Here is a 144179-nt window from a genome sequence, read left to right on the forward strand (position 1 = left end):
ATTTACTGACTACTGTGTCATGCGTTCCTAAACTATTCCACTGATCCCACATCCTATTTCTTAGCCAGTACCAAGTAGTTTTGATAGTGGCTGGTTTATAATACAATTCAAGGCCTGGTAAGGTTAGGCCATCTTCCATTACATTTCTTTTCATTAATGCTCTTGATATTCTGGACGTTTTGTTCTTCCAGATGAATTTTGGTATTTTTTTTTACTTCTATAGAATAAATTTTGGAACTTTGATTGATACTATACTGAAAAAATAAATTAACTTAGGTAGAATAGTCATTTTGATTACATTATCTCAGCCTATCCATGAGCCATTGATATTTTTTCAATTATTTAGATCTGACTTTATTTTTATGAAAAGAGTTTTGTAATTGTGTTCATATAGTTCCTGGGTTTATTTGCCAGGTAGATTGCCAAGTATTTTATAATGTCTACAATAACTTTAAATGGAATTTCTCTTTGTGTTCCTTGCTGTTGGGCTTTGTTAGTAACACATAGAAATACTGATGATTAATGTGGGTTTCTTCTATATCCTGCAACTTTCCTAAATTTGTTTATTATTTCAAGCAGTAATTTCACTTGATTCTCTAAGATTCTCTAAGTATACCACTGCATCATCTGCAAAGAGTGATAACTTTTTTTTCTTTGTCTCTTCTTGTTCTTTGAATTTATTTTTCTTCTCTTATTGCTAAAGCTAACATTTCTGCTACCATATTGAATAACATTGGTGATGCTGGACATCCTTATTTCACTCCTGATCTTATTTGAAAGGTTTCTAGCTTATAGCCATTACATATAATGTTTGCAGAAGGTTTAATGTAGATGCTCTCTGCTGATTTTAATAGGAATAGGTATTGTATTTTGTAAAATACTTTCTCTACATCTATTGAGATAATCATATGATTTATGTTAGTTTTGTTGTTGATATGGTCAATTATGCTGATAGTTTTCATAATATTCCTACATTCCTGGTGTAAATCCTAACTTGTCCTAGTGCATTATCCTTGAGATAACTTGCCGTAACATCTTTACCAATATCTTATTTAAATTTTTTGAATCTATATTCATTTAGGGAAACTGTTCTATAATTTTGCTGGGATACCTCGTGTCCTATATTGCTCCTTGTCCCCCAGAGCAAAAGGGACCTTTCCTGTTAATTCCACAAGCTTCCTGTGCTATAAGACTGCTGCACCCCATTTTTTCTATTCTTCCAGGGTTTTTCCTGGTATGATATTTTCTTTGCTTTCAGAGGTCAATAACTGACCAACAGTGATAATAATCATCTTGAGGAAACCACGTTTGGATGAGAACCAGAAGATGAAAAGATTGGGAAAGGAAATTATTTGAAATGGAATTAAGTCTCTTATTTATTTACTAGGTATTCTACAGAGCACAGGTATTCATGAAAATAAATTTTGTTATCTTGTGGTCTATATAAAGTAACACTTTGGACTTTTATTTTCAATATGGAACTAAATAAGTGCACTAATTTAGGTAATATTGTCATTTTTATGTTCTTACCATTCATCTGCATCTCAACAAGGAAGCACAGTACCTGAAATCCATTTAAGAGAATCAGCTCTAATTGAATGTTTCAATTACAAAGACATACAGACTGTGTCTACTTGAGAGGCATGTTGATATCATCATTCATTTTCTTGTCAAAAAGATGTGGAAATGAAGATCAATTATTACTTTGATAACATGATCACTTACAGATCTTTCCTACCTAAAGTATGGAAGAAAGCCCAGCCAAGAAACTGGTAAGTAGTTGCCAGATAAGAGCCTCAACCCTTTTTATACTCTGGCCACAATATTTTTAAAGATGGAATACTCAAGCAATTCATGAATGTAGTAATCCTTTCCCACTGTACATAAGTGATGATGTCAGGGAACACATCTCCTTTTCACCATGGTTTTAAAAAACTTATGATTTCTCATTCAATATAGGTTAAAAGAGTCCACATTTTAATGAATCGTAAACACGTCATTTATATAATTATGCATTAAAACAGTACAACTGTGACTACTTTTAACAGATAGTAAGACACATGCACATATATTCAAGTTCTGTACACTTAACGAAAGTGGCTCCCTTATTGTCCTCTGTTCCTCTATAATCTTACTTCATCAACTCTGTAACAAGTAGATTAATATATTCTGTAAATATCAGTATTTGAAAACCATGATTGATAGGTATCTATCTTGAAATGATAATAGGTCATCATAAATATTCTGCAGGAAGAAGAAGGAGGAGGAGGAGGAGGAGGGCAAAGAGATGAAAGAAGAAGAAGAAGTAGAAAAAGAAGAAGAAGAAGAAGAAGAAGAAGAAGAAGAAGAAGAAGAAGGAGGAGGAGAAGAAGGAGAAGAAGAAAACAGTATCAACAATACACATATTACATTTCATTGTGATATTTAGAATGTTTTCCTATTTAAGGTTTATATTTCCCTTACACATTTTCAAATAAACTGTTTGACAATGCTGGTCAGTTATTCAGAAAAGGTTCTGTATAGCCAGTGGGCCAGTGACAGAAGAAGGCAGAAAAATATCTGAAGAATTTTTTTTCTCACAAAGGTTAGAATATGTGTGTGTGTGTGTGTGTGTGTGTGTGTGTTCATTTAAGAACTTCCCTCAAGGAACTAACATTCTAATGGAAGCTAAAAAGGGAGAGGTGTGTGAGGTTTGGTGAAGGAGGAGAAAAAGTGTAATTTATAGGGACATTATGGAGAAATCTAGAGGAGATAGGGAAAAAAAGAGGTGGCTTGCCTGGGTATTCTTCTTGAATGGAGTTTCAGGAAGGAGCTGATTAGAATGAGGGGGGCCCAGGGAAAGGGTACTTCCAAGAGCTGAAATAATCTTTCAGGTTGAGAGATTTCTGGAGAATGATGGAGAAGACCAGAGTAGACCTTAAGGGCCTACTCTGCCAAGTACAGTGAAAAGTGTTAGGAATTTACATATAAAAGTGAGATAGTTCTTGTGCTCAATGAGTTTTCATTGCTCTAGGCTAGGCAGCATGTTCACAGATAAATAAATACAGTATAAATAAATATACTATGATCGCTTCTGAGTACAAATAATAACTAATGATAATATTTAGCATTTGTACAGTACCTACTATGTGCCAGACACTATCCTAAGCACTTTGCAAATATTACCTCATTTGATCCTCACAGACATCCTGGGAAATAAGTATTATTTTTATCCTTATTTTGCAGTAGAGAAAATTGAGGTGAACAGAGAGGTTAAGTGACTTGACTCAGTTAATAAATGCCCAAGAACAATTTTACACTCAGTTCTTCCTCATTCCAGGCTCAGCATTCTATCCACTGTGCCACTTGTCTGCTTCTACAAAATTCAAAGTCCTTGTATCTTGAAATTGACATTCTACTAGAAAAGATAACATTTCATCATCGGTAGATATGTCAAAAAAAAATTCAGCATGCTGTGCACTTCCTGTTCATCCACTCAGGACCCTAATTCCTTGTTCATTTTCAGTATCTAGTCAAAATACACTCATCATAGAACATAGAAAATATCTAGAATATTGGAATTTGAGATGCCAGATATATTCAGATATATTACTTAAATTGTAAGAAATTGATAGCACTTAAAAGTGCTATTTTAAAAACATGCCTAAATAGATGCCAGCTCTGTTAGACCATTACTCACTTAATATGCTAATAATACTTTGTACTATCGAGTACGTGTTGTTTCCTCAGTGTAATTAAGTAAGATCCTTGTGGATGAGAACTAAGATGTTTTTGACTTTATAGTTCAGTGCCAGTATATCTCTGTACATGTAGGCATTTAACAAATATTTATTGAATATTTAATAAATACCTTCTCAATCTGACTCTTCATATACACAATGTAATTCATACTCCTATAACATCATTCTACAATGTCTCTAATGTATCTCTATACATTATCTAAATATCTTAGTTCCAAGAGAGATAATTAAAACTATTTTAAAAGTATAAATATTTTGGTACATTTAGTATACAGAATGTGACATAACATAGTTCAGTAGTTAGATAGTTGGTCCTGGAGTTATGGAAGTGTGGATCTAACTCTCGTCTTTGACACATACTAGTTTTGTGATGCTGGTCAAGTCATTCAAAGAAACTCTCAGTGAAGACTTTCCTCTACAAAGGCAGATTGAATCATCACTGAAAGTTATAGTGCGATTGAGTTGTTTGTGGAATTGAAAAACAAAATGACAGCAAGATTTATTCAGTGTTATGTGGGTGCATATGTATAAAGACATGTAGAAACAGTGACTATAGAAACATTAATCATGATTTAAAAAAATATTTTGTGAAGAGGATCAAGAATATGGTTGCTATGGATCTCTCCTCTATTCACAGGTGTAGGTAAGATAATTACCTTGTTCTTGTGAAATATCATGTAGTCATGTGGGAGTAAGGGGAGGGAAGAGCATTGATGTTTTAGTTTACTCATTAAAAAAGAAATGTAGCTATGCCAAGAATAGAAAAAAATTTGGCATATTTATTTTATGAGTTATAGAGTTGCTGAAGGTAGCTTTCTGGCTTTCTTTTGCTGTGGGAATCTTGAGCTGTGAAAATAATTTGAAACTAGAAGCCTTATCATTCATCTAAGCTGCAGATAAAAAAAAAAGTAATAAAAATTGTACTGATACCTGTAAACAGAATAATATTTGGTCAGGTAGATTGGAGATGAATGGACAAGAAAGTGGAAAGTCCTTTGTGCCTAAAGAATGAGGAGATTTTCATTTTCATGTTTTTTGCTTTGTTTTGTTTTGTTCTGTTTTTTTTTTTTTTCCCAACAAGGCAATGTCACAAGTTGAATGCATCTTTTCCCACAACCATAGCTCTTCTCCCCTGACATTTCCTGCTGGGAGTAGGATAACTGAGGATTTGGCTATTGTGAAGAGAGCAGATGGTGCAGCTCCAATTTCTTTTCATACACTAGTGGGAGGGGGAGCAATGGAGGGAATATGTTCTGTCATTTGAAAGACCTTTTTTCATCTCATGTAACAAACATGAACTAAACATAAAAATTCTATTTAAATATGATATGTATTTTCCATCTGCTTCCTCAGTGAATTGCACTAGATAGTTAGATCCTTGAAGGCAAGGAAAAGTTCCTTGGCTTTTGATTACCTGCTAATCTGTAGCATACTGCCTAGCACCTAAAGTTTAAGAATGTTGCTGGACTGAATTCAAGAATGAAAACGATAGATAGATAGATAGATAGATAGATAGATAGATAGATAGATAGATAGATAGATAGATAGATAGATAGATTCTTATTTAATCATCACAAAAATTCTGGGAAGTGGGTGCTATTGATGAGGTAGAAACTCTGAGAACCCCTGGAACTCTCCATGAATTTTCCCACCTGATCTGGTATTTGCCTGAGGCCATAAGCTTTTCATTACTGCTTTATCCAGTTGCCTCCAGCTGTTTCCCACCCTTGATCCCATCAAAATCTCAGTCTCTTGGTTCTGAACTCTAGTGGAGATGCTCCTTGACTTCTCCTCAAGATCCTCCCTAAACTCCTCCTCTTATCTTGCCAGACTGCTAGACAACCCCTCAGATAACTAACAGCCTTTCTACAAAAGTTCCATCTAGCTTCCATGAAGACAATCAGATTCAATCTAGCTGAGATTCAATCTGGCCAGCTGGCTTTAGTGTCACAAATGTTCATTCCTTAAAAGTCTTTCCAATGGTGAGGCATCTTAAGAGTCAACCCAATATGACAAATCTTTAATAAACTTTATTTTTCCTTTGCTAAAAGAAGGCTTGGCTTAAATTCATTTGGTCAGGACTGAGGGTGTTGGTATTTTGGGGTCAGGAACACCCCAAACCTCAGCATTTTGGTTCCCTGACCTCAACACTATTATTAACCCTATTAGAAATGGGAAAACAGTGGAGGAAACTGAAGCAAAAAGGTTACATGCCTTTCTCAAGGCTATATAGTTAATAAATGTCTGAGACTGGATTTGAACTCAGGTCTACCCAACTTCAAACTTGGCATTCCCCCCATTGTACCACCTAGTTGTCTATATCTTTCACCCATGTCTGTGTTTACACTGGTGTGAGAAACTTATGGAGTGGAACTTCCTTGTTCCTATGAAAATAAGTTATTTGTCTAGGATTTATAGTCACAATTTGAACATTGGAAAGCTAAATGACTTTCCTAGAGACAAGGCTTCAATTTATGTCTTCCAAACTACAAGGCTGGTCCTATATGATATGACACTGTTTAAGGTGGGGAAATAATAATGATAATTATAGTGCTTGCATCACAAGATTGTTGCAAAGCTCAAATAACATGATGTACAACATGGTCATGTTAAGAACTTTGAAAATGCTTTCTTTTCAATTCAACAAGCATTTTCAAAAAATTTTGTGGCAACACAAGGAAGAGATAAAATGATTAAATGAACAGACTGCTGGAGGAGATAGAAAATGATTATAGGAAGAACAAAATTAGAGCAGTCAGCTTTGGTAAGGAATCAAGGCACAGTTTTCTTAAAAAAAAAAAAGAGGGGCAGAAGAAACAAAATGCTTTTGCATCAATTCCTTGCACCAACACAATTTGTTGGCATTGCTAAATAGAAAGGATGTGACTTTTAGAATCAGAATTCCTGTTTGAATCTTCTCTTTACCGTATAGCTGCTAGATGGAGGACTCCTTATTATGTTGATATCTAGTAGTTATCACTGTGGTGGACAGATTAAAGGAAAAGGACATTTTGCTCCCTTCCTGTGCCTTTTGGCAGAAGAGGAAATAATTTTGTTTTTCTTTCCTGACCAGGACCATTTCCTCCTCCTGGGTGTGACTTTCTCTTGAAGCCTCTAATTTTACTTCCCTTCTCTCTGATATGTGAATAAAAACCCAAATGTGTCTGGGAAAAAATGTGTCTGGCTTGTAGATGGTGGAGCAACAGCACACACTTTCTAGAATTCTGCCCCTAAGCCCAGTCAAATACCTGTAAAATAATGGCTCCAAATTCTGGAGAGGCAGAACCCACAGAATGATGGAGTGAAGTGAATCTCCAGCCCAAGACAGCCTGGAAGGTCACTAGGAAGTGTTTATTGGGACACACAGGGGGAAGGGCACAGTCCAGCAATGACTGTGCCTGAACAGACAGGATCTGAATAGGCCTATGGCAGTTTCCAGACTTCAGGACTCCAAAATGCTGAGGAAAATTGGAGGGTCAGTGAAAAAAGCCTGTAGGACCAATGTGGGAGAATGGAGTGGTTGGGCTCCAGCCCCAGGGCAGCAGAGGGGGAAGGTGATGGAAAAATCCACAGCAGCAGTAGGGACAGATGCAACAGAGACTGTTTCTGGAGCTCTATGTCCACAGATTGTTGGGGAATTGAAAGGTTCACAGTACACCCTCCACCCCCACTGGAAGCAGAGATCTACCTGGGCAAAGAGCTCAAAGTCAAGTAAATGACTGGAGGAATGAGCAAAAACTGAAAAAAAACTTCATCTTTCAAGAAATTATCAAGGAAAACTGTCCTGACATTCTAGAACCAGAGAGTAAACAATAGTGAAAAAAACAATGGTGAAAAAAAATAGTGAAAGAATCTACTGATCACCTCCTGAAAGAGATCCCAAAGGGAAAACTCCTAGGAATATTGTAGTCCAATTCCAGAGGCCCCAGGACAAAGAAAAGATGTTGCAAGCAGCCAGAAAGAAACAGTTTGAGTATTGTGGAAATACAACCAAAATAACACAAGATCCAGCAGTTTCTACACTAAGACATTGCAGGGTTTGGAATATGATATTCCAGAAATCAAAGGAAACAGGAGTAAAACTAAGAATCACCTACCCAGCAATACTGTGTGTTATACTTCAGGGGAAAAAATGACCATTCAATGAAATAGAGGACCTTCAAGCATTCTTCATGAAAAGACCAGAGCTGAATAGATGGTTTGATTTTAAAACATTAGAATCAAGAGATGCATGAAAACGGACTATGACAATCAGCTATCTGAAAGTTGACTCACTTGCTCCAGAAAGTAACAGCCTCCCCTTCACTAGAGGATTCAATTAAAGTAGGTTGTAGACACAGTAGATTCTTGTTTGGGTCCAGAATGAACCTAATGGACTCTGAGCTCCCTTCCCATTCTTAGATTTTGTTACTACCTGTAAAGGGGTACTTAAAATTTCAGCCTCAGTTTCTTTATCTATAATATGGGAATGAGAACATTTGAACTACCTGAACTGCAACATTCATTATGAGGACAGAGCTTTATGAAATATGAAGTATTATATAAACTTGGATCATGGTGATATTATCTTAAATTTCATTCTATTTCTCAATGTCTTGTATATAACAGATTCTCAGTGAATATTTGTTAGTAGATTGATGAAGCCTGTGAAGGAAAACACAACACAATACAATGCTACTTACCCAGCAAACATACTGTTGCCACAAAAGAGAGCATTAATTTCTCCTTCCAAATAAAAAAATGTCGTATCCTGAAAATGTGAATGAGAAAATATATTAAACTTGTACCATTACTCAGGCAAAAAAAAAAGTGACTTGTAAGTAACAGAAAATATAATCAGTTCAAGAGGTTTTCAGTTTAAGGCAAAGATTCCAGTTTCACTTGGTTTTGTTTTTTTTCTGTAAAACTAGAAAGCCTAAAAACTTGATTGTAGATAACATTCATAAAATGATCTAGCCCCCTGGAAAATTGCTCATTGACAAACTAGAAGAGTCAGCCCACTGAAATTGTTGAAATAAATTATCCATATCCTCATCATCTTTTATACACTCTCTATAGTGAAAAACCAAACCAAAGTAAACAAACAAAAAATCAAAAACAACAACAGGATGAATTTAACGGTATTTTATTTTTATTGAGATAACTATTGTTAAAATACAAATAAGAGATAAGAAAGATTTAAATCGTGAAGGAATATTTAGAAATGCACCACATTGTTTGCACGTTGCATGCAGCACTAATGTATAAAAAAAAAGAAAAAGAGAGTGTAATAAATCTTTTAGCCAGCATAAATCAACCACTCCCAAGGAGAACAACAAACCAAAATAAAAGTTTAAAGGTCTAGCTCTTACTGGCCTTAGAGTCAATCTCCAGTAAAGCATCCTTTATCACATATTGCTATTTCTGATCCTCATTTGGTCATTCCAAAGATATTTTTAAAAATCTACAGTACCAGAAAACTCCATTTCCCTTTTCTAATTTCACAATAGCTTTATCTTTTCTCAGCTGGAAAGAAGTACATCCTCAGATTCTTTATCTGTTTAGGTCTCCTTGTAACAGAGTACCTAGTCAGAGTTACTGTTGCAGCATGCACAACTAATCTCTCTTTCTCTATTTATTTTGCATAATGTTTGGCAAGCCATATTTCCTCTAAGAGATCAAATTTCCTCTTATGCAAAAAATGTTATTGGAATAAATCAGGAAACTGGTCTCATTCTTCTCTTAATTCTATGGCAAGAAAGACATTTTATAGAAGGTGTCTAGCCTTATGCTTCACTTACTTTTTTCCCCAAACTGATGAGCAACAGTTCACCCAATGAGTTCATATAGAATTCATACACACACATATACATACATACTTATAAATAAAGAGGAAGAGAGAAAGAGGGAGAGATTGTTAATTTATTGGAAACTGCTAAACTATTTAGGAAGTGGAAATAATTTCCACCATTTTCACCTCAGATTTGGAGAGAGAAAATATTTTGCCCCAAAGAATTTCAAAACTATTGATTTTATTAAAACCTGCTCCTCTTGTAGAAAGGATAAAAATAAAGATAGTTATAGGGGAAGGGAAAAGGAATCTGCTATGATATTATAAAGCATCTAAAAATGAAAAAATTAAAAGGAAATACCCATCTCTATAATGCTTCAAATTAATTTCTTCTACTCATTTAATCTGGCAATTTGAATTACCTTGCTGCTTTGACCTATTGCTCAATACAATTCCATAGCTAAAGAAGGAGCTAATTAATCCTAAAGTCATATGTGCATATTCATTTACACACATGCATGCATATACATGTATTTGCATATGCATATAGAGTCAATTGTTCCTTGTTCTTTCTGAAAAAGTCTTCATCCATATACACACATGCATATACATGTGTGTATATACATTTATGTGCATATGTGTATATGTATTTGTGTATAACACAATTGTTTTCCTACTGTAGGGTCCAGGTGATATTCACAGAGCTTATGGCAGCCATGAATATCCAGGTGCAATTCTGAATCGTGACATACAACAGACTTTCCACATGGAAGACAGAACCAAAACATTTATTCAGACACCAGAAAGCCAGCTTCCAACACCATAAAGCCAAATCCATCACAACAACAAAAATCTATACACAATAACAATGTTGAGGAGAACACCAGCCCCAAGCTTTTCCCAAGCCTTTCCACAAACAAACAAACACTGAGGAGCTTAACTGTCTGCTTCTTCTTTGTCTCTCATTTCTGACTACTCTCAATAACGTCCTCTCTGTTCTGTTCCACCATTCAGCATACTCCTCCCAATGTATGTGACTTAGACTTTCATGTGATTAGAGCAAGTCACATGGGCTTATTAATGAATGGGAAAGATCTTCTCATTTCAATTACCATTATATATATATAGAGAGAAAATTCTTAATCTGAGCAAAATCTTGAGGATATTTAGGCATTTTTAAGTTCTTTAAGGTTTAACTTTAATGTGTCATTGATTTAAATGGCTTCTAAAAGAAGTTATTAACAATAAAACCTCAGATGATTATCTTTCAAAAACATATATTCTTCCCCAGTATTTCAGCATTTTCTCCTTGCTGAACAAAAGGTAGCTATAATGAATGGATGAAAAATGCAGAAATAATGTTATACAAGTTACATACAAATTATAGAAACATAAAGTCAGGAGGAAAAAACTTATCACTTAGCCTTACCTCCTGGTTTTCCAAATTAGAAAAAATGAATCTTGCAGTGCTTAAACTGATTAGTCCAGAGTTGCAATTAATGAGTTAGGAATTCAAGTAAAGTCGAGGACCAATCCAAGGCTTTTCCATTATCCATGTCATCTATTTACTTTCAGGAAAAAACAAAAGCTAAAACAAAATATTCAGAGGCAATTCATCCTCTATCTTTCTGATTAGAATAGGTGGATAGTTTATTTATGTGTTCACAAAATGTATTAGATAACATTGTCAAGAGCATGCGTGGCTATGTATATGCATATATATGTGCATGTATATGTGCATATATTGGTGTATATATGTGTGACCATTAACAGTCTTGATAATATCATTTACTATACTTTTGTATACATGCATAAACTCCCTACCTACATCATGTGGATATACACATATATATGTTGGATAGATGAATAGACAGATAATGTGAGAGGAATAAGAGATAAGTAATGGACAACCAAAAGGGCACAATGGTCTCAGTGTCATACACTGCACTGACGTACAGTGTCAATAACTATATTGGGTGATGTGATCTCAGCACAGTAGAGAATTCTGGCAGCAATAATAAAGCTGTGGTGCTTTGGGGACTATTCTAAGATGATATGGATTATCAATTAGTAGAATAACTAATATTCAGAAAATAAGGAATTTTTCTGATATTGATAGCTGTCACTTTAAAACATGTATAAAGATTCAATTACATTTTGCATTTTACTTTTGTGGCACTAAAAATCGAAGGTTTTGTTTTGTTTTGTTTTGTTTTTTACTTTAGTGTTATAGGTATTCATTTCTATTCTATTGAAAACATTCTTCTAATACTTGGAGGTTAATGTGTTAGACTTTTTAAAAACCCTGTTTTCTATTATGCTATCAATATCACACAATGGGGAAGTATGCCCAAACTGTATACAGGATGAGGTGAGGGCCATTGCCAGTCTTTCTGACCTATGTCTTGCCGCTGCACTCAGATGACTCTGGAGGAGAGAAGGAGGCAGATGACTTTGCACAGCCCTGCTTCACTTAAATACAATTCACTTGCAAGTCAAGCCATCACCTGATGGCTTTGTCATTGGTCTTTTTCAAGAATGAAGTATCAACAAAAGCAACAGTGTGTCCTGGCAGTTAGGTGACAGAGTAGATAGAGCACCAAGCCTAAAGTTAGGAAGACCTGAGTTCAAATTTGGCCTCATTTATTTATTAACTGCATGACTCCTTCTTAGAGTCATTAGCTAATCAAATGAAATAATAATTGTAAAGCACTAATACAATGTCTAGCACAGAATAAGTACTATATTTGGATATCATTGACTGATGGTACAAAGGATAAATGTGTCTTACTACATCATTAAGGCAAGAGCGTTCTAAATAATTTCAACAGGTTGAAACCTGTTATTAGTACAAAATTGAATGAGGAGTTAGAGGGGAAAAAGTTGTACATATCAACAAAAATTTTGATCTAATTAATATTGCTAATGTCTATGCATATAAAACAATTCACAAACTATATGCTACAATTTTATCTGATATGTCTGATATCAATAAGCTTAGCATTTTGGATTTGGAAGATGTATGTAAAGATGATTTTAAGGTCCCTTTCACTTAAAAAATCTTAAGTTAAAGGGGTATTATTAAAATCTAAAAAATAAAATCCAATAATTATCAGTCAAGTGAGTCTTGCTCTCTTTGATCATCAGCAGTCCTCACAATCATTAAAATACATTAGCAACCATATCAAAGATTTTGCATCTCCCAATACTTGATACAGATGACTCAAAATTTAGCCTTGGTTCCAAGGCTTATACTTACTCATGTGTAGGCAGTGACATGCAAGGATCTTCTAACTTATTTACATTGAGAGCTTGGTAAAGAGAAAAAAAAAAAAAAACAACTTTTAACAAAACAGTGTTTCTTTATATTTTTCTAAACTTGTGATTTCTTTGTTATAGAACAACAATGCCTCACTATCTTTCTGGAGACAATCAAATTCAAATACACATATAATCAAGTATTGAATTGTGTACTAGACAAAACAGATCTTTCTGGTATAAGGAAAAAGTGCTGAATTGTGAATTAAAAAACCTGGGTTTGAATGTGAACTTGGCTACTATGGATATCTGTGTAACCTTGAGTAGGTCAGTTTGCATTTTAGGCTCTCAGTCTCTTTAACTGTAAAATGGGGTAGTTAGACTAAATTATATTGAAGATACCTTCCTGTAGCTATATTCTCTGACTTCTTTTGTCAGCTAAAGTTCTACTTTCTACAAAAAAGGCTTTCTCACTTTTCTTTCATTTATTGCCTTCCCTCTAAGATTATCTTTAATTTATAAAAAAATAGCATTTGAAGTGTGCTTTTGAGTTTACAAAGCTCTTTACAAAAATGATCTAATTTTCTCATTTTATCCTCACAATTACCCTAGGAGGTAGGTTCTACTTTTCTCTTTTTTTTTTTTTCTGCCACAAGATGAGGATATGAGTTAAACTATGGTTCAAGAGATATGTTAAAAATCATGGAGCTAGTGAGTGTCCCTGGACTTGATCTCAGGTCTTCCTAATTCCAGATCCAGTGCATGATCTAGGTGCCTCATAACTTATCTTGCATATACATTGTTTGTACATAGCTGATTGCATGCTCTCTTCCCCATTAGACTCTAAATTCTTTGAGAGGATGTATTATTGCTTGTCTTGTTTTGTATTCTCAATGCTTAGTGAAGTGCCTGCCACATAGTAGGCCTTTCACAAATACAAAAAGAAAAGTGAGGCTATAGTACGTACAGTATGATAAAATTAGTATTGTAACATCATAAATCAGTCAGTTTATTCAAGCAACAATTTTTCTGGATTCTCACATATATTAATTCTATTTTCTCAGCTAGTAGAGGCCCTGCTGGTACCATGGAAGAAAACAGAACTTTTATTCTTATTTCTTATTCATTACATGTAAATTCATCTTTTTCACTTCAGTGCTAGTGATTTTGTCCTTTTAAAAAACAAAATTAGTTAATGGTTCATCTATCTAATTGTTAAGTTCCCCCCAAAACTCTTTTAATTGTTTTTTAATGCTTTATATAGATATGCATTGTTCCTTTGAGAAATAATTTGACTGCATTTCTAAAGTTTTGGTAGAATTGGACTAAAATAATTTAAAGAAAATATAAAATTATTAAATTATCAAGCAAAACAAAATTTGTTTTTGTTTTGGGAGGGAGGTAAATTGTATATTATCTCACTGTGGACATCTTTCTATCCATCCATCCATCCATCCATCCATATCCATCCATCCATCCATCCATTTATCCACCTATCTTCTATCTATCTATCTATCTATCTATCTATCTATCTATCTATCTATCTATCTATCTATCTGTCTGTCTGTCTGTCTGTCTGTCTGTCTGTCTGTCTGTCTGTCTGTCTGTTGGTCTGTCTATCTATCTATCTATCTATCTATCTATCTATCTATCTATCCATCTATCTATCTAATTTTCCTATAATTCCTCTCCATTTTCAGTCCCAGGATATTATTTTTCCTCATCTCTGTTTTTTTTTTCTTTTATGATCCTCAAAATATAAGAAAAGTACAACCAGGCTTGATCCTTATTTTATTCCATTCATAGTCCCTTATGATGATAGGTCTCTGAGAAACCACACTAACCATCTCTCCAACTAGAACACAGACAATTTAGTGTCTTATGACTGCTTGCTCATATTTTCATTTTTCAAAGTTTCATTTGACTCTCAGATTTGTATTTCAAAGTTCCCCTTAAGTTCCTCTCTTTTCATTGGGAATATATGAAAGTTGTCTTTTTCATTAAGGTCCACTTTTTTTTTCTCCTATGGGATTACATTCAGTTTTTCAATTCTTGGTTTAATACTAGATCTTTTCCTTTGTTAGATATAACCTTCCAAGATCTCTATTTCTTTATTAGGTAGCCAATAAATCTTGTGTGACTATATCTGTTGCTCTTTTTTACTTGTATTTAGTCTTCCTGAACGTTTGAAAGGTGTGTGCATGTGTGTGTATGTGTTTGTGCTGTCTTTGACCTGGAAGCTCTGGATGTTATCTATAATATACCTGTGAGTTTTTATTTGGGGGAATCTTTTCTTGGATTCTTTCTATTCGTATTTTGCCTACGATCCTAAATGATACATTAGCACCTTTATTTGGTGGAGGGGGAGTGTTGAGAGCTTATGTATTTCAGGATAGTCCAATGTTTCCTAAATCTCATTGATCTAATTTAGATCAGTTAACTATATTTGCTATAAGATCTCTTACATCAATTTTTTTCAGTCTTTTAAACTTTGTTTTTAATATCTATTTTGTGTTTTATGGAGCCGTTAGCTTCTTTTTATGCTCATCCTAATTTTCAAGAAGTGTGTTTCTTGAGTAAGATTTTTAACTATAAAGATGACGGAGTAGAAAGAAACATATACACTAGCTCTTCCCCCAAAGCTCAAAAAATATCTGTAAAGAAGGACTCTTAACTAATTCTACAGCAGCAGAAGCCACAGAACAACAGAGTGGAGGAGATTTCTAGCCCAGAGTGACCCAGAAGACCCACATGAAAGGTCTGTCAAACAAGAGTGGAGTAGAGCCCAGTCCAACTTTGGCCTCAAGGCACCAGAAGAAGCTAGACCAAGCAGGCTTCAGTGACATAATCTCCAGCAGCAGCACAGATCCCTCAACCCACAGGCACTAAAGGTCAGTGAGAGAGTTTTTTCAGCTGGCCAAGAAGGGAGGAGGGTGTCCCCATAACTCAGGCCTCCTCAGGTGGCAGCAGCTCCCAAGGCAGGCAACAGCCCACATCCATTGTTGAAGGTCTCATAGTAAAGCCCGTGAGGGAACTGAGGCCTGTGTGGCAGCCCTGCCCCCACCTGAGCAGCTGATCTTAATCTCAAACTGAATAGTGGCCCTGCACCTACCTAAAGCCCCTGGGGGATTGGAGTAGCTCATCTGAATCTCAACCCCCAATGCTGGCTTGACTGAACTGGAGGCTAAGTGGTTGTGGAGAGGAAACTCAGAACTCAAGTAACTGGCTGGAAAAATGCCCAAAAAAGGGAGAAAAAATTATAAGACCATAGAAGGTTACTTTCTTGGTGATCAGGTGTCTCCTCCCATCCTTTCAGATGAGGAAGAACAAGGCATACTGTCAGAGGAAGTCAAGACCCCTGCCTCCAGGGCCTCCAAAGGGAACTTAAACTGGCTCAGGTAACAGAAGAGCTTAAAAAGTGAGTTGGCAGCTTACTAAAGGACAACCAAAAAAATGCTGAGGAAAATAACACTTTTAAAAAGACACTAACTCAACTGGAAAAAGGAGGTTCAAAAAACCAGTGAGGAGAAGGAGACTTTATAAAGCAGAATTAGCCAAATGGAGGAGAAGTTTCAAAAGCTGAGAACTGAGTTCAGGGAAATGAATGACTATGAAACAAACTAAACAGTTAAAAAACAAAACCAAAAGAATGAAAAAATATAAGACAATGTGAAATATGTCACTGGAAAAAAACAAACAAACAAACAAACAACTGGCCTGGAAAATAGATCCAGGAGAAACATTTAAAAATTATGGGAAAACCTGAAAGCCATGATCAAAAAAGAGCCTAGACATTATCTTCCATGAAATTATCAAGGAAAACTGCCCTGATATTCTAGGACCAGAGGGCAAAATAAATATTGAAAGAATCCACCAATCACCTCCTGAAAGAGACCCGAAGATAGAAACTCCTAAGAATATTGTGGCCAAGTTTCAGAGTTCCCAGATCAGGGAGAAAATACTTCAAGAAGCTAGAAAGAAACAATTTGAATATTGTGGAAATACAACCAGGATAACACAGGATCTGGCAGCTTCAACATTAAGGGAATCAAAGGGTATGGAATAGGATATTCCAGAAGTCAAAGGAACTGGGATTAAAACCAAGAATCACCATAAAACTGAGTATAATACTTTAAGGGAATAAATGGTCATTCAATGATGTAGAGGATTTTGAAGGATTCATGATGAAAATACTAGAAATGTATAGAAAATTTGACTTTCAAACACAAGAATCAAGAGAAGCATGAAAAGGTAAACAGGAAAGAGAAATTATAGAAGACTTCCTAAAGCTGAACTGTTTACATTCCTATATGGAAAGAAAATATTTATAACTATTGAACCTTTTCTCAGTATTTGGGTAAGTGGAGGGATTGTACACACACACACACACACACACACACACACACACACACATACACATAAATAGGCAGAAAGTACAGGTTGTGCTGAATGATATCCACACACATAAAAAAATAAAATAAAAATTAAGGGGTGATGGAGGAAAATACTGGGAGGAGAAAGGAAAAAATGGAATGGGGCAGTCTGTAACTCATAAAAGAGATAAGAGACATCTTATTCAATAGAGAAGAAAAGGGAGAAGGGGAGAGGGGAAAAGTGAAGCTACTCTCTCCTCATATGGCTGAAAGAGGGAATAACATGCTCACTAAATTTGATATGAAAATCTATCTTACACACTGGAAAGTAGGGGAGGAGGTGACAAGTGGGGTGAGGAGAATGACAGAAGGGAGGGCAAATGGGAGAAGGGAGTAACTAGAAATAAACACTTTTGGGAAGGGACAAGGTCAAATGAAGGAATAAAAAAAATATAAGGGGGATAGAGTAGGATAGAGGGCAATATAGTTAGTATTACACAACATGATTATTATGGAGCTCTTTTGCAAAACAACACATATTTAGTCTGTATTGAATTGCTTGCCTTCTCAGTAGAGATGGGTAGGAAGGAAGGGAGGAAGAGAAGTTGGACTTTAAAGTATTAATAATGAATGTTGAGAATTTTTATTGCATATAACTGGGAAATAAATACAAGGAATGGGGCATAGAAATTTATCTTGCCCTACAAGAAAAGAGAGAAGATGGGGATAAAGGGAGGGTGGGGTGTGATAGAAAAGAGGGTACATTGAGGGAAAGAGTAATCAGAATGCAAGTTATTTGGAAGTGGGGGGAGGGGAGTGATGGGGAGAAAAAGTGGACATGTTACAAAGTAATGTAAAAGCAATTAGTATTAAAACAATTGATTGAATTTATTACTGAGAATAAATCAAAGACATCTTTAGTTTAGGGAAAAGAATTTTAGTCTAAATTTCCTAGAGGTAGGTAAGCTCAGGTAAAATTTGGCATTGATGGAAAAGTTAAGATTTTAATGGTAAATTTGATTTTATGATTACTATTTAATCAGGAATTAGAACATGTCTAGAAAGGCATGTTGCCTCAAAAGATATTCCTTAGCCAAAGTGAAATTATAGTCATATTTGAAACCTGGTTGTTAGAACATGCTATTTTAAGATGCTATGGGACTATTAAGTGACTGTTCTTCTCAGTCTAACTCCAGGTATGGGTAGCAAGAAAGGTGGTCTGAGCCTCTAATCCATGATTCCAGTAAGCCTGTGAGATGCTGATGTGAACTGAAAAAGGTGATCTCATGGAAAGGGTGAAAGAGCGGCTGTTCAGCCTGGGCTGAGGTAGGATTCTCCTGACTCAATTTCCCCACTGACACTTGGCAGACTTTAAGCCTGACTGAATGCAAGTTGACAATTTACTCCTACCTTTGAACTGACGTGAAGTTGGGGAGATATTGGTTCCCTGCAATGTCCCTACTTTGGTGGCAATTTCCTGTAGTCAAAAAGTTTGTAATCTTAATACCAGATCTATTAAATTATAGATTGTTGGTAGAAGAACATCTGAGGTTAAGTCTAAAATTAAAGTATTAGGCTTAGGACTTTAGACCAACAACTATAAGTAAAGGTCGTTTAACTCTTAGTAATACTGTGGAGACAATTAGGTCAAGGGCTTGTGAAGTTAGCATACATTAATATTGTTTGTGTCTCAGTTGGCTAATGTTTAAAAAAAATTCTCTTGTTTTTCTATATCGTAAATGCTTTAAAAAGAAGTATCACATGAACAAAAGTTGCAGTTATTTTATATATGAACTGTGTTAAAAATGAAAAACAAAATTAAAAAAAAGATTTTTAACTGTAGCATCAAACTGTAATTTACTTGTTCAGTTCTTGTATAACTTTCATTTATTTTACTAGCTTTTTTCTTCTAGCATATTTATTTTTCTTGAATCACTATTACATTATTCTTAAAGTCTCACTCATACTCTTTCAGGGATTCTAATTGGTCTTATGCTTAAGGTTTGTTTTTCTTTCATATTTAATTTCTAGGTATTTTAAGAGTCATTCTCTTCTGGTTTTGTGTCTTTAGTGATCTTGTCACCATAATTGCTGTTCAGCATGGGATTTTTGTTGATAGAGGATATTTCTTCATTTAGGACTTTATAATTCATTTAGGTCAGTCTCTGTGCACTTCTGGAGGAAAGATTTAGGCAGTACATATAGTGTAATGCATTATCTTGGTGTATTGAACCATTTGTTATTCTAGGTCTAGGATCTCAAGAACAGCTCAAGTTAGGCATCTGCAACCATTCAGTTTCCCCAAAGTAATCTGATCCAGGATGAGATCTGAGAGCTGCCTTGTTAGTCTGAACTCTGTAAATTCCTGATAAGGATTTGGATCTGTGAAATAGAATTGTGGGCTTGATCCAATTTGGAGTTCCAGTAGATTGCTGTTGGTCTCAGTCACTTTCAAATAGATAGAAAGAATTGAAGTTTCAGAGCAAAAGACATGCATGGTTGTTTTTCATTTTAGCTTCTTACCCTATTCCATTGCAGACTTCAGAGACTGAGCTCAGGATGGAATTAAGGCTTTGCTCAACTCTGCTTTTCAGGTAAGCATCCAAAAGCTAGTATCTTATTGTTTTCTACTTGTTCATTACTCAGTCTTCAACCCAGGGCATGTGACCACTCCTTGTCCCAGACTAGAGCACTGCTTTAAATGTAGGGCCACTCTACAGTTTATACTGAATTTTTAACCCACTACTCAGCAGTAAGTGACAGATTTGCCAGTTGCCATTTGTTACTATTTCCTAAACAAAATTCCCTTATATTGGTCTGGGGTTCATTTCCTTTTTTTATAGCTCTCAGCTTGACCTAATTCAGTCCCCATTCTGGAAGGCTTTGCACAGTGTACTCAAGACTAGACCCCCCAGACCCTCCCCTCTCCTTCCTTGTGCTCAGATAGGCACTCTGACTAGTTATGCTGATTTTGTCTAATAAAATAACTCATATTTCTCCCCCACCATAGATTTCTCAGTCAGGACTTTTGCTATTGTGATTTTTATACCTTTGTGGAATGGATTGTAGAAAAGAGTTCAGCCATAGCTCTTTTTGCTATTCCAACATATTGTTTGGTCCCTATCTGTTTTTTTTTTTTTCCCCAGCAAACATTTATTAAGCTGCAACAATATGTTCAAAATGGTATTAAGTGCAATTTCAAAGTTTAAAAGAAATTCCAAAGGCTTCATGAAGATGTAGTTAGTAATATGTTTAAGAAGAGATGGAGACTATGTATAAGATATCACTTGAATACCCGTGTAGGATATGAAATCTGTAAATGAAATGTTTTTTTCATTAGAAAAAGACACTCTGGTGGGTAAATGAGTCATCCCTCTAGTATTAAAAATCAGTTTCATTCACAATCTTTTGTTTGTTTGTTTGTTTGCTTGTTTTGTCTGGAAAAGCATACTTGCTGTCAAGTTTTTGTACTACAAAATGTGATATATATCCTAATGTGAAGCTATATATTTTTTTATTCAACTTCTTAATTATGATTCTATATTAGTCCTTTATTCTTATTATTCTTAATTATTTTTTGGTAATTCAGCAGTAGGCATATAGCTTTTCATCCATCTCATAATCAATGTCTTGCCAGTTCATGAGGGCCTACAAGAGATATTCTGGTATAATCTTCAAGAGCCCTTAGTCATGATGACATAATTAAGTCTGGAAGCAGAATTTTAGCACAAGTAATCAACAAGAATATGTTAACTACAACAATGTAAAGGAAAAAAAACCCTGTCAAATAACTAACATAATGACCAAACATGATTATGTAGGGCTAATAATAAAGCATGTTATCGGTTACTGATAGAGGAGTGATAAACTCAAGGTGTAGAATAAGATATATGTTTTTGGACATGGCAAATATATGAATTTATTCTATTTGACTAAGCTTGTTTATTTCAAGTCATGGCTCATATTTTAATTTTGGATAACTAGAGAGGGTCAGAAAAATAGTTAGCAATAGTATTGTCAATAAAAAAGGAAGATTCATGAAAATATTTTTACATATGCATTGAATAGAACAGAATTAATTTAGCAGGAAAGATATAATTAGGAAAATTTGAAAGCAAACTGTTGAATTTATCATCTTTTTAATCTAACTTTACATAGTAGAGATTCAAAGTTTCACATATAATCTTGTTCTATTTTTATATACAAATGTTCATTCTTGAAAGGTATAGCATTCCACAAATTTTAAATAGATATAGAGATAGATAAACATAGATAGGTAGAACTCTAGTCCTACCTGTCAACCAATATACTCAAACAAGATTTGAGAATATATAGTTTTAATTCTCATAAAATTCTTACCTAATGATATTTAGTTTTTGGTTCCATTCCTCAAAGGGTTTGTTTACCTCTTAACCATTACCCTTGTAATTTGCAAAAACTCTCAATAAATAACATGAGTATAAAACTTTGAACACATTTTTTTTCTTCAGATGCAAGAAAGTAAATCTTTGTAATAGACTCACCTCATGTAGGTTTAAAAGAGATTTCAAATGTACCCATGATCAAAATATTTTCAATAGTAGCAGTAAATGAAAATAGAAGTGATTGTCATGTAGAAGTATCTGGGTTTAAATCCTGCTTCTTACAGTTTTATACCTTTTCATCTTAGTCAAAACACTCTAGATCTCTTTACTTTAGTTTTCTTATCTGTAAAAAATTAAAAACTTCTGAGCCAAGATGGCAGAGAAGAAAGATGGACCTCCTGCAGCTCTCCTCCCATAGCCCGTAAAATACCTATAAAAAATGACTCTAAACAAATTCTAGAGCAGCAGTAGCCACAAAATGACAGAAGGCAAAAGATTTCCAGGGTGCCTTGGAAAGGTCTGTTGCAGCACGGGGCTTAGAGCAGAATGCAGCCCAGCCTTTTCTGCACAGTGCAGCATGGACAAGACCAGAGGAGGATTTAGGACATGGAATCACAGGACAGCAGCTGTGGTTCCCAGATTTCTCAGCCCACAAATTGCAAAGACAGCTTCAAAGTTCAGTGAGAAAACTCTTTCACTTGGGTAAGAAGGGAGTAAGGTCCTGCCCTAGCCCTGAAACCAGAGAGTGGCAGTGTCCATTTTAGGAGACGTGACCTAAAGACCCTGTGGGAATTGGGATGCTGATAGAAATCTTAGCTTTGATTGGTGCTCCTGGGGTGAGGAGGAGCTCTGATGTGGTGGAGCTGGTGGAGGTTCTGCACAGGGAATCCTACTTGCAGATCCTAGGCAAAAGAGTGCTTGTGGTTGCTCTCAGACTATAGTACAAGCCAGGAAAGGCATAACACCTCTCCACTGATTGTACTACCTTGGAAGTAATGGGAACTTTTAGGTCCCTAGCCTATGCCCTCCACTTGATAAAAGTCACAAAAGTGAAGTAACCAGTTGGGAAAATACCCAAAAAAGGGAGAAAAAAAGTAAGACTATAGAAGATTACTTCCTTGGTGAACAAATATTTTTTCCATCCTTTCCCATGAGGAAGAACAATACATACAATCAGAGGAAGACATAAAGGTCCAGACTTTTGCATCCACAACCTCCAAAATAAATATGCAATGGTCTCAGACCATAGAAAAACTCAAAAAAGCATTTTGAAAATCAAGTAAGAGAGATAGAAGAAATATTGGGAAGAGAAATGAGAGTGATGCAAGAAAATCATGAAAACTGAGTCAACAGCATGCTAAAGGAGACTCAAAAAATGCTGACAAAAGTAGATTCTAAAAATAGATTAACCCAAATGGCAAAAGAGGTCCAAAATGTCAATGAGGAGAAGAATATTTTAAAAAGCAAAATCAACCAAGTGGAATAAAAACTCACTACAGAAAATAGTTCTTTAAAAAAGGAGAATGGAGCAAATGGAAGCTAATGACTTGACGAGAAACTAAGAAATAACAAAACAAAACCAAAAAAATGAAAAAATAGAAGACAATGTGAAATATCTCATTGGAAAAACAAATGACCTAGAAAATAGACAATTTAAAAATTATGGGACTACCTGAAAGCTGTGATCATAGAGCTTAGACATCCTCTTTCATGAAATTATCAAGGAAAACTGACCTGATATTCTAGAAGTGGGGGTAAGATAAATATGAAAAGAATGCACCAATTACCTCCTGAAAGACATCCCAAAAGGACATTTTCTAGAAATATTGTAGCCAAATTCCAGAGTTCCCAGGTCAAAGAGAAAATATTGCAAGCAGCCAGAAAAATGCAATTCAAGTATTGTGGAAATATGATCAGAATAACAAAAAATCCAGCAGCTTCTATATTATGGGATCAAATGGCTTGGAATATGACATTCAAGAAGTCAAAGGAACTAGGATTAAAACCAAGAATCACCTACCCAGAAAAACTGAGTATAATATTTCAGGGGGGCAAATGGTCATTCAGTGAAATAGAGGACTTTCAAGCATTCTTGTTGAAAAGAACAGAGCTGAAAAGAAAATTTCACTTTCAAACACAAGAATCAAGAGAAGCATGAGAAAGTAAACAGGAAAGAGGAATCATAAGGGACTTACTGCAGTTGAACTGATTACATTCCTACATGGAAAGACAATATTTGTAACTCTTGAAACCTTTCTCAGTATTTGAGTAGTTGGAGGGATTATATGCCAATATATAGATAGAGGGCACAGGGTAAGTTCAATGGGAAAAGATGATATCTAAAAAAATAAAATGAATGGGTGAGAGAGGAATATATTGGGAAGAGAAAGGGCAAAATGGAATGGGGCAAATTTTCTCCCATAAAAGAGGCAAGAAAATTTTTTTCAATGGAGGGAAAAATGGGGAAGGTGAGAGAGAAAAAGTGAAGTTTACTCTCATCACAATTTGGTATGAAAATCTATCTTACACTACAGGAAAGTGGGAGAGAAGGGGATAAGTGGGTTGGGGGATGATAGGAGGGAGGGCAAAAGAGAGGAGGGGGGTGATTAGAAGTAAACACTTTTAAGGAGGGGTAAAGTAAAAAGAGAGAATAGAATAAATGACAGGGCAGGATGGAATGGAGGGAAATGTCACTAATCTTTCACAACATGACTGTTATGGAAGGCTTTTGCTTGACTGAACTTGTATGGCCCATATTGAATTGCTTGCCTTCTCAGTGGGGATAGGAGGGAGGAAGGGAGAGAAGTTGAAACTCAAAGTTTTGAGTGAGAATTGCTTTTGCATGCAACTGGGAAATAAGAAATACAGATAATGGAGTATAGAAATCTATCTTGCCCTGCAAGAAAAGAGAGAAGATGCGGATAAGACAAGGGACGGGTGTGATAGAAGTGAGGGCAGATTTAGGGAAGGGGTAATCAGAATGCATGGTGTCTTGGGGTGGGGGAGAGGAGAGATGGGGAGAAAATTTGGAATTCAAAATCTTGTGGAAATGAATGTTGAAAACTAAAAATAAATTAATTAATTAAAGTTTCAGAAAAAATAATAAAGCTTAGGTTTGAAGGATATGAAGGCCCCTCCACTGAAAGTCTAGATACTATGGAATTTAGGTAATATCCACATCACATACAATATCATAATTGAGCCTCTTAATGACCGTATGATGTGGCTTTCATTAGAGGCATTTCATAGATGAAGAAATTGAGACCCAGAAGAAGTAAATGTGTTAAGTAAAGCCACACACCTAATATTATTGACTAGATTTAAAAAATGAGTCTTTTTAACCATAAGCCCAACAGTCCAGCCAATATATCTCAGTGACTCTCGATAATTGGCACAAACATCATGTCAGTCTTTTAGAATAGCTATAAACTAAATGGAAGTCCCATAATAGATTTAGATCTTTCTTTCTTTACTCTTAACTATTGTTATTCTTAGTCCTTTACCTCTTTTAACCTTGTACTCTGGGACAAAGAGTACTTTCCTTCTATTTACCCACTTAACCTTTCCATCAAAGCCTCTCTTGTGAACACACCTCTGAACTTTGATTATAGGTACTTCAGGAATAATATTTGGCACTTCTGCTTCCACAGTGTGTTCAAGAAGTAATTTCCCAGTGTATTTCATAGTTTCTCCAATATCTCCATCGCTTATCCTTTTTTTTTTCCAGAAGGAATTATTTGAGAGACAAAGAAGTTCTACACATCCTAGAACATGAAATAACATGTTTTCATTGTAATGTCCATATAGTCGTTTTCTATTTAAAACACACCCTCAACACAAGGGCAAGTGACATAAAACTAAGTATGTTTCAGGGACAGAGTTTAAGTCCTATGTCTAAATCCATGCCCACTCCTGAATATAATCACTTATGATAACCTAGATGACAATATGACCAGCACGCTGTTCATAGACTCAAGAAGATGATTTCAAATTCAGCCTCTGTCACTAGCTGTGACTTGGTGTAATTGTAAGGGAATTTGAAGATCTTCTCTGTTCCTTAATAGGTCCATGCGACCTGCTTTGAGCTCTGGCCTAGCCCACAGTTTGAGTGACATGGGCCTGATGGTTGGAGGAGCTTGCCAAATGGGTGAAACAGGAAAGCTGCAGCAGAGCTAGAAGAGAGTGGCTGAGCTGAGAAGTGAGTATGAGTGAGGGAGAGAGTGATTTTGCTTAAGGGACCTTGTTTGTGGGGAGGCTTGACAGCAGGAAGGGTTGAGGATGGCCATGTTCCCTGAATTGATAATATGTATAGATTTCTTTGTTACTATGATGGATTTGGCTTGCTGGTATCTGAATAAATATCTTGGTTTTGTCTTTGAGAAACAATTTATATTTCGTGAATTTACCCTGGAAATATGCATGTATATCCATAGCAACTGCTATGGGTATCACAGTGGTGCTACACCTGGGCAAAGCATCTAACCTGTCTCTCTCAGTTTCTTCATCTGTAAAATAGGGATAATATCACCTACCTCTCGGGATTATTGTGACAAAGAAAATATTTGTAAAATATTTGTAATTCACTTTGCAAACCTCATGGACTGTATAACATCTAGCTATTATTATTATTTGAAGGCAGGAGTTGAGTTCAAATCAAGCTCAGATAGTAGTTGTGAAACCTTGAGCAAATCACTTAGTATCTGCTTCCTCATCTGTGAAAAGGGGATAATATTATTACCTAATTAGCAGGATTGTTAGTGAGTGTTAAATGAAAGATTTGTAAAGTGCTTAGCACACCTCCTAAAACATACTAGGCACTAAAATGTTAGGTAGTATATAGTAGTTCTAGTAGTAGTATTTGTTGTTGTTCACTATAGAATCATATTAATCACTTGGATATACGTTGATGACATCATGTAATATGGTTCCACTGAAAAACCTTAAGTACCAAAACCATTCTATTAACATTTTCTTCAAAAATTACTAAAATCTGCTTTGGACTTGATAAGTGTGAAATTCTTAATGTGCACGAAAGACTAAAGTTTCTGAGAGTGAATTTGTAAGTCAGATTTAACCAACTAATGAAAGTGATACCCAAAACAATTTTCATCTTCTCTAAGCAAGAAGGATTAGTCTCAAGAGAAAGCTGAGAATGAGTTAGGGGACTGAGTGGTATCTTAAAATCAAAGTTTAATGGGAAGAAGACTTTTGACATAATAAAATTTACAGCCATAGATTGAAAAGCATGGAATAGTGGATAAATCATTAGATTTTGAGTGAGAAAGACCACCTCTGACACTTACTAGTAAGGTGATGCTTGACAGATCATTTAGCTTCCCTGAATAACCATTTTCTCAATTATAATATAAAATGAAGGGATTGACTAGATGTCTTCTAAGTCCACTTTCAGCACAAAATCTATGGTCTTATGAAGAACTAGGTATAAAAATGAAACAAAAACAAAGAAATGTCACAATGTTGTTAAAATTTGGAACTCATTTTCAAAGAGTAATTATAGAAAAAAAGTAAAAATGTATTGATAATTCCTCCTTTTACTCTTTATTTGACTTTTTTTTGGGGGGAGGCAGATTCAGAATTTCAGTTTTTGGAGTTCCTCACCTTCATGCTTCTTTAACAGAATTTTTGTTTACAGGATGAAATGACCATACATCTTTTATTTTCCCTTGAATAAGAAATATTCTTGACATCACTATAACAATATATTTTTAAATTGATCTAATTCAACATGAAAATGCATATTTGAGTCATGGAAGCAAGGGGGACCTAGCTAGTTTGTATTTTATTGCAAAACAATCAACACTTTATCCTGGGTCTTAAATCACACTAAAACAAGATTGTTAAAATATAACATAAATTTCAAAACACTTATTGAAATGTTACTTTTTCAAAAGTAAAGAGGAAGCTCATCCAGCACAATGAAATATGTAATTAATTGTACATTTGAAATTCAAAATTAGCATGCATAAATCTAAAAAGATAATCTCAGGCATGAATCAAAATACCTTTGAGAGGAAATTTAGTTAATAGCTAATCACAATAATCAAAGACTGAACACTATAGAACCCACTTACACAAGAAATTCTATTTCCTTGCATAAAATAATACATATTTGAGATATGTAAATGAGTCTTCATTTTTGTTTTATAAATGGATTAGTTAATTTTATTGAAATTGCTATAATATATGGCTTACTTACATTTTATTTACTACCATTGACATAACTTTAATTAATTAAATAACTGTGTATTAACCTTTTAAATGGATTTCAAGTGATGTTTTTCAGAAAAATTTGAAGAGGAAGTATTGGAACAGATAGAAATAAAAATTATATACATGTATGTATGTGTGTATATATACATACGTATATAACATATATCTACATCTACAAATATATTTATATATACTCATTTCTATATTTATAAGCTATTAGCTTGATCCTTCAACCTCTCATCCCTTTTCATATGTAGTTCTAACTTTTTTTTCTAAAATAGATACAGTATGATAACTTTAAGAATCCCAGGTTATATTGATGAGAGCTGGAAGGGGAGGGTGAAACCCCTGTAAAAACTGGAGTACCAGGGGAAGGTCTCCTGGAATAAATTCACAGACTCAAGCATTCTTGAGGTTGAGGTAAAGATTTATTATGCTTTTCAGCAGGCAAGAGTTCTTAGGGAACCTGCAACCTTAGAAGGGTACAGGTAAAGTTTATATAGGATATTCTATAGTAAAACATGTGTTTTACCCAGAGTTCATTGGGAAATAGTCCAAGGTGGGGCTACATGGAGGTATGGTTTTTAGGCCTGAAACATCACTAAGTCAACTAACAGGACAGACCAAGGAACACCAGGCTGCTCTCATCAATGTGTTATTAGATTTGATAAATATAAGGGAGTATATGTATGTCTAAGAGTAGGATACATATGATTGGTTAGTGAGTAGTAAATGTCATTATGACCCAGTACACAGCCTATTCAGCCAGTACACATTTGGTTCAGACGGATATGTTCTATAGATGCATCTGGGTATAATAGGAGGAAGGGAGAATTAAGGTCCAACCACATGCACCCAAGCACTCCATCAGTATGAGATATTTTATCACAGAAGCACAGATTGAAAAGATGCCTTTGGAGTGGAAAATTCATTAGTAACATTTTTGTGTTTTTACTTAGAAACTGAGGTGTTAGAGTATACTCACTTAACTTGGTGGGTTTTTTTTGTGTGTAATGTAATAACACTAGGAATCTGATCTTGGACTTTGAAGGTTATCACTGAGATGCTTGGCTGTAGTTTTTTTTTTTTTTTTTTTCTCACTAAGAGAAGGGAAACTTTTTTGTGCAGAGAAATTTTTTAAAAAAATGTAAATCTTTCCAAATTTAATATAAATTATTAGATTAAAAAAGTAGAGCTCTTTACAACTGGACTCCAATCTACTTTTCCAGACCTATTATACAGTTGGTGATGATTTATTTAAGGTATCATTTTGTTGCTTTTTATATGAATATCTCCTAACTCTTAACACTTTGTACAGCCTGTCCCTCATCCCTGGAATGTACTTCCTCTTTCACTACTGAATCTTAGACTTCCTAGCTAATTTCCAATATCCTCTCAAGAACCACCTTCCTCATGATGGTTTTCCTATTTCCTTCTTCAGAATCAACATTATCATTTTGTATAAACATAAATGTATATACAAAATATGTGTGTTTACATGTATACTTATATGTATGTGTTTTCCACTTTGGAGTGTAAGCTTCTTGAGGGCAGGGATGGTTCCATTTTTTTTTGTCTTTTTATCTCTAGCACTAAGCATAGTTCTTGGCCCAGAGTAAGTACTTAATAAGCCCTGGTAATTTATTAATTTCTATGATATGTTACTCCTGAGGCTTGATCAGTAGAGATGAACTAAAAGATCTGAAATTATTCTTAAAGAAAACAAATTAATAACATAGATTCAGGTCACTACTAGAAATAATTACCATGATATATAAAGAATGTCATTAATATTACTTATTATTTGCTAAGTTTGAGCAATTTTTTAGATCTTCAGTCAACTGAAAAGAAACCAGGTAAAGGAAAATCTAGCCTAAGTAAACTTTATATCAATGCCAATGAAATAAATTTAGAGAGAATTATTTCTGTAAAGAAATGACTAAATTGTGTGAAACTTACATGCTGTTTCCTCTGCTACAGTCCTACTTTGCTGCTTAATTTGGGGGTTGAAGCAAACTTCCATTCTCAAGAACACTGGGAAAGGTTTGGGTCAGAACCAATTTAAAACACTCGGGTACTTGGGAAAAATGTGTTTGTTTATATTTGGAAGATATATACCTTATTTAGTTTGCAAAGATTTATTATTACAAGTATTAACTTTCTTGGTCAGGTTCCACCCAGATAGGGTAGCTATTCCATCGGCTTGAGTGGGGCATAAATACTCTGAATAGATTGCCCTAGACTGGGGAGAACTTAAGAACTAAACAACATAATTAAAGGTCAAGGCCAGCCCCTCAATGTAATATTAATTCTCTCTTTCATTGTTAACCAATAGTGGTTTCTTCCTACCCTGTAGAATATTACTCTTTGAAGGGTATATTCTGCCATGTCTGTCTTTGGTCTGAAAGAGAGACAGTCAAGTAACCATCCTTTTATTAAAATGCTGGTGTTATTAATAAAATTAACAAATATTTGGAAATTTTGTCTCTTGAACCTTTTGAAATGCCACACATGTAATTATCTTGAAGCAAAGATATTTACTGTAAAAGCTTAGAAAGAAGAGTAATAATCTCTTCTATACAAGGGCTAACTCTCCCAAAGTACACACATCATCCATGGGAAGAAAGATTGAAAGTCATCTACATAAGAAGCACTTGTGGACAAGATAACTGGCAGGGAGGAGAGAGATGTGGTTAGCCATGGCTTCATTCTCTTCTCAAACTTTTTCTGATGCTCCCATATTTAATTCCATAACTTCACTGTCTTGCTGTCCTAGAACTTCACTCAGTGCCTGTGACCTTCTCACATGAGAACATTCCTCCTCCTCTCAGGTCCCTTTTTGCCATCGATGACCTCCTCCCAGGGACTCCATTTTGGAAAAGATTGTAAGGTGGACATCTTGCATTCACTTCCTGGTTCTCTTTCTTTACTTTGCCATTTCTTTTGTAAATTGTTTTTCCTTCTTAGAGTGTCATCTCTTTGAGATCAGGGACTGCTTTCCTTTTGGTTTGTATTTGTGTACCCAGGCACTTAGCACAGTTACTAGTACATAATAAGCATTTAATAAATGTTTGTTTATTGGCTTCCCATAACCCTCCCCATTCTCCCAGTAACTCATAGGAAGAGAAAAAATCCATGTGTGCAAAACTATTTATGTCATTTTTCTCCTTATAATAAACAATTGGAAACAAAGTGGATTCCCATCATTTGAGAAATAGATGAGCAAATTGTAGTATATGAAGGTAACAAAATATCATTATGCCATAAATGATGAAAGCAACTGTTTGAGATATGTGAACTAATACAGAGCAAGCTAAACAGAGCCATAAGAACAATTTATATGGTAACAACCATATTTTTCCTTTTGAATTTCTATTCTTTTCTGTGCATTTTTAAAATAGTTTCATGATCCACTTTATCCTCTTTTGTGTTACCACTATTGCTAGTTTCCCCCAGTCCTGCCCATGAAAAAAAAAAAAAAAACTTCTTTCAAAGCAGTACTATTCATTATTCAAATTATATACTGTCAGACAGAATAAATAAGATTTTCATATCATGCCTAGACCTTGGACAATGTAATGGTCTAATAACTGTCAATAGGTTTCAGGCTAGCATAGAAATCTTAGATGACTGATTCTTCCATTTCATGTTGGCAGGGATTTTAAACATGCCCAGTGAAGGCAAAGAAAAGAGTCTTACGTTGGTTTGCCAAGTCATTAAAATGTGTTTTGGGTGGAAAACAGGGTGTGGATCTTATATTGAGTAAGAGAAATGAAATAATTATTATATAAATGTTTTCATTACTCTTAACAAATAATTTTATACCTATTCATTTCTGTATGATTTACCCCTAATGAATATAGATAACTTATTTCTTATATTCACAATTTATAATTTAGGTATTACTTTCCAATCTCTGGCTTTTAAAAAATGTCTTTTATATTGCCCTGGAAATTCCCATTTTTTTTGGTTTGTAACTTAAAATCCTTCTTCACTAAGAGGGCTAAGTATTTCAAGAAAGTCTAGTTGGCAATAAGAACTAATTTCCATTCCACATTTCAAATTATTCTCTCATGTAGGAATGCCAAATTGTATTTTTTTTTTACTTTTAAAAACCTTTTGAAAAGTTTCCAATTTTAAATGTTTGGAATTTAAACTCTCCTGTAAAAATAAAACTTTATCTGGATTGCCTATTTATTGTATGCCTTAACACTTCAGAGTAAAAAGTTAAAGGGAACAAACTCTCGTACTTCCATCTAACCATTCTTCCCCCACCCCCTTAACATTTGTTTAATCTTTAAAGAAAGAAATTACTGTAAGAGAACTGTGGCAGGCATTACCTTGAGTAGAGCTTCACCTCCTACTATTTGTGTTGTTTTTGGTAAGTTCAGGCTCTGTCTTAGTGTAATCTTAAAAAAAAAAAATATGTCATCTAGGGATATTCTGTCTTCTATTGGATAGAAATGACAGAGACGAAAGAGGCTCAACTGGTCATATTTATGAAAAGTACCACTGTGAAGTCTGACCCTCTATGTAATATTTTATATCCCCTGGCACTAAGAAAACTTTCTTTGAGGTTGGGATCAATATCTAGTGCTGGCCCTCTTAAAATGTGTGAGTTGGTTCACCCAGGAAGACAAATCCACTAGGGATTATTTTGTGCATGAGTTTGCCCTAAAGATATGGACTTTCTTTCTCATTCAATTCTTACCCTCTTTTCTTGCTGACTCAGGGGGCTCTACTGGCTCTTAGACTACCCTTTCAAATTCTACTCCTGCTGCTACTGCAATAGTTCACTGCTCAGTCATAGACAATTTACCATCAGGTAGCTAGTATGAAATAAATCTCACCAGTGGGTGTATGCTACTAATAACCTTCTTGTCAGCAGACCTGCCAAGGGACAGTGTACTCTTGGGTATTTTATCCATGAAAATCACAAGATCATTTCCTACTATTTTGATCTGTTTTTCATTAAAATATTAACTATGCTCTTCATGCTTTCTGTAACATGGGGGCAAAGTAGAAATAAGCACTGGCATTGCAATCTGAAGCCTGGGTACCACTTCTGATAGGCACTAAAATCACTGAATATCCAGGACCTCAGTTTTCTCATCTGTAAAATAGAAAGTTTGGACTTGGATGGTCCCTTAAGCTCTAAATCTATGACTCACTTTCTGTGAACATGATTGTCTCATTGGAAATCACTGAGTATCTGGGATAATTGCATTGCTATGGCTTAGAAAGGTAATTAAACTATGAGGCCTCAGTTATGTATCTATTAACTTGGAAATAAGATCCAAAGGATCCAGAGAAAAGTTAGTTCAGTAAATAGGAAGGAACGATGGAACATTTTTTCAAAAGTTTCTCAATTTTTATTTTTAGCTGGATTCCTGGGGCTATTCTGAGAAGATCACTGTTTCTTTTCACTGACTCATTTATCTTTAATTCCTTTTTTGAAATTTTTAGAATATTTACTCCAAAATCTTAAAGAACAGGAAGATCTATTTTGCCAAGTGTAAATTAACCCATATGCCAAAACATTCAAATCATATCTAAAATTTTCCCAGAACATGCTATCACTCCAGGTCAGGAAAGATCGATGTAGCATGTCCAGAGAGAAAGAGTGAGAGAAATAGGCACAGAGACAATTACACACAGACACTCACATACATATACACACAGCTAAGAAGGATCACAAATACAAATAAACACATATCAACACACATATTCTCCTCCTCTTTCTTCTGCTCTTCTTTATTTAAAATTAAGAACTGTACATGTAAAAATAAGACTCCAGAAAGTTGTTGTATTCATTAACTGCTATAACCTATTATATGAATGTTGCATTGTATATCATTAAATTAAACAGAATTATAAAAAAGAGGTATGTTTGGCACATGCTTGGCAAATTTCATTGATGGTATTAAATGAAGTAATTAGTAAGGTTATGGTTACAAATATTTTAATTTCCCAGCATTTTTACAGAGATTACAAAGTAACTTAATTTATGTTATCATAGATAGTAAAAGTTTTATTACTGATAAGGAGCAAATTTTTATTTATCAATCAAGAAATTAAAATTTAATTTAGTTATTTCATTTTATCTCATTCTCTAATATGCAATTATTTTAAAATTCATCCTTATATCTAATTTATAAATGAAGCAATATTTATTGGGGATTTTGCTCGAAAGTCATCCTTAACATTTTTTTCCTACTGTGATTAATTAGTCCATTGTTTTGTCATTATAGATTTCATTTAGATGGTTTTACAAGATTATATGGGGTTTATTTCATTCAAAAATGGGAGCAAGGAACTTCCCTATCTATGAAGAATCTTTTTTGATTTGGACTCTATAGTTAACATCCTCCATGAGGAAGCCAAATCTCTGTTGTGCATACATTTCTCTTTGTTATACCTTCCTTAATATTAATCATTAGTGTAAAATTAAGTAGTCATCTGTGCTGTTAAAAGTTTCAAATGTAATTTATTGTTTTAGCACATGCATGGGTGACTTCTTATTGAAGGAAAGTCTTTTGTGTGACACTTTGCTTTACTAAAACCAAACAAAAAATTAAAAAACCAATTAACACACTAGAATCTTTGATTCCTGCCACCTTTCAATCAATTTTCTGAGTAAAAGGATGTGGTCTTCTATAAAATAACATTTTAGAAAGTATATTTATTTCCTTCTTATATCTTTTGTGAGAATGCCCTTTGTTTATATGCTTATTAGGCTGTTGAAAAGTTTATTTATGTGGAATGATAGACAAGTGGGATAGTAGTTATATACATATGTACTATATTGTTTCTTGATACTACAAGTATCCACTTGTAAATCAGTAAGAGAGGAGGCTAAGACTAACAGTCACAGTTTGTCTTTCACTTGAAAGTAAAAAAAAAGCACAGTTTTATATACAATTCCATATCATGCAACATTTAGAACTGAAACCACTGGTTATGGAATGACAGGCCTGGAGTCAGGAAGACTCATCTTCCTGAGATCAAATCTGACCTTAGACACTTATTAGTATGTGACCCTCAGCAAGTCATTTAACCCTGCTTGCCTTAGGTCCTCATCTGTAAAATGAACTAACGAAGGGAAGAAAAAACCATTCTAATATTTTTGCCATGAAAATACTGAATGGAGTCACAAAGAGCTAAACACAATTCAAATGAATAAGCAAAATAAAAATATATTTGGCATAACATCAGGCTTAAATTATTTGAATTATATTACTTTCAAATTTGGGAAATATCATGATGGCTGCATTTTGACAAGACCTTCATCACAGAAACTTTCAATCTCTGGTTCCAAGTTCCTGCAGTTTTACCAGCAAAAATGATGATGGGGTATGTCTTAATTGCAGAATAGACCAGAAAAGGCCCTAGCCATTTTTTATCCAATGAATCCAACCAATAGTTATGTGTCTGACTTCTGGGATTTGTCTATAGAGATGTTAGTTCAAAGCAACTCCCTATTCCCTTTCAAAATCTTGTCTTCTTTCCCTCTATCCCACTCAAACGACAAGAAATTCATGCAGATTACATAATGTACCATGAAACCAACATACATTTAATATAGCAACATATTTTACAGCATTGAAGAGAATACCTCAGGCAAGCTTGTTCCAAATTGTTGCATTTTATACATTACAGAAGATTTAAATAACCGAGTGAAGAATCATCGAGGATTGAGGAAATGATAATTATGAAGACATAGAAAAAACATTAAATTTAATCAAAAGTCATTTTACTGATTTAGAAATTGTAATTGAGAAGAATGCAATTTTAAAGGACAAAGGGAAAATGCCACAAATAATTTGAGGAGGTAATAAACTGAAAAACAAGAGCCCATGAACCGAAGCTAAGATGATATACTAAGGGAATTCATGAGAAATGTCTGTAAGTAAAGGGTTAGTGATTAAAAGAAAAACTAATTAGCAGGAGTAAACATTATTATAAAATGTTAGCATTAAACCTTAAATGTATTGGAAATCTGTAAATTCTGTTTTCCTCCAATTAAAAAATAGATTCTGTCTTAATAGATAATAATCTATCACTGGAAGGATGATGGGGAAGGATTTAATTGCAAAAACTAAATAGTCCCATAAGTAGAGTAGTGGTGAAGAAATTACGCATGTTTTATTTTAACAAAAATGACAAGATTTGCAGCATGCATTTAGTAAGATCTGAATATCAAGAAATGTATGCTCAACAAAGAGGTTTGACTTCTTCATGGAGGATGTCAATTACAGAGTCCAAATCAACTGAGATTCTTCACAGATGAAGAGGTTCTTTGCTCCCATCTTTAAATGGAATTACTCTGTTTTTATTAAACCTCAGAAAATCTTGTAAAACCACATTGCCAACTGTAGTCAATAGAGATATAAAGGTACAAAAAAATACAATCTTAGCCTTCAAGTAGCTTACAGTATATTCAGAGGCATGTACATAAACTACATAAATGAAATGTAAATGATTAAAGGGAAACGATAGGACAGAGTAAAGAGCTGAGTATTCTAAAGGTAACTGAGGAGACAGCTCTTTTAGGTGAGTGCATCAGGAAAAGCTTCATGGAAATCAGAAGCATTTAAGTTGCTTGAGTCCTGGAATGCTCTCTATTTCTTCCTCTCCCTCCTCCTTCTACCTCTTTCTTCCTCTCTTTGACTCAGTGTCTGTCTATGTCTCTCTCATATATATCTCTCTCTGTTTTTATCATTCTCAGAACATTGATTAAACATAGGAATTGATTAATAAATAATTCTTCAAAGGGTATTCAGTGATAGAATTCATGTAGGTCGGACTTGATTCATGCATATGTGTCTTGCCATTGATCTTCTAAAGAGCGTATTGTACTTAACTATTTTTTTTTTTTTTTTGGAGAAACAATCAGGCACAGGGGATACAGGGTTAAACTTTATTTCTAGAAGATGACGAAAGTTGTTTTTGCGCACTTAGAAGTTATATGATTCTGGGCAACTTCTCTAAGACTGAGTTTTCCTACCTAGAAAAGGAGTTGTACTTGATGATATTTCTCCCACTATAAATATTTAATCCTATGATTAAGCCCTATTGATGTATTATAATCTGAGCCTGGAAAGAAAAAAAATAAGATTTTATTTATGTGAAATATGTTTCAGGCATGGAAGTCTACAGGGAGGAAGGCTTGAGGTGATACAACATAGGGCATGTAAGTTTTGATGCCATTGCTGGGTCAGAAAAAGTTGCTAGCAGTATCTATTTAAGTAATGTTACATGGTTACCCTTTGCAAAATAATTCAGTATTTAAAGAAAAATCAGCGGGGGTTTAGTATACTGACAACTAACTTTACTTATTCTACTATTCTACATCTTAATCCAGTATCAGTCTTAAGAGAACCTGCAGCTTAATGCAGTGAAATTCTTTCAATTCTCAGTTCTTCTGGTTTCTTCATTATCAACAGAAGTTCAAACCCTCATTCATCTTTCATGTCTCCAGCACCCTTAAAATTATTTTTTACCCTTCTAGTGATCATCATCATCATCATCATCATCATCATCATCATCATCATCATCGTCATCATCAACATCTTCATCATCATCTTCTTCATATGCAATTCTCTGTTTCCCATATTAAGGCACATAATAATCTTTAGAAAATATTCTTCATATTAGTAATTAGAAGGTTAGATACGTGAGTACTTTCTTTTCCTGTCTGGCAATATTTATCCTTCAAATGTTCCTCTTTGTGCCATAGGCAGGTCTTAATTTCTTCATTTATACATGGAACAATAATACAGATATCAAAAAAATATGATACCTTATTGAGACAAATGATATAAATGTCACTGGTCTATTACATTTTCTACAACCTATGGACAGTACTATTTCTGAATAGGAAAGTATGATGAGCTGAGCCTGAAAACAATTTCTTCATCTGAGGAAACTGAGGTTCAGAAATTCTTGCCATTATCAGGAAGGATATTATAAGGAGTAAAAGCTAAAATGGATTTGTCTGTAAGTCAAAATATTTGAACAGAGATAGCCAGAATAGACGGAAGAGGACAGTAAAGTTCTAAGTATAGACAGAAACTGATCTTAGGGTTGTATACACTACATGACTTAGGGAAAGTCATTTATAACTGTCAGCTAAAACAGTATTAACATGTCCCTGTCAGAGAGACTTTAATAACTACATCACTTCGTTCTCTCTGAGAATCTTTTCAACAGCCTCTTCATGTGTCCTGTTAGTATTCCCTGTGATTATAGCCTTTTCACATGTGGAAACTGATTGCTATAATCCCAATCTCCCAACTTGTGACTGCCTCACTTATTTTTAAACATTATTTATTTATTTATAACCTTCATTTTTTTTTTTTTAATTCTGAGTTCCAAATTCTCTCTTTCCCTCCCAAACCTCCATTATCCATTGAGGAAGAATAAAGCCCAAGATGGCAGATTAAGACAGGAACTCAATTTGACTATCCCAAATTCATCTCCAAAGAATTATAAACTGAGGCCTCAAAATGAAGTCTGGAGCAGTGGAACCAAGAAAAGAATGGGGTGAAACAATTTTGCAGCTCAAGAAAACTTAGAAAGTTGGAAGCAAAGGTGTTCCTCACTGGACTATGCTAATGGTGGTCAGTAAAGCCAGTAACAAGCTGTTCCTTAGAAAGCCAGCAGAGAAGATCTGAGACCCAGGAAAAGACATCAATGAGACCTCAAAGGCCAGTGCCCCTTCCAAAGCAGAAACAAATTTTAACATAAAATGAAAAGTTACAGAATGGGCTGGAAATTAAGAAAAACAAGCAAAAAGAAACTGACCACAGAAAGTTTCTATGGTGACAATAAAAATCAAAAACAAACTCAGAAGAGGAAAACAATGTCAAAAAAAAGACTTATATGTGAAAAATCATAGAAAAATGTGAATTCATCTTAGGGACAAAAAAGAACTCTTGGAATATCTCCAAAGATTTTGAAGATCAAATAAGAGAAGAAGAAAAATTGGAAAAAAGTAATGAAAGCACTACAAGAAAATCATGAAAAAGAGTCAATGGTTAGTAAAAGAAGCACAAAAAATGGGAGGAAATGTACAAAAATTCACCGAAGAAAACAACTCTTTAAAAAGTAAAACTGACCAAATGTAAAAGGAGGTACAAAAGCTCAATGAAGAAAATAATTCTTCTAAAGTTAGAATTAGAGTGGAGATTAATGACTCCATGTAGTATTAAGAAACAATAAAACAAAATAAAAAGAATAAAAAATATGAAGAAAATGGGAAATATCTCAGAGGAAAAACTGATCTGGATAATAGATAATTAAGAATTAAAATTAAAACTTGAAAGCCAAGACAAAAAATAAAGTTCATGAACATCATATTTTAAGAAATTATAGAGGAAAACTGTGCTGATATTCTGGAACAAGAAGATAAAATTCATGTTGAAAAAATCCACTGACCACCTCCTAAAAGACATCCCCAAATGAAAACTGCCAAGAATATTATGGCCAAATCCCAAAATTCCTAGGTCAAGGAGAAAATATTGAAAACAGACAGAAACAACTGAAATATCATGAAGCCACGATAAGGATTAAGCTGGATTTAGCAACTTCTATATTAAAGTATTGGATAAGATATTTTGAATGCTGGAAATTCATCATATATAATATTTATTCATTTCAATAAGTATTAATTATTATCAATAGTAAATGATATTAATATGTATTAAATGAAATAGACAACTTTCCAGAATTCCTGAAGAAAAGATCAGCGATGAACTGAAAATCTGATGTTCAAAAATAAAGCTCAAAATTTGGAACTATGCCCAAAGGGCTACAAAAATTTGCATACCCTTTGACCCAGCAATATAACTACTAGCACTGTATCCCCAAGAGATCATAAAAATGGTAAAGGGTCACACATGTACAAAAATATTTATAGCAGCACTCTTTGTAGTTTCCAAAAACTGGAAGTCAAGGGGGGACGCCAATCAATTGGGGAATGGCTGATTAAATTATGGTATATGAATGTAATGGAGTACTATTGTGCCATAAGAAATGATGAACAAGAAGACTTCAGAGAGGCCTGGAAGGACCTATATGATCTAATGATGAGTGAAAGGAGCAGAACCAGGAGAGCTCTGTGTACAGCAATGACCACATTGTGGGAGAGTTTTTTCTGGTAGACTTGGAATTTCATAATAATGCAAGAACTTATTAAAAAAAAAAATCCCAGTGGTTGTTTTCTAAGGCAAAATGCCTTCCACACTCAGAGAAAGAAATATGGAAGTCATTCACAGAATGTAGCAGATCATGTTTATGTGTGTGTGTGTTTTTGTGTATTATGTTTTGATTTCTATGTTATATAACATTTCATATGTTACATGATTTCTTCCATTTATTTTAGTTCCACTACATAGCATGACTATAGTGAAAACGTACTCAATAGGAAAGTATATGTAGAACCTATACAGAATTGTATGCTGTCATGGGGAGGGAGGGGGGTAGTGAGGGGGAAGTGTGGAGGTGATAAAATCTTAATTTTATGGCAGTGATTGTAAAACATTAAAAAAAATAATAAAATTAAATTTAAAAAATAAAATAAAATTGTTTTGTTAATACAGAAAAAAAATCAGAACATTTTCTTTTCTACTTGCCTATAGTACAATGGGAAATCTCACATTTCACAGAATCCATCAAAGATTAATGAGCTTACCTCAGTAACCACAATAGTCAATCTAGTTTTTCCAAGCCTAGTGACTTAAGCCAATCAAGAGCAACTAGATGTGCTCCTATTATCTCTTGTTATAGCTTGGGTATCAACTTCCCCTTATCCATTTTTTCACTCTGCATTTCTAGACCAAAAGGCATCCTTCTTTGCAGAAAAGCAAAATAGCAATTAAGTAGTAATGTCTTCAAATTATCATTTGTTACCACCATATTTTATACTCAGAGCAATACCAGTCCATTCTCTGATCCTCCTCTTTGCACATGGTAGGAGTATAACATGTTTGTTGAAAGAAAAAAACTTCCTTTTAGAATTCTGAAAGTGGAATGGGTAGCTGGGGAGATACTATGTTCCCTTTTAGTCATGTACAAAAAGATGGCCATGTATTAGAGATATTGTAAGGAGTTATTCTATGGGCAAAGTACCGTATCTTCATAGCCTTACAAGGGCTGTCAGAAGCCACTTCTTACAATACCCTAATTTTACAGATGAAAAAACTGATGTTAAAAGAGGTTATTCCTTGTTCATGGTTATACATCTAGTATGTATCAGAAATAAGACTACAGCCCATGCTTTCCAGAACCCTGATCCATCAGTCTATCCACTATGTTTTCCTGCCTTTCATCACAGTGCCTTCTGTACCCAAGTGCCTTTTGTACTACACACAATATCTAAGAAATGTTATGATTTCTCTTTCTCTGGCAAGATTAATGCAAATCTCTGTAATACAACAATTGAAGTCAAGACAATAAACTAAATTATTCCCCCCCCCCCAAAAAATAAAGCTCAAGAGAAACATAAAATGGCCAACAAAAAAGAGGCACCATAAGTGATTCAGAAAGGTTAAACTGTTTACATTCCTACATGGCAAGAAGACACTTGTAACCCTTAAAGAATTTATTACTATTATGGCAGTCAAAAGGAGCACACATAGATGGAGAACATAAATTTATGAGTTGACAATGAGGGTAAGGAAAGAAGAAGAAGAAGAAGAAGAAGAAGAAGAAGAAGAAGAAGAAGAAGAAGAAGAAGAAGAAGAAGAAGAAGAAGAAGAAGAAGAAGAAGGAGAAGAAGAAGAAGGAGAAGAAGAAGAAGGAGAAGAAGAAAGAAGAAGAGGAAGAGGAAGAAGAATAAATAATTAAGGAGGGAGAATGAGGATTGAACTGGGAGAAAAGGGAAAGGAGAGGTGGAACGAGGTAAATTATCTTACAAGAAAAGGCATGAAAGATATATTATACTACAGAAAAAAATAAAAAGGGGTAGACATCACTTAAATCATACTGCCATCAAAATTGTTTCAGAGGGAACATCATACACACACACACACAATACACACTGTTTGGTTTAGAAATTAATTTTACTCTATAGGGAAGTAGGAGGATAGAGGGATAAAAAGAAGTGATAGAAGGCGGGGCAGACCAGAAGAGGTGGTGGTTAAAAATTAGATTAGTTGTGAGGAAGGACAGGGTGAAGGAAGAAGGACAGAGACAGAAGGATTAACAGGAGGAAAACAGGATTGAAGGAAATGCACATTTAGTAATTATAACTCTAAAGGTGAATAGGATAAACTCATCCATTAAATGGAAGTGAATTGTACAGTGCAGTGTATTAAAAACAAGAATCCTGCAATATGTTGTTTAGAAGAAACACTTGTCAAGCAGAGACATAAAGCAAAGATAGGGTGGAAAACCAGAATCTATCATATTTCAGTTGAAGTAAAAAAAAAAAAAAAAAAGGTTGCGATCATGATCTCAACCAAAATAAAGCAAAAATAGATCTAGTTAAGAGACATAAGAAAACTACAGCTACTGAAAGGAACCCTAGACAATGAAATAATATCAATAATAAATATAAATGTTAAACCAAATGTTATAGCATCCTAATTTTTAAAGGAGTAGTTACATGAACTACAGGAGGAAATAGTAAAACTATATTAGTTAGGGACATCAACTTTCACCTCTCAGAACTAGATAAACTGAACCACCACACATAAAATAAGAACTAAGTTAAGGAAGTGAAAAATGTTTTAGAAAAGTCAAATATGATAGACATCAAGAAAACTGAATGGGGATTGAAAGGAATATACCTGTTTCCCCTTCAGGGATATATGACACCAACCCAAAAACTGACCACATCTTAGGACATAAAAACAATTCCAGACACAGAAATGTGGAATATTAAATACATCCTTTTCATATCATAAAGCAAAAGGAATTACATTCATGAAAGGGAATGGAATGATTAATTTAAAATTAATTGAAAGTTGAGTAATCTAAGCCTTAAAGAATGAGTCGGGGAAAGAAAAAATTCGTACAATCAATAATTTAATTAAAGAGATTCAAAACAATGAGACAGCATACCAATATTTATGCAATGCAGCCAAAGCAATATTTAGGGGAAAATTTATATCTCTAAATGATTACATAAGTAAAATAAAGAGCTGATCAACAAATTGGATATGAGAGTTAAACAATAAAATGTAGCAAAATAACAAACTAAATATCCTCAATTAAACACCAAAATCAAAATCCTGAAACAAAGGAGAGATTAATAAAATTGAACCAAGAAAACAATTGAAATAGTAAATAAATGTGGGAGTTGGTTTTATGTCAAAACCAATAAAATAAATAGATTGTGAGTAAATTTGATATTTAAAAGAAAGGAGAAAATCATATTACCAATATCAAAAAATAAAAAGGGGAAATTTGCCGTCAATGAAAAAAATGAAAACAATAATTAGGAGTAATTTTGTCTAATTATACCTTAACAAATTTGATAAGCTAAGCAAAATGGATATATTTTATATGTATACATATACATATGTGTGTGTGTGTGTGTGTATGTATGTATGTATGTGTGTGTGTGTGTGTGTATCCCAGTTTAACAGAAGAGGAAACAGAATAAACCCCATCTTTGAAAAAGGTACTGAACAAGTCATCAATGAACTACATAAGGAAAAAATAATCCTCAAATTCAGATAGATTCACAAGAGAATTCTACAAAAGTCCAAGTATAATTAATTCCCATACTATATAAACTCTTTGGAAAAATAGGCAAACCAAATAGTCTAAACAAGTTCTTTTTTATGACCCAGATTTGATGTTGATACCTTAAGGAGGAAGAGTAAAAACAGATAAATAAAACTATAGACCAATTTCCCAATGGATATTGATGAAGAAATTTTAAACTGCATGCTACCAAGGGGATTATAGCAAATGTTACAAGGATAATACACTATGACCAGGTAGGATTTATATTAAGAATGCAGAACTGGCTCAATATTAGGAAAACTATCAGCATAATTAACTATATCAATAGCAAATCCAGATAAATCATACGATTATTTCAATTCATGGAAAAGAAACTTTTGACAAAAAGCAACAGTTCTCTATTTAAAACAACAAGAACGATGCTAGAGACCACAGGAATAAATAAAGCTTTCCTTCATATGGTAAGTGCTATCTATCAAAAATGTTCAGAATACATTATCTGTGAGCTAGAAGCCTTCCTAATACAATCAAGGCTGAAGTAAGGATGCTCACTATCACCACTATTATTCAACATCATTATGGAAATTCTAACTATTGTAAAAGATGAAAAATAAATTGTAGGAATTAGAATAGGCGATGATAAAACTATCATACTTTGCAGATAATAAGATGTTATACTTAGAGAACTCTAGAAAATCAACTAAAAATCTAGTTGAAATAATTAACAACTTTACCAAAGTTATAGGATATAAAGTAAACTCACATCAATCATTGACATTACTATATATTACTAACAAAGCCCAACAGCAAGAGCGAGAAAGAGAAATTCCAGTTAAAATCACTGTAGATAATATAACATGCTAGGGAGTATACGTCTAAGAGAAAACCAGAAACTATATGAACAAAATTTCAAAACACTTTTCACACAAATAAAGTCACCTCTGAATAATTGGAAAAATACCAATTGCCCACAGGTAGGCTGAATCAATATAATACAAACGACAATTCTACCCAACTAGTTTTCTCATTCAATGTGATAAGTACCAAAATACCAAAAATAACCAAATACCAAAAAATCATTCTGTAGAGTTAGGAAAATAATAATAATAAAATTCATCTGGAAGAACAAAAGTTCAATTATATCAAGGGAATTTATGGGGAAAGAAAGGTTTGGTTTGGCTTAGCCATACCAAATATCAAAATGTATTATAAAGCAACAATAATCAAGACTATTTGGTTGTAGCTAAGAAATAGAGCGATGGATCAGAGTAATAGAAAATGTACATAATAGACAGTAGTAAATGACATTAGGAGTCTAGTGTTTGTCAAACTCAAAGATTCAAACTTTTGAAAAAAACAACTCACTATCTGACAAAAACTGCTGGGAAAACTAGGAAACAATATGGTAGAAACTAGGTACAGACAAACATTTTACACTGTCTAACAAGGCAAGGTTAAAATGGGTACATGATTTAGACATAAAGGGGGACATCATAAATAAATTAGGGGATCACGGAATAGTTTGCCTCTCAGATCTAGTAATAAGGGAAGAATTTGTGATGAAATAAAATAGATTGTTACAAGATATAAATGGATAATTGTGATTATAGTATATTTAAAAAGTTTTTCAAAATTAAAATATACACAACCAGGAATCATTTTAAAAACATATGCTGAACAGAATTTGGCTACTGTTATAAGAAATGACCAACTGATTGGTTTTAAAAAGAAAAAAGCAACATGGAAAGAGTTGGACATATGAAGGAACTTGCTATCCACCTCCAGAGGTAGAACTCATAATCTAATCATTAGAAGTATGTTCATCACTGTTTTACATATATGTATATATGTGTGTGTGTGTGTGTATAACGTGTACGTATATGTATGTTTGCATATATTTTTTTTTTCTTATTTAATTGTAGCCTCTCTCTGGTGAACTGGGGAGGGAGGGAGGAAGGGAGGGAGAAAAAATAAAAAAGGACAATGAAAAGAACAAAGAAGTCCTTAGGAACACAGAAAAACCTGGGCAGCTATGACAACAATGTATGATATTTATTACATAGCTTTTTCATAAAGATGCAAACAATCAGAAGTGAATATGTATAGTTTTGCATTGATTCTTCTCTTTGTGTTCTGCTGCATATATGAAAATATTATTTTTATTCTCATTTTGCATTTGTGTTTAAAATGAATTTAAAAAAAGATGTTTTTGGGGAAATTTTTATAGCAAATATCTCTGAAAAAAGTTGTATTTCTCAAATACACAATAAATGTAATTTAAAAGAAAATAAGTCAGCCCCCAATTGATAAATGGTCAATAATATGAACAGGCAATTTTCAGATAAAGAAATCAAAGCACTTTAGTCATATAAAAATGCTCTAAATCACTATTGATTGGAGAAATGCAAATTAAAACAACTGTGAGGTACTGTCTCAAACCTATCAGATTGGTTCATATCAAAGAAAAGAGAATTGAAAACTGTTGGAGGAGATTTGGGAAAATCTTCACACTAATGCAGTGTTCATGAAGTTGTAAACTGATCCAGTCATTCTGGAGAACAATTGAGAACTATGACCAAAACTGTGCATACACTTTTCTTCAGCAATATCACTACTAAGGCTGTATCCCAAAAATACCAGAAAAGGGAGTGAGGGGTGGGGGTGGAGGGGGGATGGAGAAGACTCATTTGTACAAAAATGTTTATAACAGCTCTTTTCTGGTGATAAGGAACTGGAAATTAAGGGGATGCCCAATAACTGGGGAACAGTCAAACGAATTGTGTTACATGAATGCAGAATACTGCTATGCTAGGAAAAAAAGAAGTGATGAACAGGATGATTGCAGAAAATCCTTGGAAGACTTACATGAAATGATGCAAATAAAGTGAGTAGAACCAGGAGAACTTTGCACACAGTAATAGCAATATTGTACAATGATCAACTGCAAATGACTTAGGTGTCTCGGCAATACAAAATCAGAGACAATTCCAAAGGACTCATGAAGAATGTTCTCCACTTCCAGAGAAAGAAGTGATGAAATTTGAATGCAAATTAAAGCATACTACTTTTCACTTTAGTTTTTCATCTTTTTTTTAAAATTTTCATTGATGATTTTATTCTTAATATAAAAAATAGGATAGCAGAATTTCCCAAGTATTAATTTATATTGTTCACAACTGCATGTAAAAGTGTAGTTTCATACACAAATGACTTTTCAATGATTCCCTGAACTGTTTAATTTTATTAAATAATATGAAACTAAATACAGTAATAATTTAATACATTATGTCTAAATACATACAAAACTTACATATCCTGAGGTACGTAGCAGCACCTATAGTCACATGTGTGTAGATGCTGGCAGATATTTCCACAAAGAACAAAGTAAGTTTTAAAAACAAATTTTAAAGTACTGACATTTTTACTAAAATTCAGAGTGCCTGAATTTGTACTCCTTTAAGTGTCTCAGAATTTAAATCCTTCCTGTGAAGATCAGTTTTCCCAAAACTCAATCACTCTAGTAGGCTCAAAAGATTTTTAATCAGAACCAAAAAAAGCTCTCAAATTATCTTAAGTTTTCATGTAGAACTTCGAAAGGGAACAGGAACTTTCACTATGAAAAAAATGGCTTTTGATATCTGGTGAAAGAAAAGAAAACATTCTTTTAAGAAATCTAATCTTATGCAAAATAATATGGAACTCTTTTCTTTTTTTCCTTAACAGAAACTGACAACACTTTAAGAATACAACCCAACACAGAGCATGTGGCAATCTGTAAAATCATTATTTGTCTGAAGAATTGAAAGTAGTCAGGGAATTTGTTTTATGAAATGAAAAACCAAAACGCTAATATTTAGATTTCACATATCAAACTGTTATAAAACTTCAGGGACAAAATGAGATCACAACATAAAATTTTAGTTTAACTTGCCTTTATCACCACAAAAAGACAGGATGATCTTCATGGTTTGCAGGGTATTTTAGCTTCTTCCACGACATCCTTAAAACCAATGAGCAATTTCAAGTATAACAAAGAAGGGCAAACAATTCAATACCTAAATACCTCTTTTAGAATCAAAATAAAGGCAGCAAGGAAGTACTGTTCCATTTCCCATTGATAGGGTCAATTGGATGCAGGTAAAAGGGTAATTGTAAGAAGTACTTAAATTATATCAAGACCTTTCATTTTTAGCAAGGTGAAAAATACATAGCTCTAGTACACACTCACACTTGTCCTAGATGACAGGGGAACTTTGGAGACCATAAAAGATGTCAAGATCCATAATTCGCTTAATCAAATGCTTTTGTAATCTGTTTCAGTTCTTCATTCACAGTAAGCAAGTCCTTAAGTCTGGCAAACTTCCTTGGGTCTTTTCAAATCAAGAAGACAATATTTTCCACCTACACTCGACCTTGTCATCCAATAGACATTGCTTTGTGAGTCATTTCAGTGATGAATTCTATGACAAGGTATTCCTGAATATCCACTGACTCAGTGTAAGGATTTTAATCATCACCAAAGCTAAGCATCATACACCTCAATTCTTTAGAGAATAATCTTTTCCCTTTACCCTGTCTCCTCTTCTTAAATCTTCAGTGTCTTCCTCAAAAGTGGGTCCTCCTTCTCATCATCCATCCCACCCCCATCTCGAACTGTCAAGATTCTGTTCTCACTTGGAGGTGGTGGTGGTAGGGAACCTTATTTGATTTTTTTGTTCTGTGTTTCTTTCATAGCATTATTAATATGGAAATATTTTGCATGACTGCACAATTATAACCAATATCAAATTGCTTACCATCTCAGGGAGGTTGGAGTAGAGAGAAAAAATTTGGAACACTTTTTTAGAAATGAATGTTAAAAAGTTTTACACATCATTGGGAAATAGAAAATATTATTCAAAAATATAAAAGAAATATCAAGAAAAAAGAGAAGGCAAGCAATATGATATCCATTTTAGCTGTGGAAGTAGACAAGACACATATCAGTCATGTTGCAAAATAATGACGATGATGATGATGATGATGATGATGATGATGATGATGATGAAACATAAAGTGAAAAAGTATGCTTCAATTTTCACTCAGAGTTCATCAGTTTTCCATCTGGAGATGGATAGTATTTCTATGCAGGAGACATTTGGATCACTGTCTTTATAAGCATAGCTAAGTCTTTCCCAGTTGGACATTATTATGATATTTCTATTACAATATAATTGTTTTCCTGATTCTTCTCATTTCATTTTACATCAGTTCATATATGGCTTCCTACAAAATTTTTTCTGAAAACATTCTGCTAAATGTTTCCTTTTAGCTCAAAAATTCCATAGCAATTACATAATACAACTTGTTTAGCCATTTCTCAATTGATAGGTATCTCCTTAATTTCTGATTCTTTGTCATCACAAATAAGGTTGCTATAAAAGATTTTGAAGATATATATAGATATAGATATAGATATAGATATAGATATAGATATGTAGTTCTCTCTTTTCTTAGATCTATTTAGGATACAGATATAAAAGTTGTATTACTGGATTACAGGGTATGATTAGTCGCATGGCCATTTGGGCATAATTCCAGAGTGTTTGCCAAAATAATTAGAGGAATTCATAACTCCACCAACAGTGCATTTGTGTACATGGTGTTTTTCAGCATCTCCTCCAGGATTCATAATTTTCCTTTTCTATCATGTTAGCCAATCTTATAAGTATGAGGTGACACCACAGAGTTGTTTCAGTTTTAATTTCCTTAATTGATTATGATCTATTTTTTCTATATGACCATTAATATATATATATATATATTTTTAATTTTTAATTTATTTATTTAACTTTTAACATTCATTTTGACAAGATTTTGGGTTCCAAATTTTCTCCCCATTTGTCCCCTCCTTCCACCCTAAAACACCGAGCATTCTGATTGCCCCTATCACCAATCTGCCCTCTCTTCTCTCATCCCTCCCTTCCCTTGTCCCCATCTTCTCTTTTGTCCTGTAGGGCCAGATAACTTTCTATACCCCATTACCTGTATTTCTTATTTCCTAGTAGCAAGAACAGTACTCGACAGTTGTTTCTATAACTTTGAGTCCCAACTTCTCTTCATCCCTCCCTCCCCACCCATTCTCTTTGGGAAGACAAGCAATTCAATATAGGCCACATCTGCGTAGTTTTGCAAATGACTTCCATAATAGTCATGTTGTGTAAGACTAACTATATTTCCCTCCATCCTATCCTGCCCCCCATTGCTTCTATTCTCTCTTTTGATCCTGTCCCTCCCCAAGAGTGTTGACTTCAGATTGCTCCCTGCTCCCACTGTCCTCCCTTCCATCATCCCCCCCACCCTGCTTATCCCTTTCTTCCCCACTTTCCTGTATTGTAAGATAGGTTTTCATACCAAAATGAGTATGTATTTTATTCCTTCATTGAGTCAAGTGTGATGAGAGTAAACTTCATGTTTTTCTCTCCCCTCCCCTCTTTTTCCCTCCACTAAAAAGTCTTTTGCTTGCCTGTTTTATGAGAGATAATTTGCCCCATTCCATTTCTCCCTTTCTGCTCCCAATATATTTCTCTCTCACTGCTTGATTTCATTTTTTTTTTGAGATATGATCCCATCCTCTTCAATTCACTCTGTGCACTCTGTCTCTATGTATGTGTGCGTGTGTGCATGTGTGTGTGTGTATACTCCCACCCAGTACCCAGATACTGAAAAGTTTCAAGAGTTACAAATATTGTCTTTCCATGTAGGAATGTAAACAGTTCAACTTTAGTAAAGTCCTTTATGACTTTTCTTTGCTGTTTACCTTTTCATGCTTCTCTTCATTCTTGTATTTGAAAGTCAAATTTTCTTTTCAGCTCTGGTCTTTTCATCAAGAATGCTTGAAAGTGCTCTATTTCATTGAAAGACCATTTTTCCCCCTGAAGTATTATAGTCAATTTTGCTGGGTAGGTGATTCTTGGTTTTAGTTCTAGTTCCTTTGACTTCTGGAATATCATCTTTCATGCCATTTGATCCCTTAATGTAGAGGCTGCTAGATCTTGTGTTATCCTGATTGTATTTCCACAATACTTGAATTGTTTCTTTCTAGCTGCTTGCAATATTTTCTCCTTGACCTGGGAACTCTGGAATTTGGCCACAATGTTCCTAGGAGTTTCTCTTTTTGGATCTCTTTCAGGCAGTGACTGGTGTATTCCTTGAATATTTACTTTGTCCTCTGGTTCTAGAATATCAGGGCAGTTTTCCTTGATAATTTCATGAAAAATGATGTCTAGGCTCTTTTTTGGATCATGGCTTTTAGGTAGTCCCATAATTTGTAAATTGTCTCTTCTGGATCTATTTTCCAGGTCAGTTGTTTTTCCAATGAGATATTTCACATTATCTTCCATTTTTTCATTCTTTTGGTTTAGTTTTGTGATTTTTTGGTTTCTCATAAAGTCATTAGCCTTCATCTGTTCCATTCTAATTTTTAAAGAACTCTTTTCTTCAGTGAGCTTTTGGACGTCCTTTTCCATTTGGCTAATTCTGCTTTTGAAAGCATTCTTCTCCTCATTGGCTTTTTGAACCTCTTTTGCCAATTGAGTTAGCCTATTTTTCAAGGTGTTATTTTCTTCAGCATTTTTTGGGGTCTTCTTTTGCAAGGCGTTGTCCTGCTTTTCATGCTTTTCTTGCATCTCTCTCATTTCTCTTCCCAGTTATTCCTCCACCTCTCTAACTTGATTTTCAAAATCCTTTTTGAGCTCTTCCATGACCTGAGCCCATGGAATATTTATTCTGGATGTTTGGGATACAGAAGCCTTGACTTCTGTGTCTTTCCCTGATGGTAAGCATTGTTCTTACTTATCTGAAAGGAAGGGAGGAGATACCTGTTCACCAAGAAAGTAACCTTCTATGGTCTTATTTTTTTTTCCCTTTTCTGGGCATTTTTCAAGGCTGTGACTTGACTTCTGAGTGTCCTCTCCACCCCCACCTCGCCTCCAGATCCACCCAGCCAGCAATTGGGGTCTCAGATTCAAATGCTTCTTCCTAGCCTCAGGGCTTTGGACAGGGGCAGGGCTGCTGTTCAGTGTGAGATTAAGTTCAGGTGCTCAGGTGGGGGCAGCGCTGCCACTCCAGGCTCAGTTCCCTCAGGGGTTTTATGTGGAGACCTTCAACAATGGATCCAAGCTCCTGCCTACTTTGGGAGCCCTTGTACCCTGCTGCCTCCACTGATGCCTCCGCTGCTGCCTCCCAAGGAGGCCTGAGTTATGGGGACACCCCACTCCCCTCTCCACCAGCCAAAGAGACCCTGTCACTGACTTTCAGCACCTATGGGTGGAGGGACCAGTGCAGCTGCTAGAGATTCTGTCCCTGAAGCCTTCTGGGATCTGCTCCTTGGTGCCGCATGGCCAAGGCAGGGCTGGGCTCTGCTCCGGTTCTGGTGCGCGACAGACCTTTCAGGTCAGTTTTTCAGGGCTCTCTGGAACAGAAATCTCCTTCACTCCATTGTTCTGTGGCTTCTGCTGCTCCTGAATTTGTTGGGAATTCTTCTTTACAGGTATTTTATTGGCTGTGGGTTTCAGAGCTGATATATGTGTGTCTTTCTACTCTGCCATCTTGACCATTAATATTTTTAATTTCTTCTTTTGAAAAGTGTCTGTTCATATCCTTTTACCATTAGTAAGCTAAAGAATGACTCTTATTTTTATAAATTTGGCTGAATTTTCTCTGTATTTGAGAGACCAGTTCTTTATCAGAGAACTGCTATAAAATGGTTTCCCTGTCTCCTTTTCTCCTTTTAATATTTTGCCGCATTTGGTTTTGTTTTGCAAATCCTTCCTAATTTCTGGTAATCAAAAGTTTTGGTTCATACTTTCATATAGGACCCAGTCATGTTTTACTTCACTCCTTATTCCTTGCTCATATTTTTGACAATTTTGCCAGCTGCTTTACCACTGAATGTCTACCCCGACATCCAGCCTCATTTGTCTCTCCTGTTCTGGGGCCATTATGTATACTCTATTTTTCCTCATAGAAGAAATATGTATAACTAATTGCTGATGGTCTAGTTAACCTCCCTGGATCTTTCCAGACAAAAGTGCCCCTTTCTGGAAATCTCTCCCTCACTTCCATTGTCTCCCTCAATAGTATATAAGCTCCTTGAAGGTAGGGAAAGTCATTAATTTCATATTGCTTAGTACAGTGTTTTGCAAATAGAGAGTTCTTAATAAATTTCATTCAATCAATCATTCCTAGTAGAGAGATGCTAGATGAGAGATGATAATAACAATAATGAAACCATCACTGTTCTCAATGAACTTAAATTCTTTGGGAGAGATAATACGCACACATATTTCCACAAAATATTATTAGCTTTATAGTATCAGAGGTGTGAATACTCCTTCTATAAATGTGCTTCAAACACATTTATTTATTAGGTGTATATTTTTCTATGCATGAAACCTATTAGCATGGATTTTCTACATGTCTATACACTATGTGTGATCCTTATGCATTTCTACTCTGGCTCTGTGAATTGCTGGAGTCTACTGAACTGTGATTTTGAAAGCATTCATTTAGATATACCATGTACCTAGCACCTGGGTCAGATTTCTTAATATCCAGGGGTGAGGGAAGGTCCATTTCTCTATGTAAAATGATAAAATTGAATTGGATAATCTCGAAAGTCCTTGGAGTTTTATGATTCTGTGATTACATGCATTTCTACCCCTTGTTTTGGCTTTAAAAAGTAACCCTAATCAAATAGAAATAAGAGTCTCGTGATTTTTTTTTTTACTTCTGACATAATAATAGAAAACTCTTTTAGTGCATATAACTTTTGAAAATAGCATGTCTATTTATTGTTTTGAATAGTGTATTAGAAATTTTCTGAAGAACAATTGATTCTTGAGAAAATACTGCTCAGTAATTTTGGAAAAGTAAATGTCAACTTGGGATATTTGCAATATAAATGCCAGTAGTAAACTTTGTTTCTGTCTAAGATCTGTACTCTAAATTAACTCGTTGACTTTTTCAGAAACTGGAAAAATGTTAATGTGATTTATCTTATAAATATTTTGGATAATAATATTTCATTTTCAAAAGCAGGGAGCTATATTATCATTATGGTTTTATTTAAGGTTCTGGGGGTTTGAAATTTTAAGAATTTTGAAAATTGTGATATTTACTAATATAAAACCATGCCCTGTATTACTTTCCTTGTTTCTAAGTACACTTCATTTTTCAGAGGAAAATTGTTTTTCAATCTTGTTCCCATCTTTGGCTTTGTGTTGAGGTAGTCAAGTACTCAGAATGCTGTTCCTGTTTGTAAGGCTTAAAATGAAAAGTTAGCACTGAAGTAACTTTAATATCATTTTGTCACTGAACACCTTGTGTAATTTGGTGCCATCCAAATTTGGCATAGCATATTATTCCCCTTTTGTACTCTAGGTAATTATACTGCAAATATAACCGCAATACTACTTTATTCCTTATATCCTTAGCAGTTCAGTTGTTTTCTTGTGTTTCCTCTTCATTAGATTTGAAGAACAACTGGTCAGTGTGTGACTTGTCCAAGGTCACACAGTTAGTGAGTGTCAAGTGTCTGAGATGAGATTTGAACTCAGGTCCTCCTGACTCCTGCACTGGTGCTCTATCCACTGCACCACTTAGCTCCCTTACTCCATTTTCTAAAGAGCAGTGGCAATCCTATAATATCTTATTTGAGTGCATATGTCTACTGAACATAAAATATATTTTCCTAGTTTCTTTTTTATTTTTATAAAACCTTTGCCAATATCATAGAACTTAGATTTGGAGACAATCTTCACTTTGTACCTTTCTTCAACCATCTTAGACAGATCTTGTTATCCTATTTTTAAACATTTCTCAAAATTATGATACAAAGGTAACCCTAACAGCACATTTTTCCTTATATTTTTAGTTGCCCATGAGCCGCAGGTTAAGTTCTTCCCTTGTATTTCCTCTTCATCAGATATAAAGATCGTATATACATATACATATTTGTATATATATATATATATATATATACACACACACACACACACGCACACACATACATATATACATATATATTTAACACATCACTCAGAATTTCCATACAATAAATTCATGTTAATCTTTTATTAACAAAAGAAACACATAATATTCTATCATGTGTTTCCTATACAGATTGCATTTTTATGATATCCTGCTATTTATGAATAAACAAAAACTTCTTTAAAATAAAATTAATTGTGTTCTGTAATTTCTCAAACATTTTATTTGTACTTCAGCATGATGAAAATCTAGTAATTCTAGTAACCAGATATCGTGGAATATAATCACAGGGAAAAATGCTGAATAGGACATAATCATCTCTTATGATTGAAGTCATGGAGGGCAGAAAACCAAACATCCTTCATTTTTAGAGGGCTCATAAACTTGGTAACTCCATTTTTCCTCAGCTGGTCGGTTTGGCTCTGACTGCAGAGAACAACATGTCTGCTGAATTAGTGGTACCGTCCCCTTACTCCCCTATTTCTGGTTTTTTAGCTTCCTTTTGTGCGATGCCTCCCCCCTTAGATTGCAAGTTCATTGAAGGCAAGAGATGTCTCCTTTTCTTACTCACATCATCAGCACTTACCAGACTGCTAGCATATAATAGATGTTTAATATTTATTGATTTTAATTGAAAAGTGTTGTATTAATAAGGCAAGGTTCATGTTTCTAATCATTTCTCCTATCAACAACTCTTGATAAGTAAAAGGCATTTTGTCTTGTACCTAACATTTCAATTATCTCATATAAATAAATACAATCATTTACAAAAAAAGAAATAAAAACAAGCAAACCCACAAAACTCTCAGTGCTGTGTGTGTGCGTGTGTGTGTAGGCGTGTGTTGTAATGTGGGCAGAAATAGAATCTATGTCTTAGTATTTGAAAAGAAAACTTCTTCATGTACAGAAATATATTTCATGTTTGTACTTTCCATATTTAAAAAAGAAGATTCTGACTTTGACAATCAATATAAAAGTCAATTATTTCTTATAGTGGTGTAGTAATTTAATATATGTCACTTAGGCACAACAGGTTCAACTTTTATTCATCATGCAATTATTAAAAACCTATTAGGTGCCAAGAACTATGCTTGGTGCTGAGGATACAGAAAAAAAAAAAAGATCAAAGAGTCACTCATAACTTCACTAAGTCAGACATTATAGAAAAGGATGGAGAAAAACTTAATGATGATCACATATTTGGAGGACTTAAAACACAAAGAAAATCAATTGATTTTAAAATGAGAATCAAATGAAAGTAAAGAACTTAAACTATAGGACCTGAGTGAACCCTGGAAACAAGAAAGAATGTATTCCTGAGTTAGCCTGTGAAGTAGCATTTTGGGAGATGTTTAAGAAAGAATGTTATCTTATCTTACTGAGATAACTTCATAAAAATAAATTAGACATAAACTTTACTATACTCAACAGAAGACTCATGATAATAAAAAAAATCTAGAAAATAAACTTTATGAGAACAGAGATATTCATCCAAGTAGGTTGTTTTGATATTTTACCTCAGTTAAGTTTCTCCTCAGAGTAAAAATATGATCATAGGTAAGTTATTACTAAATAACTACCAAGTAATTTTGGGGGTGTGGAGAAATAATACCTAGGTAAATTAAGGGAAAACATCATATGGTATCACTTGAGATAGGCCTCAAGGGGAGCTAGGGTTTACAGAAGGTAAGGTTGAGGATGCTAAATATTTCAAGCATGGGAACAGCCTGTATAAATGTACAAATGTGGGAGACAGAATGTCACTTTCAAGGTACAGCATGTATGCCCAGTTGACTGGAATGTAGAGTGCAAAGAACGTAATAATGTGAATTCTACTTTGAAAGACAGACTGAGCCAAAGAGTGTAATAATATAAATGCCAAATTACATTGTGTTTTTCTTTCGTAGAGATTATTGGGAGCCACTGAGTAGGTCTGAAATGATATGGTCAGACCTACACTCTAGAAATATAAATTTATTATATGCATATAAAACAGAGATGGGGTGAGTAACTGGATTCAGAGAGACCAGTTAAGAGACATCTGCAATATGATATGTGAGAGATGATCTGAAAGCCTAAATTAGGGTGTTGTTTATAGTGGAGAGAATATAACAAATGTAAGAGTTGTTGTGGAAGTAAAAATCAACAAAACTTAGTAATTTATTGGATATGAGGTTTGGTTGGAGGTGAAGTGAGTCAGAGTGAATAGTTGGTTGTGACTCCTAGGTTGTAAATATGGGTGATTGGAAGAATGGTGTTCTTAGCTGAAATAGGAAACTTAGAGGGAGATATAGATTTAGGGGAAGGGACAATTACTTATGTTCTAGACCTATAAGTCTGAGATGCCTGTGGGATATTTCATTGAAATGTCCAATAAGGAATTGGTGATGTGTAACATGAGAGATGAAAGGAAAGAGAGAGAGAGAGAGAGAGAGAGAGAGAGAGAGAGAGAGAGAGAGAGAGAGAGAGAGAGAGAGAAAGATTAAGTACCAGCAGATGACTAAATAATTAAAGTTCCCCATCACTACTATATTATGTTTTTATGCCAAGAATGTGTTGTTACTCAAATTGTTCATCTATTTTTGTTCAGGTTGTTTGTAGTATATTCCAATAACAAAATCACTCCCATTTCTACCAAATTATTTGACCTTCACTTAAATGCTTTCCATCATCAATTTTCCTTCTGATTCCTTGATCTCCTTATATGAACATACTGTCTTAATATATCATGCAATGCCACCTCACATCCAAAGGAATTATCTTAATCACAGGTTTTATTCCACTCTCTCAGTAATACCTGAGAGAATAAATTGGCCTCCTCACATTAAGACATCTATTTCCACTTATTTGTTGCCTAAACTTTGAAAATATGTGTATAGATATTTAAGGCCATGGACTTTACTATTTTTTTTTCCATTTTTAGATTTGTTTTCCCTCGTGAACTTCTGAGTGTCTTGATTCCTGTTTTCATACTCTTCATTTTTTTCGCTACATTTTAATTATATTTAACTTATGAGAAATGTATCTGTCTTTTTCTAATCCTTCTCCCTTACTCATTATTTTCAGTGTAAAGTTCTTGTGATTAGATTTGAAGGATACATGACAAATCAGGGGACGAGAAGGAAAGAATAAGCATAGTGCCCATTATGCAAAGTCCTGTGCTAAGATCTTTGGAAATCTTATCTCATTTGATCAAATACATTCTTACTAGCCTTTGTTAGGCGTATTCCATCTCTGTACAGAAATCTGTCATTGTTCTATTTTATGCCTTGGTACAGAGGTCCATATCTCAAACTCAGATGCTGCATTCTTTTCCAATTGATCATTTCTCAAATTGTTTATGTCTTTTCCATCTTTTGATGGAAATAATCAATATATAATCAACATATAATATAAACAATACCTGTGCTACTATGATCCTCAAATTCTTTTACATGATTTTATAATTTTGGCAATACTTTTTCATTTCCTTCTGGTGGCAAAACAGTTTGACTATAAAAGGGCAGGGGGGTATAGTATGCATACTGAAATCAAAACAAAACAAAAACAAACAACAAAAACCCATGAGGATCCCAAAACATAGTTGAAAAAGGTGATGGATACTGAATTCCCACTGGAAAACTGCAGTACATTCAAGGAACCTTGGTCTTGGATTTAAATTTATATCTTCAACAATGCATTTCTTCAGTGGTCTTATAACATACTTCAGCATTAATATCACAGTCTCAAAAGAACTAAAATAAATAATATACCAATGGGAAATGGAAAGATACATAGCAATCATTAAGTAGACTGCAGCAAATAGCCAATAATGACCTGTTAAGCATAAATGGTTGCAAAACTAATATGAATACGTACAAACTAGTTGGGAACTGACAGACAACACAGAAAAACCCAGACAATTGCACAGGAAGACAACAACTGTAATTTCCACCATAGATCCACCAACCTGCCAAAACGAGTAATTCGTCTTTCTAACAGAGGAGCCAACACCTACAAATGAGAGAAGTGTGTTCAGTGGAAAGGATGCTAGATTTGTCAGAAGACATGAGTTTGCTATAGGTAGAATTCAGAGAGATTTTAGATTTGGCAGGTTCTCTCATGACACTTTTTAGGGAAAAGGTATAGGAATATGAAATGAAGAATGGTGCAATGTTGAGAGTCAGAATTGGTCAAGAGCTTAATGTTAGCTTGAAAGATGATCTTTAAGGAAATTTCCAACAGGCTGGTCCCCATTCAATTTAAAAAAAGATTTTTTTTTTATCCCTCACTTGAATAAAGGAGTAAATGACAGAGATGAGAGTAGCTATTATATTTGATGACAAATGAAAAGTTCAAGAAGATCTTGACAGTTTGGAATACTGGATGAAATTTAATGAGATAAAATTATGAAGGATAAAAGTAATCTTTGAGGGTTTTTTAATCATGTTAAATAAATGATGGGGAAGTCTTGTTAAAAAACAGTCACATGACAAAGAGTTTTATTATACTTGTAAACTCAAGATGACTTCATAGTGTGATAATTGCAGACAAGACAGTAAACATGATTTTGGACTATGTGAAAAGAGGTAAATTTTCTAGGACTAACTTTGACAAGGTGAAGGTTATCACTGAGTAAGACAAGTCTAGTTGCCAAAGTCTTGATTGAATATATGTTATATGAGAATGGGTGGAAGGAACTTGGACTTTTTGATTAGGAGAAGACAGGGAAACATGATAGTTTTGATCAAATATTTGAAAGACTGTCATGTGGAACAGGGATTAGCTTTGTTCTGCTGGGCTCCAAAAAAATGAAATTAGTAAAAAATAGGTGGAAGGTATGAAGAGATAGATGCAAGAAATGGATCTGATGTAAGGAAAAGCTTCCTAATAATTAGAGTTGTGTCAAAGTGTGACAAGCTATCTCAGGAGGCAATGAGTTCTGACACAATGGCAGGAGGTCTTTCAAAACAGTTGGGTGACTACTTGTGAGATATGATGTAGAAGGGCTTCAAAATAATAAAAAGCTAACATTTATGAAGTGCTAAATGTGTCAGGAACTGTGTTAGGTGCTTTAAAATTAATCTTATTTGATCTTCATAAAGCCATGGGAGAAAAGAACTATTATTATCACTGTTTTATAGATGAGGAAACTGAGACAAACTGAGGTTAAGTGACTTGCCCAGAGTCACACAGCTATTAAGTGCCTGAAGCCCAATTTGAATTGGTCTTACTCCAGTATCCACTATACCACCTAAGTTACCTATATTCTTTATATGTTTATATGTTTCATAAAAAAATGTTTGGACTTGTTTAGATTGCCTCTGAAATCACTCCCCACTTAAACTCACATTCTGTGACAGAGTCCTGACTGTAACTAAGTAGTCATGTCATCTTAGACAAGACAATATCTGAGTCTCAGTTTCCTAATCTATAAAATTGGTTCAAAAATAATTTCTGCGTTACCTCCCATATTCCTTCTGAGAATAAAAGGAGTTAATATGCATCAAGTTCTTTATGATGGATAAAGTTCACAACAGTAAAGGTAGTGTTTAACCCATAAATAAATATTGATCCACTGATAAATGGATCAATTAATTAAATTTTATTTAAAATTTTTATTTAAATTTTAAAATATTACAATTTTACTTGAGACTTACATTATACATTGAGACATTCAAAAAGTTGAGTGAATTTTCAAGTGTTACTGTAAATAATCCTAATATTTATGTTAGTTTATATTTTTAATGTTCAGTCTCTTCTTACATTAATTCATTAATATCATTAAAAGAAACAAGTGAACTTTCTCTTTAACTGAAATGTAGAGGCAAAGGCAAGCTTTTGCAAAACTATTTGATAGAAGAAGAGGGTCTTTTAAATCAATGTGATGTAATTATATTTCATGACTAGAAAGGACATGTACTTTTGCTCTTTTTTCTTTCCTTCCTCCCGCCTTTCCTTCTTTCCTTCCCTCTGTATCTCTCTCTCTCTCTGTCTCTCTCTCTGTCTCTGTCTCTCTCTCTCTCATTATTTTACCATTGCCTTACATGAAATAGAATGTTACAGTGATTAAAGCCCTTCAGTTAGAATATTATTTAATTTTTGTGGTCATTAATAGCATTCTTACATATAAAGCTCTAATGAAAATGATATAAAGCTGAACAAATGCTCTGAGACAGAAACTGATCACCTGTGTTGCTAAGGAATTCCCTTTCCCCAGCCTACATAAAGTACTTTTAGAATCATTGAAGTATGCTATAGATAGAAGAGGGACCAGATGTAGCATAGCTTGTGTACTGATTTAGAATTCACATTAGCTTAATAATATCCTATCTCTTTCTTACCATCAAGTATAATTTAAGGATATTTGTTTGGTTATTTTCCCTTTCCAAACAGAAGGAAAGAGGTCACAATCAGATTTATTTTCAGCATTTGAAGAAAGTTCAAGGTAGACAACTATCCCATTTGTCTTTCTATAATGATTCTGAAACTCAAGAATAATCAGATACATGAATTTCAAATAACATTTTCTTTAACTCTGTCACAACTATTTCAGTCTGAGAAATCTTACTACAATAGAAAACATTTAGAATGTATATTATATTTACTAATTTCTTTTATGAAAATACTAATAAGACAAATATCCCAAAATGCCTTGAGAATGTTTAAGCAATGATAATTTTGGATTTTCTGTGATTTAAAATACAAGTGGTTACCTGCATATGAAGATACTCCACATTAGGTTGTACCATCCTTAAAAATAAAATAATTTGTATTGGGAGGAGGTTGGGTCAGTCATCATGGTATAGTGGATAGTGCACAAAACTTGGAGATAAGAAGACTTAGGTTCAAATTCCACCTTAGAAATGCGTTAGATGTTCAACTTTGGGGAAGTTATTTAGCATCTCTTTGTCTCAATTTACTTACACTGCTTTTCAGTACCTGTGCTAAGTTCTGGGGATACAAAAAGAAATAAAAAATAGTACCTGTCCAGAAGTAACTAATAATCCAATGGGAGAGACAATAAGGAAAACGAATAGAAATAAAACAAGTTATATGCAGAATAAATAAGAAATAGTTAGCAGAGGGAAATCATTGACATTAAGAGCAGTTAAGGAAGGTTCCCTGTAGAAGGTGAAATGTTAGTTGAGAAAGGAAGCCAACTAAATTATTAGTCAGAGTGTATGAGGGAAAGTGTTCTAGGCATATGAGACAATCAGAGAAAATACCCAGAGCCTAGAGATGCAGTGCCTTGTTTATAATCAAGAGGCCAGTGTCACTAGATCAAACTGTATGTGTAGGAGAGTAAGGTATAAAAAGATTGGAAAGGTAGGTTGGGGTTAAATTATGAACAGAGCATTTTGTATTTGTTTCTTTAGGCAATGGGAAGCAAATAGAGTATATTGAGGGCAGGGCAGGAAGAGACATGAAAGGAACTACACTTTAGGAAAATTGCTTTAGTGGTTGAATGGAGGATAGATCAGAATGGGAAGAGTCTGATGCAGGTAGACACACTACCAGATTATTACATCACTCTAGGTGAGGTGATGAGGGCCTATATCAGAAGACTGGACTAGGGATCTTTTGTATTCCCTCCAGTTTCTGGAGCTATGGTCCTGATGAAAGGCAAGATGGAAGGCAGAAGGATCCATGAAGAAATTTTAGTATTGAAAATTTTTTTTCTATCTTTGAAAATGACAGGGTTCTCTGTTTCATATCCTGAAACAAAAATGTTTTCAGGGCTTTAAGTTCCCCAAAGACACTGAGGAAAGCCTGAGATTAACACCAACAAAGCCTTTAAATGATTGTATAAGAAACTGTATTCAGCACTCTCAGGGATATTTACTAAAAGTGTCATATAAGGTCAAAAATTAGAGAGAGGTCCAGAATTCCTTGAGATTCCCCCAGATGGCACACAATCTGTCATTCTCCATAGGTAAACTGGCTCTTGAGAAGCAGTTTTAGGGGGGTCCAAGATGAAAGAATTAAAAAATACCTAGGGAGAACTTAGAATTTTCAGGCATCCCCAGAAGTAAACTACTTATATGATGGAGTACTGTATTTAAAACAGAAATTCCAGTGGGACAACTATTGGCAGACAAGGAACCCTAGGGATTATTCATTTTCAGTTTAGACATGTGGATCAGCTTGCAGGCTTCCACAACTATTCTGTCACTGGCTTGTAAACCAGAGTCCCAGATTAAATGAAATGGCTTCATTGATTCTCCCCACATTTCCCTACTACTACTCATATGCTCCTCCCCCCAAAAAAAGAGAGACTGGGCAAGTAGAGGACTTAAAGTTAACATCTTTTAGCTAGACTGGAAATTAGATTTGCTGACCCAACATCCTTTATGCAATTTGTCAAATCCTGAAAATAATTCAACAAAGAGTCATGGAAGTTATGCAACTTCTGTTAACTGAAAAAATTCCAAAGAATTCACAGAGTTGATACCCTAACTGTTAATTCTGAAAAATAAAACAAAACGAAGCAAAAGAGCTAACAGTTGCTATAAGTGAAAAGTTTTCCATTGGAAAAGGGAAACTAGACATGTGTCCTGGGTTATCCTCGGGGCGAAGGCTCATTTTAGAGTGGCTGAGCCTTGATACATGCAGTAGTTTCTAGCAATGAGGGGTTAACAATGAGGCAAGTTTGATTTATAACAGGGCATCATGACTAGAATATTGTTCCTGCAGGTACTTGTCCTTGATCAGCGACCATCTGGAGCTAGTATAAAACAATTTGGGATTTTGCTCATCCAGAAGTTGAGGGTAAAGCACTGTTATTATGCCAAACTCAGAGCATGGCTTCTTTGCTGGGCCTTAGCTCTAGAAAACAGCGTGTCTCTTAATTGTAAAAAGACAAGAGTGGAAGGAGAGGCGTGGACTTGGTCTGGAGTTCCTAACAAATTCTTCAGTGAATTTCTAATTAATTTAATTAATGCATTGTACCAGAAAGATTGTGTTATTCTTAAAGCATCATGAATCTGTTGTACACCTCAGGAACGAACAAGATACTAAATAAAAGATTTTATACTAAAATTTCCCTTGATTCATAAACAGACAGAAAGAGGGTGATGGGGGCACATTATTTTAGAACCTTTTTTTTTAAACAATGATAACAAAATAAATAGATTTTCATTAGGCTTTTCTTTTTACTATTGTGTTGCAATTGTTTTTTTACTATGTAAAGCTCACTCTGAAGGAACTACTCAGATTTAAAACTAGTGTGGCCTGAGACTGAGACATACATCTTAATTGCGTCCAAACAGTGTAAAAAATTAAATCGTAACTGGATGAAATTATTTTTCACCTGTGCATGAAACAGGGTATTTGTTTCTTTCTTGGTTGCTTTCTTTCTAAATATTCCCCAAAAAGAAAGCTGTTTTACAAAATGTTTAAATCCAACCTTTGCCAATTTAGCAGAAAATGTTAGGTAAATAAGAGGATGTCCCAGGAGGTAAGGATGAATCAATAAAGATCGACCCTCTTTCGTAAACTCTGTTCAAAGCTTAACAAAAATCCACTTGCAACTTTTGGAAGGGTGGAACATTTATAAGAAAGCAAATCACAGATGATGCATTGTAAGTACCTATTATTAAGTAGAAACTCTGTTCTTGATTATGTTTCTATCAATTATAATACAAAATAGACCAAACTGAATTTCAGTATCTCACCTGGAAAGAAATTTTTAGGTATGGGGAAAAAGTCTGCCCTTAGTCCTTGAATTATAATATAGAGAATAGTGGTAGTTTTAAATTTTACAATAATTAAATTTTCAATTATGTTCAGCATTAAAACATATTTTTGAAGATTTCTTTTATGAATGAATTAATGATATGTTTTAAAAATCTAAGCTTTGCATAAGAATTTTTTCAGTGTCGTGAGAGCACACCATTTTTCAAGGCCTAGGGAAGTATATTATTTCTAACTTTGAAATACATTTGGTTGAAAAATACATCTTAGAAATTGTATTATATCAATTTCTTGCTGTGTAAAACTTAGAATGCTCTAGAGTTGAGCATGAGTTTAAAGCATAAGTTTAAATAATCCCTCAAGACTTTATTAACTGGACCGAACTGTAACCTCAGAATTTCAAGAGGATAGTGATTTGTACCATATAGTAATTTTATATCTATTATAAACCATACCATGTCATATGCCATCTTGGTGAGATAAACCCCCAGATTAGCTTTGCTAGGGTAAATCTGATATAAGGGTGAAGAAGGGAAAAAAAAAATTAAAAATAAATAATGTAAACCTTGTCCCTCCCCCACCTCCGTCATTCCCCAAAGCAACCATGACCTGTAGCTTAGATTGAAGTTAATTAAATGTCAGATATATTTAAATTCATAAGCTATCAAATACATCATAAAATCCTTGTATCTCAAAAATTCAAACACTCAAAGATTCTTGTGGTTAAAACATTGTAATGATTCACTAGAGAAATTAAATTTAAATCTCACTTCCAAAACAACTGAGCAAGCCAGATAAACTCTCCCTGTTAATGTAGGTCCATGATCAAGCACACACACAGAGATCCACAGATAAAAAGATATGTTTTACTAAGCAGTTGGGTAGTGGGTGATAAATCCTTCTGGAATCTAAAGTTTATTAATGTTGAGCAATTTGGAAAACAAATAACATTTTTTAAATATTAGGACATTTAGCTGATGGAAATTGATGTTTTTTGCACAAGAAATATGGTGAAGTAACTGTAGGATTTCCTAGTGGAAGAAGAATTAGATTTATTTTGCTTGGTCTGAGAGGGAGAAATGTTACAAAATCTAACATGTAAATATTGCTCTGTTTATAGAGAGGTAGAATCTGCATGCAGCATTTGGTAAAAGTATTATTATTACTATTTTACAGGTGAGGAAACTCAGGCAAAATGAGGTAGTGCCATATGGAAAGATTATAGATTTGGAATCAGGACATGGGTCTGAATCTCAGGTCTACAAACTGCTTCTTCATGACTGTGGGCAAGTCACTTAACTCTCGATTAACTCTAGTTTGCTTATTTGGGAAGTGAAGAGTTCAACTACAACAGTGTTTCTTAAACTGTGGGTAACTGAATGTGGGAGCTTCACAAATTTGGCAACAGTAAAGGGTTTCTGAAAGTACAATGACCAAAAATTAAAATCAAATGTGCAATGACTCCAAAGTGTTTCTGGGAGCACTTGCCCATGCTACACTGTATGACTTCACTGCAACTTTGGTTCTGACCATTCAGCATGTGCAGCTTTGTACTGCACATGTTGTCATGCCATGCAGCATCAATGAACACTGCCAGAAACACCTTGGCTCAGTTTCAAGACTATTGCATGTTATGACTTGCAGTCTATTTTTTTTCTACTGTAAGTACAAAGTTTTCTGCTCTTACAGGAACATAAAATTATGGAAAATAAAGACTTTTAATATTTTCCTCCTATCATCCCTCAGCATGTAAGCATCAAATTATTATACCTTTGGATTATATTGTTGGAATACTTGATTTAAAAAAATTGTTATCTCCCTCTTTCACAGAAACATGTGTTTAATGGTTACAAATAAAGATGAAAGTCCTTTACTGATATTTTCCCACCATCACTGAGATATTTGTATGTGTGGGAACAGGATTTTTCTTAAAGTAAGCACAAACAAATGTAATTTCATCGACTAAAGCTACATTAGCCTCTTTAAGTTAAGCACAAACAAATATTATTTCATAAACAAAACTGATATTTATTTAAGAAATTATTAGCAATATTTATTTATATTTTAGGACAAAAATATTTTTCAGTTATGGATAAGTGGTTAAATTTAGATAGAAAAAGTAAAAATACTGATGCCATTGCAACAGTCTAAAACAAATATGTTGAATTATTTTTACAACATGAATTTACTTCTAACAATGATGATTGTATAGCAAAACCTCCTTGCCTAATTTGTAATGAAGTTTTGGCTGCAGAGAGCATGAAACCAGTCAAAGTAAAATGACTTCTTAATACCAAGACTGCAGCATACTGTCATGATCCAAAGAAATATTTTTAATGACTTTTAAAATCTTGAAATAAAGGAAAACAATGCTATGAGAAATGTGTTACTGTCAAAGAAAAGTATTTATTTGCATCTCATCTAGCTTATTATTTAATTGTAAAAACTAAAAAACTCTCTGGGATAGATTTTGTGTTACTTGCTGCTATTAAAATGTGAGAAATAACTCATGGAAAAAAGGAGGGAGATGAAGCTTTTAAAATTCCTTTTTGGAAACTGGATAATAGTGTGGTGGAAACTGGGCATAAACCAATGCCTGACAATGTACACAAGAATGAAGTTCAAATGCGTACATGATCTAGGTACAAAGGACAATATTGCAAATAAATTAGGGGAGCCAGGTATAGTGTATTTATCAAATTTATGAAAAATGGAGAAATTTATGACCAAACAAGAGAAAGAAAACATTTTGAAGTGCAAAATGTATAATTTTTGATTACGTTAAATTGAAAAGTTTTTTTTTTTCGAAAACAAAGCCAATGCAACCAAGATTAGGAGGGAAACAGAATATTGGAAAATAATTTTTACAGTTATTGTCTGTGATAAAGACCTGATTTCTAAAATATATAGAAAACTGTGTCAAATTTACAAGCATACAAATCATTCCCTACTTGATCCTACATGGGCAAAGCATATGAACAGGCAGTTTTCGGAAGAAAAAATGTTAGAAATCACTATTGATTAGAGAGATGCAAATCAAATAAACTCTGAGGTACCACATCCTACCTATCAGATTGACTATCATGAAAAAACAGAAAGATGATAAAAACTGGAAAAGATGTGGGAGAGTTGGAACACAAATTCACTGTTGATGGAGCTGTAAGATGATCCAACCATTCTGGAGAGTGATTTGGAACTATATCCAAAGGGCTGCAAAAATGTGCATATCTTTTGACCCAGCAATATCACTGCTAGGGTTGTATCCCAAAGATATCATAAAATGGGTAAGGGTCACACGTACAAAAATATTTATAGCGGTTCTTTTTGTGGTAGCCAAAAATTGGAAATCAAGGGGATGCCCATCTATTGGGGAATGACTGAACAAGTTGTGATATATGAATGTAATACTATTGTGCTCTAAGAAATGACAAACAACATGACTTCAGAAAAACATGAAAAGACTTATATAAACTGATGCTGAGTGAAACAAGCAGAACCAGGAGAACATTATACACAGTAATGGTCACAGTATGTGAGGACTGTTTCTGATAGACTAAGCCCTTCACAGCAATGAATAACCTTTTGAGGCAAAACGCCATCCACATCCAGATAAAGAGCTATGGAATCTGAACACGGAATGAGACAGATTATTTTCTCTTGTGTTGTGTTTCATTTGTTTTGGTTTTTCTCAGGTTTCTCCCATTCATTTTAATTCTTCTATTCAACATGAGTAATATGAAAATTTCTTTAACGAAAATGTTTGTGTAGAACCCATAACCCAAACCATTTCTGGGAGGGAGGGGAGAGGGAGGGGAAGAAAATTTAAGACATATGGAAGTGATTGTTGAAAAAGAAAACATGTAAATTAATTAAATTTTTAAATATTCCTTTTTTTTGAATAACATTGTTTCCAAAAAAAATTCTGAAATTAATAATGACCTGTTCTAGGATCTTATTACCAGACTTAATGACAGCCCAAAGTTTGCAATTCAGTTAGATCAAAGAACTGATATTTTTAACGTGGCGCAGTTGTTATTTATGTAAGATATGCTTATAAAGGAAGCATACATGAGGAATAATTGTTTTTCCACCTTTTTGTGAGGGCACACAAGAGGAGAGGATATATAGCCTAAATGTAATGAACTTTTTACAAATCAAAGCTTACAGTAAAAAAAATTGTATTGTAGTCTGTACAAACAGTGATGGAGCAATGATGGGCAAGAATGTTGGATTTGCAGCAAAAGCTAAAGCTGGTGGTAATGAATGAACCACGTTGACTCACTGCATGAAACAACAGGAGGCACCCATAATAATAAAGATAGAGATAGAGATACAGAGATATAGAGCTCTAGATGTATATAGATGTATATGTATGTATATAGATATAAATATAGGTATGTATATCTCTATCTCTATATATCTCTATCTATATATATGCCTATCTATTTATCTATCTATATTACCATTAGATGTGCTTCATCATGTTATCAAAATCATTAACTTCATTAGAAGCTGAGCCCTTACCAGTCATTTGTTTTCATACCTTTGGAAAGACATAGACTCTGATTATAATGGTTTATTATTACACGCAGAGGAAAGGGGGCTCTCAAGAGGACAAAGTTTAAACACATCAACTGAAATTGAAAGCTGTTGCATTTTTGACTGAGCAGAAATCCAATTTTGTTAACTTTTTTTCACAATGACTTAGAGATTTCAAAACTGTTATTTGCAGAATTTTTGAAAAAAAATCAGTGACAAACATGTCATCTCAAGGAAAATAATGGAACTAACATATTTAGGTTAGAGGCTAAAATTGAATGTTTTACTAAAGAAGATAACATATGGAAGAATAGAAGGGAAATGGTTCTTTAGAAATGATTACAGCTTCAGATGATTTTATAATTAAAAATAGCCTTCCCAAAGATTTTGTTGTAAGAGTTATAACTGATCATATGAGGTGCCTGGAGACACAGTTTCAGATATACTTCATCTTTAAATACTTATTCTAAAAGATTAAGTTGGTTCCATAAATCATACTCACTTGAAATAAAAAACAAACAAACAAACAAAAAAAAAAACATCAGTCACTTTTGTCATTAAAAGTTCAAGAAAAATCTGCCTAGCTATTGGGCAACACAATTTTAAAACTTGAGTTTCCAAAAAAAAAAAAAAAAATCATTAGATGAAATTTGATTTGGGATTAAGACAGAATTTCCAACAATTTCTGAAATGGCCCTAAACATACTTCTGCCTATTTATTTATGCTAAGCAATATTCTCAGCATTGATAATTATAAAATCAAAATATCGATCAACTCTGAAAAATGTTGAAGATCTTCTACATTCTGCAGTATCAAATATTCTGCCAATATTTAGTGTTTATATAAAAATAATGAGCACACCCAACTCGTTAGTATGCATATTTGCTTTCATCTTTAGTAAATGGTAAAATTGTGTATCAACCAAAAATTGTTTTTAAAGTAAACGTCTTTGTGATTTATTATCAGTAAATATTTGATATATATACATATTTATGTACCTATATACATAGGATCTTGTAAAAATTTCTCCAGTGAAAAGCAGTGACAAATAGAAAAAAATTTAAGCCCTGAATTAGATAGCTTCTCTGCGTTTTTATGTTTCCACAACTATTATCTTAAATCACATGACTTAACTAGGGTCACACACTTAAATGTCATGACCAAGTTTGACAGTCAAATCTTTCCTCCTCCTTAGTCTTACACTCTCAACTTTGCTACACTGTTTCTTCCAAGGACTGGAAACTGAATAGTTTCCAGAGAAAATTGAATAATTCAGATTAGTTTAAGAAAACAGTTTGTTAATCCCAAGTGGAATGGGCTGTATTCAAAAGTACCTTTCCTAAACGTCTTCCAGAGGGAGAACAAGTTTTTATAGAAAGTTATCACATTAATAAAAAGGTCGAATTCCAAACAGCAGAACATCTGATCAAATTAATCCATATTTTGAAGACAAGAAAAATCTAAAATTTAGGAAGGTTAAATGATTTTCCTAAAATAACTCAGAGGCAGACATTCCTGGAAAGGCTGCTGGTGGTTTTTCTGCCCAGATGGGTAGGGGTGGGGAATGGCAGCTGCCCTGGAGACCAGAGAGGCAGGAGGCTCTCCAGACACTAGCCCTGTGGAGCCCTGAGACAGGTCAGCCCAGCAAGCTTGACCAATGTGCCCACTGATTGCACAGAACAGTCAGAAGAGACGCAGGCTGCTGGAGAGATTGTCCTGGAGCAGATCTGCAAAGCTGTGCTGCTCCTCTTCTGCTATGCTTCCTCATTGCTGTCATCCCTTACTCCCACATCTACCCCCAGCACCTCCACTTTTTCAGTTGCTTCAGTGTCCAAGGCTGCTGGACTCTAATTCCTCCCTTGCCAGGGGCACCACTCGAAATGGCACGGTAAGGTTAATGAAATATAAAATTTTCTCCCATCCATTAATAGGTCTATGTGACCACATGTGTCCCCGTTTCCCTTGGAACAAGAACTGTGTTTCCAGGTCTAAGGGTACACAGGTGTTTCAATCATAAATGTCTTGCTGCTTTGAACTCTGGCCCAGTTCACAGCTGTGGTACATTCTGAGTCACATAGAGCCCTGACCCAGAGCCAATTAGACTCTGGGCCACGTGGCTCCAATTTATTGCTGAGGCATGTAGATTTTCAAGCTTTTCTTTGTTGGAAAACTGTATATACTGAGAAGTTGGTATTTTGTTTTGGGGCTCAATCATAAGAACAACGTCGTCTTTGTGATTTGGCCAGGGGAGATTCTGGGTAGTTGTTGTTAAGCCCCACCTCCCCCATTCAAATCCAGATATTGGTGCTCCCTTGTCTGGTGATTATGTATATATTAATTTCTTAAGACAGTTGGAGCCCTATCTATTGGATCTTTATGTTAATTTCTCTACATGTCTCTGCTTGCATTTTGTCCATATTCAGGGTGCTGATCTTTTCCCTGAACTAGTGAATGACCTTTACCTTCTGTACTTCTCTGCTTATATTTTTGACATGTTCAGTGTGCTGACCTTTCCCCTGAACTAGTGAATGATCTATATATGTTTAATTAAAGTAAGATTGTTGACCTCTTTGAAGCTGTCTTTCCTTTAGAAAAGCACATCAAAGAACTTGGTAGCAGGCCATCTTGGGTGTGTCAGGTTTCTTGCTGCCGCAGGTACCAACTGTGCCTCCCCCAACTGCCCAGTTCCTAGTCAGGAGGCTTCTGGCCCCTGTAGCTAGTCAAGCACCTCCAGGTTGCCTCTCCTACCCATCCCCCCCTTGTCCTGCTGTGTAGTCAGGGTTAGTAGGCCAGCCACCCATGTCAATGGATCAGGTCCAGTGGGAGAACACAAACTTTCAGGGGAGGAGGGTGTGCAATACATCCCCTCCAATTGCACCCTGCAGCAAACCGTGGTCATCTTCATTCCTTGTTGTCAGAGAGAGCACCCCATTAGCTATTGGCTTCACCACATGCACCTCATCATGTGGCTGCCTTGGTTATGCTACAGCATCTTTGTCATTGATTAGCACAGGGAGGACAAGTTCAACCGGGCCAAACTTTTCAATTCTGGCTTCTTAGAAGTGCTGAAGGAAGACCTGTCTACCACCACTTCCTGTTAAGCATCTTGGACCTGGTGCCCATGCACAACCAAATTCTCTACCATTTGCAAGGAGCAGTTTTGTCACTTGGCCATCTCTAAGTGGACAAGTTTCACTTTCAACTGCCCTATGCCAGTTACTTGGGGGTAGAGGGAGTGTCAGGTCTGAATAAGATACATTTCCTAAATATCAATGGTTTCCTCTATGAGTACTAATGCTGGAAGTGGGAATGAGGTTTGCAACTGCATTTCCCTCTCAGAAATACAGGTCACATGCCCAGACATCGGCACTGGCAGATAGCATACATTGAAGCATGATCTAGAGGAGCACAACCACCCTAACCCCTAGAGGTAGATCAACATGAAAATAACCATGAAGTGGGACAAGCTTGTCTTAGTGAACAGCTGTGTGCCATAGGTGTCCAAGCAGTCCCCCTTCACCAATGTCACTGTGGACAGGGGCCTTAAGGATGGACTGAGGGGGAGGAGGATGATGGTGACTGCCTGACTGCAGAAGAGATGCCCTTCTGCCTGGGCAGCACCCTCAATCCTCTCTTAGTGCATGGCTTGGGAATGGTTATGCAGATGAATTAGTGTTCATGGCTCCTCTATTTGCCTGTTTATCTGAGGTTTCTACCTGTTTTCTGATATACATGGTCAGGGACTATGACTTGCTCATCACTGTGGGGCTTGGCTGGTTCTCAGGGAGGGTGGAACGTCTGGCTCCTCCAGCTGTGCTGCCTGTTCTCACCCCCAGAACCTCAGGTCCTACTGAGGTGGGTTCCAGCACCATCTTGGGAGTCACCATCTGTATCTTGTCCCAACAATTTCCATAGTTTCCTGGAATTCTCTAACTTATTGTTACCTGTGGGAAGATGATAAGGGTTTTGTTTTTGTTTTTGACTCATCTATTTTTCTGACTCTTAACTTTTTGGTATTCTACCTTTGGCAGAATGACAATATTTCTAAAGTTACCCTGTGAGCTTAATGTTGGCAAGATGCCTTCTTTGTCTGATTACCCTATAAAAGCAAGTGGGCATTGGCCAGTGAATGGGGAGAAAAAAAAAAAACAACATTCCAAACCACATTTAGAAATACATGAGGGAACCCATGATTGGAAAACCACTGGGAACCCATAGGGGGGAAACCATGGGTAATGCATAGAGCAATGCATATATCTGCCTCAACTGGCCCCCACTGAGGCGTGAGGGGATTTAGGGTAGTGCATGCATTGTGCCTATTTTGATTGACCCCATCTAGACATAGGGGTAATTGCCCCCCCCCCCTTCTTGCTGGCCCCTGTGAGAAGGATGCTTAGGGAATATTGTAGGAATTGGTTCTCCCAGTAATCATTTAGAAGACTAGATTACAAAAATGCTTATTATTAATGCCTCTGAAGTTCTCTGCTTCTCTGCTCAGATCAAGAGTGAACCTGTTAGAGAGGCTGGAGATCGAAAACTCCAGTACCTCCTGTATGCTATCTGTGAAGCACTGTCCTTTAAATTTCAAACAAGCTACAATAAACCAAATATACATGTATGTGTCACTTCATGACTTGGTGATATTTTGTGGGGGAAGAGCAGCTGAGGAAATGGTTGTGGTGGATAATGCTAAAGAAAAAAGGTTTGGTTTAAGCAGTAATGGATGCTAACTTTGGAGATTTTTAAAGTGCTTTTTATTTTTTTAATGCAGTTGCATTCCTTAGTTCACATTCTGGTGTGCATACACACATATGCAGGCACACACACATACACACTCATGCTCACACACACAGACAGAGAGACATAAAGACACATACACAATTCTCTGTTTTTTGATATCTTGCCTAACCTTCAAGGCTAGTGCAAATGTTCCCTCAACCACAAAGCTTTTCTTGATGTCTCCAACCAGAAATGATCTTTCTTCCTTCTGCATTTTCATAGCACTTTGTACTTAATTTTTTTCACATATCTTCTCCAGTCATATACTGTATTTACTATGCAGTACTATATACAAATATTCAGTGTGTTTCTTTCACTGGATTATTGTGAAGGAATTTCTTTGTAAACATTAAAGTACTATGGAAATGTGAATTATGATTATTATTAAATAAATAAAAACCTAGAATTATTATAATTTATCTCAATTACTGTTTTTAAAAGTCATAGTAATAATCAAGATAATATATTTCTGCTCACATAATAGCAGTTTTTCATTATTTTATTTGTTTTTGCTTTTTTCATTTTTCTTTACAGATCTTAGTATACTAGAGAAAGCATTGTCAGAACACTTGAAGTTTGATCTTCTTAAAACACATAAGTGACAATCAATGGACCAATGAATGGCTGAATAAGTGAAAACTCATTGACTAAACTATTACTATGTTCAAAGCACTGCATTAAGTACAACTGATAAAAAACAAAGAAGTAAGATAATCCTAATATTCAAATACTGGAGATAACCCTTGGAGATTTTAGTTGCAAGTCAGATGGAATGGGCCTCTGGTCCTTATGGTACTATCACTAAGTATATGGTAATGTTTCTTTAATAGTATTTTCATTGATAAAATTATATTGTTTCCAATGTTGAATTTTTGACAATGCCAAGGACTTTGGTGTTAAAGATTTTTTCTCTTGGTATTCGGTATTTGTGTCTATCACAACAAAAGAAGCAATCATCCCGCCACAGATCCAAGAGGTTTTTTCCTTTGATGATAGAAGTTACGTCTGGGAGAATGTATCCTGACCTTGGCCCATTCTTTGTTCTGTGGCAGTTGATTTTGGTGGTGGTAAAGAAAGTGGAATTTCTTCTCCACAGTGATTGTTTTGCTTCCTGATGGTGGAAAGTTTGGACTAAAAACAGGACTTGTGATTTGAAAGGAGGTGGGAACTGCTACTCTCCAGTCTCATTTCTAAGCCATATTGAGAGGCAGTTAGTGGCATAAAGGATGTTAGTGGCACAGTGGATACAGTATAAGACCTGGAATCAGGAAGACTTCTGACATAACATAGTACTTGGAACATAGTAGGTACTATATAAGTGCTTATTCCCTTCCACCCCTCCACCTGAGTCCAAGGAGATGAGGTGGTTGAGGTAGAGAGGTTTTCTGACCTGCCTCAGCCCAGGTATTTGATGGGCTATGTTTTCCATAGATGGCAGTTGGTCAGCCCTTCTCCACAAGAGTTGCCTCCCTAATTATGCCAATATGGTTAGGACCTATGGTTTAATGGGATATGGATATCCATAGATCTCCTATGCTCATTTACCCATCAGTTCATCATCATCTGGTGATCATGCTGATGAGGAAGGTAGGCTCCCTCTCCACAGTGATAACTCCATTTAATAATATCTGGGGAAATGGGCTGGAAGCAGGGACAGTTTTGGGGTGAAGAGGAACACTCTCACTTCCAAGGTTCTTAGGTTTAGGATCTTGGGCTACGACCTGAAGAGAATTAGGTCAAAGTAGTAGTGTTTGCTTATCTCTCCACCAGGGAACCATTTTCCCTTCATAAGTCACCTCTCTATGCCTTATTTTTTCCTCGTTTCTAAAATGATAATAATAATATTTATACTATCTTCTTCATGGGTTGTATGTGTCTGTGTGACATATCTTTCTGCCTCTTTATAAATCGTAAAGCAATATAAAAGAGCACAGCAGTTAGAGTCCCTTTTGCAAATTAAATAATTGAGGCTCAGGCAAAATGACTTAGATAAACTAATATATAGCTCAACCACTATTTGAAACTTGTATTTTTGTTGCCAAATCCAGTGCTCACTTCTATACGAGCTATTTCATTTATTAAGACCAAACCATTTTTCTTTCCACTTGTCTAGTTGTTCTCTGTGTCCTTTGAGGATGCCTCAGCTGCTGAGACCCTTGAAAGCATTCACCAAGATTCTTTTTAGGGTATTATTTTCTCCTGTGATTTGGATTCAATCACTGCATTCAAAGAGCTTATGTGTTTTGGGGGAATAAAAAATATACACAAATGAGTAAAATCCAAGGCAGGAAGTCTTTTGCATTTTTTTCTATCCCAAGCACTTGGCATCTAATAAATGTTTATTGAATGACTGAAGTAAAAAGGGCATAGAGGATATCAAAATATTCTAGGAAAATGTGAAGAGACAGAGAGTACTGACATCTGTTGAAGGATATCATGGGGAAGCTTCTCAGAAGTAGTGGCACCCAAGGAAGATTTAGAGAGAGGAAAATGGAAAGAGAATGTATCTTCAGCATACCTGATAGCTTATAGATATGCACAGAGTCAAGGAAGAAGGGATCAACCAAAAATTCAGTTTGGGTGGAACCTACGGAGAATGGGAAGAAATACTGCAAACCATGTAAACCAAACCAAAAGTAGATTGAAGCCCAGTTATAAAGCAACTTAAATCCAATATTTTTTTTTTCTTTTCATTCCTTTCTCCCAAGAATTTCATTTAACAATTGTATGAAGGGTGGATCTGAGAAGCAAGATACAAGAAAGAGGCCCCATGTAAGGAAGGAGCTTCTAGAGTTGAAATTCTCTGATTGGCTCTCTTTCTTTCCTCATCAAAGACTTGCTCTAAATATCTCTTCACCTAAGCTGTTGTGGCTCCTGATGACAAATGCTGAATAGAAAGAATGGTCAAAGTTAAAGGGTGAGGCAGGAGTTTGGAATTAAAAGCCTTAGCTAAAAACAACTCCATGTGTCCATCTGGAGTTTGTAAAGTTGAAAAGAAAGACTCGTTAACCTTTTAATCCAATTAAAACAATGGCCCAAAAGGTGTAAGGCTGACAGAGTCTGAAACACCTTCTGGCAGAAAGTGGAGCCAGGCAGCAATGATTTCTCAAGTGAACTAGGCTATGTTTACTGCTGACATTTCAATATTCTGAGGTTGATTTGTATATGTGGTATAGGAAACATAACTGTTTCCCATGAGAGTGAGAAAGCAAAATAGCAGAAAGCTGCAGAGAAAGTGTCTAGGAAAAGGCTGGGAATTGGGGGAAAGAGATGCAAAAATGTTGGAAACATAGAACCATGCCATTGGGCTCATCTAGCCCAACCTCTCATTTTACAGAGAAGCAGGGAGCTATAAAGTAGCACTCCCAAGGTTACATGGCAGACCAATGCTTTTGACTTCGATTTTAGTGCCATTCCCTTGGTAACCTTCATTTCTGAAGAAATGAACTCTGCAAATCATTTGTTGTGTTGCTAGGTGAGTTTGCTTTTCAATGTTCTGTGAAGTCACATAAAATGTCTGTGCTTGCTTAAAGGATCTCCCCCTAAATAAAATAAACACACACTCCCTTGGAAAAAAAACAAAAAACAAACAAACCCTTGAGTAAGTTATTCAGGACTTAAGCAATGGTGCCAGACATGTGAATAGGACACGGCATCATAGACAGCTCTGGAATTGAGACTTTAGAGGTAATCAAGTCCAACTCCTTCATTTTGCCAATGAGGATTCTTAGGGTCAGAGAGATTAAATGATCTGTTCAGGATCAAAGAGCTAGTAAATATTGCAGGGCAGTTTTTGCAACCAACTATTTCCATTTCGAAGTCCAGTGACTTCTCCACTCATCCTTGCTCTCTTCCAATGGTTTTTTTTTTTTTCAGTAAATCATAGAATTATAGATTTGGAACTAGAATAAATCTTAGAGGTCATGTAATCTAACCCCCTTCATTTACAGATGAGAAAATTGAGACTCAGAGGTAGACTAATCCAAGGTCACAGAAGTAGTTAGCATTAAAGGCAGAATTGACTCCAGATACCCTGCTTTTTCTGCTGTACCAAAAGAAGTTTATAGAATCATGATAGAAGAATAATAATGTTCTCTTTTCCAGAAACTTTAAGGTGTCTGAATGTATGGTGTTACTTCCTATTGCATTTAAGTAAAAATTATCACTCACTTGCTAACTTGCTAACTGAGGACTTTTGTGAATATGTGGTATATAGACTTTTTTTTAAGTCTTTGATACCCAAATAGCAAACTTCTATCACATTATAAATTAAAATCTAAAATATAAATTAAAAACATCCCAAAATATCATTTTCTTATTATTTGTGCCTTTGCAAGTGATAAATGCTTCAGGAAAGAATGAATCATGACTCAAATTCACATAGACTTTAAGGTAAGGGATTCCAATGATTTCATAAGGTAGCAAGTAAAATGTAATTATCCTTATTTTAAAAAATGAAGAAAGTGAAAATCAGAGAAGTTAATTAATCTGCCCAAGGTCACCGAGCTAGTACAAGAAGCAGTAATTGCCTCAACTAAAAGGATAATATTTTTTCCATTATAACACAATGAATGATTCACCATCCTATGAGACAAGAAACTATAAAAGGACACATTATTGCAGAGGTACATCTAAAACGAAAAAAAAAAACAAAACAACCAACCAAGAATCCATTTGTGTCCCAATGACTATTGATTTCTAGTTTGCTGTATTTAGAATTTTAAGTGGCAAACTAGGCAGCTGGATCTAGCTCAACAACATAAAATGTTGTATCTATGTAGACATAATTAAAAATGGAAAGAGACCGTCTTGTACTTCTGCAGCAACTATGATAATCTGATCTTCTATATCTACTCAAAGAGTAAAAGAAACCGAGATTTGGTTGAGATCATCAGTGCTTCAATGAATTCAATAAAATATTATTTACCTTTAATCCTGCTAGAAGCTTCTTGTGTAAGAGTGGAGAGGGTGCTGGGTATGGAGCCAGGAAGACATGAGCTGTAATCTGGCCCTAGACACTAATTAGCTATGTGACTTTGGGCAAGTGAATCAACCTCTGTTTGCCTTAATTTCTTCAACTGTAATAGAGATATGTATTGATGCTGCATTTTTGTTTATTGTTAACAGAATTTTGATGGGGAGAACTTTCCCATCCCTTAATAGGACCATGTAACCTGGTTAAGTCACATGGATGCTTGAGACACATGAGTCAAGTCACATGGAACCAGAAGGGATGAAGCAGGAAGGGTGGAATAGAAAGAGGTGGAGCTAGACAACAGCTGAGAGGAAGTTAATCAGGGTGTAGTCATAACTGAAAGATACAGGCAAGCAAGCAGCTGACAGTGAGTGAGAGAAGGACATTTTCTTTAAGAGAGTATGTTTGTAATTTGTTTAAGGGAGCCGATTTGTGGGAAGTCTAACAGAAGGAAGGTTTGGGGCTGGTGTTGCCCTCTGCATTGTTATTGTGTATAGATTTCTTTGTTACTATGATGGATTCACCTTTTTGGTGTTGGGATTTGGCTTTCTGATGTCTTAATAAATGTTTTTGTTCTGTCTTCCATATGGAGAGTCTGTTCTATTTTACAATTCAGAATTGTACCAGCACATTCATAGCTGTCATTAATGCTACAGGATAATAACAGAATATACCTCACGGGATTTTTGTGAAGATCAAATGAAATAATATTTATGAAAGCACTTAGCACAGTTTCTGGAATACTGTATGTGCTTTTTAAATGTTTATATTATTGTCCCTTTTTACTATTTTTTTATTTGATTTTTTAAAATAAATTTTTGTATTTAGTGAAATTACTTATGCCATGAAGCTACTATTGATTTATTCTATTGACTGACAGAGAAAGTAGTAGATAGTTGGAGTGGGAAAATATGAGGACTTAATGACTTGTAAGGATCTACAATAGTTTGCTTTTGCCTATCACAACAGATAAATTGGATTTTTTTTTCTCTGTGACTGTCAAGGTTCCTTTTGGTTTTGTTTTCTTATAAATAAAGACTGTTTTTGACAAGATTGTTAGAAATAAGATATTTGTAATCAGGGACCCTGGTTGCCAGTTCTGACTCTGACACTAGCTGATTTTGTGACTTGGAATAAAACATAATCTCTCTGGACTTCATTTTCCTCACCTATAAAAATAATGATATTAGACTAGATGACCTATATCATACCTTGTATTTCCAGTATCAAAGAACATAGACAAACGATCTCTCTATTCATTTCTACCTCTTGGAATGACTAATTACTGGCAAGGTTCAGTTGAAGAGGCATCTTCAGTTGTTAATGGTCCAACTCTGCCTACTGTAGTGAGATAATGTGTGTAAAAATTCTAAATAATCTATCAATATGAACTTACTACTACTATTATCATTGGTGATGGTGTTAAAATCCATCTTTTAAAGCATAATCCAAATGTGACCTGATTTATGAAGCCTTTGCTAACATACTTAATAATGACCTTTGACCTCTATTCTCACGCAGCTCTTAGCTTCTTGACCCCCTAATTCATTTACAATTTAAGTTCACTGTGTTTGCTACATTCAGTTCACCTCACTACAATGTCTAGTGTAAGAGGGACATTGTCTTATCTAGATATTGTACTTCTGCCAAATGCCTAGACCAACAGTCAATACACAGTGGATGGTTAGTAAATATTTATTTATTAAAGGAAGTCATGTAGTCTAACACTTCTGTGAATAAGAATCCAGACTATAATCTTCTTGACCATTAAGTGGTCATCCAGCCTTCCAATTTGTGGTATAGGACAGTTTCTTAAATACTTGTTGAATGATTAGTTGATTGATTAGAAAATGTTTCTTTGTACTTGTACATAAAGAGGATTTTGTTATCCTTTTTAGTGTTTCATTTCTTAAAATCCATGGTCATGGCATTGTCCAGTTTCCAGGTGTTAGATAATAACTCTGAGAATAGCCCCACAGATCCTAGACACTAATTCCTAGAATCATAGTGATAGGCAGTGCTCCTATGTTTGTGCCATGAGATATGGGGTAACATAACATGATACTTATTACACAGAATGACAATATTCTTAAAGTTAATCTATGAGCTCAATGTTGATGAGATTGCTTCTTTGTCTGTTGCCCTATAAAGCAAGTGGGCAGTAGTGAGTGAGTGGAGAATCCATAGGGGAACCCAAGGGAATTCATTTGGGATTTGGGTAATGCATACAGAAATACATGTATCTGCCTCAATTGGCCCCAGTTGAGGTTTGAGAGGATTTAGGGGAGCACATAAGCTGTGCCTGTCTCGAATGACCCCATTGAGATGTAGGAGTAGTTTCTCCCCACCCCCCCTCCCATCCCATTCAGGCTGGCCTATGCAAGAAAGGTGATTAAGGAATGTTGTAGGAGTTGGTGCTCCCATTTTCAGCCCTTGAGAAGGCTAGAGTAGAATAAAGTGAGACTATTAAACCCTCTGAAACTGTCTTCCTGTCCTTTCTGTTCTGAAATAATATTTGTCTCTTTTTAGCTGCAGTCCTAGTTCTCTCCTCTGATGTACATCAATTCTCACAACTTTTCTACATGACAGTATTCAGATATTTGAATATCAAACCTCCTGTTCTTTAGGCCAGATATATCTAATTTCTCACCCAATTATCATATGGCATCATTTCAAGACTCTTCATCATCCTTGATTCATTCCATCATATGTGTCCTTAAAATATGACTTCCAGAGTCAAATATCTTTCTCTAGGTTGTTACTGATTGATGATAAAACCTTCCTCATAATAACTTACTATCATATTACAGTTTGAGATTATAAAAAAATTGTCATGCCTCTTTGAGATAAGTAATATATGAGTATTCCTGTTTTACAGAAAAGAGAAAGAGAAAGCCACATTTCTATGAAAGAAAGCCACATTATTCCAAAGTCATTGTTCTGCCTTGTAGACCATGTTATCTTATTGGAAGTTATATCCCTATTAAAGCAATTTAAGTTTGTCCCTTTTTTAAAATATTATATTGTTAAGTTGTAATGAGCTTTCAGCCCACTAAACCCCTTAAGTCTCCTCCATAAACACAAATGGACTACTATATGGTCACATATTCTTTTTCCCACATTTTGTTCAGAGTTTTTCTAATACTACTTTGGTTAACGTAATTAGATTAAGTTCCATTGCCCCATCCCATGGAATTTTTTTTTTGAATCTCAGTTTTGTCATTCAGTGTATAAACTGTCCCTGCCAGGTAGCTCTACATCATGGAAAAATTGGGTCAGCATACTAAATTTATAAAGAATCAAAATTCAACGTCTCTGAGAAATATGCATATTTTATTTCACAATGAGAAAATTGTAGATATTTCTATTATGGGAATATCTTTTTTATGGTTAAAAGACTCTAGAATCAATAAATATGTTCTTCAAAGCACTTGAAGCTCCATAGCAAACTGTCTGTATTAACAACCCAAAGATGCTATTTCTTACATTTCTACTGAACTCACAAAATGGTCAAGAAATATGGTGAAAGGTCACTTGTGGATCTAATCATCTCAATCTTAATGAAAATAAGAAATCAGTTAGAAATACACAACATAGATGACATATAAATTGTGGCTTAATTGAGTTATATGGTTAAGTTTCTGCAAAAGAGGGTTTTCTAAAACTTATGGCTGTTCTATGAACTACTTTGTAAAAATTAAGACAAATTAATTAATTCTTGTGCAACTCAGTTTCTTTGTGTGTGAAACATAGATCAGAAGAATGACACATTTCTCAAGATTATTGTAATGGTCTATTACTGGAATGTTTTTAAAATTCCTTCGTAAAATAAGTGTGAGAATTCAGTGGTGCTAACTGGTTATTTGAATATGATATTTTGAACAATTTTGAATATTTGAAAATTCTCCACCCACAGGAGGTCATAATTAGTAACAATAGATGATAGTTACATAATACCCTTGTGGTTACCAAATGCTTACATACGTTATTACTTTTGATCTTTGTGAAACTGAGAAGTAGGTAGCACAAATACAAATATCCCTATTTTAATATCTTAAATTTTACTTTTTTAATTAACAGAAATTTATTTTCTCTCTCTCACCCTTCTACCTCATTAGAGAAAGAAATATTTGTGATAAATATGCAGTCATTCCCTCAAATTCCTTATTAGTCATATTCGAAAAATATGCATGCCTCATTCTGCAGCCTGAATCTATCGCCTCTTTCTCAAGAAGTGTATTGCATGCTTTGTCATAGATTCTGTGGAATCATGTGTAGTCATTGTATTGATCTTATGCTTTTAAAATTGCTGTTTGCAGGATTAGAGTCTTAGATTTTTAAATTTGCTGTCATTTTAAAATGAGATTTTTGTTATATCACTTATTTTCTTGGTTCTTATTTAATTCTTTATCGTTGTATAAAAGAATCACTTCCTTTCGGTCAACTGCTTTTCAGAATACTGATGCTATATTAAAAACGGTTCTTCAAGTTTTACTTATTTTTCTGTGCATCAATTCCACTAAGTGTTTACTTACATGTCTCTTTAAAATTATTTTTTCATCATTTCTTTTAACACAGTATTTCTGGGAATCTCTGTAGTTTCCAGGTATTCTACCACAACAATAAATACCTCCTCGAAATATTTATGTACATAAATGGCTCTTGCTCTTTCTTTGATCTGTTTGGGATACAGGCCTAACTATGACATAGCTGTGTCAAAGGATATGCACTACTTAAAAATTTCTCCAGAATTATTAGATCTATTTACAGCTCCATCAACTGTGTATCAATGTTGTTTTCCTTAACTCCTCCAACATCTCTCACTTTCCTTTTTTAGAAATCATCTTGGACAACCTAATGGAAATGAAAGAGAACTTCAGAATTCTTCAATTTTCATTTCTCTAATTATTAATGGTTTTGAGCAATTTTAATATAATTACAGATTGATGTGTGTTTCTTCCATTGAGAAAAAAATGTCCATTTTCTACGTCTTTAGACCATTTATCATTTGGGAAAAGGCTTTTATTCTTATACCTTTCAATCACTTCTTAAATATCTTGGAAATGAGACATTTGTCAGAGAAATTTGATGTCAAGATTTTTCCCAATTATTTCCTTCTCTTTTAATCTTGGCTTTGTTGGATTTGTGCAAGATTTTTAAAAAATTATGTAAATAAACATCCATTTTATGTGCTGTCTTCCTCTCTATCCCTTCTTTGGTCCAGACCCAATTCTCTATCCATAAGAAGTATTGATAATAGTTCAAGGAACAGTGGGAGTATTGACAGGAGGAAGGACTTAGAACTGCTGCAAGGAAACCCATCATCCTGAAAGAGCCAGAAAGACTTTTGCCCTTAGGTAATTTAGGTAACTGTATAGGGATATATTTCTTGGTAAGCAAAGAAATACACAGGTTGATATTGGTTTGCATTATTCATTTGCAATGCTAAAAGCTGAGATTAGATCATTTCCATTTGCTTCCCTGCACATTAAATGCACATTCAAAAAAAAGTTAGTAGAGGCTAAGAAAATAATAAAATCACTCCATTCAATTAAGGAAAAGAAGTTGTTTTTGCTAAAGAGAGTCATTATGCAAATATGTCATATCAATATGCTAGTAATATCAAGTACCATGTGACAATTAAATTGGCCTCTGCATCTCATCTACTTAAGATTTCTGTTACAAATCATTGAGTTTTCATATCATAAACAGTAATTATGATATTAATCATAGTAATCTTCAGATGGTATCATTTGGGTAAGGAAGAGAATATTTTTTAGATCGACTCTCCCCTTCTTAAGTACACGTTACGTACATCTTATCTGAGAGATTAAATTCATCTATATAAACATTTCCATAAATTCTGTCAAAGAGTTGGGGGCTTCACCCCCCAACTTAAGTAATTTATTTGCACCAGTGTGGGTCATATTACATTTTCTGAAATGAAGTGTAATTGTACAGAGTAATCTCATTACACATAATTTATATCCATCCTTCTCTAGGCAAACTGGTAAGAAGGGGGAAGGGATTACAAGAAAAGAAGTAAACCCAAGAGAACTTGAACCAAGATAAATTCACCTGAGAGATAAACATGAGATTTAAATGTGAGATGAGAATGAATATTACTCTATTATCCAGACTCCCAGTGGCACCTAATTCCATTAAATAATGAGTTGGCATGGCAGCATAGCTATTTGTAGAATCCAGAAACACATTATTGTTGCAAAGAAAATTGGACATTGGGACAACTGAATGTGTGTGTAAATATCTAAAAACTTGTTGAAATGAAAACCTTCCTACAACTACCATGAATATCAAATCCAGAACTGTTATATTTTTAATGTTTTGGTTTTTTTTCCTGAAATATAAAGCAGTTGGGTACTGCCTCTGAAATAGAAAGCCTGCTCAATTCATAATGCCGCTGATTACTACCTTGTAGGACTTTGGAGTAGGGATTTAATCTTCCTAGGCTTAATCCCTCAAATGCTATAGATTCACTATATGAGGGGATTGAACCAGGTGCCAAGTGATAAAGTTTCAAAAGTCTTCTGATTACTTTGTTTGGACTTACTTTGGCAGAGATCTGGAGAATAAAGATGAAAAAAATTTTCTTCCAAAAATTCAGGTCTCACTTGATCATACCTTTATTCAGTAAAGACAAATGGCTCCATATTGCCTCCAGAATCAAATTTTACATCCTCTTTTTGGCTTTTGAAACCCTTCACAAGTTTTTCCATTCCTACCTCACCAATTCTTGACCTCCTTCCTGTTCCTCACACAAACCACTTCATCATTTGACTCAATTTTTCTCATTGGCTATTTCCCACTTACAACTTTTTTTTTTCTTGTCTCCAACTCCTGGATTTCCTGCATTCTTTCCTACCTTCTGCAAGAAGTGTTTCCTTTGAAAGTGTCTTTCCTTTGAAAGTACTTCCATTTATGTGTGTACATATGTGTATATATGTATGCGCATTTTATATTATGCATACGTATATTTTATCTTGGTTCAAGTTCTTTTGGGTTTACTTCTTTTATTTGTAATCACTTCCCCCTCCCTAAAATTCTGCCTATAGTAAGCATTATACAAATTATGTGTAATAAGATTACTGTGCACAATTGCACTTCATTGCATAAAATAAAATATAGCCCACACTGATGTAAATAAATGACTTAAATTAAGGGGGGTGAGGCCCTCACATCTTTGACAGGTTTTATACATGAATATGTGTGTATGCATATCTGTATATGTAGTTATTCACATGCTGTCTCCCCCATTAGATTGAGCTCCTTGAGAATAAGCATTGTTGTTGTTGTTCCTCTTCTTCTTCTTCTTCTTCTTCTTCTTCTTCTCCTTCTTCTTCTTCTTCTTCTTCTTCTTCCTCCTCCTCCTCCTCCTTCCCTTCTTTTTTTTTTTTTTCATATCCTTAGATCTTAGTGCAGTGTTTGGCACACATTAGGCATGTAATTAATGCTAGTTGATTGGTTCTTTGAAGTAACATTTAGATTCCTATAATGGAAAGGTTCTACATATTGAATTATTTACAACAATTTCTAGAGGATTATTCATAAAATTTCAATCCTAGTTTTCCCCCAGTATAATTAGTACTGATAGTCATGAACTGATTTTATGTTTCATTATATGTAGGCTGGCTAGTACAATTAATAGAATGTCATCCCTGATATCAGGAAGATTCATCTCTTCAAATCTGGCCTCTAACACTTACTACCTGTGTGACCCTGGGCAAGTCATTTAACATTGTTTGCCTCAGTTTCTGATGTATAAAATGATCTGGAGAAGGAAATGGAAAACTATTCCAGTATCTTTGCAAAGAAAATCCAAACGGATTCTATCCTCAATGTCTGGCACACATAAAATATGCTTATTTAATATTTGTTGAATAGAATTATATTGTTTCTACTAGAGGTGTTCACCATACCATTGTACTCCTAGGTCCACCACCTACCTTATATACTATCATTATCATGACAAAAATGAAATTGCTGGCTTTGACCTCAGTTTGATTACTTTAGGCCACTTCTGACAAAGTCAAAAGTAGCTGACTAGCTTTTCAATTACTAGTATCTTCAAGTATCTTTTTTCTTTTGCAATAGTAAAGTATATGGTTAGTTTAGTACATATTTCAACTTTAAATTATTGACTTTGGAATGCCAATAGTGAATAACCCAGGTTTATGTAATATATAAACATGTACACATAACTACAGATATAGACTTTAACACAAGTACTTAGTGAACACTAGACAGGCTCATAGTAATGACCTAGGTAGATGAATGCATGCACACTCACACATATAAACATATACACACAAACATATGTAAACACACATTTATGCATACACACACACACACATGCACACACACACACACGGTTGGTTGTTGTCCTGTTCTTGAACAGGAGCAAAATGACATCACCTTTAACAATCTGGTTACAGTGGATCTGACTGTGGAAGATCAGACTAGTATGAGCTCCAAAGTCTCCACCACAGGCCAGGCACAAATACTCCATGTGAACATTTGGGGGTGCTTTCTCTAAATTTAGATTATTTCACTTTCCTTTTGCGTTACTTTAATTCTGCTTTGCTCACAGAGCATAGCACGTCCCTTGATGATGGTACTCCATGTTGGGAGTCCTGTGCTAGTGTTTCCCATGCCAGGAAATCAATTTCAAAGTTCTTCAGGAGGAACTTGAGAATATCCTGTATCACTTCCGATCAGAATGTGAGCACTTGCCTTATGTGAGTTTTCCATAAAATAGTCTTTTAGGCAAGGGTATACTTGGCATCTACATAACATGGCCAGCCCATAAAAATTGTACTCTCTACAAAAGAGTTTGAATGCTTGGCAGTTTAGCTCAAGAAAGAGCCTAAATATCAATCATCTTAACCTAACAAGTAAACTTCAAAATCTTCCAAAGACAATTCAAATGGAAGAGATTCAGTTTCTTAGCATGGCATAGGTATTCTGTTCAGATTTCACAGACATACAATAATGAGGCCAGCAAATGGCTCTGTATATACATGGACGTAATTCATATGTGCAGGCATGTATGTGCACACATATTTAAGGTGTATATGCACACACTTGTGTGAACATATAGCCATGGCTGTACCTGCATACATATAAGCTCATTACACACGTAAGCAAAAATTCATAGATATACATATATGTGTACACATATGCCTGTATCTATATGACTATAACTTTATAATGCACTGATATACTACATAATCTTCTTCCCAGAAATTTACTTGCCTAATTGTCTTATATTTAGGCTATGGAAAAACAAGTTTGCACTGATGAACAGACATCAATTGATAGTGAGGGTGGAGCTTTCCTAGAATTCAGTATCTGCAGTAGGAATTCTGAAACATTTTTGATTAAAAATTAGATTATCAAGGATCAACTATGATTATATCATTAACAATAAATATAGCAGCCTAGAAAGAGTACCGTAACTATCCATTATAATGTTTTCTTAATGAAAAATGATTTTAAAACACATGTGCGTTTGTGTGTGTAAGTTTCTAGGTATATAGAATCATAATTACAATTTGTTATACATAACATTCATTTCAAGCCACTTGAGAACATGATATGTATATAATTTAATTTAAAAAGAAATTATTAAGAACAATTAGATCATGATTTAGGTATAAAGGTTGATATTATAAACAAATTAGGGGAGCAAACAATAGTTTATCTGTCAGATTTATGGAGAATAGAGGAATTTATGACCAAACAAGAGACAGAGAAAATTATGAAATGTAAATTGATCATTTTGATAACATTAAATTGAAAAGTTTTTGCACACTGCAAATGCAGATTAAGAGGGAAGCACAAAATTGAGAAAGAATTTTTACAACTAGTATCTCTGATAAAGGCCTAATTTCTAAAACATATGGAGAACTGAGTCCAATTTACAAGAACACAAGTCATTTCCCAATTGATAAATGGTCAAAGGATATGAACAGGCAGTTTTCAGAGGAAGAAATTAAAGCTATCTCTTGTCATATGAAAAAATGCTCTAAATCACTATTGGTTAGAGAGATACAAATAAAAAAACTCTGAGGTACCACATTATACCTATTAGATTGGCTAACATGATAAAACAAGAAAATGATAAATGTTGGAGAAGATATGGGAGAGATGGAACACTAATTCATTGTTGATGGATCTGTGAGCTGATCCAACCATTCTGGAGAACAATTTGAAACTATGCTCAAAGGGCTATAAAATATGCATACACTTTGACCCAGAAATACCACTTCTAAGGTTGTATCACAAAGAAATCATAAAAATGGGAAAAGGACCCAAATGTACAAAAAATATTTATAGCAGCTCTTTTTGTGGTGGCCAAGAACAAGGAATTGAAAGGATGCCCATCAATCCGGGAATGGCTGAACAAGTATATGAATGTAATGGAATAGTATTATGCTATAAAAAATGCTGAACAGGTAGACTTCAGAAAATCCTGGAACAATTTATATGAATTAATGCTGAGTGAAGTGAGCAGAATCAGGAGAACCCTGTTAACAGAAGCCCAGGGTAAGATGACTCATTTTGACAGACTTAGCCCTTCACAGCAAAACTGATCTAAAACAATTCCAAGGAACTCATGACTTAAAATGTCATCCACATTCAGAGAAAGAACTAAAATGTCATCCACATTCAGAGAAAGAACTTTGGAGTCAGAATGCAGAGTAAAGCAGACTATTTTCTTTTTTGTTTGTTTTATTTTTCATGACTTCTTTTCTTTCTCATGACTTCTCCTATTAGTTATAGTTCTTCTATACAACATGACTAATGTGAAAATATGTTTAATAGGAATGTATGTGTAGAGGTCATATCAGATTGCATGTCATCTTGGAGAGTGATGAGAGGTGAGAAAATTTTAAATTATGGAAAGTGAATGGTGGTACTTGACTGGGGTCAGCTTTAAAGGGGACTAGGGATTCCAAATGTTACAAAAAAGAACTATTTCACACAGGAGATGAAAGAGATAAAAGACCAGAGCAAGAATGTTGGATTGGAAGTTTGGAGGGACTAAAGGTTAAGATGAGATTCAAATGGACTTCACTGCAGGACTTTATCATATTCTAATAGCAAGTATGTACAACATTTTGGCTGAACACTCCTGGAGGGTTTATGAAAAGATGCATGCTACACTTACCCCTGGGACAAACAATGGGAAACTGGTGGAGTTGTGACTGAAAATACTAGAGTGAATAAGATCAGCGATCAAAGGGTCCTTTTGGCTCTTTTGTTATCCTCCAGAATCCAGCACAGTGCCTGGAATATAGTAAGCACTTCATAAATGCTTGCTGATTGATTGATTGAACGCCAACAAAGAATCAAATTAAATAATTTGAAGCTAGCTTTCTACATGGTTAATTTAAATGACCTCTCTTCCCTTTGTTGATTCATGTCAAAGACAAATTTAGTAGCATCTACTAATTCCTTATTCTCCTTAGACATATAGGCTCTAGAAGACATAAAAATGTGTTAGTCTCACTAAAGAACTTTCAAATTAATACAAAATTTTGAATTTAGCTTAACAATAAAATCTAAAGTTTTGAAGAAAATGTCAATTTTTCTGATATATGCTCTGTTGTTACTTGAGACTAAGGAAATCTAAACTCAAACTCATGTCTATATATATGCGTGTATGTGTATGTGTATATATATGTATATACATATATATATGTGTGTATGCCTGTGTTTGTATATGTATACTTGTGTATATATACACACATACTTGTGTGTATATGTGTACATACATATGAACATGTGTCTGTGTATGTATGTGTGTATTTGTATATGTCTGTAAGTGTGTGTATGTATAGGTACAGGTATATATCACTCCATGTATATATTTCTGTGTGTGTATGTCTCTTTGTGTGTATAGTCACTTCCCATAGGGACTCACCTATCTGAGCTAGGGAATAACATGAGTGAGTTTTCAGAAAAATATTACTAAAATGAACAAATGCTATTAAAGACAGAAGGGCAGCATCCAGATTTAGAGCATAAATAACAAGGCAAGGATGAGTTTATATCAAAGATTCTCTTCAGAAAGCTAAAATCTAAAGGGCTGAGGAGTCAGATTTCAGGAGTTCAGATTCAAATGAAAAGATCAATATCTCTTTAATCTAGTCAGGCTCATGCTCAAGAACTGGAATGCTTCCCTACTTTTTCCCAAGTTTTTTAGTCTACAATCAATCACACTCATTTATTTAGTTTATCTCTCATGCTCTACATTGTGTAGCACGTGTTCTAATAAGAATGGCATCCCTGCTGCTTTAGTTAGTTCAGTTCCTCTGAACTAATTACTACATTAAAATTTCTTTCCCTTCAATTCCCAGTAGATTGCTGTTTCCCTTGATTATTGTCTCATTTTCTGAAAATGTAAGCAGTTTCTTACACCAATAGAATCAAAAGTCTAGTCAAAACAAAACAAAACAAAAAACCTTACAACTTTTTCAAAGGCTTGTCTTTCCACCAGCTAACTATTTGAAATTGACTGATGACTGCGCTGAAAGATCAAGTTAATGTTGACAGTAGCATTTCTACAATGATTTAAAGTTTGCAAATAATTTTACATATATTTTCTCATTTGATATTTAACAACTTGATGAGAATTGTTATTATTCTATCAGTTTTGCATATTTGAAAACTATGGTCTGATAGATTCAATAACTTCCCTAAAAACAGATGTCTGGAGCCGGAGGTGAACAGAGATCTTTCTGCCTATATACATCTAACCCTATATCCATTATGACTCTCTGCCAGGTATATATTTTAAAGTAATCAAGAGCAATGGAAGATATTGTTTTTACATTTTATTTTTAAATATTTATAATAATCTGCAAGCATAGCCTATACATGATAAGTGATACAAAGTTGAAAGGTGAAATCTGTTGTAACTTTTAAAACTGAGAAGCACCCACAGTACAGTATTATTTTATTTTATGAAAAAAAAAATGTTTTGATAGGATCAGATAGGTTAAAGGTTTGGCTTCAGACAATGAAAGACCAAAGCAGGTGCAGTGTATGGTGACACAAACACAATGGGTGACTTAATTCCTGAAGGGGTTTCAGTAATTAGGCAGACGGATACACTGTGGGAATATGGAAAGAAAAACTACTCAAGGTCAATGCAAAGTTCATTAAGGTGACATAAGCTGATTAATCAGGATGTTTTGGAGGGAGCAGTTATGTAAGTTTTAGATAATAGTTATTAAAATAGACATAAAATCTCTTCACTATCTAAGTTTTTGATAGATCATGAAATATTTGAGTAACTAGCTGATCTGAAATTTGTCAAGCAAATACTCTTTAATTAACATTTTGCTTTTTCTCCAAGTAAATGCATCTTTTAAACCAGAGTGAATATGAAAGTCAAAACTCCCAAGACACACCCTGCCCCCAATTTATCAATGACAACAGAGATATACATTATTTTGGTTATTAAGTATTATATTGTATGCTAGTTGAATTTATGTACATTGAGGAGAATAACATTTATCCTTATTTGAAATAAAATATGTTGATACATGATCTCTGTTGGTCTAATCTTTGTTGGCGACCTGAATATTTTTTTCTGGTCTCTACAGTTTCACATATTTATTTATTCTGACGCTTTCAGAAATTCTGGAATTCAGTTTTAAAAACTAATTGTAGAGCAGTTGGTACACTAGTTAGGCAGAGCTTTTGTTTAGCTCAGTACAAAAGGCAGGAGACATCTGTTGCAAAGACATGGAACAATTCCAGTTTGCCATTCATATCTTGCTAGATGTATTCATATATCAAGGACACATATTAATTCCTAGAGGGGACTATGAAATCAATGTTAATGAGTCTTGTGGTAGCTATTAATCTTTTTGGGAGTAAATAAAATGAATGCAGTTAAACATGAACTTTCATATCCTTCACAGCACTAATTTGATTTACTACTATCCATTAAGGAACTGCTAAGAGTATACTTATCCAATATGATCTCAGATATCTCTCCACTGCCATTGTTAGCTTGATTCTTTTCATTTCTAAGTATTCTAGTTGTCTACCATGACACCTAACATTATTTGAAGAGTTTTACTCCTTGTATTCAGGAGGTGTATATATATACTTGAATATATACTTATATATGCTTGTATCTTATATGCTTATATCACATTTGTATGATCAGCCATAGTGTAGAGGGATACTTTATTCCAAACATATAGTTGTAGATATTCATATATATATATATGTATATATGTATACATATGTGTATGTATATATGTATGTATGTATATATATATGCATATATATGTGTGTGTGTGTGTGTGTGTGTGTGTGTGTGTGTGTATGTGTAGAGTTGCCTAGGTCAATGAAATAATAAGGGAGTTAGTCATAATTCGTATCAGTGGGAGGATTTGAACTCAGTTCTTCCTGGCTTTAAGGTCAATTCCCTACATTAGAGTTCACTGCCTCTTTCTCTCTTTGTATGCTTTGGTCTTTGTCTCTACTTCTTTGTCTCTCTCTGTCTTTCTGTGTCTGCCTCTCCAATGTCTTTGTCTCTCTGTCTGATAGAATGGAGAGAAGGTTTGACTTGGAATGAGAGACACCTTTGTTCAAGTCACTTTTCTGAAACACCAGTCAGACAAGCAATTGAACTTCTTAGTGGCTCACATAAGTCTATTATATCAGAAGTTACAGAGAAGTTAGCAAAGTGAGAAATATCAACGAGAATTAAATCTCTTTCGCATTTCTACTACATATGCAGGATTATAGGCCTCCTTTATAGGAATTCTGATCCACTGACCCTTGCTCACATGATTCTTTTTGTTTTATTTTTATTTATTCAATGCATAATTTGTTTATTTTCAGTTTTTAACATTCACTTCCACAAGGATTGAATTCAAAATTTTCTCCCCATCTCTCCCCGCCCCATCCTAGGACAGCATGCACCCTCTCCACACTTTCCTCCAGTCTGTCTGCCTTTCTATTACCCACTCTTCTTCCATCCTTCCTCCCCTCTGTTTTCCGGTGGGGCAAAATAGATTTCTACACTCCATTGCCTGCATGGCTTAATTTCCAGTGCTAAACAATTTCCATGCTAAAACAATTTTAAGCATTCATTCTTAAAGCTTTGAGTTCCATATTCTGTCCCTTCTGCCCTACCCACTCTCACTGAGAAAGCAAGCAATTCAATATATGTCATACATGTGTAACAATACAAGGCATTTCTGTAATAACTATGTTGGAAAAGACTAACCACATTTCCCTCTCTCCTATCCGGCCCTTCTTTTATTCCATTCTCTTGCTTCACCTGTCCTCCCACAATTGTATTTGCTTCTGATTATCCCTTTCCCTAATTTGCTGTCCCTTATATTATCTTCCCTCTTCTATCCCCTTCTCCCTTGCCTTTCTGCAGGATAAAATAGATTACTATATTTAATTGAGTGTGTGAATTATTCCCTACTTAAGCCAAATGCCATGGGACTAAGGCTCAATTATTTCCTTTCATCTCTCCTCTCCTCCCCTCCATTGTTGAAACTCTTTCTTTCCTCTTGTATGTGAGATGATTTGCTACATTCTACCTCTCCTTTTATCTTACTCCTAGTACATTTCATTAAACAGTAAATTTTAGATATTCAACTCATCCTGTGCCCTCTGTGTATGTGTGTGAATATATATACACACATACACATTTACACATCTAGACATATATAAAATGAGCATATATATACAAACATATTCACACATATATGTATGAATGTGTATATATACATCTATACACATACATACACATACATACATACATATATACTTACATACATATATATTTCCTGTATCTACCCTAATATTGAAAAAGGTCTCACGAGTTACAAATAACTTCCCTCCATGTAGGAATGCAAACAGTTTAAATTTAATGAGTTCTTTGAGGCTTCTCTTTCCTGTTTGCCTTCTCATGTTTCACTTGATTCTTGTATTTGAAATTCAAATTTTCTATTCAGCCCTAGTCTTTTCAATAAGAATGTTTGGTAGTCCTCTATTTCATTGAAATTCCATTTGTCCCCCAAAGTATTATATTTGCTTTTCCTGGTTGGTTGACTTTTCAAAAGCTCACTGAAGAAAATAGTTCTTTAAAAATTAGAATGAAGCAGATGGAATCTAATGACTTTAGGAGAAACAACTTCATTCAAGAGAATGAAAATAATGAGACAACCTACTAAATCTTATGTGACACTGCAAAAGCAGTTCTTAAGGGAAGCTTTACATCTTTGAATGCCTACATAATTAAAATAGACAAATAGGAGATCAATGAATTGGACACACAGCTGAAAAAGCTAGAAAAAGAACAATTGAAAACCCCCAAGTAAATACCAAATTAGAAGTCCTTGGTGATTTTTTAAAAAATTGCCCAGATTAGCAGAAGAGGAAGTTGAATACTTCCATATCAGAAAAAGAAATTGAACAAGTCATCAATGAATTACATAGGAAAAAATCTCCAGGGCTGGATGGATTTGCAAGTGAATTCTATCAAACATTCAATGAACAGTTAATTTCGAAACTATATAGACTATTTGGGAAAACTGGGTAAGAAGAAATCCTCCCAAATTCTTTTTATGATACAAATATGGTTTTGATACCTAAACCAGGAAGAGCCAAAACAGAGAAAGAAAATTATAGACCAATGACTCTAATGAATATAGATGCAAAAATTTTAAATAAGATTTTAGCAAAATGAATACAGCAACTTATCACGAGAATAATACATTATGGTCAGGTAGGATTTATACCAGCAATGCAGGGCTGGTTCAATATTAAGAAAACTATTAGTATTATTGATCATATCAAAAACGGAACAAAACAGAAACCACATGACTATCTCAATAGATGCAGAAAAAGCTTGACAAAATACAACACCCATCCATATTATAAATAATGGAGACCATAGGAATAAAAGGAACTTTCCATAAAATAAAAAGCAGTATTTACCTAAAACCTTCAGCAAGCATTATATGCAATGGTGTTGGGGGTGTAAGCTCAGTTCCATGTGGACAGTCTGGGGCGGGTAAAGGTGAGAACTTCTAAACCTTAGAGTTCTCATGAGGCCCCCCAAGGAATATCAGGGAATTGAGGTGTGAGACCAAGCTATCTCGTGTATTTCCGCCTCTTCCCATGAGAACGTGATGGGAGAGAGCATCCCCGCCCTCAAGACTGGCCCAGATCTGGGCACACCTATTGTTATCTAACAGGCACGGTATTGAGGTGCAAACAATACGGCAGGAGAGCTTAAGTAGGGTCAGGAAAGCCCGAAGGCTCTCTTAGCGCTGAGGGGCCCTTACAGGACAGAAGGCCCCTTTTCCTCTCTTCGCTCTTCCCTCCCCCCTCTCTCCCCACTTCCACTTTTGCTTTCATTCTCTTACTGTAAGATTTTTGCCTCCTTGGGAGATTTCTCTCTCTTTCCTAAGGAAGAGTTCCCCCTGCACATGTAACCAGGACCCTGAATAAAGCCTAACCCTTGTTCGACTCTGGAAAGTCTCTTCTCTCATATGTTTATCCGGTTTGGCCAGCCGAAGACCTGCGATAGGTAAGGTAAGACTCGGGTAGCCCTCAGGCCTCTAGGCCTGGTACAATGGGAATAAGTTAGATGCATTTTCAATAAGATCAGAGGTGAAAAAGGATATCCAATATTACCACTATTATTCAATATGGCATTAGAAATGTTAGCTGCAGCAATAAGAGAAGAAAAGAAATTGAGGAAACTAGAAGACGCGACGAAAAAAGAAACTAAGCTATCACTCTTTGCACATGATCTGATGATATACTTAAAGAATCCCAGAGATTGAAGTAAAAAAACTATTTGAAATAATAAACACTTTGATGAAGTTGCAGGTAACAAAATAAATCCATACAAATGTTCTGCATTTCTATGTATTACTAATAAAGTCCAACAGCAAGAGATAGAAAGATAAATCATATTTAAAATTAGGGTAGACACTATAAAATATTTGGGAGTCTACCTGCCAAAAGAAATCCAGGGACTGTATGAACACAATTACAAAACACTTTTCGCACAAATAAAGTCAGATATAAGTAAGTGGAAAAACATCAGTTGCTCGTGGGTTGGACAAACTAATACAATAAAAATGATAATTCTACCTAAATTAATTTCCTTATAGAGTGTCAATACTAATCAAGTTATCAGATAATTATTTTCTAGAGCTAGAATAAAAACATCAACATTCATGTAGAAGAATATAAGGTCCAGAATATGAAGGGAACTAATGAAAAGAAATGCTAGGGAAGGTGGCCTAGCTCTTTCAGATTTCAAATTATATTATAAAGCACCAATTATCAAAACCACTTGGTACTGGCTAAGAAACAGAAGGGTAGACAAGTAGAATTTGTTAGGCACTCAAGACATAATAGTCAATAAATATAGCAATCTACTGTTTGATAAACCCAAGGACCTCAGCTTCTGGGATAAGAACTCATTGTTCAACAAAATTTGCTGGGAAAACTGGATAATAGAGTGGAAGAAACTAGGCATAGACCAATGCCGGACATCATACACAAGAATAAAGTCCAAATGGGTACATGATCTAGGTATACAGAATGATAATGTAAACAAATTAGTGGAGCAAGGAATAGTGTATTTATCAGATTTATGAAAAAGGGAAAAAATTTTGACTAAAGAAGAGATACAAAGCATTATGAAGCACAAAATAGATAATTTTGATTACATTAAACTGAAAAGTTCTTGGACAACAGAACCCAATGCTACCAAGATTAGGAGGGAAGCAGAAAACTGGGAAAGAAATTTTGCAACTAGTATCTATGATAAAGGCCTCATTTCTAAAATACATAGAGAAGTTAGTCAAATGCCAAAAATACAAGTCACTCCCCAATTGATAAATGCTCAATGGATATGAACAGGCAGTTCTCAGAGGATGCAGTTAAAGCCATCTATTGTCATATGTAAAAATGCTCTAAATGACTATTGATTAGAGAGATGCAAATCAAAACAACTCTGTGATATCACATCACACCTACCAGATTGGCTAACAATGCAAAACAGAAAGATGATAAATGTTGGAGAAGAGGTTGAGAGTTAGAACATTAATTCATTGTTGGTGGAGCTATGAGGTGATCCAACCATTCTGGAGAGCAATTTGGAACTATGCTGAAAGGGCTGCAAAAATGTGCATACCCTTTGACCCAGCAATACAACTTCTAGGGTTGTATCCCCAAGAGATCATAAAAATGGGAAAAGGTCCCACTTCCACGAAATGATTTATACCAGCTCTCTTTGCGGTGACCAAAAACTGGAAATCAACGGGATACCCATCAATTGGGGAATGGCTGAATAACTTGTGGTATATGAATATAATGGAATATTATTGTGCTACAAGAAATGATAAACAGGAAGACTTCAGAGAGGCTTGAAAAGACTTAGATGCACTGGTACTGAGCGAAGGGAGAAGAACCAGGAGAATTTTGTACACAGCATCAACCACAGTACACGTGGAGTTTTTCTGGTAAACTTAGTACTTCATTGCAATGCAGGGACTTAAATAATTCCCAGTGATCTCTTAAGGCAAAATGCTTTCCACATTCAGGGAAAGAACTATGGAATTTGATTGCAGAATGAAGCAGATCATTCCCTTTTCTATTAGGTTTTGGTTTGCTTTATGATTTCTCCCATTCATTTTAATTCTTCTATGTAACATGGCTCATGTGAAAATATATTTAATAGGAATATATGTGTAGAACCTATATAAAACTATATACCATCTCAGTGAGGGAGTGGGAAGGTAGGAGGGAAGAGGGGAAGGGAAAAATCTAAGATATATGGAAGTGATTGTAGAACACTGGAAACAAATAAATTAATAATTATAATAAAAGTAATAAAAAAAGAGACAAAGAATAAGAGAATATTTACTGTAATAACAAGTATATCTGTGTCTATGTGTATGAGAATATGTAGTGTGGCATATAATGACCTTGTAGTCAGAAAACCTTGGGCTCAGTTCTTCTCTATGTCCTTTAATATTAGTAGTGTGACTATGGAGAATCACTTAATCTTTCAGTGGCCCAAGCCCTTTCTCTAAGTCTTCTACATCTTTAGGATTCTTTATGCAAAAAATCCCTCCCAAAATAAGATGTCAAATGGTCCAAGAAATTACTATTTTTAAACCTCTTATATATACATATACATGCATGTATATGTATGTATGTGTATATGTGTGTATCTATGTGTACATATGTATATATACATGTGTATACACGTTTATATATGTGAGAATATATATATATATATATATATATGAAATGTTAATCTAACAGGGTCAAATTTGACTGTTTCCAATCGAAATCCCTTATTTTGCACAAAATATGACTTCTTTTTTCCTAATTTTTAATAAAAAAAATTGTGATTTCAGGTTTGCTATCTTTCCAGATTTTGGACATTCTTTAAAAACTTTTTTTTCATTGTGAAGGTAAAAATAGTGTTTCATTTGGCCTTTGAAAATCACTTTGAGATGAAATGCTTTGAAAAACAATATTTTTGGAAATAAATCTTCAAGTTGCTAGATCAATTCCTTAAGCACATGCTATGACTGAATACTCTCAGTAGAAGCTTGCTTTGGTGTTATAACTGTGATTAGCCAACAACAACATCAACAACACAAACACACTCACATATATTATAGTATAGTATAGTATAGTATAGTATAGTATAGTATAGTATAGTATAGTATAGTATAGTATAGTGTATTACATTACATTATATTATATATTAATGTTTTATTTATATGTGTGTATGTAAATTCATATACTTGCATAATGTCTATTATATGAAATGAATGCAGCATAATAATTTTGCTGTGTCTGTGTGTCAACAGAACAGTTTTATAACATTTACAAATATAGGTGAAAAAGTATTGTTCTGACCTCATTTCATATAACAGACATTACATATCAACTTCTTCTGACCCATAAAGCTAACTGTCAACTTGGGACCTGGCAGGAAGCCTGAGAGACCGAAGAATTAAATTTGAGTATGTCACAAAGTTACCTGATCCTCCAAACTTTCCCTTTGAGTTGTTTTTGTTGTTGTTCAGTCATGTCTGGCTCTTTTTGACAGAATTTGTAGTTTTATTGGCAGATACTGAAGTAGTTTGATATTTTCCTTTCAAGTTCATTTTACAAGTAAGGAAACTGAGACAAACAGGCTTAATGACTTGTCCATGGTTACATAGCTAGTAACTGTCTGATGCCAGATTTGAACTCAGGAATATTAATCTTCTTTCCAAGGAATCAAGAATACCTGCGTTCAAATGTAACCTCAGAAACTTACTAGATGTGGAATTCTAAGCAAGTCACTTAACCTCTGTCTATCTCACTTTCTACAGATATAAAATGGGGAAAATTCTACTATACAGATACTTACCTCACAGCGTTGTTGTAAGGATCACATGAAATAATAGGTGTAATAAATAATAGGTGTTAGCCGAGTGCCTGGCGAAAAATAAGTGTTTAATAAATACTTATTCCTTGCCCTTTACTTTCTCCTCTTGGGGTCAATAAGAAGTATAATTTGTCTTCCATGTGGTACTCTGCAAGTACTTGAGTACAGCTATCATGTTTTTTCCCCTAAGTCTTCCATTTGCCAAGACAATCTTCTCCATTTTTTTTGTATCATCCCTTACAAGAATAATATTGATGCTTTTCATCTCTAGATACCCTCCAGCTAATTGTTGCTTCTAAATTATCGTACCTAATCCTAAACATAATACTCTAGATGTTTTTTTTATCAAGCTAGAGTTCAGGAGACTCTTTCTCCTAGTTCTTTACATACTGTCACATTGACTTTCCTTAGTAGCCACATGATTCAGTTTACTCATATTGAATTTGCAGTTCACTAAATTACCGAAATCTTGTTTTTCTACTAAATGCTAGTCACACCTCCCTATCATGTACTTGGAGAGATTGTTTTCTTTCTTTCTTTTTTTCTTTCTTTCTTCCCTTCTTTCTTCCTTTCTTTCTCTCTTTCTTTCTTTCTTTCTTTCTTTCTTTCTTTCTTTCTTTCTTTCTTTCTTTCTTTCTTTCTTTCTTTCTTTCTTTCTTTCTTTCTTTTTAGTTTGCAACATTCTGTTCCACAAGCTTTTGAGTTTTAAATCTTCTTCATCTCTCTCCCCTTCCACCTCCCCAAGATGGCATGCAATCTGATATAGGCTCTACATATGCATTCATATTGCACATGTTTTCACATTAGTCCTGTTGTAAAGAAGAATTAGAACCAATGGGATGAATCATGAGAAAGAAGGAAAACAAAACAAAAAACCCAAATGAGAAAGAGAAAATAATATACTTCAATCTGCATTCAGACTCCATAATTCTTTCTCAGAATGTGGATGGCATTTTCCATCTTTTTGGAGTTATCTTAGAACCTTGCATTTCTGAGAAGAGCTAAGTCTATCAAAGTTGGTCATCGCACAATGTGACTCTAACTGTGTACCATGTTCTCCTGGAACTCTCATCTCACTCAGCATCAGTTCATATGTCTTTCTGGGCTTTTTCTGAAGTCCCCTTGCTCATTCTTTCTTTCTTTTTTTTTAATGTTCTACAATTACTACCTTAAAACTTAGATTTTTCCCCCCTACCTCCCCTCCACCACTCCCCTCCCTCCCCAAGACGGCATACTATGCTATATAGGATCTACACATACTTTCCTATTGAATACGTTTTCACCATAGCCATGCTGTGTTGATGAACTAAAATAAATGGAAGACATCATATAACAAATCAAAACATAACACACACACACACAAATGATCTGTTGCAATCTGTGAATGTATTCCATATTTCTTTCTCTGAGTGTGGAAGGTATTTTGCCTTAGAAAACAATTGGGATTTTTTTTTTAAGTTCCCGCTTTGTTATAAAGTTCCAAGTCTACCAGAAAAAAAGCTCTCGCATGCTGTGGTCGTTGCTGTGTGCAAAGTTCTCCTGGTTCTGCTCCCTTCACTCAGCATCAGATCATATAAGTCCTTCCAGGCCTCTATGAAGTCTTTTCATTCATCATTTCTTATGGCACAATAGTACTCCATCACATTTTTATACCATAATTTATTTAGCCATTCCCCAATTGATGGGCATCCCCTTGACTTACAGTTTGGGGCAACTACAAAGAGTGCTACTATAAATATTTTTGTACATGTGGGACACTTTCCCATTTTTATGATCTCTTGGGGATACAATCCTAGAAGCAATATTCCTGTTCTGTCATGTTAGCCAATCTGTGTGTAGCCAAGGTGTGTTTTGATTTGCATCTCCCTCAAAAGTAATTTAGAGCATTTTTTATATGATTATAGATATCTTTAATTTCTTCCTCTGAAAATTGCCTGTTCATATCCTTTGATCATTTATCAATTGGGGAGTGACTTGGATTGTTGTACATTTGACTCAGTTCTCTAGACATTCTAGAAATGAGGCTGTTATCCCTGAAATTAGCTATAAAAATTCTTTCCCAATGTACTCCATCCCTCCAAGTTTTGGTTGCATTGGGTTTGGTTGGGCAAAAACTTTTCAGTTTAATGTAATCGAAGTACTTTATATCTCTTCTTTAGTCAAAAATTCTTCTCTTCTCCATAAATCTGAAAAATACACTATTCCTTGCTCCTCGAGTTTGTCCATGGTATCAATCTTTATTCCTGGATTGTGGACCCATGTGGACTTTATTCTTGAGTATGGTGTCAGGCATGGGTCTATGCCTAGTTTCCACCACACTGTTACCAGTTTTCCCAGAAATTTTTGTCAAACAGTGAGTTCTTATCCCAGAAGCTGTGGTCCTTGCATTTATCACACTGGAGTTTGCTATATTCCTTGCCTACTGTGCCTTGAGTGCCTAGTATATTGCACTTGTCTACCCTTCTGTTTCTTAGCCAGTACCAAGTGGTATAATCTGAAATCTGACAGAGCTAGACCACCTTCCCTAGCATTTCTTTTCATTAGTTCCCTTTATATTCTGGACCGTATCTTCTTCTACATGAATTTTGATGTTTTTTATTCTAGCTCTAGAAAATAATTATCTGATAGTTTGATTAGTATGACACTGTATAAGGAAATTAATTTAGGTAGAATTATCATTTTATTGCATTAGTTTGGCCTATCCACGAGCAACTGATGTTTTTCCACTTACTTAGATCTGTGCAAAAAGTGTCTTGTTATTGTGTTCATATAGTCTTTGTGTTTATTTTGGCTGGTAAACTCCCTAGTATTTTATAGTGTTTACCCTAGTTTTAAATGGGATTTCTCTTTCTGTCTCTTGCTGTTGGACTTTATTGCGAATATATAGGAATGCAGAAGATTTGTGTGGGTTTATTTTGTACCCTGCAACTTTGCCAAAAGTTGTTTATTATTTCAAGGAGTTATTTACTTGAATCTCTGGGATTCTCTAAGTATATCATCATATCATCTGCAAAGAGTTATAACTTAGTTTCTTCTTTGCCTATTCTTATTCCTTCAATTTCTTTATCTTGTCTAATTGCTACAGCTAACATTTCTAATACCACATTGAATAAAAGTGGTGATAATGGACAACCTTGTTTCACCCCTGATCTTATTGGAAATGCATCTAGCTTATCTCCATTGTATATAATGCTTGCTGAAGGTTTTAGGTAGATACTGCTTATTATTTTATGGAAAGTTCCCTTTATTCCTATGTTCTCCAGTATTTTTAATAGGAATGGGTGTTGTATTTTGTCGAAAGCTTTTTCTGCATCTATTGAGATAATCATGTGGTTTTTGCTAGTTTTGTTGTTGATATGATGGATAATGCCAATAGTTTTCCTAATATTAAACCAGCCTTGCATTCCTTGTATGAATCCTACCTGATCATAATATATTATTCTCGTGATAAGAAGCTGTATTCGTTTTGCTAAAATCTTATTTAAAAATTTTGCATCTATATTCATTAGAGAAATTGTTCTATAATTTTCTTTCTCCGTTTTGTCTCTTCCTGGCTTAGGTATGAAAACCATATTTGTTTTATAGAAAGAATTGGGGAAAACTCCTTATTCCCCAATTTTTAAAAACAGTCTATATAGTATTGGAATTAACTGTTCTTTAAATGTTTGGTAGAATTAACTTATAAATCCATCTAGCCCTGGAGATTTTTTCCTAGGGAGTTCGTTGATGACTTGTTCAATTTCTATGTCTGAGATGGAGTTGTTTAAGTATTCGACTTCCTCTTCTGTTAATCTGGGCAATTTGTATTTTTTAAAATACTCATCCATCTCATTTAGATTGTCGAATTTGTGGGCATAAAGTAGGGCAAAATAATTTCTAATTATTGTTTTAATTTTCTCCTTATTGGAAGTGAGTTCACCCCTATCATTTTTGATGTTAGTAATTTGATTTTCTTCTTTCTTTTTTTAATCAAACTGACCAAAGTTTATCAATTTTATTAGTTTTTCATAAAACCAACTATTACTTTTATTTATTAATTCAATAGTTTTCTTAATTTCAATTTTGTTAATCTCTCCTTTGGTTTTCAGTATTTCTAATTTGGTATTTACGTGGGAATTTTCTATTTGTTCTTTTTCTAGCTTTTTCAGCTGTATGTCCAAGTCATTGATCTCTTCTTTCTCTATTTTGTTTATGTAGGCATTCAAAAATGTAAAACTTCCCCTGAGAACTGCTTTTGCAGTATCCCATAAAATTATATAGGTTGTCTCATTATTGTCATTGTCTTGAATGAAGTTGTTGATTGTTTCTATGATTTCTTCTTTAACCTACTCCTTCTTTAGGATTACATTATTTAGTTTCCAATTGATTTTTAGTTTATCTTCCCATGGCTTTTCATTATATATAATTTTTATTGCATTATGATCTGAGAAGGATGCATTCATTATCTCTGCCTTTCTGCACTGGACTGTGAGGTTTCTATGTCCTAGTATATGGTCAGTTTTTGTATATGTGCCATGTACTGCTAAGAAAAAAAGATATATTCTTTTCTATTCCCATTCAATTTTCTCCAGAGATCTATCATATCTACCTTATCCAGAGTTTTATTTAACTCCTTAACCTTTTTTTGTTTATTCTGAGGTTTCATTTATCAAGTTCAGAGACGGGGAGGTTGAGGTCCCCTACTAGTATAGTTTTGCTGTCAATTTCTTCCTTCAACTTCCTCAACCTCTCCTCTAAGAATTTGGATACTATACCAATCGGAGCATACATGTTTAGTAATGATATTTCTTCATTGTCTATTGTGCCTTTTAGTAGGATATAATTTCCATCCTTATCTCTTTTGATTAGATCTATTTCTGCTTTTGATTTGTCTGAGATTAGGATTTTTAAGTCTACTTTTCTTACATCAGCTGAAGCACAATATATTCTGCTCCAACCTTTGACCTTTATCCTGTGTGTAAACCCCTGTTTCAAATGTGTTTCTTGTAAACAATATATTGTTGGATCATGACTTTTAACCCATTCTGCTATTCATCTCCATTTTATGGGAGAATTCATTCTATTCACATTCACAATTATGATTACCATCTGTGTAATTCCCTCCATTCTCTTTCTCACCATTTGCTCTTTTAGCTCTTGCATCTCCCTTCCCCTCCTCAATAGTTTTTACTGTTCACCACCACCTCCTGCAGCCTTCCCTTCCTTCTTTTAACTCCCCTCCCTTTTACTCCCCTTTACCCTTATTGATTCTTCTCTACCTTTTAACTTCTCTCCCCTTTCTTCCCCCTTCCCTTCCTACTGGAGCTAGTTAGGATTATCTACTTTAGTTTATTTTTCCCTCCTTGAACCAAATCAGATGAGAGTACCTCTCAAACAATGCTCATCTCCCTCCCCTCTTTCCCTCTTCTATAATTTTGTACTTCTTCCTGTGATGTAATTTACCATTTTCTTCTTTCTCCTTTTCACATCTTCTGTTACATTCCCTTCGCATACTTAAATCATATTTTTATCATGACATCATTTACTTTATACCATTTCTCTCTATGTATATCCCTCTTATATTTCATAATAGATGCACAGTTCTCAAGATTAACAGGTATCATCTTCCCTTAAAGGGAGGCAAACAGTTTTCCCAAATTCAGTAACAAATCCCCTCCACCCCCCATTTACCTTTATATGCCTCTCTTGAGACCTCTGTTTGAAGATCAAATTTTCTATTAAGTTCTGGCGTTTTTGTCAGGAAGGTGTGGAAATCCTTTATTTCGTTGAGTGACCATCTCCTTGCCCAAAATGTTATGGTGAACTTTCCTGGGTAGTTGATCCTTAGTTGCAGTCCCAATTCCTTTGCCTTATGGAATATTGGATTCCAATTCCTTCGATCTTCTAATGTAGAAGCTGCAAGGTCCTGTGTGATCCTAACTGTAGCTCCTTGATATTTGAATGCTTTCTTTCTCCTTGCCTGTAGTATTTTCTCCTTTACTTGATAGTTCTGGAATTTGGCAAAGATATTTCTTGGGGTTTTGAGGTTGGGATCCCTTTCAGGAGGTGAACAGTGGATTCCTTCAATGACTATTTTGCCCTCTGGATCTAGCACTTCTGGGCAGTTTTCCTTGATGATTTCCTGGAAGAAAATTTCCAGACCCGTTTTTGTCATCGCAGCTTTCTGGCAGGCCAGTAATTCTCAGATTTTCTCTCCTGGATCTATTTTCCATGTCAGTTATTTTTCCATTTAAATATTTTACATTTTCTTCTATCTTTTCATTCTTTAGATTTTGTTTACTGATTCTTGCTGCCTCATAGAGTCATTAGTTTCTACTTGCCTAATTCTAATCTTTATCAAATTGTTTTCTTCAGTTAATTTTTTGCATCTCCTTTTCCATCTGTCCAATTGTTCCTTTTAAGGAGTTATTTTCTCCAGTTAATTTTTGTACTTCCTTTTCCATTTGTTCAATTTTCCTTTTCAAAGAAATATTCTCATCAGTGAATTCATTTTTTTTTAATATACTTTTAAAATCATTGGCCTGTTTTTCTTCTATTTCCTTCTTCAGCTGTTCCAGAAGAGCTGTTTGTGCATGAGAGCAGTTCATAGTCCCTTCTGAAGTTTCAGATGGAAGTACAGTCTCACCACTGACCTCTTTGGTATTTGTGTTTTGGTCTTTGTCTCCAAAGAAAGATTCTATGGTTTTTTCACCCTTCTTCTGTTTTTTATTATTCATGATGGTGATTGTGTGTTGTGGCTTCTGGTTCTTTCAATTAGAAGCTGCAGAACTTGGTGTTGAGCTGACTTGTGTGAAAAAGCTAAGAGCATGTTTTTGTTTTGTGTTACCCCCTAACAGCCCCAGGGTTAGCTTGTTAAGTGTGGGGGAAGGGTGGTCTGGTCACAGGAGATCTCCTCAGCTGAAATGAGGCAAAGGTAAGCTCAGGGGATGGTGATCCCAGCTGCCCTATTGTCTTCCCATTTCCCCTGGAGTGCTGAGGCATGCCTAGATCCTAGTGTGAGTTTCCTCCCCACAGGGTCACCTTTCCTTCTGGTTTGCTCTACCACAGGAGGAGGAATCTCCCTTAGCTATTTTCCTAGCCTCAGGTGTTATGTGACTATTTGCCCCTCTGCTGTTCCCGGGAAATATTTTCTGATTCTTTCAAGGTCATCAAGGGGGGAGGAGAGAGCATTTACTGATCACTCCACCATCCTAGCTCCCAGAAGTTCAAGTAGGTGACTTACAGACATTTAATCTGTGGGCTGAAAGTCTCAAGAGCTGCTGCGCTGATATCTGATGCATAGTGGCTGTCACTGGCTGGTCTTCACTGGTCTCTCACCTTGGACTACAGCTTACTGGTTCTGCCTGCTGCTGTCTCAAGTTTTCTGGGGCCCTCCTGCTGTGCTGCTCTAGACGCTCTGCTCTGGATGCTCTGGCTGTGCCCTCTGGGCTCACCCCCTTGGAATAGATCCTTTCCATGGACCTTCCAATCTGTCCTGGGCTTTGAATCTGCAACAGTCCATCTCCTATTGGAATCTGCATCTCCAAAATTTGATCAGATTCTCTTTTTGGAGATATCTGAAGAAGTTCCTAAGAGCTTAGGTGAGTTGTTGCTCTCACTCCGTCACCTTGGCTCTACCTCCCGAGAGTTTTTTTTAAACTAAAGTATCAAGCATATTTTTCCCTATTTAATATATTTTATTGGAGTTTACAAAATGCTCTTATTTGTTAAGATCTTTTGGTATGTAGTTCTGTTTTGCAGGATAATTGCTGTCACAAGTTTGGTTCAAAGTTACATGGTGCGGTGGGTGAAGTGCTGACTTAGAGTCAGAATGACCTAAAGCCAAATCCTGGCACAGGCAGGACACATCCTAATTGGGCAAGTCATTTAATCAGTATGAGGCTCAGTTCTCTCATCTCCAAAATGCAGATAATATTTATGCTTGCCTCATAAAATGCACCTACTTCATAGAGCTATTTTGATGATTAAAGAAGATAATGTATGTTAGCATGTTGTAAACTTTAAAGTGTTACACGAGTAAAACATTAGCTTTTCTCAACATGCTACGTAGATCTTTAAACTATTGATAATATTGTTGAACAGCGCTAGGTCAAATCACAACTGCCTTAGAACATCTCAAATTATGCAATTAAAAATAATTACATTTTAGTATTGTGACCACAACTTAAAGCAATTTTACCCTGTATTTGTTGACAAGATGTTTTTATAAAAAGATGATTTGATTTTCATAGAGTGATTTCAATTCAAATAATTTGGCAATGGTCTAGCAAATTAAACCAGTCATTCTAAGTAGAAATTATTAAAAGGATTGTTTTTCTCCTGGCCAGTAAAAAAGAACTAAAATTAGATCCATAGATAACAAAAACCTGATTTCAGCTGAAAATATTTAACAACATTTCCAGGACCTTATACTGTCCTAATTGTCTCTTATCACTCATTCTTATGTTTTCTTGTTCTTCTTCTTGTTCTTGTTTTTCTTCTTCTTCTTTACTGTATCTTAGTAGTTACTGTAAGTAATACTGTAAAGTATCTTAGATTCAATAGTTTCTCTCCAACTCTTTCTGTTGCTATAGTCAGGCCCTCATCAATACATTGTATTACTACATGATCCTCCTTGATGGTATATCAGTCCTTATTCTTTCCTACCTTCAAGCTACCTTATACACAGTTGCAAGATTAATTTTCCTAAAATGTCTTTCTTTTTGGGGTTGATGCATTTAGGAAAAATTGAATGCAATTAGTATTTGGCCTGAATCTTGAAGAAAAGATGTGATTTGCCTTAAAGAAGATCATGTGTGACATTCCAAGGAGAAGGAATAATATGAGAAACATTATTAATAGGATGTTTGATGTGAATCCAAGAAGATCTAGGCTCAAATCCCACTTCTGATACTCACTTTGTGGCCATAAGTGGATCATATAAACTTTCTTGGTCTCACTGTTTCAGTTGTAAAGTGAATGATATCTGGAGCATCTCTGTCATAGAATAATTGTAAGATTCAAAATATGTATTACATATGATACACTTTTTACCCTTCTAGTGCTTCTTGAATGTCAGATATCATTATGATGCTACCCATCTTCACAGGCAGATGTTACTTCATTTTTTGCTGCAATAAGACCAAGTTAAAAATTGTTAGCCCTGTATGCAAATCTTATCCTACCTTCCCTGCCCCAATTTAGCTTCCATAACTCACAATACAGATCTTTCAATTCATTCATTCTGGCCTTTCTAGTATCCACTATTTTGTTGTCATACTGTTCCTAACCTCAGTGCCTTTTCCAGTATTGTTCCTTCTCCTTGGAATGTCACACATTATCTTCTTTAAGACAAACCACATCTTTTCTTCAAGATTCAGGCCAAATACTACTTGCATTCAATTTTTCCTAAATGCATCAACCCCCCCCCCCCAAAAATCTTGAATTTTCAGAATTCCTTTAGATATTTTGGTATATACCAATTTTATTCAAATCAGTTATACAACCATATGTGAAATATCCATTATTTGGAAGACAGTGACATTGGTGCTGAGGATACAAGCTGCATATGACACAGATCTTGCTCTCAAGGTACTGTAAATAAATAGCTATGATACAAAGAAGGAGAAATAAATTCAAAACGGTAGGCCTAAGAAGATTGTTATTGTTCTATAAATGAATTGAAAAGAATTATTTTCACCTAAGTGATGGAGGGAAGAAGTGTATTGCAGAGTGTTTTGTGGCATGGCTCACACTTGATTTATATCTTGAAGAAAGACAGATTTCTGGTGGGAAGGAAGTGGTAATTAAAGCCAGACAAGAGACAGTCTGAAGATGGTGGAATAAGTTTAGAGAAATTATGGGAGATAGCCTGGGGACTTGGAATAAAGCCATATCATAGAAGGCTTAAGTTGAATTTCAGGGTAAGGAGTTTGTTTTATTCAATAGGAAATGGAGGCAGGTGGGCAGAGCTAAGATGGCAGGGAAAAGTGCGAGACTTGCCTACCCTCTTCCAAATTCCTCTTCAAACAAAGTGACGTAAATCCTCATAATTAATTCTGGGGTGGCAGAGCCAACAAAAGGATCGAGGAAAACACATTTCCATCCAAAGTTCAGGAAGAAAGATATATTTCACCTGGGAGAGAGTGGAACACATTTCAATTCAGGAAGCCCCAGAACAGGTTGGTCCCAAAGAAACCAGCATCAGGTCTTGAATTTGCCTGAATTAACAGCTGCAGGAGCAGCTTCTGGAGTTCTCATCCCATAGACTCTAAGGAGGTCAGAAAGCTGGTCAGAAGAAGATTATGGAAGTCCTATTGTAAGTCCTAGTTTGAAAAATCTGTTGCATAACCCATACTTAGATCCAGATCACAATCCTAGCTTGCAGTCCCTGGGCTACAGGACTAGCACACCAGAGCTTATTGCCACAGGGTAAGTGGACCCTTGTCACAGTTCTAGGGTATAAAAGACTTCTTGTGATGGCTCACAGACCAGAGCACAAGCCAGGGGAGCAGTTACATATGCCTATTTAATCCTTAACTCCTTGGAAGAACAGAAATCTTGTGGAGTCTCAGAACTGGTTTTAAGAGGAGTAGCAAGGAAGCCTGAGACTTAGGATAGTGAGACTTCAACCCAAGAACTAGATCCCCACTTCAACATAAAGTTAAAAATCGAGAAACAGGCTGGAAAAATGAGCAAACAAAAACAAAAAGGAGCAAACAACAAGTCAGAAAGTTACTATAGTGACAGGGAAGATCAAAACTCAAACTCAGAAGACCACAGAGCCAAAACTGATGCATCCAGTACAGCAAAGAAAAGTGTGAATTGATCTTGGGACTAACTGAAGAAAATCATTCCTTAAAAATTAGAATTGGGCAAGTGGAAGCTAAGGACTCCATAAGATATCAAGAAAACAATATTATTATGTGCTTGTCCTTTGTTTTCGAAAAGGACCATGACATCAAGCTGATGACGTGACCTGCAGTTGACTTTAATTTGAGGGAGGGAGGCCTGTGCAAACCCACCAGCCTCACTCTCTTCTTCAGAGTTATCTGGATCAAGGGGCCAGATATTCATTAGGAGGACTGCGACTGCAGATGTCTCAGGATGCAGTGTAAGACCCTGGCCCTCTCAGGCTAAGGTTTTATCATATTCTCAATTTGAGTGAGCTACACCCATTCAATGAATAGCTTCTTTAAGTTGTAGCTCAAGGTATGGCCACTTTAATAAAACAAAATAAATAAACTGGGAGGGGAAGACATTATGGTTTCAAGGGAAAAGAGCAACAGTTACTATTTAGTATTTATATTCATTCTCTGCTAGAAGAACAGGAATTTCTTGTCCAATCTAGGAGATTCAGAGTGAATTAGGCTTAAGGCACCACCTCATATTTATCAGATTGACTGACATAATAGAAACGGAAAACAAGAAATTCTAGAGGGGATGTGGAAAAATAAGTATACTAATCCATTTTTGGTAGAGTTATGAATTGGTCAAACTATTCTGGACAACAACTTAGAAATATGCCCTAAGGGCAATAAAGCTATGGCCTTTGTGATCCTTTGACCTAGAAATACAAACATCCAGGTAACATAAAAAAATACTCAATAAATTGGTTAGAAGAGTTACTTTGAAACAACTGTCTAGGAAACAGGAGTCAGATACTAGTCTATATGTTCTTTCAGTTGAGGAGTCTGGAACATAAGCATATGTATACACATGCATATATATATATATATATATATATATATATATATATATATATATATATATATATATATATATATATATATGTGTGTGTGTGTGTGTGTATGTGTGCGTGTGTGTGTATGCACACACACAATCTGAATTGACTTTTTTGTCACAAAGAACACAGTTGATAGTACTGAGACACAGTTCTTCATCTCATCCATCCTACATATCTATCTGTCAAGTCTTGTTATTTCTTTCTCCAAATTTTATGTATGTATACACACACACACACACACACACACACACACACACACACACACACATATATATACTCCTCTTAACTCACACATCCAGCACCCTAGCTCAGGATCTCATCCAATCTTGCCTAACCTTTTATAAAACTTCCTATTTGGTGTTCCTACCTCAAGTTTCTACTTATTACAATCCTAGCTACATATGATCATACATTCATTTTGTATACATATTTTATAAAGGTACTTTATTAATGTTTATTGATTGACCAACTCTCATGTTTTCATTTGTTTTCATAAATGAAAAACCATTAAGATAACTAGAAAATACAAGTTTGCAATAACAAAACCAATGTTGTTAGACCTAAAATGGAAATAATTAACTGGAAGAAAACCTCTGAAATTAAACATGTATAGGAACCCAATACAAATATGAAAGAAAAACAGTCATACTCTAGTAATTAGTCAAAAATACACACAAACATTTCTCAAGGGGTAAAAGTCCCAAAATCAATAACCATATAAAAATGATTTAACACACCAATAATAAGATGAGTAAAAATTAAAGCAATTTAGAAGTTCCATCTCAGGCATTAGACTGGTAGATAAAAAGTGGGGAAAATGACAATTGCTGGAGGAGGTAGAAGAGAACAAGGACCCTAGCATGTTATTTCTGGGACTATGAAATGTTGCAAACGTTCTGGACAGCAATTTGGAACTATGCCTCAAAAGTCAGTAAACTATGTGTTTATATGGCCTTTTGAGCCATCAATATCACTATGAGAAATAAGCTCCCAAAAAGATCAAAAATAGAGACAAAGGACACATGCACAAAAATATCTATAGCAGCACTTCTTATCACAAGGTATTGTGAATTAAAGGTGGGGCTATTTAGAAATTGTGAAATGGATAACCAATTCAGAGCATTTGAAGGTAATGGAATATTATTATGTTGTAAGAAATAATTTAGAGAAACCTGCAAAAACTTGGATGAACTGAGTGAAATGATCAGAGTATGACCTATTTATACAATGCTCATAGCATTGTCAAAAAAAATTAAAATTTTTAAAAGATTAGAAATTCTGATCAATGATATGACTAAATAAGACTTCAGAAGATTGATAGTGCTATTCTCACATATTAGAAATTAATATCTCTCTTTTATAATTAATATGTAATTATTACATTAAAACGAATGTTTTTTTCCCTTTTATCCTTTCTCATCCAGAAATGAACCAGTGTGGGAAATCTCTCTAAGAGATTTTCCCAGGGCAAAATCTAATTCAACAGTAAAATAAATTCTAAGTTTATGTTAATGGGTGTAATCCTACTGATTGTGTTTGCTCAGACAGGTCCAGGAAAGGTGTATTCTCCCTATTATCAAGACAGGTGATATGGAAATTGATATCTCTTTGAACAAGATTTGAGTGACCTAAGTAACATCTTCCAAGACCTTAATTTTAATATATCACACTCCTCTTGGTGTGTTAACTAATCCTAGTTGATTGTCACCCTTGTGGAACACCTTCTCTTTGAAGAACATGTAAACCATGACCCCACCACCATGAGTGGGCTTTGATCTAAGAGAAATGACCAAATTACCATCCTTTTGTTAATTACATTTGAGTCTTATTAATAAAGTGATTGAATTAACCAAAAACTATGTCAATGGAACCTTTTTGAATGTCACACACATCTTGGTAGAGCAATGATACACTGAAGGTGTGGAATGGGAAATATATTTTCAGACATTCCTCATACAGCACCATTTGTGTGTATGGTTTGATTTTATTAATTTGTTAGTAGTGATGTTTCCATTGGGAGAATTTAGGAAGAGGAATGGGTTCAATGAAAGAGATACAAAAGGAAGAAAAATACCAAGACATAGAAGGAAGATCAAAACTGGGCACAGAAAATGTAGTAATGTTGATACTTTTAACTTTAACATGATAACATCATGTTAAAAGTAATGTAAATATTTTTGAAAGCTCTATAGAATGTAGTCATGGTTTTAATATATAATTTATTTTTTCTGAACTTAATAGTTTACATAAATATTTACATTTGTTCATGATTTTATAGTTCATAATTAAAATAAAAACTCAAGGCAATTAAGTAATATATACTTTTTAATTTCATGGTCAACCCATTGAAAGGCACCTAGGAACAAATAACATTATAATGCCATAACTCTTCCAACACCAGAGGTGCTTTTAGCTCTTACTTTCAGGAACAGGTTTAAAACTGGTAGGTTTAAAAGTGGTATTTTTGCTTGTTTTATATAAATTCTAGTTTCTAAGGATTTGGAATTCAATTACCAAAAATATGTCAAGATAAAATTAGTAAGTACTGATTGTCTAAAAATTTATCTTTTCACAAGTAATCAGAAATACAAACACATTTGACTATTTTTCAAAAAAAGATTTTAAAATTAAAATTAATGAAGACATTATAATGACATGGGATGAAAATTTTGAGACTTCAAAATCCAAAGCATTAAAGTTGGTGCAAATTAAGTTTATAAGGAAAACAAATAATTTTTACAATTATATATATACACATATATGTATATTCACACACCATCTATATACACAATATTTGCTCTGTATATTTATATTATGTGTATATAATATAATAATGTATTATATTATATGGATATATACACATATATGCATATAATATAAACATAAATATATAGAGTAAACATTGAGGAATGTATTTTATATTCCTTTGAGCATATGCCTTCAGATGCAAAATATTTATAATTTTGTCTTCTATCAGTGCAATTGGAAACTTTTCTCTCAGTTAAAATTAGGTCACATAGCTTATTTATAACTTCATATGGGAGAGGGGAAAGGAGTGGCAGAGGGAGAAAAGATTCTTATCACCATTTCTAAACAAGTAAAAATTACATATTTTATTCATGAAAATTCAAAAATCTTATATCAATATGGATTCTTTATAGTTTATCTTTCTCTCCCTTTCACATTTTTGTATCTGGAATTTCAGAAAAAGACAATATAGGAAAATTCTTGTGCGAAGGATTTTTATGCCCTGAGTCATCATTACTTTTTTTCTTCAATATGACACTGAAATTTTTCATACCAACACTAGAACTATTAACATTGTGAGATTTATTGATTCTCCTTGCCTGATTCATCACTTAGATTTTGGCAGTCAGTTAAGAAAAAAATCATTAAAGATGCAATTAGAAGTCTGTCCTAATGATCAGTCCTTATTATTCTTTTTTGCCATTCTATCTGTTTAAGATGGCAATAATGATATTCTAGAATGTGAAATTTACTTACAAATGGAACTAGCTTCATATGTTCATTCAAGATTTTAAATAAATTTGTAGATGTATGATAAGAAGATTTCTAATTTTCTCAGTTTTCTCTCAGAGGAAATAATAGACTACTGAAAATCTATACAATATGAGAACACTGTAAAGAAAAAAAGTGTTCAAAAATGATTGCTATCTAATTTTTAAAGAGTGAGCTACTTCACCTCTCCTACTCTTATGGGGAATATGCATATTTAACTTAAATATATTCAGTAAACATTTATTAAGTGCCTATAATATAACAAGCACTGTACTAAACATTAGAGATCTTGAAAGAAGTTTCCTCCTCTCCACAGCTGGAATTTCTTGCATGTTAAAATTTGCAGCATACTGGATGAAGATGTTTCCTCAATCATAAGACTGGTTTTGTAGCCACTGTAAGAGGTTGAGTGACTCACTGCTGTGGAGCTATGTGACTGGATTATCTTTCTAGGTGGTCATTCATTAGATCAATAATTATCATATAATTATCAATAATTAATAATAATATTAAATGCCTTCTTTTTTCCAGTCAGTGTGATTTGGGCTTAAAGTGATAATCAAGTAGCTCCATTTGAATCTCAATCGGTTTTTGTTTTCAGCCAAAGTAAAACAGTTTATTAAAGATTCTCCATATTGGGTTGACTTTTAAGGAGCCTAAGCATTTGTGACACTTGTATTGACAAATGGGTCAGATAGAATCTGACCTTCATGGAGGCAAGATGGAACTTAAATACAGAAAGACTGTGGGAAAGATCAAGAGGTGGTATAGTAGTCTGGGAGGAGGGTCTAAGGAGGATCTTGACGGGATTGGGGTAGCTAATGATGTAATCAAGGATGGAGAAACACCTGGGGCAATTGGAAGGTATCAGACAATGGGGGGCTTGGATGGGAAGCAAGTGGGGCAATCAAGAAGTAACACACAATGGAGGACCAGGAGAGGTTAAGGGTTACAGATTTCAGTATGAAAGGCCAGATTAAATGGGAAGATTCAAGGGGAATTCAAAGAGGTCCCCAGAGACTGAACCTTATTATTCCCCCCTCAAACAAATAGGACCCAAATTCTTTTGGAGTAAAGGATAAAGGTCTCAGCTTCTGAAACTGCTTCTTCCTGGCAAGGGACATACAGAACTGTCCCTGCCTGGATGACTCATGTTCAAGGGTTATATAGCCTGAGTTATTATCTGGAAGTTGATGGCTTGCCCTCTAGAAAAGACTAACCTGGCAAGGTGGTTAGGGAAACAGGGACCAAACAGGCATAGAAGGAGTACAAAGAAAACATAATTTCCCTGGCATAAAAGATAATTTCCCTGGAAAGAATTAACAATGACTATGTCAAGGCCAAAACATACAAAAGCATATTTGATAGGGGAATTTTTTTCTGTCAGATATCCCCTTTCTTTCCAAATTGCTCCGTGGGTATGTAAAACATGGAAAGCATATCATGACTAAATAAAAGTATCAGTTGGCCTGGAGTCATGTTCTAATGAATGGAGTAAGACTCTCAATGCCTGTCCTCTCCTTTCATCACAATACAAAGTGAATGGTTTTTCTAGATTAACTTTTGACAGTTGGGAGTCCCTCTAGAGGAAGTGTGTCAGGGCCTTCAATAGCAATCACTGGTTGCAGTCCTTCCCAGGTCTTGGGTTTAATTAGATATTGGCTATGATAAGAGAACACTTTAGGGTCTGGGAGGCTAACAATAGCTGGTGTGGCAGAAGTAACTTGCTCAGGAATTCCCGGATACTAAACAATTTGCCCAACTGTCTCCCACACTTTCAAGTAAACATGGGGAGATCTGGTGAACAGAGGGAAAAGTGAGATAGAAGGTTTAACCAGAGAAAACTGACTCCCCAATTTCACCATCAGTTCCCTTCCCAACAAGGGGGCAGAGCAAGAGGAGAGTATAATGAAGGAGTGTTTAAGCAACATATCTTCAGATTGACAGGGGATAGGGTATATCTGGAGATATCCCTTAATTTCCACTTCCATGTTCAGGAACCAACTGGTCTAGGGCTTGGCAGGCCAGAATAATTGGTTAAAATACAGAACGTAGGCATGTTAAAATGGGTAACCTTGCCTGGATTTTTCCCTAGGATTCTGTTGAGGTTTAAGGTGAAGTGGGGACCCCAAAATACCAACATATTGAGTCCTGCTAGAATGAATTCAATACAAGTCTTCTTAAAGCCAAAGAAAAACAAAGTTTATTGAAGATTCACCATTCTGGGTTGACTCTTAAGGAGTCTAAGCATTTGTAACACTTGTATTAACAAGCAGGCCAGATAGAATCTCAGCTAGACAGAGTCTGAGCTGGATTGATTCTGAGCACCTTCATGGAGGTGAAATGGAACTTAAACACAGAAAAAGACTGAGGGAAGAATCCAGGTGTTGCCAAGCAATCTCCTGTCCCAGGGAGGGTCTAGATAGGGGAGGTAGATCAAATCCAGGGAGGATCCTGATGGGAGTGGCCAGTAGGATCTAAATTTGTATACTTTTTAATAGCTTCTACCAGCTGGTCTTGAATCAGGGCAGGATTTTCCTTTTCTCCCTGAGTAATTTCCCTAAATTTTTGAAAATTTACTTGCTTTTGAAATGCAGTTCTTAGACCTTCTAACAGGTAAATTATCATGTAGTCTTGCTCTCCCCTATCCTCACTCTTCTGATAATTCCATCCTGGGTCACTAGTGGGAACAACAACTGTTCCAGGGGGATATTTTGTAGGGTCGTTGCTAGCCAAACGATCTCCAAACTTTTGGGCTTGTTCCCAGATTCTCCTTTTCTCCTCAGTGGTACAAAAAGTGGAAAAAAGAACATGCAAATTACCCCAAGAAAGCTTGAATTGTAGGGATATATCCCTAAAACCCTCAGTAAACTTGATGAGGTCTTGCAAATATCTCCCCATTTTCTCTTTGGCCTGAATGGAGTCTGAGTTGGAGAATGGAACAACTACTCTAATTGTCCCACTAGATAAGGCAGGCACTTCTCTCAGGGGAAAAAGGCCTGAAGGCACTGTGGGGAGTGGGGCTTGAGAAGAGAGATAGGAAATCTCACTTCTTGTGAGGGAGGGACTGGAGAATATTGGATGAATTGGATTAGGCTGTAAGGTCGGGGGATCTGGTTGCCAAGAGGAAAGATCAGCTGGCACCAGAGGAGAAGAAGAGGTCAGAAGGGGAGATAGATAGCCCAGAGACTGCTGTGGGGGTGGGGCCTGAGACCTGAGTGGGCATCACCTCAGAGGGAGGGGCTGCAGAGGTAGAGACCTCAGCAAGACCCGTGCCTGGAGCTGGGGGAGTGGAGGGGACCAAAGCCCTGGGGGCTATAAGAAGGGGGTCATCAAAAATATCTGGTTGACTCCTATTGCTCCTTTGAGGTGTGGTTCTAACTATGAGCGTCTTGCAATCTTCCTGAGAACAAGGTTCTGAGAGAGCTCAGCAAAAGTCATTATATAGGAAACTTCTATCCATTTTCCTTCTCTGCATCAGTATAATTCTAACTACAAGAGAGTATTAATTTTTAAAGTTCCAAAGACAGGCCATGCTTCATGGCTCTCTAGGAGACACTGAAGCCAAACACTGTTGCAAAACAATGCCAATATTTTCCTTTGAAGTTCTTTAGAGAAACTAATTTTTTCCGAATTTTGTAAAAGATAACCCAAAAGTGAACTTTTGGGAATTGCAAAGAAGTGAGCCATCGTAAGTGTTGGGGCTGGAAGTCCCTTGTTCCATGAAAGAAGATCTAGGAGTAAGCCTTGAAAAACAAACAGAACAAACCAAGTCAAAACACACACACACACACACACACACATACACACACACACACACACACACACACAAAGTTAAACAAAAAGAAACATAAAAAGGTACCTGAAGCTTTCCCAATTCCCTAGTACCAAGAGAATTGAAAGAATCTGGCATATGCTTCCTAATTGAGTATCTGTCCCTGTCCTCCATGCTCAGGTCCATGACCTCCAACATAAACACTGAACCTAAAAACCTGGCTGAGACAACTTCCTAGCTCTCTTACCTACTTTGTCAGACCCAAAAAACACCACCAAATTTCTTGGAGAGAGAGAAGGGGATAAGGAGAGGGAGAAGTTTACATACTTTCCAGTCTAAGCTGGAGAAGAACTTGAGATTAAGTGTTTCATGGTAGGGAACCATATGATAAGATCAGGGAACCATAATGAGGTTTGGAGTGCTCAGGACCCCAAAATGTCAACACTTCTGGTCCTGCCAAAAGAATTTGACTCGACTTCTTTCAGTTAAAGTAAAACAAAGTTTATTGAAGACTCAGCGTATTGATTTGACTCTTAAGGAGCCTGAGTATTTGTGATGCTTGTATTGACAAGTGGGCCAGATATGATCTCAAGCTAGACACAGTCAAAGTTGGATTAAATCTGAGCCCTCAATGGGTTTTAAGAAAGGCTAGTTTTCCAGAGTAATATTTCAAGAAATCATAAATGAAAAATTACAGGAGACAAAAGATTTGCCCCAGTTTTTCAGGAAAAAAAAAGACAGTGATAGAATAAATAAATCAGGAAGAACAAAAACTTAACTCCTAAACCCCAAGATCCCTCGTGAAGTATAAGCAGTCAAAATGAATATTCCTTTGAATAGAGAATCCACATGAAATTGTAGAACTCTCCAAGAGTAGAGACAGAGAGCAGATGAAGGACAATGATGATGACAAAATGGGCAAGGAGGAAGAAATAGCACAATAAGGATAGCAAAACAAAACATCAGAGCTAACCAGTACTATGGACATGATTATAAGGGTTGGAGAAGTAAGGATCAGGGTATGAAATAAAACAGATGCAGCAAATAAGAGGAAGTGAAATTTTATGGGAATGATAATAAAATTTCATTCTATTCTTTGAGGAAAAAAAGTTAGTTTTGCTCTTCTACTCATGTGGTCTAGATCTTGGGTTGACCCTTTTTATCATAAGGATATGTGATTGTATCTATAAGGATACTCTTTTCTGAAGTAAATTCTCTTTGTCTCTGTCTCTCCATCCCCTCCTTCCAATCTACCCACTGCCACTATGGGACTCTATGAGTTATGGCTGAAAATGTTTTCCTGGTGGTCAACCTTCTGGTAGTGAGCCTCTCCATGCTTATCTAAGCTTATCCTCAGAGGACAGATAAATACTCCATGAGAAATCTTATAGTCAGAGGGTTACCACATTAATAAGGTCTTCTCTTGCATGGCCTTTGAAACTTGAACTTCTGTTCCACCCCAAAATGAAGCATAGGGGTTGAACTTAGGTGAAGACAATCTAGGAATACTCAGCAACATTTGTTCTTAACCTAACGGGTTAAATATATTTAAATGTCAGACTAATTTTTTTTTTTAATAAGGTATACTGAGGAAATTCTATAAGATTTGAAAGGTTCCTTGATCACTGTCATGAAAAAAGATGACTATGAGGGAGGTCAGAATACAGCCTGAGGCAAACGCTTATTATGTACATGGAAAAAACATATTCAAGTATCTTTGCCTAGTTTCTTCAACTGTCATACATTAAGGCCAATACTTTTCTCTGTCAATCAAATATGAACTAAAGGGAGAAAAAAACATTCTTCCGAGTGTTGAATTTTAAAAAAAAAATAACTGAATAATATTTTGTTTTCAGTAGTACACCTCTGTGAATAATAAATTTCTTTAAGCAGTTAAGTGGAGTGATTCAGACTATAAATGTAATTTGCTTTCATAAATACCTTTCTCCATTTGTTTGTAGTCTATATACCTGTAATGTAATTTGTCTGTACTCATTAAAATGAGAATTTATACCTTTGTTAATACCTACATCATCAATTTCTTTGTGATATTATATAACATTACCATATAGAGTAGCATAAAATTTAATTAAAACTCTGGGGAAAGTTGCTGAAATTGGGTTTCTTTGTGAACTTGGTATTACCTTACCAAAGTCTCAAATACTGAGCAGCAAGCAGTATTTCATATTTATGTATTCATAATAAAACCTTAGTCAGGTGCCAGACCAAATCAAATTTATATCTTGAAATTGATGTAATAAAGTTATAAGTTGATATTATTTATATTATCATACGGTATTAATTCATTTTTACATTTCATTTAATTTTAAATCACTTCCCCCCTCTGTAGATGATCAGACAGAGGCAATAAAAGCAAGAGACTTATCCAGAGTCAGCAATAAGGAAACAATAGAATATTTTCCTAACTCTTATGAAGTCAAGCCACAAGCTAGAATTCACAGGTTATTTTCTCAAGAACATAAAACCATGCTAAAAAATTTTCATCCTCAGCTAAAATGGTCTTATTTCCAAAACCAAAATAACTATATAAATGAAAAACAGGGATGAAAATTAAAGATTCTTATTTCTAATACATCTTCACCTGAACTTCTGTTTAGAGGATAATGTTTACAATAAAATGGAAAAAAGAAAAAAAATTGAAAAAATTGAAAAATTAACAAAATTGATTCTATATTTTCAAAATAAAAATAATAATTATAACATTGAATGATACTGAGATAATTTTTTATTTATTTTAAAAACCTGTTTATTTTGATCATCTTATTTGACTTCTATGACATACATAGTAGAAATGGCATTATTTCTGTTTCAAAGATGAAGAAACTGAGGTTCAGAAATTTTAAGTCAATTATCTCATAGCTTAGGCAAAGCATTTGGGGACTCTAACTCTTGATTTCACATACAATATTGCTTGAAGTTTGTCTAATCCCTCTTGATTGAGAATTTGTAAACTTTTCTCCATGAACTATAAAGCATGCAATTAGTAAATATAGTTCAATATGGAATCCTTTGAGATGGATCATCATGTTAATCTGCTTAGTATTATATGATTGTCCTATTTAGACTATAATTAAATCTTCAAAATTCCTACTTGTACACACAGTAGATCAACCCAAATTAGTTTTAATATTCAAATTATATGACAAGGTAACTAAATTTTGAGATACAAGGATAATACACATTTTTTTTCTTAATGAGTTCCCAAAAACAAGTTAGAAGTAATCAGCCATGACTTTGTGTACCTCATATATGCCAGGCTGTGAAATCATGTTGACCTGGCTTGTCAAGAACTCAGGACGATATGGGATAAACTTTCCCTAAAATTTAATATCATATTATTTTTATTAAGATAGGGAATTAGCTCAAATTTAAATTTAATGGATAAGGAAGAGGATGAGAGAGTGAGTGAGAGAGAGAGAGAGGGAGAAACAGAGAAAGGGATAGAGAAGTATGTCAATATTTATATTTGACTGGTTACTTGCACATGACTTTTACAATATAAATGTACAAGTAGAGCCAAGAAAATTATTGAAAACAAAGGAATTCATGATGTCTTTACAAAGAAACAGTACAAGAAATAATTTATTCAAGTAATAGAGCAACTAGTTATTCATGTGTATTGTACAAACATCCAGTTAATTTTCCGCTAAAGTTATTTTAGGTTATAATAATACTTGCTGTGCTATCTCTGTCGAGTCTGTATATATATAGGCATATGTATATATATATATATATATATATATATATATATATGTATGTATGTATATATGTGCATATAAATATATATACATATATGTATATGTGTATGAATACATATATATGTATAGATGTACATACATACATACATACATACATACATACATACAGAATGTGGTTACCAACCAGAAAAATGCATAGCACTTCCTAGATTATTATGATCAGGTGATAATAAAAGCAGCTTATCTTCAAAAAGTTAATTCACAGATAGCATGTGAAATGAGTGATCCTTTCTGCATTCATAGTATAGTCTATAAACTTTGGCTGAGTATTTTCACATATGAAATAGGAAGCTACAACATTTTAAAAACAATCACCATTTTAAAAATTCTGAACTCAGTATTCAAGTTCACTTAATTCCTTCCAATAAACGAACAAACAAAATTAAACCACACATTTAAGTGTCTCTAATGTGGATGTGAGCTTATTACCTATGAAAAATTTCAATGTAAAGGAAGCTCTAAGAAATATCTGTGTACCAGGAAAGAAGGTGAGTGGGCTATATGATGCAAGGAGTAGATAATTAATAGTCTTATTGGTCCTCATAAATATTAAGGGATGTAGAGAAAGGCCTCCAGCACATTGGGTGGACTCATTGTTAGTGGCCTATGGCACAAGAAACACACTAATAAAGAATGTGTTTGGGTTAATGAAGAACATATCAGTGAGACAGCAGATCCATTGAGATATCAAAGAATAATTTGATAGTGGAAATGCAGAAATAAAATCAAATAATAAACTCCCAACCTAGTGGAGGGGGAATGAAACAAACACAAGTAATTATAGAATATCATAATAAGAACTTGAGCATTTCAAATTGTAAAAAGTAGTAAGAAAAGTTCAAGAATGAAGAAATCATGTCAGAAGAAAGAGAAAAACCATATCTGGCCATGTGGTTTGCCTAAAATGGACAGTATCTTGTATGGAATGGAATGCCATAAGGTTTGAAATATAAATTACAATATAATTGTGGTGGATTTTAATGCTAAATTGGAAAGTTTGCACTGCATTCAGCAACTGTACACAAAAACTTCAATTTTTTGAAGAAGATAGTGACTTAGTCCTGTGCATTAGAATTATACAAAATTTATATAGTATTTCAATGGTTGTTGTTGTTCTTTATTCAGCCAGTCATGTCTGAATCTTTATGAACATGTAAGTGTTGTTTGATCTTTTTTGGCATAGAAACTGGCAAAGATATTTGGCAAAGCCTTTCCTTCTCCGGTGGGTTAATCAAACAGGGGTTAAATGATTTCTCCAGAATGACACAGCTAGGGAATGTCTGAGATAAGATTTGAACTCAGTTCTTTCTGACTTCAGATCCAATGCTCAATTCACTAAGTCAATTTCCTGTCTTATTTTAAGGTTTACAAAGATTATTTTGACAACAAAGTGTTATCTGGCTAAGAGTATACCTGTGGCTTGGGGACTAGAAAGGAAATCACTGCAGTGATCTAAGAGAGGAATAATATAGATGACATTTAAGATGATAACTGAGGAAGCCTAGAGTCAATAGAAGAAATTCAGGGAGTTGTGTCAATTCTCTAGAAAGGATTTGAGGAAACACGAATAAGAATCTAAACAAAAGAGAAAGGAAGCATTTGTAATTTATACCAATAAATTGAACACCTACATCAAAGACATAATTGACCCACTTAAATAAGAGTGATATTGAGTTGGAGGTTTCTGTTCACTTGAGGAATGTGTTTCCCAACTATATATAATTTTGTTCCAAAATGTTTTGCTTATATTTTCTACATTTCATTGTGAGAGAATTGAATACTTCTAACTGGAAAACATTGAAAAGTAACAACAGCCATAATTATTTGTTTAATTTTTTTTTTATTAACACAATCTGCCCACATAGATTTTGATGCCATCTTTCCTCTTCTCTCCTTTTTTAGAGGAGTTTTTATCCTTTGTCACAATTTAGACTATTGCCTCTATATTAGTGATTCCCCAATCTGTGTCTATAGGTCTGTCTTTATCCCTGAACAACACATACATCTTTCAAACTAGCTGTTAGACGTGGTGATTCCACTGTCATCTCAAATCAATATGCTTATCAACTTGACAAATCTTTCTTCTTATCAATAAATTTTTGGAAGGGACCTGAAAAATAATTGAATCTAGCCACATTAATTCCATTTTTTACAGATGAAGAAACTAAAATCCAGAGTGGTGATATAATTGACTCAAAGTCACCATGGTAATATGTAATAAAACCAGAGTTTGAGCACAGACACTTGGGCTTCTGATCTTTGCAAAATATACCATTGCCTTTCTTAGAAGACTTAGTATTTGGATATGAGACAAATTGTATTAGTAGGGCAAAAAGTATTTAGAAGGGCCTACTATGTCCTAAGCTCTGTATTAAGCTCTGAGTATATGAAGAAAGATAAAAGACAGTCTACTCTCAAGGAAATCAGTATGATAAGTTGTGGAGAGGGGGAGCTATTGGAATTTTGAGTACAGATGAACTGATTTTCAAAAAGCTGTTGTGATGAATGAGATAGTATATTCAATCTGTCATTTTCAGGAGTGTCAGAGTCTTCCTGACCCCATGGACCTCTTTCCTTGTATCTTTCATGATGAAATGGAGTGGTTTGCTATTTCCTTCTCCAGTGGCAAACACAGGTTAAGGGATTTAATATTGATCACATAGCTTAAGTTTTTAGGGCTTGATTTGAATTCAGTTCTTCCTGATTTAAATTTAGCACTCTATCTACTGTGCCACCTAGCTACCCCAATGTATTCATTAAGGAGGTGAAAAAGAATGTCCTTGGTATAAGGTCAGTGCTATTGAAGTTATATAAAACAAATTTGTAGTAGACCAAAGGTAGCATGGTTTAATGATTTTCTCCAATTTCTTTCAGCAAAATATAAATAGAAATGACAGTAGTAGATGTGAGAGTAATCTAAGGCTGGGGGTTATCACAGAAAGAGTGTTGATAACATAAGGAGGCAAGAGACTCAAGAAAAGAGGTCCAAATTAAAATGGTAAACCAAGTGGTTCAAGATAAAGAAAGAAGAGCATAGCCAAGGCAAAGGTGATGACTTAGGAAATATTTGAGATTTAGCATTGCAAGACAAAGGAAAAGATAGAATGACAATAAATCATGATCAGATAATGAATTTCAGAGTTGTCATATATTGAAGAATTTATGGATTATGACTATATCAGGAATATGACCATATCTGTGTGAAGCTAAGGTGAATGGAAGACAATAGTCAGTCTTCTCTGATTCATTAGTACATTCCAGATCTTCTAATAGTCTAGGACTCAGGGCAATCTCCAATCTATGACAAAGCATCAGATTAAGACCAATGTGGTCAGTTTTATTATTAAGAAAATGTAACTGATATATTTTATTTACATACTATTTCAGTATCTCATGCTAAGGACTTTTGAAAACCAAATCTTATTTTATTGTACTTGGCATATTTTTAAGATCACTTCTCATTTATGAGACTCTCAGCAGAAATTCAAAATAGATTTTGTTTTACTTTGACAATGCCTGACTGTCCATTCTGTTACTCTTTTTCACTTTATTTCATTCATCTCCTCCAATGCCCAGTGTGCCCATCAACAATTTAACAAGTACACATTTATTCAATAAATATCTACCAGGAAATGACCAATATAAATTAAACTAAGCCTAGGGATATAAAAATTTAATTTAAAAAATGGATTATCCCTCCTCTCAGTATTCTTACAGTTTGATAGAGTGATACAATCTTTGTGTAGAAAAGATTTTTAAAAACATATTGAAAAACTTAAATAAGAAAGAAAAACCACATAAAGGTGGAGCCAAGATGACAATTTTCTGAGTGCTCCCCACTTTGCTTTGGAAATCATATGAAATCTAGCCTCTAAATGGATTCAGGAGTAACAGAATATACAAAAAAGATGGAATGAAACAATTTTGCAACTTAAGATAAGTTAGATGGACTTCAGGAAAGGCCATTCTTACTTGAGTGAAAGGAGAGCACAGTCCAGGGCAGATGGTGTCTAGACAAGCCAGCAGGAGGCTTTTGGCCACAGCACAGATCAGCAAACAAAGCCAACTTCTCTAGCTTAGCAGGCCAACAGTGAGACCTCCAACCTCAGTGCAGAAGGTAAATTGTGAGCCCCAAATCCTAGCACCACAGCCACAACAAGTCTGGGTCACTCCCAGTACACTGAGCAACCTATAAGGATCTGAGGAGCTGATATGGAAAGCCAGTTACTGGGCTCTTGGTCTCCAACATAAGAAGCCTGAGATAGTGTCTCCTGTTTCTCAGGAGCAGAGCTCAACTTTAAAAGTCACTAAATAGGCTCAAAAAGAAGTAAGAAACAGAAAAGAACCCTGACCATAGAAATCTAAAATGGTGAAACAAATGCAGAAGAGAACAACATCAAAATCCCTACTTGTGAAGCCAATAAAATAGATAAACATTTGCTTAATTTGATTAATAGTCAGTTTTTAGATAAAAATAATTAAAGTTATACCTAATTATATGAAAAAATGTTCTAAGTCATTATAGATTAGAAAAATGCAACTTAAACCAACTCTGAGGTAACATCTCACACCTATCAGATTGATTAAAATGATAGAAAAAGAAAATGATGAAAATTGGAGATTTGGGATAATTGGAACACTAATGCATTGTTGGTAGAATTGTCAACTGATCCAACCATTCAGGAGAGAAGTTTACAATTATGCCCAAAAGGCAACCAAACTGTACATACCCTTTGATCTAGAACTACTGCTAGTAAGTCTACATCCCAAAGAGAGCACAAAAAGGAGAAAGGACGCACATGTACAAAAATATTTATAGCAGTTTTTTTTTTGGTGGTGTCAAAAAAGTATTGTCATATTTTAAATTATTAAAATTTAAGAACGTAAAACTCCAAGTTCTGTCTGTATTTAAGAGAAATATTCACCTAAAATTATTTAGCCATCAATTATGAAAATTATGAGATTATTAACTAAGCTGTTTGGAGATATTGCGATCTTAAAACCTATAAAGTATTTTTTTTTCTTTTTTCTCTTATTTTTTTTAACAATTACAAGTAAAGATAGTTTTCCACATTCATTTTTGTAAAATTTTGACTTTCAAATTTTTCTCTCTTACTCCTTTCCTTCCCCCATTTCCAAGACAGAAATCAATATGATATACGTTATACATGTACAGCCATGTAATCACATTTCCACATTAGTAGTGTTGTGAAAGAAGGAAAGAAAGTGGAAAAACCAAGAGAAAGAAAAAAACAACAAAAAATAACCAAAAAAAGTGAAAATAGTATGATGAGTTTTGCATTCAGACTCCATAGTTCTTTTTCTGGATAGGGTTGGCATTTTTCCATCTAAAGTTTTTTTTTTTTTTTTTTTAATTTTCTTACATCATTGTATTACTGAAAAAAAACAGTCTATCATCATTAATCATCACATAATGTTCTGTTACACAAATCTCATGATTCTGCTCACTTCATTTAGCATCAGTTCAAACAAGTCTTTCCAAGTTTTTCTTAAATGCATCTGCTCATCGTTTCTTATGTGATGACATACATTTATGTATATATGATATTAGATTCATATAACACAACTTGTTCAGACATTACCCAATCGATTGGCATTTCCACAATTTCCAATTCTTTGCCCCCCTCCCCCAAAAAGAAAGAAAAGCACGAGTTTCTATGAATATTTTGTACTTATTGGTCCTTTTCTCTTTTTTTTTTTTATATTTCTTTGGGATACAGACTTGGGAGTGGCATTACTGGATTCAACGTGATGCAAAGTTAGGTTGCCCTTTGGGCATAGTTTCAAGTTGTTCTCCAGAATGAGTGTATCATTTCACAACTCCATCAATAATGCATTAGTGTTCCAATTTTCCCATATCTTCTCCCATTTTTATTAGTATCCTTTTCTCTTGTATTAGCCCATCTCATAGGAGAGACGTGGTACCTCATAAAATTATTTTAATTTGAATTTATCCAATAACAGTGATTTAGAGCATTTTTATATGATTGTAGATAACTTTAATTTCTTCAACTAAAAACTGCCTGTTCATAACCTTTGACAATTTATGTAGTATTTTGCCAAAAGCTTTTTATGCATCTATTGAGTTAATTGGAGAATGCTCCAATCTTGCATTCATGGAATAAATCCCACATGGTGATAAAGTATTATCTTCTTCATAAGTTGTTATAATCACTTTGCAATTATTGTGTTGAAAAATTTTATATCGTCATTAAAGAAATTGGCCTATAATTGTTTTCCTTTATTTTGACTCTTCCTGGTTTAGATCTCAGCATTATATTTGTGTCATAAAAGGAATTGGATATGATTCTTTCTTCAGCTATTTTTCTAAATAGTTTATACAATATTTGTTTTTTTTTTCTTTAAATATTTGATAGAATTGACTTATAAATCTATCTGGCCCTGGAATTTTTTTTTTCTTAGGACATTCATTGATGAAGTGTTCAATCTCTCTCTCTACAGAAAAAAAAAAAGTTTATTTGAGTATTTTAGTTTCTCCTCAGCTAATCTGGGTGATTGATTTATTTATTTGTTTGTTGGTACAGAGTCATCCATTTAACTTAGGCTGTCAGATTTATTGACATACAGTTGGGCAAAATACCTTTTAATTTTGCTTTAATTTCCTCTTCACTGTTGGTCAATACATCCTTTTCATTTCTGATACTGGTAAATTTGTTTTCTTCTTTCTATTTTTAAATCAGTTTAACAAAAGTTTTATCTATTTTATTGGTTTTGTTTATAAAACCAACTCAGTTTTATTTATTTGTTTAATAGTTTTCTTGCATTTAATTGTTATTAAACTGGACTTTCTAATTTACTATTTTATTAAGAATTTTTGGTTTGTTCCCTTTTTTTTCTAGTTTTGTTAACTGCATGCCCAATTCATTAACCTCAAGTTTCTTTATTTTATTCATGTTAGCATTTATAGATATGATATTTCCCCTGACAACTGCTTTGGCTATGTCCCATGAGTTTGAGGCATATTGTCTTACTGTCATTCTCTTGGATGAAGTTATTGATTGTTTCTACAATTAGTTGTTTGACCTATTCATTCTTTAGGATTAGGTTATTTAATTTCCAATTAGCTTTTCATCTATCTTTCCATGATCCTTTATTATATGTAGTATTTATTGCATCATAATCTGAAAAGGATAAATTTAGTAATTCTGACTTTCTGCATTTAATTGTGAGGTTTTTATGCCCTAATACATGGTCAATCTTTGTGTAGGTGTCAAGTATCATTGAGAAAATGTATCTTCTTTTCTATGACCATTCACTTTTCTCAAGATCTCTATCATATCTAAATTTTATAGCATTCTATTTACCATCTTAAATTCTTTCTTGATTACTTTCTGGTTATATTTGTCTAAATCTGAGAGGGGGAAATTGAGGATCCCACCGGTACAATTTTGCTGTCTATTTCTACTTGTGACTCACTTCTCTTCTCCTCTAAGCATGTACATTCCATATCACTTGGTGCATGTGGATTTAGTATTGATATTACTTCACTGTCTAGGATACCTTTTTAACAAGATGTGTTTTCCTTCCTTATCTCTTTTAGAGTTACTTATGCTTTTGCTTCTTCTGACTGTAGGATTGTTAACCCTGTTGCTTGTTGTTGTTGTTGTTTCAATTTTAACTGAAGCATAATATAGCCTGCTCTAGCCTTTCACCTATACTCTGTGTGTTATCTCTCAGTTTCAAATGTATTTCTTGTAAGCAACATATTGCAGGAATCTTTTGTTTTTTAAATCCACTCTGCTATGCCCTTTCATTTTATGGGACAGATCATCCCATTTGCAGTTATGATTCACTGACTGTGTATTTATCTCCATTCTATTTTGCCCCCATTTATACTTTTCTCTCTCCTTTAGCCCAAGCCCTCCTCACCAGGGTTTTATTTCTGATTACTGCCTCCCTCAATCTTCCCTCTCTTCTATCATCCCCTCCTTTTCCTCTTCTTTCCCCTCCTCCCACTTCCCTAGATGGTAAAATAATTTATATATACAACTGAATCTGTATACATTCTCTCTTTGAGCCAAATCCAACGAACGTGAAGTTCAAATGATGCTCACTTCCCTCTCATTTCCATTTACCATAAAAGGTCTTTTGTGCCTCTTCATGTGATATACCTTACTCTATTCTTCCTTCCCCTTCCTCTTCTCCCAATATAATCCTCTTTCTCATCCTTTAATTTTTTTATATCATCACATCAGACTCAACTTATATCCTATCTATGCATACTCTGTCTCTGTGTAGTCTTTTTAACTACCCTAATAGAGCTATAGTTCTCAAGAATTACACGTATCAGGGAAAATAGTTTTAATATTATTGAATAACACTTTTTTTTCTTTCCTGTTTACCATTTTTTGCTTCTCTTGAGTCTTTATTTGAAGATCAAATTTTCTGTTCAGCTCTGGTCTTTTCATCAGGAAAGTCTGAACGTCCCCTATTTCATTGAATGTTCATCTTTTCCCCTTAAAAAATATGTTCAGTTTTGTTGGAGAGTTAATTTTTGGCTATTATTCAAGGTCCCTTGCCTTCCTGAGTATCAGATTCGAAGCACACACACACACACTATATCTATATCTATCTATCTATCTATCTATCTATCTATCTATCTATCTATCTATCCACACACATATACATCTATGCACATATACATATATACATGTATATGTGTGTATATATACACACAGACACATATGTAAGTATATAAGTGTGTATGCAGTTATGTATCTATGTGTCTATGTGTATGTATTCATGTGTATGCATATATAAATGCATGCATATACACATATACAAGCATGTATACATATTTACATGTGTGCAATACATATATGTATACATATTTGTGCACACTTATATATGTATATTTGCATGTTTACATATGTATATATGCATGCATTTATATTTTTATGTAGATATGTGTATATGAGTGTGTGTATGTGTGTGTGTGTGTGTGTGTGTGTGTGTGTGTGTGTGTATAGAATTTGACTACAATATTCCTTGGAGTTTTCATTTTGTGTTTCTCTTTCAGGAGGTGATTTGTGGATTATTTCATTCATTCTTTTTCTTTTGATTCTAGGACTTCAGGGGGGTTTTCCTTGATAATTTCTTGAAAAAAATCTGTCCAGACTCTTTTTTTTTTTTTTTTTTGGATATGGCCCTCAGGTAGTCAAGTATTCCTTAAATTTTCTCCCCTGGAATTATTTTCCAGGTCAGTTGTTTTCTAATGAGTTACTTTACAATTTTATTTTTTCTTAATTCTTTCTCTTTTGTTTGATTGATTTCTGATGTCTCACAGAGACATTAGCTTCCATTTGCCCAATTCTAACTTTTTGTGGAATTATTTTTTTTTTCAGTTTTTGCAACTCCTTTTTCATTTGAGAAATTCAATTTTTTACAGAGTAGTTTTCTTTGATTTCTGTGCTTCCTGTTGTCTCTTTATTTTTCATAATTCTGTATAACTCATTTATTTTTGCAAGTTTTCTTCTACCTCTCTTACTTAATTTTCAAGATACTTTTTGACTTCTTCCAAGAGGATCTTTTGAATTTGAGACCAATTCATATTCCCCTTTGAGACTTTGTATCTAGGCATTTTGACCTCGTCCTCTTTTGATCTTCTCTGTCAGCATAGTGGCTTTCTATGATCAGTGCGTTTTTCTAATTCTCACTTATTTTTCTTCCTGTTTTGTGACTCTTAAAGTTGAGCTCTGTTCCTGGGGTATAAGGGCTCTTCCTAAGATTCTTTCTAAGAGACTAGTCACTGGCTTTCCACAGGGAAAGGTGCTTGCAGCTTGCTCACAGCACTGGTGGTAGCCTGTTGAGCCAAGGTTCTGGGGTTCAAAATTTGCCTTCTGTGCTGGGGCCACAGGTCTCACTCTTGACCTGCTAAAACATAGTACTGCTGAGCCAGGGCCATGGGGCCTCAGTTGCTGATACATTCTGTGGCTAAGAACCTCCTTGTGGTTTGCCCAGATACAGTGTCCACTGGGCTGCATCCCCCATTTACTTAAGTGATACAGACCTTTACTGAAGTACTTCTAAGTGATCTTAAACTGGAAAATTTTTTCATTCAATCTTTTTGGGAAGTTTGTAGTTCCAGAATCAATTTAAAAGTTTGATCTAACTTTGTTTCTGAAGGAAACAGGGGAGAGCTCGGACAGCTCCCTGGCATCTCTCTTTCATCTTGGCTCCACCTCCCAAAACCCTGAAGTATTTACACAGGTAGTTTAAAAGGAAAATTGATAATGATACAAATAAAATATCTTGGAATATTTACTTTATAAATTTAGAAGCAATCTTGGAGCTGTCTAGTCAGAAATTGTTATCAACTCTGAGAAAGAGTTTTCAATGTTGTGGAATTCTTATGGAGTAAATGGGAAACTGGACAAAATTGGGGTAAAATTTTCCAACCTGTTTAGGATATAGATTGAATTTCCTCTAAAGATACACACACACACACACACACACACACACACACATACAATACATTTCAATGGTGAGGGAAATTTTGTTATTGTAGTGAAGCTACTTTATTTGGGTGTATATATATATTTTCCTTTTGGTCTAGAAAAAAACTGAAACTCCTCCCCACTGCAAACACTTGTTGATGAGAGGGGTGTGGTAATCAGAAATTTTGTGGTAACTAGAAATTTATTTTATTATATTACTTAGGGAATTATGCATGATATTTAAACATAATTTACTCCAACTTAACTTTTATAAATTCCAATTACAAAGATTATTTTTGTTCAAGGTTGAATAAGAGAGAGATTTCCATTAATTTAAAGATTTCCAACCAATTTACTTCATGAAAGTTTAATTATTATCTTTTTAACATCAGAATAAATTTAAGCTGTTTTTAAGAAAGGGAAATACTTTTAGGAAGAAATGTTTAAGCAAAAACATCTTTTTGGAACAAAAATTACCCCTTTGTATGACTTTTAGGTCTCATTTTTTTTTTGTAAACTAACTTATGGCAATAATTTTATACTGTTGATAATAATTATGTATAAACCTACTGTGATTAGTGTGTTGGTATTTTTTGAGGGCAAAGCTTTTTGGAGATCCTGAATTTTCTTTCTGTTTCATTCTTAGGTTTGTTTTGACCTTGGATGATCCTTCAATGGGTATTTTAAGGAAACAAAAATCTGCAATCAACAGCTCAATCAAAGAAACATCTTAGTTCTAAGACTAGTGAGTATCTGTACATATCTGTCCTGGACATAAGGTAGGGAAATCCCTGAAGTTATCTTATTCTTTCAGAATGATGAGTATAATTGGCAAAAATAAGGAAGCTTGTGAACCAAATGTGTGAATCTTTCAAGTTATGGGGTTAAAGTCAGGAAATTTTTGTTTGTTTGTTTTAAGGAGTGGGATTTCAGTACAGTCAATTGGTGATGAGTAGTAAATTATGAGTTATTTTATGTCACCTTAATGGGAAATCTTATTTTACTTAAGAATAAATTCTTTGTAGAGCATGCCATGGAATGCATTCAAATGAACTGAGTCACCTTAAAGATGTTCCCATTGTTTAAAGGGATTCTGAGACCAGTAGTACATGGATATGTCCATCTGAATATGCTTAATAATTGAAAATGCTTTACTATCTACAACTTTTCAAATAAACTGGTCTCTGTATATAGTTCAGGATTATTATGCTTACATACCACATCTCAAGTCATTTGTGGTTTGTTAAGTATCTTAAAACAAAATCATTTGTGCAATGTTGAATTTAGGGATAAAAACATCATCTTCTTACCATGAGTATTAGTTATATCAAGATAAGTTGTATTTTGCATGATGAATCTCTTACTCTTAACAATGTGAGATTATAGTCAATCTTTATTATCTAGGATATATGATCTTTCTGAGCTGAATCCACTTCTAACTTTAATTATTAGAACGTGCTATTTAAGATCTGATGGGTCTGTAACTGATATTACTTTGAGTCTGACTTCAGGTATGACTATCAAGGAATGTTGTTAATCCAGTGATCCATGATGCCAATAACCCTCTGGAGTTTTACATCCATGAACTGCAAATGGAGTTTTCATTAAAAAGACTATCATTGGAATGATCCTTAGCATAGACTTTAATAGGATATTCCTGACTCAATTTCCCTAATATGATATGGAAAATATCCCACCTGGCTGACTTTAAATCTGGCTCAATACAATTGGCTATCTGTATAACTTTTGCCAGGAATACTAACTTCAGTTAGGGAAGTATTACTTACTTTATAGTCATGTCTCTATATCTTTATGGCAAATTTCTATAATCATACTTCATGTTAATTAGAGTTAAAGATCTTCCCTGCCCATCAATAGGCCTCCTCTAGAGCCCATCAAGGCGATCTTGATTAGGGGAAGATTGTTTTGTAGGAACACCCATACCTTTTGCTATTTGATATTGAGGTACGGCGTCAGGAGGATCCTATTCTTCAACTCTGAATATATAGATATACTCTGAAGTGAGAGCTTGCTTTTTGGGGGCTTACTCTTTGGAAGAAGGTTAATGTGACAAGTTAGACACTGCACAGCCATTAAGAACCCCCCCCCCCCCCCCCCGCCCCAACTCCCTTTGGTTTGCAAACCCAGATGCTGATGCTTCTCTCTGGTCACTATGTATGAATGTAATGATCAGACAGTTGGATCTGTCTGTTGATATGTATTCCTTGTGGTCAGACAGTTAAAAGTCCTGTCTGTAGTTCTTTATTTCTCTGCTTGTATTTTCTCTGTTGGTGAATGTGATCAATGTAGACTGTTGACCCCTCAAAAAAGTTGCTTTGCTTTTAGAAAAACAGATCTAAGAACCTGTGCAGCAGGTCCTCCTGTATATGCTGGGGTGCCTGCTGCTGCATCATGTCAAATGATCAGTACAAACAAAATATTAAATCTTTATCTTACAAGCTAGTACTGGAGTACATTAAAGTTACTATAATAAGATACAGGTATGTGATCTCAGCTCTTTGGCCTAGTATTTTAGTCCTTTTCCAAAATCTAAACAACTAAATGAATAGCTATTTAGCCTTGTCATCTGCTGTTATTAATTATATATTTAGACATCAGATAAGATCTGATCATTTAATTTCTCATAATGGTATAAGGATAATTAGGCAAGTAATGCAAAGATTTGTGAAACCAAGATGTGATTCAGTTATGTAGTGAATACCATCACTGTCTCAGTTCTGTGTTAAAGGAAGGATTATCAGTACAATTAGTTATCTTAAAACAAGAACTGTATTTGTTCTATCCTGTAAATGCCTTGAAGAGATATTGACTTTAATCAGGAGTTATTCATTTGAACATGGCTAAAACTTGGAATTGCTTTATTGAAAATAATTTACTTGATATTCACTGTTTTGAAACTGATTATTCAATGTATTTATATGTAACATCCTTAAAGCTTTGTTGCAACTGAAGTTAATCTGGCAACTTTTAAATGAATTAACTTTTACATTGGAGTCCATCTTCTTATAAAAAAAAATTGTTTTCAATTCTTTAGTGGAATTGCATTCTCCTAATGTGGGAGTGAATAATTCCAAGTATAAAAGTTGGGTTCTAATTTTTGGTTTGTATCTGAGTTTCTTAGATATATCAATATTGACAGGGTATGGGACTTGCCCCCCAAAAATGCAACCCAGCTCCTGAAATTTCCCACACAGCCCCACATTGATTCTCAATAATCTTTTCAACTGTACTTGCATTTTGGCTCTAACCCACCCCAAACTTCAATTCTCCTTTACCTCTAACAAAGCCTAGTCCTTCATTGTCTGTTACTTCTGGACCACCCCAAGCTATTTCCAATCTTTAGTTCCATCTAAATTTTCCAAAAATATTTTTCTCTATTAAAAAAATAAAAACAACAGTACTCAGTCTTTTCCTTACCAAACACTCAAATTATTAAGATCTTGGTCATTTCTGTTGGTGACACAAGAAACCTTGTCTCTGACTAAAAGAAGGCTAGAGTGGTCAAATTCTTTTGAGGCAGACCTATGCCCTTTGCCCTGTTACCCCTAAACTGCACCCCTAGACTGTAACAATTATAACACTTGCTTAACTTATAAATGTAAATTTTTTGGTTTAAAAGTTTCCAAATTTGTTTTTCTAATGGTAGATATATAAGGGTTGAGCCAATTTTTCATTATTTGACCTGTTCATTGGCACAGTAAATTTAAAATTGTGGTAATGTGAGGAATTAATTACTTCTCTCTAGTTTAATAACTAATTATTGTAACAAGACTAAGGTTCCTTCTCTGCCTTTTGGTTTTCTCATCCAGAAATCAACTAGTGTGGGAAATCTTTCTTAAAAATTTACTCAGGACAAAATATGAAATTCTAAGTTTGGGCAAATGGGTATATTCCTGCTTATTATGTTTGCTCAGACAGGTCTGGGAATATGAGGATTCTTGCTTTCTTCAAAGAAGTGATATGGAAATTGATATCGCTTTGACCAAGATTTGAGTGATCTAAGTGATGTACCCCAAGACTTTCATTTTAATATAGTCGATCTCCTATTGTGTTAACCAGAGTTGATTGACCCTTCTCATCAACCCTTCCCCTTAAAAGGGCATATAAAGTATAATCTCATTACACTAAGGATCTTTTGGTTGAAGAGAGATAACCAAATGACCATTCTTTTATTAATGTTGGTCTTATTAATAAAATTATTAAATTATCTAGAAACTATGCCTCTTAAAATTTTTAATCATCAAAACAAGCAACTTAGAGGATTAAAGAAGACTTCTTTAACCAACATCCATTGAGCTTTCAGAGAAGCTAGAGATTCTCGGTAGTATAGGTTGTTGTTGCTCTTGTAGAGGACCATGACATCAAGATGATGACAGGACTTGCAGTTGACTATGATTTGAGTGAAGGAGTGCTCTGAAAGGTCACTAACCTCACTTTCTTCTCCTGAGCCATCTGGGTCAAGTGGCCTGATATTCCTCAGGACAACTGGAGTTGGCCCAGCATGCAATGTAAGACCCTGCCCTTTTCATTCTAAGGTCTTATCACACTCTCACTTAGAATGAGATAGACCCATTCAATGAATAGACTTCTTTAAGTTACTCAAAGAATGCCCCCTTTAATCAAAAAAAAAAAATCAAATTGGGAGAAGATCCTCAAGATTCCTGGGTAAAAGAGAGACAATTACTATTAATATTTAAGCCACTCTGTGCTAGGTGGGTGGAGACTTGTTGGCCAGTCTATGAGCTCCAGACTGAATTGGGTTTGAAGCTTGATCTTTGAGCAAGAAATGTAGCCAGGAAACTCAAAGGAACAAATAAGGCAGATTTTGGGGTGAGGAGGTGCTGGAAGGTAGGGAGTAGCCTGTGGGAAGACACAGATCTGAGAGATGGAAAATTTAGCTTAGGATAGTATGTAGGAAACTTTGGATGGAATGTAGACAGTGTGAAAGGGAACAGTGATCAGTAAACTTAAAATCAGATTGCGAAGAGTTTTAAACGCAATGCTGGAAGAGCTTGCAATTTATTCTTGAAGCAGTAGAAACTACTGAAATTTCCCAAGTGGGGGAATGAAATTGCCAATTAAAAAAAATATTTTCTGGCACTGAGGTGGGCTTTATTTGTACTATGTCAAGCTAAATCTCTAGATATTGAAAGACAAAAAAAACATAATTGGGAAATGTTCAGCAAAACAAAAGAGATATGACACAATATTAAAAAAGAAGAAATTGATACTTGATGAAGAAAATTTTTAGAGTCATAGATTTCAAAAAGTTTGCTTCTGCAACAGTCTGGTTGTGAAACTTATCATGACACCTGCAGGTCTATGTACCTAGTGTTAAATGTAAATTTTACTAAGTTGAGTTATTATCTAGTTACTAATAAAATGATTTTTATAATGAACTTATATTGGCAGATAATAAACTATTATAAAACTCGAAGGAACGTCAGAATTTGAGTCTTTCTGGCATAGCCATGATCAAATGAATTTTGATGGTTTTACTACATTATGCAACATATAAATAGAATTGACTTACTCTAAGACATGCCTGATGTTTGTCAATGAGATATTTTAAATGAAATTTCACAGAGAAATAATAGATTCAGTAATAGCTTTCATCAACACATTTACAAAATAGCTGAATCCACCATAATAGATGAATTCTATGTACATATATATGTATGCACATATATACATATATATACATACATACATGCATGCATATATATATATATATTAATGTTTCACAGGTAACATTTAATTTCAGATTTCCTTAGGCATTGTGATGCTGGTGTGTATGAATTTTTGTGTGTACATACACATATATTAATTTGATTTTACTGCTAATTAGAAGTGTAGACAATTTCTGACCCCTCTTACCCTATCAACATCTGGTGTTCACATCAACATGAATTGGAATTTTGTAGTGTTAAACATCAGTATCTGCTATGGTGACAGCATAGCTTACCGAGAGGAACAAGTCTTATGCCTGACCAGCAGGCTGCTCGTCCTCCTGTGGAGCTCGTGAGTAAAAGAATGAGGCGGGAGAGCAGGTCATGAAGCAACTCTGATTTATTCTAGCAAGCACTTTGATTATATAGTCTCTGCCAGCCAGCCCAGTGAACCATGGTAACACACACAAACAAACCCGAAGCTATAGTAATGAACACAAGCTGGAACTATAGTAACAAACACAAACCAAGGGTGGGGTCGTCCCTTCCAGCACCATCTTGTTCACCCTTCCCTGCACTGGACTCAGTTTACCTGATGTCCGTCAGTGTGGTGTCCCAGATGACGTGGCAGTCAGTGCCCCTAACAAGTATCACCACAGGAGTCAACAAATCCACATTTGAACCCATGACTAAATCTTAATACAGATCAGTGTGACGGCAGAAACATATTATATCATTTTGTTGGTGAAAAACTAATGGCCACTTTTTAGAATCCAAAGGAAGTTTTCTACCACATAATAACAGTTTTCTAGGACCATATTTTTACTTAACACTTTTGGTACTATCTATTTAAAATTTACAAGCCCACTAAAGAAAAAATTTACTACAGGGCACATAGTTCAATTTAAAAAAAAAATTATATCTTAACTGCTTTTGGAATAGTTAAAGAAACAATGAATATAAGTAAATTTAAGATAATCTGAGACCAGTTAATGCTTCTATGTGCTATTTTAGTCCCAGCCCTCACGTTTTCACTGTTACAAAAATGTCAGATGATTCTAGTTTTCCTATCAGATATACAAAGTTTAAATGTATTCTGTTTAGATCTGGTATCTGTTTAGACTTGTCCTATGTACAAATCTATCTATCTATCTATCTATCTATCTATCTATCTATCTATCTATCTATCTATCTATCTACCTATCTGTCTATGTATCGATGTCTATCTAATAGACATCGATACATAGACAGATAGGTAGATAGATAGATATAGATATAGATATACCTTAGTACAAATGTACTTGCATAAATCCTTTTCTCATTAAAAAGGTGAAGTCATATTTTAAATAATGTTCTTTTGTCATAGGATCATAGATCAAGATCTGAAAGAGTACTCTGAGGATATCTAATCCCACTCCCATATTTTACAAATAAGGAAATTGAGGTCCAGAGAAGTGGCAGGGCTGAGATCCATACTTATATCCCCCATACTCCCAATTCAGTACTCTCCATTGCAGCATTCATCGTCTGAACTTTACACACATCTGGTGTTTCAGTTGTGAAAACAAACAAAAAATATTGTATTATGAGAAAAGCATTGAGAGATGCAGAAGTTACCTAGAGAACAACAATAAGATGGAACTGGATGTTTTTAGGTAATTGGATTTTGTATTTTGTCCTTGAGTTCACTATCACATTGTTTTGCCTTCTAGTAAATTAAGCCTCTTTGCCACTTGAAATGCTATTGTTCAAGGAAGTAGAATACATGTTCTAGATAACAAGGACAAAGTAAACCAGGTAGATAGGTCCCTCTATATTTTTGATGAATTTCACATCTTGTAAAAAGGAAATTTGCTATACTAGTTGGACAAAACAGGTTAAAAAGGCGTGGGAATGAGTGTGAGGGGGAAATCAAAAATGCTAACCCCTGAAATTAACCAAAAAAACAGAAAATAAATAAAAAGTATCTTGGCATTCAACCAAGTATGGGAGTCAAACAAAATAGCACAGTGACTTGGAGAAAATATTCAATATTATTAATTTTGCCAGTATCAAGCTATATCAATATATGTCCTAAGTAGTGACTGAGTGGATTTCTTCCTGCTAGAAATAGTCAAGAGCCTAACAAAGTGCATTTCAACACTTGAGAATATCAAGGAGAATGAAGCATTATTTTTCTAGTCTCACACTTACTTCCCAATACCCTCTTTCTCAGAGTTATTCAATTATTCACCCTGTAGGGTTTCCATGTTTCTATATTGTTAAACTGAGGTTTCTAGAAAAGAATAACTACTATGACTCATTATCATTGGGGTCCTATGGATTACATTTGAAGGATGAATATTCCAATTAATGTAGGTCCTGAGTCCTTAATGTTACATCATTAACAAATGAGTCAATCAAACCCAATTAACCTTAATCAAAATCCTTACTGAAAATAAAAAGCAATTACATTATACGTATGACTCTACCAAAGAAACTGGATCACCCTCTTCCACAAAAATACTAAGTGATTGTGTGGAAAATGAACACACACTCAGACTTATGGTAGTAATAAAATAAGAAATACACACACACATATACACACAAACATATATACATATGTATAAACATACACATATGTATATATACAATATGTATATGTGTGCATATATACATGTGTAATTAGTAATCAGTTTCTCATCTTTTGTTTTACTAAGACATTATCAAATAGAATACATTTTCCACAAAATAACAAAATGCTCCCGTTATTCATCTTGTCCCAGTTATTAAACTGAATATTTTCTACTGTTTCATATAAAATGAACTTTTGAAGAACAAAACACTAAAAAGTGAACATAAAAAATTTAAAAAACCTTACATCATAGTGAAAAATAATTAATTTAGAAAAACTTCACCGAATTTTGATTACAAAAACAAGATCAATGAAGAGTGCCTACAGATTGCCTCTAGGAAAAAAATCTACTTCAACTTCCAGAAACAACATGCACTAACAATTCCAAGCAGACACACACACACACACACGCACACATACATACACACACACACGCACACACACACACACATGCACATGTCCTTCCAATAATTCTAGTCCCCCAAAACCTAACAAATTTCACAAGGGACTAGAGAAAGGACTTTTAAACATAAAATAAAAAATTCAAATAACGTAAGACTATTCTACATACACAGTAACCATAGAAAGAATTAGAATTAAGGGAAAAGTGAAGATAGAGATAGAACACAAAATGACACACCTCTATGTACTTTAACTTAGTCATCAATAATACAAAAAGATCAATGAATAAAAGTGATGAGTTTGATGCATTTCTAAAAAGATAAAAATAAAACAACAGTGAGTAGATTATCCAAGTTGCAAACACCTCAAAATTGAGAAACCCAAGCAAGTTAAATAAACTTATCAAGAAAGCACAATTATTACAATAAATTGATACATCTCTAGAAATAATGAAAATGAAAAACTGGAGGATAAATATGAGAAGAAAAGCAATAGAAGGACTGTTAAAATATTTTTTTCTAAAATTGTACAAGGGAACAATGCTTGAAATGGAACTTAAATAAAAGAAAAAAGGGACCATAGAGATGAAAACGCATGAAATAAATATTTCAACACCCTCCAGATGAATCAAAGAATTTTTATACATCACAGAATTAGATACAGAGAGAACGTATAAAAAGGAAATCAAAAACTATGAATACAGAGGAGAATGGGTGATGTATATTACCCATATAGTAATATATCAATAGTCAACAAGGAACAGAAAATAACTCCTCTCATCTCTCAGCAAGGATTAAAAAGATGCGAAAAGTGGCTACCACAGAGTAGATAAGATCATAAAGGAAGGGATGTAAAGAGAAGAAAAGCGAGTGAAAGATTTCAACTCAGTAGTGGGAGGAAGTTTTGTTTAAAAGCAATCTTCATTAGATATAGGACCTTAGAATTAGTATAAAATATATCCTTAAAACAATATAATGGAAACAATAAAACAATAGAATGGAAATGGAGAGGGAAATCACCTGAATAGGCATTTTTGAAATTTAAAATTTCAACACATGAGCAATGGCAATAGATAGGATGCTGGACCTGGAATAAGAAAGGCTTGTATCTTACCAGTCTGTGATATTTGCTATCTGTGTTACTAGCGACAAGTATTTAACCTCTGTCAAACTCAGTTTCCTCATCTTTATAGATGTTTTATAATACAGATGTTTTATAACAGGGAAAATAATAGCATCTACCATCCAAAGTTGTTGTGAGGATCAAATGAGAAAATGATTGTCATGAAATCTGGAAGCCCTAAACATTATTTAAATTCTAGTTAGTAGTAGTAATAATAATTATTGTAGTAATTGCAGTAGCAGTAGCAGTAGTAGTAGTAGTAGTAATAGTAGTAGTAGTAGCAGTGGTAGTAGTGGTAGTAGTGGTAGTAGTAGTAAATACAAAATAAGCTTAAAAGAGTTCATTTTGAAATTAAAGAAGAAATAGATAAATTGGAAGTTTAAATGACTGAACCATTCTAAAAGCCAGTTCTATGAAAAAAAATAAAAAAGTATATAAAGCTAATGAATGTGGTTAAAAAATAGAGCAGAAAATAAAATCAATGAAATATATGTGTGTAATCACAACAAAATCAGAAGAAATAAAATGATTGGTATGATTTAGTACACACAGATGTAAACTAAATAAAGTAAGAACATTGAAGAAAGAAATGATTACCTTCCAAAATGTAAAATACTGAAAGTAAGTGAAGATCAAATAATAATATAAATAAATGTTTTGGAAGAGGAAAAGGAACTAGGTAAATTAAAAAGACAACAACAAAAACAAAAGCTACTGGAGAAAAAATGGTTTATAATCTCCCTAAACAAACAAACAAATGAACAAAAAACCCTCTACATTATGCTAATTCTAAGGCCACTATATCCAACTAAAGAGTATATTTTTCCCCTTACGCTTTATTTTGAGCAAGACCTCCTCCTACCATTGAGATGAAATCTCTTCCTTTCTTCCTTTCTCTGTAAAACTCTGATGCCAATAGTTTATAATATAATTTTATGAAGTTATAAAGAATAGTTGATGTGTGGGGGCAGAGCTAAGATGGCAGAGTAGAAGAATAGACCTGCTCTAGCTCTCATCTCATAGCCCATAAAATATCTGTAAAAATGACTCTAAACAAATTACAGAGCAGCAAAAGCCACAAAATGACAGAGGGAAAGAGATTTCCAGCCCAAGAGAGTCTGGAAGGCCAAAAAGAAAGGTCTATCACAGTGGGCATGGAGTG

General features: G+C 34.5%; 1 pseudogene; it reads right to left on the reverse strand.

Moving 5' to 3' along the window:
• Window positions 1-47704: 47704 nt before the first annotated feature.
• LOC140502434 (transcription initiation factor TFIID subunit 13 pseudogene) lies at window positions 47705-107433 on the reverse strand (annotated as a pseudogene).
• Between the last annotated feature and the right edge of the window lie 36746 nt (window positions 107434-144179).

Source organism: Notamacropus eugenii, chromosome 4, assembly GCF_028372415.1.
Source record: "Notamacropus eugenii isolate mMacEug1 chromosome 4, mMacEug1.pri_v2, whole genome shotgun sequence".
In the NCBI taxonomy this organism is placed as follows: domain Eukaryota; kingdom Metazoa; phylum Chordata; class Mammalia; order Diprotodontia; family Macropodidae; genus Notamacropus; species Notamacropus eugenii.